This window comes from Schistocerca serialis, chromosome 2 (assembly GCF_023864345.2).
Source record: "Schistocerca serialis cubense isolate TAMUIC-IGC-003099 chromosome 2, iqSchSeri2.2, whole genome shotgun sequence".
NCBI lineage: Eukaryota > Metazoa > Arthropoda > Insecta > Orthoptera > Acrididae > Schistocerca > Schistocerca serialis.
The window spans coordinates 877583310-877705205 of record NC_064639.1 but is presented as its reverse complement, the minus strand read 5'-3'; the positions used below and the strand labels follow the sequence as shown (position 1 = coordinate 877705205).

Genomic DNA, 121896 nt, shown 5'->3' with positions numbered 1-121896 from the left:
ACTGAGAGAAACGATAAGCAAATGAACAGTTCCAGTAATCTTCGTTCTCCATAACCCCCAAGCAACGATGTGACTCAAAATTTGTCATTGTCGGCCTTGAACAATGAGAATGGCCTCGATAACTCTATACAAGTGACCGAATCACAGAGTAGGAATATTTGTGGCTGGGCATAACGTACTACGTATGTCGCCAATATAAAATCAGAATTGTTGCATAACCTCAATACAGCGTTGTTTGTTCGCATTTTGGAAACTCTAAACATACACTTTTTTGCCCAGTATTTACTCATTTATTAGTAACTTAAACGTAAATTCCTTCTAGAGACACAGGTAGGCCCATCGGTCCCGACCGACCATCTTGTCATCCTGTGCCAATGATGTCATGCGGTATAGAGGTGCGTGGGATGAGGACACCGCTCTCCCGGCTATTATCAGTTTTCGTGACCTGAAGTCGCTGCTGCTCTCCTCAGTTGGCTTTATAAGCTCGACTACACCCCGTTCCAGTCCTCCCAACAAGGAAAAAACCCTGGCAGTACCAGGAATCGAACCGGGGTCTTCCACATGGCACTCAGCCATGCTGATCACTCAGCTATGGAGGCGAACGTTTATTAGTAACAGCAACAGTAAATAATTATTTCTGCTATGGATGCAAATCGAAAAATCGAAATACAAAAAAGAAGGAAACGTTGTTGTTGTCAAATGACTGTTATCGTATTAATAAGGAGCGCTCTATGTGTTGTAAAATATCGAGAGACAACACAACTAGTTGACATCGTGTAGCTAATTTATGTGACCGTATTTATGACGAAACGACTTTTAGGCAAACCTGATAATTTAAGAGTGTGCTGTCAGTCAATCCCTTGAATGTGTGAACATTCGCCCCATGGTATTATAGACCTACAGCCCTCCAAACCATTGTGCTTATTTTAACGTAGTCACAATAGAAACCTGCAGCACTAGTACCTACGGCGTGGGGAATGGGTAAGTGCGATTAATACATTAGTTCATCACGGATGTTGTTGTTGTGGTCTTCAGTCATGAGACTGGTTTGATGCAGCTCTCCATGCTACTCTATCCTGTGCAAGCTTCTTCATCTCCCAGTACCTACTGTAGCCTACATCCTTCTGAATCTGCTTAGTGTACTCTTCAGTCCGCAGCTCGTGGTCGTGCGGTAGCGTTCTCGCTTCCCACGCCCGGGTTCCCGGCGGGGTCAGGGATTTTCTCTGCCTCGTGATGACTGGGTGTTGTGTGATGTCCTTAGGTTAATTAGGTTTAATTAGTTCTAAGTTCTAGGGGACTGATGACCATAGATGTTAAGTCCCATAGTGCTCAGAGCCATTTTTTTTTTTTTTTTTTTTTAGTGTATTCATCTCTTGGTCTCCCTCTACGATTTTACCCTCCACGCTGCCCTCCAATGCTAAATTTGTGATCCCTTCATCAAGGATGAACAAAGATTAAACCTACATTACCAGAAAGTAAAATCGATTAATTTCGGTTCTAAAAATATTTTAATTTGCGATAAATCTCTAATTTGCTACAAGTCACAGCTCCAAATCGATGTTTTCCTCTTCAGCGTACTAGGAAGTCAATTTGCAATGCCGTCACATCATTTTTTTTTTCTAAACGGAAACTCGACAGTACCGTGATATCCAACACAGAACAAAAAAACTAGCGATAGTCGTTCTTTCTTTTCCTGCAAGAAAGAAAATGACTTCTCAGCTATGACATTTATGACAAAGAAGTGAAACGCACTTGCGTTTATCTCAACAAAGCTTTAAGCCAAGTACATTTCGGATAATAAATGCAAATTATTTGTATGGTTATGACACTCCTGCACAAAATCCATGGCAGTTTTGAACGAGATCTGTTAGCACCAGCGATGTAATGACGTTCAAAATGTACACAGCGCTTACTGGAAAACCTTTGACCGTGCCGAAGTCACTTGAGTTTGAAGAAAAATGTAGGTTGTGGAGACAAATTCTGTTCTTCACATCTGCACATAAATTTCTCCCCTATGGACCGAACACTCACTGGTCGTGGTTTGTATGCATAACCACCATAAGTAGAGTTTTTCAAATTTCTACCGGACACCGGACATAATGCTAAGATTTAGGGTATGTTTGTTATCTTCTGGACGTCTAACAAGCCTACCCCTGGCCCATTCGCGACTTCAAAACGAAGGAACCAATATGTGAACGTCTCAGTAATTTGTACAATACGGACAGAGTCGCCGACACAGCGTGACGAAACCGTGCCGCTCTGAAGGGCCGAGTTGAGAGTCATATAAGGCGACGAGCTGAAAATTAGCGCTCAGTTGTCGCGGGCGACACGCTAGAGATGCATACGAGGCACGCTGTGGCCGTCTTCCTGCTGGCTGCTACTGAACTATCGGGTAAGTCGAGCTGTAGAGCAGAAAACTACGCTCATTACGGTCAGTTCAGTTCTTCCAAATACAGTCCAGCTTATTGCGTTGTGACATCATCCATCGCAACGCGCCAATTTCTTGGACAACGGCTATTTACAACTATGAACCCTACTAAAGTGTACAATCGTCCCAAAACATATCATGCATATTGTTTTCCTTTATTTCTCAACCAACCGCATGGCGATAATAATAATAATACTGTCGTTAAGCCATTACAACAATAGACGTTTAACTCATAGTTCCATTAATAAAAACAAAAGTACGATAGCTTACCTACTGAAATTACACTACTATATTACAGATAATTAATCATTTCCTGCCCTATGCTTCCTTTTAAATACAGAAACAATTTCGCTGCGTAACTTCAATTACTGCGTGACTTTAAAGATTCGGCCAGTATTCTTTGTTTCCTCAGAAAAAGTAAGTTGCCAGTCTTCGAATTCGACATGTGATATCGATTCCGTCGAATATTAATTCCCTTCACGATTTCGTAAACAACGTAACGAGTTCGTGCTTTCTTAATTGCATGGACTCGTAGAAAAAAAATACAGTTAGAAATCGTAAAATCTCTGACAATAACAAAAACTACTTTTCTTAGACTGTCTTCAATGGATTTTTATAATTTGACAATTATAAGAAGTTTCAAGAACTAATATGCACTAAATAGTACGCATTAAAAAGATCACGACGTCGATTTCAGTTTAAAATATGAAACATTGATGTTTACATCTAACTTTCTGCAGTATTGCCAAATATTTCCTCAGAATAAAGAAGCACTGTCCCTGCACGAATAAAAATTTTATCATTATCTGATTTCTGATTACGCGTCTAGGGGTCTGCGTATAATATTTCTAAAACCCCAAATTTTTCTTAAAGTGATTCGGAAACCCTTTTCTTAGGTTTTCTAACCGTGCTTTGTAGTGGAACTGTATTTGACGAACTTCCATTCATTGCATTACGTCGCCTAATAAGTGATTTAACAATGGCAATAAATGATCTGCCGTTAAGGAATGCCTTTCTGCGAATGGAAAATGTGCCACACTAAATGCAGTTCGACACTTCTGTGCTGTAGTTTCGCTGCCGCGGATTCGTTGCCTTCTTGTGTCATTTGTAGCTCCCTTTACCATCAAAACAGCGCTTTATTAATTAACTCAGGCATCGTGTTCAGTTAGCTCGACCGCAAGCTTCTGTTTCTCAGCAGAGTGATCTTTACAGCTAATATTTAATCGATGATTACAGTAAAACTAAAGAGTTGCAATATTAAGATATACAGGACAATCATACGCTGTTTATTTATGTAGCACATACTGTGCAATCGGTGCTGTCAAAGGACCATCATCCTCATTATGTAGCTTTTCAGGGGAAAATTAAACGGCAACGGTTTTGATTTGAAAGTAATAATGGTGATTAGGATTACGTGCGCTTGATTTTGCCGTTAACTTCAAAGCACTGGAAATAATAGATCATTTAAGTAAATTTTTAAGGTTTTACTTCTACATCTACATCCATACTCTGCAAACCACTGTCAAGTGCATAGCAGAGGGTACTTCCCATTGTCCCACATATTATTTCTACCGTGCATTTGCTTTTGGGGTGCGACTTCTCAAATGCCTCTGTGGTTAGTACAGTGTGTTCTTCAAATTCTGTACCTCTTGGTCAAAAGAGTATCCTTGTGCATTGGATTGTCCAAAAGTAAAAACTATGTCTCGAGCGAAATAGTGTGTGTACCATCGTGATTTACAAAGAGACTTGTACGTCTCCATGTCGTCCTCAACATCTTGCAGATCGTCTCAGCATCGAAAGGCTCTACAGTTTCGCGCAGTTCATCACTAGTATTCTAGCTACGTTGAGCCACATGGTAGTAATTATTCCACATGTGTCATCTATATCTATACTCAGCAAAACATCCTAATGTGCATGGCAGAGGGCATGTCCCACTGTACCAGTTATTAGGGTCTCTTTCTGCTCCATTCACGTATGGTGCACAGGAAGAATGATTGAATGCGTCTGTGCGTGCAGTAATTATTCTAATCTTATCTTCACGATCCCTATGTGATCGATACTTACAGGGTTGTAGTATACTCCCAGAGTAATCATTTAAAGCCGGTTCTTAAAACTCTCGGCTAATAGATTTTCTCCGTATAGTTCGCGTCTATCTTCAAGAGTCTTCCGGTTCAGTGCCTTCAGTTTTATGTGGCACTTTCCTAACGATTAAACAAACCTGTGACCACATTCGTGCTGTTAGGCCTATCTGGTAAAGGTCCCACATACTTGAACTATATTCTAGAACCGGTCGCACGAGCGATTTGTAAGCAATCCCGTTTGTAAACTGATTACACTTCACCAGAATTCTACCAAATAACCGAAATCTAACACCTGCTTTACTCACGACTCACCTATGTGATCGTTCCACTTCACATCCCTAGAAAGTGTTATTTCTATGAGTTGACTGACTTAAACAGTGATTCATTCGTAGTGTAGTCATAGGAAACTGCGGTTTTTTTTTCATTTTCTGAAATGCATAATTTTACATTTATGAACATTTACAGCAAGTTGCCAATCTCTGCACCACTTTCTAATCTTATCAAGATCTGACTAAATATTTATGCAGCTTCTTTCAGATAGCACTTGATTATAGCCAACTACATCATCTGAAAAAAGCCTAATTTTACTATGAGTATTGTCTGCGAGGTCATTATACAAAATGAACAGCAGGAGTCCCAAAACACTTCCCTGGGACACACCTGAAGTTACTTCTACATCTAACGATGGCTCTCCATCCAAGATAATGGGTTTCTTCCTCCTCACCAAAAAGTCCTCAATCCAGTCACCAATTTCACTTGATACCCGATATGATCGTACTTTTGATAACAAGCTTATGTGTGGTACTGAGTCAAATGGTTTTTGGAAATCAAGAAATACAGCATCTACCTGACAGCCTTGATCCAAAGCTTTCCTTGTGTCGTATGGCAAAAGTGCGAGTTGGGTTTCCATGATCGATATTTTCGAAATCTATGCTAGTTGGCATTGAGTAGTTCATTCTGTCCAAGATACCTCTTTATGTTTGAGCTCAGACTATGTTCGAAGAGTCTACAACAAATCGATGTCAAGGATATTGGACGGTAGTTTTTTAAAATCACTTCCACTATCCTTACTGCAGGTGGGTGTGAGCAGCGCCTTTTTCCAAGGACTGGGCACGGTTTTTTGCTCAAGGGATGTATGACAGATTATAGTTAGAAGAGGGGCTAATTCAGCTTCAAATTTAGTATAGAATCTGACAAGGATTCCATCAGGCCTTGGACCTTAGTTGAATTTTAACGAGTTCAGCTGTTTCTCACTGACACTAATACTTCATTCTACTTTTCAGTGGTACTAGCATTAAATTGGGGTAGTTCTCCTGGGTTTCCCTTTGTAAAAGAACATTTGGAAATGGAATGATGCATTTTAGCTCGCGATTTGATACCCTCAATTTCAGTTCCTGTCACATTCACTATGGACTGGACAATGACTTTGGTGCCACTAACAGTCTTTACATAAGACCTGAATTTCTTTGGGTTCTGTGAAAGATCGTTTGACAATATTCTGCTGTGGTAGTCATTGAAGGCATCTCTCATTGCCCTCTTGACAGCCAAACACGTTTCATTCCCAGCAGCTTTCAATCTATAGCACTACGCTTTGTTTTACACCTACTATGAGGTAATCTCTGTTTCTTTAGAAGCTCCTTTACAGTGACTATATACCATGGAGGTTCCCTCCCAGTATGAGCATTTCTATCCAGTGTAAGGTAACTATTCTTTTAAACTTGAGCCAGAGTTCCTCTACATGCCCCTGCACTTTGCTGAAAGTTTCAAGATCACCATTGAGATATGATGCTATTGATTTTTTATCTAGTTTACTGAACACACACACATGGTAATTTTGTCGCCGGCCGAAGTGGCCGTGCGGTTAAAGGCGCTGCAGTCTGGAACCGCAAGACCGCTATGGTCGCAGGTTCGAATCCTGCCTCGGGCATGGATGTTTGTGATGTCCTTAGGTTAGTTAGGTTTAACTAGTTCTAAGTTCTAGGGGACTAATGACCTCAGAAGTTGAGTCCCATAGTGCTCAGAGCCATTAATTTTGTCACAACTGCATCATGGTCACTGGCACCAGTTTCGGTGTGGGCATCCTCAAGGATGTTAGGACTATTTGTGACCATTACATCCAATATATTTCCTTTGTGAGTGGGGTTCCCAACTATTTATTCTAAGTAGTTTTCAGAGAAGGCATTTAGTAAAGTCCATAAGGAAGTCTTATCACGCCCACCACTAACAAAACTGTAATTTTCCCACTTAATTGTTGGATGATTTAAGTCTCCACCGACGATTACAGTGTGATTGAGGAACTTATGTACAAGTGGACTGAGGTTTTCTTTGGTTCAAATGGCTCTGAGCACTATGGGACTTAACATCTATGGTCATCAGTCCCCTAGAACTTAGAACTACTTAAACCTAACTAACCTAAGGACAGCACACAACACCCAGTCATCTCGAGGCAGAGAAAATCCTTGACCCCGCCGGGAATCGAACCCGGGAACCCGGGCGTGGGAAGCGAGAACGCTACCGCACGACCACGAGCTGCGGACTCTGAGGTTTTCTTTAAAGTTTTCAGCTACATTAGGAGGTGAGTTTAATGAGCGTTAGAATGATCCAATTATCATTTTACGCACACCCTTGATACTGAGTCTTGCCCATACAGTCTCGCATGCAGCTTCAATTTCTACCTGGGTGGATCTGAGTTTCTCGTCTACTCCGAGAGGTATACCACCTCCATTTCCCATTTGCCTATCCTTTCGAAATATACTTAAATTTTCCCGAAAAATCTCACTATTATCAGTTTCAGGTTTCAGCCAGCTTTCCGTGCCTGGTATTATGTGAGCTTCAACGCTTTTCATGTGGGCTTTTGGCACCATTATAACTGTATTACTCTCACCTGTGGGTGGAATTTCCTGGTTTCTACAGCTGTCGTTATCTGGATTGGATGGAGACTCGCCTAATCTTAAAAAAAGAGAAAAAACCTTCTGTGCACCCCGGAGTAGCAACCTCTGATGCGCAGTGCACACCTGACCCATTTAGGGGGACCCTACAGTTCTCAACCCTATGGCAGAAGTCCAGGAAGTCGCAACCTACCTTGTCACAGAACTTTCAAAGTCTCTGGTTCAGTCCTTCCATATGACCAAAGGGCCACAACTAGATATAGGAACAATGCAGCAAATTGTGAGCTTCGTTGAAACTCTATGCACATGCTTGGTCTTCACAACCTTCTCTGCCAGTCGCTGGAATGACCCAAGCATGACCTCAGAGCCCAGATGACAAGCATCATTTGTTCCAATGTGTACCACAATCTGCATTTGGATGCATCCTGTTCCCTCCATAGCTGCTGCAATAGCCTCATCATATAGAGTGATAAAGTTCAGACTTCTTTGTGACCATTTCAGTGGGACTGAAAGTGCTGAACCATGCCCAATGCAACAACCTCGAAATTATTCATCAAGAAACTTAAGCACCTGAATGGCAAAGTGTGCTGAATCACAGCCCTGCCATAACCAAATAAGGTCCCTGATTTCCTTGTCTTCAAGCTGGGGCATCAGCGTCTGAACATGTCAAAATACTGTATCCAATTTTTAGGACACTGGGTAAATGCAGTCACTTTAGATAGGAGACTGCTTAAAAAATTCTTGTGCAATTTATCTTAGAATATTGCTCAAGCATGTGGGACCCATACAAGACAGATACAAGTTGTTAGCATGAATGACGACAGGTGTGTTTGATTCCTGGGAGGGTGTCATACAAACACTGGAAAAACAGAACTGTGAGAAGCGTGAAGAGGTATGCCAGGTGCCTCACCAGAGCCTACTTACAAAGATTAAATAACAAGTATTAACCGAAGAATCTACAAATGTACTTCAGTGTAGTAAGTATCGCTCTCGTAAGGACTGGGCAGAAAGGATTATACAAGGGTGTCTAGGAAGACCCTGTACCTGTCCTGACTTTGGACTAATGGAACGAATGGAATCCCTGCTTAGAAGGAGCCAAAAAGCATTGTTATCTGTAGTGTATAGTTTTGTTTCAGAACTACATTTTACACTGCTGCAACTGTGGAGCTATGGCTGTTGTGAGTGCATACAGTTCCACTGCTGAGAAACTGTAAGTGTCATTTGTGTAGGTGCACGAATGCCCATAGACAGTGCAAAAGATGACTTAGGTAGTCAGTCTAGGTAGCAATCACTTTTGCAAGGCCCCGTCTCGTAAAGCAACCCTACTTGATAGTGATGAATGTGCAGGAAATGTCAAAGACAGGTAGCACAGTGAACAGAAGGAAACACGTGCCACCAATGCAGTCTCCAATAAAATAATAAATTAAAAAATAAATTTTACTGTCATTCAACTGATTACAGCTATAGACAACGTCAGGATTACAAAAACATAAATAAAGCATCTTACATACCAGCATCAGAGAAATTATGGTACACTCTCCAACAGTTACTTCTATGACATCAAATTTTCACATTCATAAAATTCATTAATTGAGTAAAAAGGATTAATTAATAACCAACTGTACAATCTGTGCTTAAATAAGTCGAGTGTAGCTTCTACACATTCTGCAGGCAGTTTGTTGAACATTTTCGTACCAATAACTTCATAGCTCTTCAATGTTTTGGATAATCTACAGTAAGGTATGTCAATATGCCTATTATTTCTAGTGCAGTGGGAGTGTAGATCCTGTCTAAGCTGCTATTCTGGTAAGTTATTTTTTGTATATAAGAAAACAGTGTAAATGTATAAGTCTATTACAGTTCATATTTTTAGGTCAATAAACAATGGCCTGCAGTGGGCACAATTTTCTGAGATTGCAATAATCCTAATAACTTCCTTTTGTAGTACCAAAATATCCTGAATGTGCATACTATTACCCCAAAATCAAAGTCCACAGGATATGATACTGTGAAAAAAAGCAAAATAGGCTGTTCTTACATAAACCAAAGGTACATGATTTTTTAAATTTCTTAACAAGTACACAACTCTAGACAACCTTGCACTAACATACGTAATGTGTGAAGACAATTTACTATCAATGACAATACCTAAGAACTTTACACTACCTAGACAATCTTCTACTGGCAAATCTCTTAAACTAAATACTGTTTACTGAGTTGTACTCTCATTGAGCAAAAATCCATTAGCTTGGAACCAGATGCTGCTTGTGATAGTGTGTCTTTGGTCATAGTTTGAAGGGCATCAAAGTCTGAATCAATATTGAAATTAGTAGTATCATCAGCATAGAGGATGGAGTCAGTATTTATATAAAATGGCCAATCATTTATCATTAGAATGAATAACAAAGGTCCCAAAACTGAACCTTGTGGCACACCCCGCTTAACATCAGCTATCTGCAATCTCTCGTTCCCAATACACACAATTTGTTTACGGCTATTAAGAAATGATTCAAATATGTTATCTACATTACTGTTAATGATTCCATAATGAACTAATTTGTTGATAAGTGAACTATGCACTACACAGTCGAAGGCTTTGCTAAGGTCAGAAAGAGTAGCCTGAGCAAAGTTCTTCTCCTCATAAGCACTAAGCACCTTTTTTATCAAAGAGTCAATAGCATGAACAGTAGATTTGCCCTTCCTAAAGCCAAATTGTGGAGCAGAAAGAATGTTGTTATGCTCCTTATAATCAAATAACTGGTAGTAGATAATGGATTCTAAAAACTTAGAAAAAACTGGTGTCAGAGATACTGCATTCAGAGATAATGCATTCACACAAGTGCAGTTGAACTCCAAGAACTGTGGTCAACAGTGTGTGACCATGTATTAACAAACAGGAAATGAAAGTATTGACACCAATGTTTGTGACTGCATTATGTGGCATCTTAGAGCGGGGGCTTATGGTCTTATATAATTTGTTGTCACAATTTCCAAATGCCGTGTCTCGCTCAAGAGTGATATTTCTTATGTATGTGCAAGATATCACTGTTCACACAGATGTAATGTGGTTTTCTGCTCTAAGGAAAATCTCTATTACGTGCAAAAGTTGGACAGGAACCCACCTCATGTCACAGTATGGGTCAGGCTGACATCACGATACCTATTCTGACCATCTTTTTTTGAAGAGCATGCAAATGGAAATGCTTTGCCTACAACTGAACCAGTCTGATTATTTCACTCCACATCCCCCAAAACTTGTTGGACCCAGGTTTTGTATGAACTGACTAACTTCAGTTGTGACTCATAGATATTGTAGTCATAGAATACTACACTTTCTCATTTTGTGACATGCAAAATTATACATTGGTGAGCAGTTAAACATGTTGTCAATCTTTGCACCATGATGAAGTCTTATTGAGATGTACTTGAACGTTTTGCAGCTTATTTAAAATTGTGCTTCATTGTGCTGTGTGTTTCAGATAAGGTATTTCAATCTGTAACTTACAAAATATTAAGTGAAAGGAAAGACAGGCATATGTAAGAAACATTACTCCTCCTGTGGAGTTATGAACACAGTTTATTTAGTTATTTTACAGAGAGTTACAGCAACAAATTGTAATTTTTTAAACAGAACACGGGTTTCTACCATGTATATGGTGGACTTAAACCAACTGTGTGCAAGTTATATCAGATGTAATTCTTGTCAATTTTAGTTAGGGTACTAGGAACATTCAAAGTTTTGGTTGGTAGATGCACCTTGCTGTACACAGTTGAGTGTCCTCAGATGTATCTTCTTGTGGTAGGAAGTACATTTAAGATGGGTGTGAAATCGAATGCTCATTTAGTCATTTCCCTGAACGCACAACTCAAAATGTCTCCTAAATGACATACAGATGAAATGGAAAGTTACATGTATGTCCTCTCTTAGACACATAATGATTCATTCATTCAGGCACCAATCCCATAGAAGGAAAAGTTTTTTCAGAGGTTTTTTTTTTTTTTTTTTTAACCAGATAACTAAAATTTCTGCTTAATAAATAAGATATTTATCAATAGCATCAATGAAGTATTTAATGTGTGGATTTCACTTGTGCTTTGACACAGGTACCTGAACCCTGTTCCTCTCAGCATCATGTTACTACTTCTGTAATTTGTGAATCGTCCCTCTACTGCTCTCTCTAGTACCATGAAAGTTTTCCCCTGATGTCTTAACAGATGTATTTAGAACGTTAAAAAGTATCTCAAACATGCAATGGATCCATGGGCCTCCAACTGTGGGCAACGAATGATCATATGTTGAATTAATCCACAGGAGTTTTGTTTTTGGGCTTCTGCACTTTTAGTTGTGGCCATTTGAAATAAATATCTCATTACAACTGATATTTTTGAAATTCATGCTTGTTGCCTTGAAAGAGGTAATTTTGTTCGACATACCTCATTCTGTCTGAGCTTGGGATATGTCTGAGATGCTACAACAAATGGATGTCAGTGATATTGAATGACAGTTTTGTGGATATATTCCATTATCCTCCTTGTATAGGGGTATGAGCAGTGATCTCTTCAGTAAAGATTATTTGTGGATCCACCTATATGAAATATATGTTTATGTTACAGTTTCACAGAATAAAGAATGTTTTCCTGACAAGTGTCACAACTATGCCATGTTGAGGTACTACCGGGAACTGACTTGCCATCCTTATAACAACAGTGATGCCTGTTGTCCAGCTGCCTTTGACTGTAGTAAGTAATTACTCATTCATAAGGGGGAATTTGTGATAATAAGAGTAATTGTAATATAATTTTTGTGTATATTTGTGTTACATGCACTGAAACGGTAAACAAACCATCATCCAGTTCCTAATGGTGCCCAGTTATATGGACATAACTAAGTGTGGTTTCTCTCTATCTATCTATCTATCTATTTATCTATCTATCTATCTATCTCTTTCTCCATGTTCTCTACCCCATTTCCTTCCTCCCCCTCCAATCGTTTCTCTTTTTATGTTCAGCGGCCATTTGCACTGTAATTACATTATAGCCATTAATCCTAAGTTATTTATTGGCTTACTTGCATCTGTTGTGAGAGCTCTAAAATCTTTCTGTCATATCTAGGTAGTTGCCCTAGGTCAAGGCAGTTATCAGAGAGTGTATTCAATATTGCTTCACAAGATGTTTTCTCTATATTGTGAGAGTTACCGAATAATAGTCTCAGTCTATACTCAGTAGTCAACTTCTGGTATTATGGACTAAATATGGTATTTCCTTGTAATTCAAGTTAAACTGTCCTTGATTGATTCTGCATCTTTTATAATTGAATCTGAAAGCCAATAAAACATTCAGTTACTAATCTTAGTCCATCTTCTCTATATCTCAAAAAAGACAAAATTTGCTAGTTCTGTCAACATAAGGTTATATAGACTGTCATCTAAACCTAAAGTGGCTGAGAGCATACACACCAATATACAGGGTGTTTTATTATTAATATAAATGGGTCAAAGGAATATAATAATAGGAGCAAAAATGTCTAGTAAACATAGGTCTGCAGATGAGCCATTTGTAAGATAATTGTGAATGTATGGTTATAGGAATGAATTATTGTCCTAGTTAGTAAAAATGTGTTTGAAATTTAAAGTTTCTGATTAGGTCCCCACCTGAGTGAACTTGTATGGAAGACCATAACTACAGTTTTCAATGATCTCGTAAATAGCTCACTTGAAAACTCATGTCTGCCAGAATGTTTTTGCCTCAGCAATCTATACTTTCACCTGTGTCAGTTTTTTCTAATAATTATGATTCACTTCTAACATCATGTCTGTGTGCAATAGACTCAATTTAAAATTTCATGCTCCATCTACAAATGTTTTTGCATCAGCTATCTATACTTTCACCTGTGTCACCTTTTTCTCATAATTATGATTCGCTTCTAGCCTCATGTCTGTGTGCAATAGACTCAATTTAAAATTTCATGCTCCATCTACAAATGTTTTTGCATCAGCTATCTATACTTTCACCTGTGTCACCTTTTTCTCATAATTATGATTCACTTCTAACATCATGTCTGTGTGCAATAGACTCAATTTAAAATTTCATGCTCCATCTACAAATGTTTTTGCATCAGCTATCTATACTTTCACCTGTGTCACCTTTTTCTCATAATTATGATTCGCATCTAACCTCATGTCTGTGTGCAATAGACTCAATTTAAAATTTCATGCTCCATCTACATAACTCTGTAAAATTACTGTTTTATGTAACAAATCGATATGTTACCACATTTTATTGGTATTGTGGAACACAAATTATTTTGAACAAAAAAATCATTTGACTTAATTTAGCCTGTGCCTATCCAACAGCATTTATGTTTAACAACATTCTCACACTTTTTTTCTGTTCCAGGTTTTCTTGATGTAATAGATGACAAAAAGTGCCAGTACAAAGGAATAGTTTATGAGAAAGGAACAGTTCTTTATGATGAAGTTGAAGATCCATGTGCTGCAGAATGCCGCTGTACAGAAACACTGAAGTATGTAATAACAAGACAACAAAGTGCCCGTTATTTATCATTTATATTTGTATATCTCATCAATACACTTACCAGACAATGAAGTAAGAACAGTTACAGCAGTACTCACCAACACACAAACTGCATATGAGGATTTCTTTTTTTCCCATTAGTGAGAAAATGATGGGAATGGGAAATAGGGCATGCAGGTTGTGAAGTAGAGGACAATGCATGCCAGTCTCCAGAACTATATCTAGTACTATATACATATCAGCTCTCATAATTACATACCTGCACTATGTGCTGAAGTCCAAAAGTCCAAGAATAAAAACCTGTGATATTCATATCCTTTACTTAAATGTTATTTCCAAGATATATAATGGCAATCACCACAGGCATAGTGTCATTGCTGTTTTCAAATCCTTCACTGAATGCACTTTTTACTCAGTTCACCAGTAGGCCTACCTAAAATCTGCTATCCAAAGACTCCCATCATTTTTCCCAGAACACAAAACACTTTCCTACTCGCCTGAAATCAGATCGTTAATCTAACACTAATGAGTGTTATGAATTTCATCTGAATTTACATCAGAGTTGTGCTCAAGCATGATTGTACAATGGTTTAGGCAAATACAGAAGAATATAGGATGATGGTGATGATTATGTTTGATTTGTTGGGCACTCCACTGCGGTCATCAGCGTTCTTACAAAGTCCCAATGTTGACAAGTCCATTTTTTTCACAATCCAATCTAGCCATTGTCACGAATGATGATGATGATGATGATGATGATGATGATGATGAAATGAGCAAGTTGCAATTTAACCATTCATATTTAGGTTTTTCATGATTTCAGTAGATTTGCTTAGAATGGATGGTGAGATTTTACTTTTCAAAAGGCAACGGCCAATTTTGTTCCCAGCTTTGTCCAATGCAGTCATGTTATACAGCTCTAATGACTTCATTGTGTATGTGACATTGGACATCAGCCTTCCTTATTTATCTAATTTGTTTCTCAGTTACCTTTTTGACTGCCATAAATTTCATTAAAGTAACAGAATATCTCATTTTGAGGTACAGTCTTGATAACAAAAGTAATTTCTCCCCCTCTGGACCTGTTTATGGATTGCCTGTAATGGATTTCTTGAGAACCTAGACTGAAGGTAAAATTCCACTCAGTGTGAGAATGGAAGTGAGGAGGTGGTTAGGTAATCTGATTCCAGGACATTATACAAACAAGTCATGTATTTGGTGCGTATGCCAAATCATAGAATCCAATCCAAGACAGCATTGTGTGATAACAATAACATATCTGTTTAACACATCATTCAGATGCTCTGGCCACACATCTTTATCCATTCACTCATTCATTTATTCATTCTTCCACCATATTCCATGAGTCCCACCATGAAAGATAAACTTCAAGGACTGTATCCATACATTGTATCACCAACAATTAATATTATTAATAACAATTAATATCATTAATAACAATAAACTATCACTATACTGTTATATGCTGTTCTCTTTACATAGTAAATTATAGTTGTTGGTGACTTCAATCTATCTACAACATTCTGGCAAAAAAAGTGTTTAAAGCCACCAGTAGGCATAAAACACAATCCAAAATTGTACTGAATGCTTTCTCAGAAAATAATTTTGAACAGTTACTTCAGGAGCCCAGTTGTAGAGAAAACATACTTCTCTTAGCAACAAATAATCCTGACCGGATAGGGAGAATTATGACAGATACAAAAATAAGTGACCACAAAGTTGTTGTAGTGAGACTGAATATCAAACATCCAAACCTAACAAAAATAAATGCAAAATTCTTCTTTTTAAAAAAGTAGATAATAATTTGCTCAAAGCCTTTCTAAGAGCCGGTCTTCACTCCTTCCAAACTGACTATGTAAGCATAGACCAGATATTGTTTGAATTCAAAGAAATAGTATCAATGGTAGTTGAGAGATATATACCAAATAAATTAATAGGAGATGGTGCTGATCCCCTGTGGTACACAAAATGTGTTCAGAACACCATTGCAGAAGCAACAAAAAAAAGCATGCCAAATTTAAAGGAACACAAAATACTCAAAATTGGCTAAGTTTTATGGAACCTTGAAATTTATTGGGAACTTCAATGCCAGATGCTTTTAACAGTTTCCACAATGAAAAATCTGTCCCAAAATCTGGCAGAAAATCCAAAGAGATTCTGGTCATATGTAAAGTACACAAACGGCATGATGCAATCAATATCTTCACTGCATGATAACAATAGTGATGTCACTGCTGACAGTGGCATTAAAGTTGAGTTACTAAACAAAGTTTTCTGTAACACCTTCAGCACAGAAGATGAAATAATTATTCCAGAATCTGAATCTAGAACAACATGCTAATATGAGTAACTTAGAAGTAGATATCCTCAGTGTATTGAAGCAGCTTAAATCATTTAATAAGAGTCCAGACTGCATACCAGCCAGGTTCCTTTCAGGATATGATACAACAGCTCCACACTTAGCGGTCATATTCAACCACTCATTCATTGAAAGATCTGTACCTCAAGATGGGAAAGTTTTGAAAGTCTCACCACTACCCAAGAAAGGAAATAATCCACTGAATTACAGACCCATATTGCTAATGTCAATTTACAGTAGTATTTTGGAACATATACTGTGCTCAAACATTATGAATTACCTCAAAGAAAACAAATTATTTATTTAGCATCTGTGTTAGCGTACAAACGATATTGGACTTGTCATACATAGAAATTAACAATATGGAATATACAAAATGAAATTGTCTACAACTGGATTTGTCATACACGGAAATTAAAATATAGAATGTACAAAATGACATTGCCTATAATAAATGACAGCAAACACAGTTTCTTTCCACACAAATGGTTTATAGTAATTTGTTTCTCAGTAACAATATACAACTAGTACTATAGATGGTAAAGTATAATAAAAGCTGAAACAAACGAAGGTAGAAAATTTTGGAGGTCAGTTTGTAAAGTCATTTTCTTGGTCTTCAAGATATTCATTTATTGAGTAGCAACATTTATCAATTAAAATTTTTCTATGTTCCAATTTAAAATTTGTATTGTCCTTTAAATCTTTAATGTACTGAGGCACTGCATTACAAAGCTTAATTCCCATGCGGCTTCAATGCTTCTGACTTCGTGTTCTAGTTGTGACAGTCTGCATTTGTGTGGAGATTGCTTAAATTAGCTTTGGTTAAGAGTACACATTGAAGTATATAGACTGATGGCAGAGTAAGTATTCCTAACTTTTTCAAAAGAGGTCTGCAGTAAGCTTGTGTTGGACTGTGGGTAATTATTCAAACAGCCTGTTTTTATAAAATAAAAATGTCTTTCAAATTAGATTTTGAGCTGGCCCAGAACACTGTTCCAAATGAGGCAACATCATCATCCTTTAAGACTGATTATGCCTTTCAGCGTTCAGTCTGGAGCATAGTCCCCCTTATAAAATTCCTCCATGATCCCCTATTCAGTGCTAACATTGGTGCCTCTTCTGATGTCAAGCCTATTACTTCAAAATCATTCTTAACAGAATCCAGGTACCTTCTCCTTGGTCTACCCTGACTCCTCCTACCCTCTACTGGTGAACCCATGAGTCTCTTGGGTAACCTTGCTTCTCCCATGCGTGTAACATGACCCCATCATCTAAGCCTGTTCGCCCCGACTGCTACATCTATAGAGTTCACTCCCAGTTTTTCTTTGATTTCCTCATTGTGCACACCCTCCTGCCATTGTTCCCATCTACTAGTACCTGCAATCATCCTAGCTACTTTCATATCCGTAACCTCAACCTTATTGATGAGGTAACCTGAATCCACCCAGCTTTCGCTCCAATACAACAAAGCTGGTTGAAAGATTGAACGGTGCACAGATAACTTAGTCTTGGTACTGACTTCCTTCTTGCAGAAGAGAGTAGATCGTAGCTTGCAGTGAACTAAGTCTCAATATTTTTTAGGATTTTGTCAGTGGTTGACAGAATGAAAGTATCCAAAGTATGCCATTCTGATGCCTTCTAGAGTGCAAACATTTGCAATAACTCTCAGTGCAAAGCAGGCTGAGTTAAGTCTGTGTGTAAGAAATTTTACATGGTGTTTCCAATTCATAGCTTCATCTATATGCATTCCTAACACTTTAGCAAAATGCACTCTCTCTATTAGTCTGTTATCCAGTTCTAGATTAATGTCTTCATCATTAATCATTTTACCAAACTGTATGTAATTTGTTTTCTTTGTATTGAGTGTAAGTTTATTTGCACTGAACCAAGTCTCAATACTTTTTAGGATTTTGTCAGTAGTTGACTGTAACGAGTTTTTAATGTCACTCACTATCAGACTTGTGTCATCTGATTTGATTTGATTAGATTTATTATTGGTCCTGTAGATCATACAACTTGTACAGGAAAGCACATCATAATATAGGACAAGTCAATTTGAAAAATTATGTTAAGATGGTATATGACGAGAGATGACAGTAGTGGCACATAACTCACATAACAGAATACATACTGGATATATAGACAAAATATAAAAAAGGTTGTGTGTGATGAGAGATGATGGTGGTGCATACTGCACATAGCAGAATTCATATAAGAGATACAGACAGAATATGAGTAACAAACAATAATTAAATTATCTTACTAACAAGGGAACCTCCCCACGCACCCCCCTCAGATTTAGTTATAAGTTGGCACAGTGGATAGGCCTTGAAAAACTGAACACAGATCAACTGAGAAAACAGGAAGAAGTTGTGTGGAACTATGAAAAAATAATCAAAATATACAAACTGAGTAGTCCATGCGCAGGATAGGCAACATCAAGGGTAGTGTGAGGACAGGAGCGCCGTGGTCCCATGGCTAGCGTAAGCCCCCGTGGAACGAGGGGTCCTTGGTTCAAGTCTTCCCTCGAGTGAAAAGTTTACTTTCTTTATTTTCGCAAAGTTATGATCTGTCCGTTCGTTCATTGATGTCACTGTTCACTGTAATAAGATTAGTGTATGTGTTTTGCGACCGCACCGCAAAACCGTGCGATTCCTAGACAGGAAAACACGTCTGATATATTCTATACGACACTGGTGACGGCATATGCGTCACATGACAGAAATATGTTGTCGACCCACCTAACTTGTACACTTGATGAATGGGTAACAATATTCTTCTACCTTGCCCAATTTAGGTTTTCTTGTGGATGTGATAATCACTCCCAAAAAAGTGATGAAAACGTAAGAGTTTGTCACATAAACTGCAACAAATAAATGCAACAGTTTCACAGTCGCGCAGTTTTCCCCAGTGCTCTGTCAATACATATGTTTTTAACACTTTCAAATTTTTCCATGTGTAGACCTTCAAATCCTGTATATGTCCAAGCAAATCTGAACATGTCCTGGTATTTTGGAGAGCGAAGTTGATTATGTGTGAGTGCCTGAACTTTGATAAATGACATCTGATCACGTAAGCAATACTGCTCTGTGTACCTGTGCAGCTTCACAAAATAATTGTCTGAAAATAAAAAATTAAACATTTCTCTCGAGGGAAGACTTGAACCAAGGACCTCTCATTCCGCAGTTGCTCACGCTAGCCACGAGACCACGGCACTCTTGAGCTGGCATCAACCTTGATGTTGCCTATCTTCCTCATGGACTACTCAGTTTGTATATTTTGCTTATTTTTTTTCATAGTTCCACACAACTTCTTGTTTTCTCGAGTGATCTGTGTTCAGTTTTTTAAGGCCTATCCACTGTGCCAACTTATAACTAAATCTGAGGGGGGTGCGATGGGGAGGTTCCCTTGTAAGTAGAAATATCTACAAGTGAATATACAGCTTATTACAAGTAATTAAAATATTGTGGTACATAGTTTGCATAGCAGAATATATATATGAGATACAGACAGAATATAGATAAGATACAATAATTAAATTATCTTACTAAGTAGAAACATCTACAACTGAATAAACAGCTTATTGCAAGTAATTAAAATTTACTTCAAGAAATTCATGTACGGAATAGAAACAGTGATTTAGTAGCATATAGTACAATTTTTGCTGTATCATATTGTAACTGTAAATCATTGACATATATGAGAAAGAGTAGTGGCCCTAAGATGCTGCCCTGGGGTACTCCTAAAGGAACTACGTTTGCTTCTGAAACTAACCTCATTTTTTGATTTGAATTTACAGTGGTGAGCTCAACAATGTGAGATCTGTTTTTGAGATCTGACTCAAACCACATTTTAACTCTTCCTCTAATACCTACTGCTTCCAGCTTATCAAGGAGGATTTCATGGCAGACCGTATTGAAAGCTTTAGATAGATCTAAATTGATTCCTACTACACTTTTGTTTCTCTCCAAATTTTTATTTATTTCTTGGGTGTAGTCTATGACTGCAGTTTCTGTGCTCCATTTTGCACGGAAACCATGTTTGATTACTATTACAAAGTTTATTATTGTCTAGGTAACTAGTGACTCTCAATTTCATCAGTTTCTCTAATATTTTGGAGGAAGCAGGAAGAAGTGATATGGGATGGTAGTTTTCCATTTTATGTCTGTCTCCATTTTTAAATAGTGTCCTCACTTTTGAGATCTTCAGTCGCTGAGGAAACCCACCTTCACTAAAGGATAAATTTGCAATATGTGCTAAAGGTTTTGCAGTCTGCACTCCAGTCCTTATTATGATTGAAACTGGTACATCATCAACACCTGCTGCCATTTTTGGTTTTAAGCTTCTAATCACTCTAATTACTTCCTGTTCATTTGTTGAAGGAATATTAATGCTGCAGGCAACCCTTGGAGCATGTATTATTTTTTGTTTTGTGAAGTTTAAGTTTAGTGAATGTGGTACATTTAAGAAATACTTATTAATACAGTTTGCCATTTCCTTCTTTTCTATATTGCAATTTTCACTGCTTTTGAGTATTATTTCTTCCTCTTCTGCCAAGGTATTATAGACAAATAGTCAGCACAAATTCAGAAAAGAACATTCTTGTGTAACATAACTAGCTCTTTATCCTCTTGAAGCAATGAGTGCTATCAACAGCGGATGTCACACTGAGCACACATTCCATAAGGCTTTTAACACTGTTCCTCACAAGCAACTTCTAATCAAATTGTGTGTTACCTCAGTCGTGCGACTGGATTTGTGAGTGCCTGTAAGAAAAGTCTCAGTTCCTAATAACTGATGGAAAGTCATCGAGTAAAACAGAAGTAATACCTGGTGCTCCCTAAGGAAGAGTTATGGGCCCTCTGCTGTTCCTGATCTACATAAAGGATATAGGAGACAGTCTGAATAACCCTCTTAGACTGTTTACAGATGATGCTGTCATTTACCATCTTGCAAAGTCACCAGATGGTCAAAACAAATTACAAAATGATTTAAATGAGATTTCTGTATTGTGTGAAAAGTGGCAATTGAATCTAGATAATGAAAAGTGTGAAGTCACCCACATGAGTACTAACAGAAATCCAGTATATTTTTGTTACATAATAAATCAGATGAATCTAAAGGCTGTTAATTCAACTAAATATTTAGAGATTACAGTTATGAATAACTTAAGTTGGAACAGCCACATAGACAATGTAGTGGGGAAAGCAAACCAATGCTGCAATTTATTGGCAGAATGCTTAGAAAGTCCAACAGCTCTATGAAAGAGAGTGCTTACACCACACTTGTCTGTCCTCTTCTGGAGTATTGCTGTGCAGTGTAGCATCCACATAATATGGGACTGATGGTGGAAGTTCAAAGAAGGGCAGATCATTTTCTCTTATCATGAAATAGGGGAGAGTTCCATGGGCATGATACGTGAATTGGGGTGGCAATCATTTAAAAAAAGGCATTTTTCATTGTGCCAGGAACTTCTCATGAAATATGAATCATCAGCTTTCTCATCCAATTAAGAAAATATTTTATTGGCATCCAACTAGAGAGAAATTTTCAGCATAATAAAATAAGAGAAATCAGAGCAGACACAGAAAGATTTAAGCACTCGTTTTTCCTACGTGCTGTTCAAGAATGGAACAGCAGAGAAATAGCTTGAAGATGGTTTGATGAAGCCTCTTTCAGGCACTTAATTGTGAATTGCAGAGTAATCATGTAGATGTAATGTAGGAAAGGAACAGGAAATTATTGCTTTAAATGAAGCCAATGATTTTTTTTCACTTAGGCCTACATTAAATTGCTAATGGTAATGTACTTCTGTTTGCTTATTTTTTACGCAGTTTCGCTTCCGTTCTTCTAGAATAACATTTATCAACAAACCACAAAGATAGAGATGGGTTTACAATAGATACTGACACTTGCAGGAAATGGTAATCTATTACCCATAATCACATAATGTGCAGAAGTGGTCACTAATAACACATGGTTTTTTTTTTCAGTGTCTTGTTTTATGTATGATTGTAGCTATACTTTGTTTTTAAATGTTCTTTTACAATGGAAAACACTGGAGTATTTTCCTAATTTAATTCTCATAGCACTGAACAGATGAGTGAAATGATAGTGTCGGTAGCACTGAGAAACAGCAGCAAACTGAACGAAGTTCCAGGACCCAATGGAATCCCTATTAGTTTCTATACTAATTTAGTGGCTGAGTTAGCCTCCCTTTTAGATATAATCTATCCTAGATCCCATTAACAAACAACCATGCTCAGTAGTAAAAACATAGTATCCTATGACTATATTATCAATGAGTTACTGTTGGAATCAGCTAACTCATACAAATACGGCCATAACACTTTGTAGGGATATGAAATGGAGTGATCACATAAGTTCAGTCATGGGTGAGCCAAGTGATAGACTATGGTTTATTGGTAGAATACTGGGGAAGTGCAATCAGTCTACAAAGTAGATTGCTTACAAATCACTTGTGTGACCAGTTCTAAAATATTGCTCAAGTGTGTGGGACCCATTCCAGATAGGACTAACAGGGGATATTGAATGTATACAGAGAAGGGCAGCTCGAGTGGTCACAGGTTTGTTTAATACCAAGGAGAGTGTCAAAGAGGTACTGACAGAACTGAACTAGAAGACTTTTGAAGGTAGACGTAAACTATTCCCAGAATGTCTATTAACAAAGTTTCAAGAAATGGCTTTAAATTATGGCTCTAGGAATATACTACAACCCACTATGTATTGCTCACATAGGGATTATGAGGATAAGATTAGAATAATTGCTGCATGCACAGAGGCATTTAGACAATCATTCTTTCCACACTCCGTATGTGAATGGTACGGAAGAAACCCTAACAACTGGTACAATGGGATGGACCCTCTGTCATGCACCTCACAATGGTTTGCAGAGTATACATGTGGTTGTAGATGTAGTTAGAAGAAAGCAGAGGTCACACTTTTACAAGAACAGCATTAAAATGATCTACAGAACTACTGTCTAATGAGTGTATGGAGTATCAAGCAATATTCAAGACTAGATTGAGGATTTTTTGGTATGGAGGTTGCAGAAAATTATTCTGGATGAAGAATTATCACTAGATCCAGAAGTAACTTTGGGTGTTCCCCAGGGAAATGTGTTGGGACCCTTACTGTTCGTGTTGTATATTAATGACCTTGCGGGCAACATTAATGTGCACCTAAGACTTTTCACAGATGATAGAGTTTTTTATAATGAAGTACTATCTGAAAGAAACTGCATAAATACTCAGTCAGAGCATGAAGATTTCAAAGTGGTGCAAAGATTGGCAACTTGCTTTACATGTTGAGAAATGTAAAATTATGCACTTCACAAAATGAAAAACTGTCATATAGGAATTATTACAATTTCTGTGAGTCACTGTTGAAACTGGCAAACTCATACAAATACCTGGGTGTAGCACTCTGTAGAGATATGAAATCAAATGATCACATAGCCTCTCTCATGCATAAAGCACATGGCAAACTTTGGTTTATTGGTAGAATACTGGGGAGGTGCAGTCAGTCTACAAAGAAGATAGCCTAGCTATCACTTACATGACCCATCCTAGGTTTCTTTTTGGTCAGACTAAACTTTAGACATCTGTACTTTTCCTTTTGTTTGCGGAATTTTTATTTCTCCTTTTGTCAAGTAAATTTGTTACCTCAGGTGTTATTTATAGATTCCCACTTGGTTTTTTTCTGTCTCACTATTTTTTCTTCTGCCTACTTCATTATTTCATCTCTCAAAGCTACTTATTCATATTCTGTTTTGTTCCTTACCCCTAGTTCAGTCAGTAGTTGGCTAATACTTGCTTTGAAAGTCTCAACAAACTTGGGTTGTTTCAACATACCCAGGTCCCATCTACATGATTTTCTACCTTTCTGCAAGTTCTTCAGTTTCAAACTGTAATTCATGTATGCTAAATTATGGCAAGAATTCACACCTGCTCCTGGAAATGTTTTGCAGTTTAAAATCTCGTTTCCAAATTTCTGTCTTACCATTGACACAATCTACCTGAAATCTTTTCTGTCTTCTACACATACAACCTTCTTTCATTATTCTTAAACCAAGTGTTTGTAATGATTAAACAGTGCACTAGGTAAAATTCTACAAGACACCTTCCCTTGTTGTTCACTTCGTCTAGTCTGTGTTCTCATACTATTTTGCTGTCTCCATCTTTTCCTGTTATCAAATTACAGTTTCTCCTTAGAATGAACATATCATCTTAGTTAACATACTGAATGATTTCTTTCACTTCATCTCAGTTTTTTTCAGTCTCCTCACCAGCCATGGACTAGCAGTAATGTGGTTGGCCTTAGCTTTGTTTCAGTCTTGGTTGTCATAAGTTGTTTACTATGCTGTTCCTATTAATCTACCTGCATACCTAGGTTCTCATTCATTATTAGACCTTTCACCTGTTTTATCTCTATTTTATATTGTGGTGGCAACCCTGTACTCAGCTGACTAGAAACCTCTCTTTGCTAAACCACCACTCTTTGCGATTACCTGTTATATTCAACTTTAACCTACCCATTTCTCTTTTCAAATACTTTATCGTCTCTACCTGGTTTAGTAAAAATCCTTCTCTCTCAGTTTTTTTTTCTCCTCACCTACTTCCCACTCCTCTCTTTTCTATGCTCCACTAATCTTTTTAATATCTATGAACATGCACTGTTAACCTTGTTTAACTCCTGTATATTCAGCACAGCCTCCATACCCTTTCATTGTGGCTTTTCTCTGTCCTGTTACTCTTTGCTCATTTCATGCTTTCCTTAATTCATTCTGCATATTACATAGACTTCATCATGAAACAGGCCTTTCAAGAAACAGAATGTCAAACAAGGCAGATTAAGCACTAACGAAAAAAGGAACTGTTATAAACTGCATTAATAATTAACATTCTGTGTACTGTTTAGCTTATTCATGCTAAATTCAACCAAGTAAAATAAGAAAGAAAGCTTTTACTTTTAAAAAAATAAAAATAAAAATAATTTAAAAAGTAATTAAAAAAGCACAGGTCCTTCTTTTTAGTTAACTAGCTACAGTTATTCTACTACTGATTGCATATTGTTTACATAGTTACACTAATATTAATTCACTTATTCATCCATGAGGATGTTATTAGTTGACAGAGGCCTGTTTGCAATGAATATTACTACTTGCTATGCAACTGACATTGAGCTTCAGTCCTAGAATCAATAAAATGTACGATCAAAAAAATACAGTGAATAATTTTATTAGAAACAAAGTAATAAACTTACCTGGAATTTGACTTACTCAATTTTAAAATATTGTCCTTGGCTAGTAATACACTTATCCCAGAGATGAATGCATGACCATAAGCATTTCCGGAAGGCTTCTTTTAGAAGGGCTTTCATCTGCTCTGTCATGGTCCTCTCAATGTCAGTAATGGTGTAGAAATGTTTCCCTTTAAGCACAGTTTTAATTTTTGGGAAAACCAAAAGTTGCACGATGCTAAATGTGGTGAGTAAGGTGGATGTGGACAGATGGGAGCACTTTTTCCAGCAAAATACTCATGAATCCAAAGAAAGATGTGGCACGGCATTTTGTGATGAAGAAGGAAACCATTGTCCCATTTTTCTTGTATCTTTCTTTGCCCATCATTTTGAAAATGTTGCTGTACACCCCTGTAAAATTTGACATTTACAATTGTTCCCATAGGACCAAACTCTAATCCCACTATGCCCTCAATATAAAAAAAAAAAACACTGAGCATCACTTTGATATTTGATTTTGACTGACGTACCTTTTTAGGACAAATAGGGTCCCATCTCCAGTTACAGTTTTGGAAATGAAGTCCAAATCTGGATGAAGATGATCCATTAACTCCATGCAAACTGACACATGATTTTCCTTCTGTTCATCACTCAAAAGTCTGGGAACACATTTTACACTAACTCATTTCATTTGCAAACCATCAGTTAAAATGCTTTGCACAGACATATATGTGATGCTAAGTTCTTTAGTAACCTCTCAGATAGTTATTCACTTCTTTGAACAAACAATTTTTGAAAATTTTTTGCATGTTTTCTCCTGTTTTTTGAGATTGATGGATGTCCTGAATGTTGCTCATTTTCTACAAACTCATTTCCATTTTTAAATTGCCTGTACCAACTACAAACAATCTTCAGAGTTACAATATTATCGCTACACACCAATTTCAACATTTCATGAGTTTCATTGGCAATACCAGTACACGAGTTTAGTCAGTTTTGTATTCTCTGGTGATCCTTTTTGATATCATCATTACTAAATTAACTGCTCATGCATTTTTTAAATTATTGTGTATACCCATATCCAAATCCTAATTTACTCATCATGCTAAGTACTTACAGATAAATTATTGTTTTACAGTGGTGTTTCTTTTGAGTGTACAGGAGTTGTATGTCCAGAAGCTGAAGTTTATGGACAGCTACTACCCAACTGTTTTCTGAAATTTGATGCAACTCATTGCTGTGCTACAGGACTTCACTGTTGTAAGTAATAAGTTAGCAGTTTGTTCAGAAAGGAAAATTATAATTGGAGGCAATGACAGTGGTAATGTAGTAAGAAATTCACTTAAAATAATGAATGATGTCCGTCTAATTTTTGTTTGTTTTACAGCAAACTGTAGGAATGTCAGTCAAACAGGAATTTATAATATTTAAAAAGTAATATATACTACCTAAACAAAGATGTTGAAAGAACATGATGAAGCAAAGATATGAAACAGAATAGATTGTTACTCACCATATAGAGGAGGCACTGAGGGGTGGGGGGTAGAAAGCACATGTGAAGCTGGAGTGGAATGGGGAAGGGGACGAAGCAGAAGGAGGAAAAGAAGTCCCTTCAATACAGCATTGTCACCCTGGTTGTCACATCTGCAGTGAGAAGCAGTCACCTCTAAATATGCCAAGGGTCTCGCTGAGGCCTCCACAGACTGATATTACCTTCACCACCTTGTCCAGATACAGATTTCCTGTGCCTTGTCTCCCCACTCATTTATCATACACCCAAGGACCAGCCAGTGCAAGTTAGGGATGCTAACGCGAAGAGCAATATGTTGGTGGACATGGCTTCGGTCGCACATGCAAACAACTCTGTCCATAAGTGAGTGTAGTGGGCAGAAGCTTGCTCCCAGACACCACAGCACACACTTTTGATGTAGGGGAGAAGCCACTGAGATACACTAGCTGTTTTCTCTTGGCACCTGCCCCCTAGACTGTCAGTGCAAGCAAAAGCTGCGTCATGGATGAGACTCCTGTCTCATGTGAATGTCACAGTTACTAGCTACACTGGGGCTCCTGAGGCTGCTGTGATCACAGCTGTGGTGAGTAAAAGTCTGGCATTCCTGAAGGGGGGAATCAGACAGTGATGGAGATGGAGGCAGCCACAAGGGGACAATGTGACACGGACGCATCCTCTGGGAAGCGACCTGCAGCGTCTTCCAAGGAAATCTCCATCAAGAAGCCTGCCGCCTCAAAAACCAAAGCGCCTAAGGTGTACAGAAAGAAGAAGGGCTCTGCTATGAACATGAAGGCAGCCAAGGGTGATCTCACCACTGAGGATGGCTTCCAAGTGCGACCAGGAAGCACACTGCCAGGGCAGCTGTGCTCACACAGACACACCAACAGATGATAGTAACATACAACCAAGTAGACCAAAGATGGCCACTCCTCCTCCTATTGTTATGATATGGTCAAGTGATTTTATGAGTTTCCAGCAGCTCTTAAATAATGTAGTCCAGTCCAAGTCTCTTGTCGCAATTAAAACAGTGTACCGAGATACTTGTAAGGTCACTGTTAAATTTAGAGAGCATTTCCATGTGGTCATGGGTGTGGCTAAGACCCAAGGTCTGCCATACTATGCGTATTTGTCATAACCACTCAAACTGCTCAAGCTTTTGCAAACTACCTTTTGAAATGGACCCAGCCAAGCTCAAAGAGAAGCTGGGAAAATTAGGTTTTGGCATCAGATTGGTCTCCCATTTGTTGACACCTTGTGCAAATAAATGGACTCAGCTGTTTATGATAATTCTAATAGATAATATTGAAAACAGGAAAGTATTCCAGCGCAAAAGCATTGCAAACATCACTGGAATACAAGTAGAAAACTTTTGCAGCAAGGGCCAAAGAACACAATGTCTTTGGTGCCAAGGCCTGAATCATGTAGCAAGATTTTGCACTTGCTGCCCAAATGCATGAAACGTGCTGGGTCACATGAAAATCATGAATGCAAAGCAAAGCCAGAGGAAATGCCTCAGTGCTGCATTTGCACCCAAATGCATCTTGCTAGCTATTGCGGGTGTGACGCATTCCAATAGGCCGATACTAAACAGTGCACCACTAAGGCTCTGGCCAGACGAGTCACTCCTGGCCTTAGTTTTAGTAATGTTGCATGGGGAAAGTGTGCCAACCATCCCCCTCCTCCCCCCAACCACCCCCCCCCCCCCTCCCCCCACCCCACTCAGGCTGTACCAGCACAGTCATATATGGAAAAACATGCTAATGGTCGTGGCTCACACGCCACTGTAAAAAACACAGGTCAGCAGGTTGGAATCAATGCCGCACATTTTGCCCCCCCTTTCTGGTAGGATCTTCACGGTATCCTTTAGTTTGAAGTACCAATTTGCATTTTGCCTTTGGTTTCAGGAGTTTCTTGTTACTTTGGTCTTGGCTGTTTATAATGTCTTGACAGTTTGGGATGTTTTCCTTTCCTTGAGTATATCATTTGGTATGTCAGTGTTTTTGCCAATCAGTGCTGCTTGAATTTTTCTTCATGTAACAGATCAGGTCATTTTGTACTTGGCATCCAGTGCAATTACTAACCAAGGGAGCTGATGTTTCCATTATTTGATTGTGCACAATTATCATAAAAAGAATGTGCTGCCTTGATTCTTTGTTTAAGAGGTTGCCCTTCAGCTGGATCATGCAACTGCTGCACTGGATAATCCATCTGGGGTTGCAGTGCTGCACGGAGGGCTCTTTTTTGAAGACACTGGAGTGTGGTTATGTGGTTATCCATATGTAGTGGCACCACCATTCAGGATAGAGAAAGTTAGTTCTGTGCAATATTCTGAGCACAAGTTACAGCCAGGTGTGGGCCAGATTGTAGTTGCATGGTGCAATCTAACGAGATTCATTCAAGTGTGGCAACTCTCCTGGACGGCGGGGCATGTCACACTAATGGCTACACACAGCAGCAGATGGGGCACCAGCGTTCCAGTCCACGGCGGGTCATTGGTTCTACTCCCTGGTGCCGATGCGGGGTCCGTGGCCAGCCAGCCAGCAGCAAGCCACTCCATGGCTCGTTACCACGGGCAGTCGTCCTGGCTTCCAACACACTGGATTGATTTTTTGTTTTTTGTTTTTTTGTTTTTTCAAGTGTGACTCCTGGCAAGCCACGTTGTATGTGTTTTGAGTGGGCATAGTATTTTTTGTTGTCAGAGGAAGTGTTGGTGTATTTGAGGCAGTAAGATTTTTTTTTTTTTTTTCTCGTGGCATTTAATTACTTTTGTATTGGTTTATGATGATACTGAGTGTGATGATACGGAGCTGTAGGAAGTCAGGTTGCTCTTGTACTTAAATGTTTTGTTTCGGGACTAACTGGGAATGAAAGCAACACAATGGCAGAGCCAAGGAAGCAAGGTGTGTCGGAACCAGAAGCGGTACAGATTTTGTTGGAAACAGTAGCATAACTGACAGCAGACAATATGCAGTTGAGAAATGAATTAACATCTAGAAGTGAACGGGAAACCGCATCTGATCAGTCGTTGTTGCCTAGGGTGCAGGAGATTGATCCAGCTGCCGCGAGTTTGATTATTCTGTTTTCTGGCAAGGCATCTGAGGATGTGTGTTCGTTTGTGGAGGACTTGGAAATTTCAGTGGTGGTGACTGGTTGGTCTGATGAACAGTTGTTACATATAGCCAAGAATAGATTAATGACTGAAGCGAAGACATATGTAAAGTGTTCTGAGGCCTTAAGGAAGGCAGGACAGTTTAAGCTGTGAAAGGAATGGATTTTACGAAGGTACAAAAAACAGAATAGCGCTCGGTACTTTAGAGAGAGGTTAAGTACAATGACAAAGAGACAGGGGGAGATGATGGAGAAATTTGCGGTCAGGATAAGGGAAATTAATGAGTATACTTACAAGTTGGGTCAGAGCGATGAAGCAAATAGTGTCCTCTTGCAGGAGGCTGAGCAGAGGGCACTTGATGTATTTTTGAGAGGGTTACCGGTACATATGTCACAGAAAGTGTGTGAAGGGACTCCGAAAGATTTGTATTCAACCATTCAGCTAGCAATTCAATGTGAGGAAATAGACGTGGCAACAGGGGCATGCGAGAGGCAAACAGCAGTGGTAGGATCCATAGGAACTAAAAAGTTTAAGATTTTGTTGGATACAGGGGCGCAAGTGTCAGTGGCTACTGAGAATATAATGGGACAAAGGAAGCTTGACCCACCACCTTATAGGTTGCGTGGAGTGGGGGATAAGGAGGTCACGCCTTTGGAGTCGGTGACAGTTGACCTTCAAATAGAAAAAGTCCGATTTAATGCATGCATGGAGGTAGTACCATGGGTAAGCGAGGAATACGACATGATCCTAGGAGTAGACTTCTTGCATCAACATCATGCCAAAATTGACCTTGGACAACGAACTGTGGAACTTGTTGGACTGTTATTTCAGCTAGGGGAAACTGTTGTCAATGCAGAGCTGTCACGAGGGGCGTTCAACGTAATGAACAAATCAACTGAAGCATGTACATTAGCATTAAGTCTTAATTCACAAGCCAGCCAGTGTGGCCAAGTGGTTCTAGGTGCTTCAGTTTGGAACCACGTGACCGCTACGGTCGCAGGTTCGCTTCCTGCCTTGGGCATGGATGTGTATGATATCCTTAGGTTAGTTAGGTTTAAGTAGTTCTAAGTTCTAGTGCTCAGAGCCATTTGAAGCTTAATTCGCATGAGTGTGTGTCTAGTAGCACTGTGAAGTCGCTTTGGGTAAGTGTGGAGTCAAATCTACCTGTGGGTACAGAAGGTGTTATTGAACCACTGGAGGATAATGAAGTTTTGGGTTCACTGGGTTGTTTTGGGAAACGTAGTGTTGTACACGTACAAGAGGGGAACGACGGGCGAGTGGTTCTCCTGAATGTGGATAATTTTAGCGCTGCAGACGCGAATTTATGGAAAAGAGTTTTAGTAGGCAAAGCGATCAACCACTAACTGCTGGTAGAACTGCAGTGCTTGTCAAAATTAAGCAATTGAAAGGAGCAGAAAGAGAACATATGGAAGAATTATTGTGGGAATTTGAGGATTTGTTTTTTCCACAAGTTCCGTTACCAGCAACTCCATTAGTTCAACACAGGATACCAACAGGGAATGAAGCACCTAGAATACCGAGGTATTTGCAGCCGATTGTGGAGGATTTGATTGATCAGCAGCTTGCAGACGGTATTATAGAGCATAGTAATAGTTGCTGGGGAGCGGACATTGTCGTTGTGCCTAAAAAATCTACAGATGGAACTAAGAAATACAGGTTCTGTTGTGACTACCGATACCTCAATAATAAGACTGTAATGTACGCGTACCCCATTCCAAACACAACGGAGACTTAGGATCACTTAGGACAGTGCCAGTACTTTTCTATGATGGATTTGACAAGTGGTTACATCAGTTACAGGTGGCTCCAGAGGATCGTCCAAAAACTGCTTTCTCTACACCTGGAGACCATTACCAGCACATTAGAATGCCATTTGGTTTGAAAAACGCTCTGGCAACGTTTCAAAGGTTGCTAGATAGTGTCTTGAGGGGTTTGAAACCCAGCAGTGTGTGGTCTATTTGGATGACATTATAGTGTTTTGAAGTAGTATGGAGCAACACAGACAGCAGTTAAGGGAAGTCTTTATGAGGTCAAGATCAGCTCGTTTGATGTTGAGCCTGGAGAAGTGTCATTTAGCATTATAAGAAGTAAAATATTTGGATCATATTATCAGTAAGGACGGAGTGCAAACAGATCCGAGGTTGGTACAGGCTGTAAGGGATTTTCGGGAACCGAAAACAGTTAAGGAAGCGCAGTCATTCATCGGAATCTGCAATTTCTGTCGAAAGTTCGTGAAGGGTTTTGCAGATTTAGCACAGCCATTGACGCGATTGTTACGGAAGGGTGTGAAATTTGAATGGACAGAAGAGTGTCAGAAAGTGTTTGATAAACTGAAAGAACTGTTAACATCAAGTCCGGTTCTTGTGTTTCCAGATTTTGAAAAGGAGTTTATACTAGCATGCGATGCATCGAATCAAGCATTAGGGTGTGTTCTTGGTCAGGGAGTTGATGGGAAAGAACATCCTGTAGCCTATGCGTCTAGGCAATTGAATGCAGCAGAGAGGAATTACTCAACAACTAAGAGGGAGATGCTTAGCGTAATCTATAGAATCACATATTTTAAATGTTATTTAAAGGGAGAAGATTTCGGGTAGTGACAGATGATGCTGCATTGAAGTCGTTGTTGGGGTTGAAGGATCCATCCACTAGATTCGCTCGATGGGCTGTGAGGCTTGGTGAATTCGACTAAGAGGTGGTGCACAAGCCTGGGAAGAAGCACGGTAATGCAGATGCACTAAGTAGGAAGGTGGAAAAAGTAGAAGTCATAAGTTATGACCTAGCGGTATGGCAAGAATTACAGGACACTGACAACAATTGTAAATTGTATTGGACACAGCCACAATTTAACATGTATGATGGTCTTCTGTGCAGGGAAACGAAGTTAGGGCCAAGGGTAGTAGTGCCAGCGAAGTTGAGGGATGAGGTTTTAAATGAAGCACATGATCACGTGTTATCTGGTCATGGAGGGTGTAGAGTGACTAATAGGAGAGTGGCGGAGAGGTATTGGTGGAAAGGTAGAATAGGAGATGTAGATCAGTATGTCAAGAATTGTATACCATGTGCGCAGAGAGCAGATTTGACTCGGAAACAGATACAGCTACAACGATTACCGGAAGGGACATGTCCATTCTCTTTTCTGGGGACTGATGTCTTAGGACCTTTTAGGCGAACACCATTGGGGAACAGATTCGTTCTCACAATAACAGACCATTTTTTGAGGTATGTGGAGATGGTGGCTATGCCAAATCAACAGACAGCAATGGTCGCGCAAGCGTTAGTAAACAACTGGATTTTAAGTTTGGTGCACTGGAAACAATAATTACTGACCAAGGGACCAACTTCATGTCGGATTTAATGAAGGAAATGTGTAAACTATTAAATGTAAAGAAGTGGAGGATGAGCGTGTTGCATCCACAGGCCAACAGAAGGACAGAACGGGTCCACAGAACAATCGGGAAGATGCTGAGTTCTTAAGTGCATTCTCATCACCATCAGTGGGACGAGTATTTGAAGCATATTGTATGCGCATACAATGCAAAAGCCCATACAAATACCGGTTTGTCTCCATATGGGGTAGTGTACAGGCGAAAAATGCCATCACCGTTTGATTTAGTGAAGCTACAGAAAGGAAGTACTGGTGAATCTGTACGTCAATTTGCAAGGACAATTCGGGATGTTTGGAAATGAGTACAAAAGGTGAATACAAAGGCTTTGCAAAAGCAGGAAGAGGCAGTGAAGCGGAAAGGAAGTTTACCGCAGTATAGAGTGGGGCAATGAGTAATGCTGTCCCGTACCTATATGCAAAAAGGGAAAACAAAGAAGTTCCTCACGAGGTATCAAGAGCCATACCAAGTTGTTGAAACCACATCCCCTGTTGATGTTAAGCTTCAGCTGCCAACTGGAACGACGATAGTACACAGTGGGCGGTTACGGCCATTTAAGGGTTGCCTGGATGTGATGCCAGGCATGTCATAGGAAGGAAAGAGGAAGAAAGAGAGAGTGAAGAGAGGTGCTAAGCACAGAGAAAACCAGGAATATAGAGTACAGCATGAAGTACACTATGCTTTGCGATCCAGAAAGTAGTAGAGTATTCATAGTTTTTGTTGTTTTTCTGGTTATGTATCATTGGGTTTGCATAGATTAATTAGGCATTGTGTTTTATAAATGTTTTCGTGTATTTTGAGTCTACTAGGGATATTAGTCTTTTGACGAGGGAGGAAGGGTGATGGTGATCCCTGTCTCAGGTCACTGAAAAGGGAAGTGTGGCGTCTGACGTATGTGGAGTGTTGTTGGAGGAGAAATCAAACGCAGTTCTGGATAGATAAATGCGTCGGAGTAAATTTTGCGGCAAAGCCATAATAAATATGTGTTGAATGGTGTTTAAATTTTTAGTTATTGACAGTGCTGGGTCAGGAAAGTCGTGTTTATTGCACCAGTTCATATAATGTAAATTTAAGGATGAAAGTAGTCACACAATCGGTGTTGAGTTTGGATCAAAAATAGTGAATGTTGGAGGAAAATCTATGAAGCTACAAATATGGGACATGCGCATGGTGCAGTTATTTTTAGCCAGGGGAAAATGAATTGACTCTCCAAGGAACATCGTGGAGCCAAAATTGAGCTTGCAATGGGTCGGAATGCACTGGATCTTCTCCATGTACGAGAAGTTAGTAGTAGTAGCAAGTTCTTTTGAGCGGGGAGCATTTTCAGACGCGAAACGTATAGAGCTCGAGGGGAACGGAAATTTAACCAGTGGAACTAAGGGAAACATAATAGGACCAACCTTCCACCTGCCAGTGTCAATTTCAGGAGTCATCCAATTGAATATTACGCAGCCACCGCTGTACTGGCCACAAGCCACTTTAGAGTTTTGCCAAGGCAGAATCTGACCTTGTTAAATCAAACTCTGGAGCCAGATCTGTTGAGATCCCTAAGCCAGTTCATTTTAGAGCAAGAGGGGCACATATCAGCAGAACAGCTTGTTCAACATGTCGCTCAGTACAGGGAAAGGCAACGGCAAATAACAATCATTTTGAGCACCTCTGTGCCAAGTGTCATCGCAGCCTTAACTCTGTTACGTGTTGTTTTCTTTCTGATCAGGCGGAGAGCTAATTCCAAAATTGAACCAAGGGCAGTCCAAGTCCCAGTGGATTGAGACGAGTAGGTAAGGGGCTGATCGATCAGTGGTCGTCCAGTAAGGAATTTTTACATTTGGTTTCATGTCATGGTTTTAAGAGGGCACTAGACCACATTTAAGTTTTCTAGTAGTAAGGAAGTATGCCATAGGTGCTGACCCAAACAAGTTAAGAGCTAGTTAATGGTCGACCCGGGAACCGGATCTTTCCGAAGAGGGGAATAATGTAGCGGCACCACCGTTTAGGACATGGAAAGTTAGCTTTATGCAATATTCTGAGCACACGTTACAGCCAGATGTTGGCCGGATTGCAGTGGGTTACGCATATCAGCAGTTGCGAAGCAAATAGAGGCCACAGGGGCATAGAACTGCCGGAGAAAGCACACGCGGCAGTTTGCATGGCTCAAGTTGCAGGCAGAAGGGGCCTACTGGCCAACCTAGCGTGTTATGAGTATGTCACGCGAAGCAGCGCAATTGGCAAAACTGAGGTGCACAGCCGAGTATAAATCAGTGCTGTTTTCTAACGAGATTCATTCAAGTGTGGCAGCTCTCTGCCAGCATACAAGGCCAGCTAGACACAGAATTGCACTGCATGGGCCACTGAGGTGCTGCCTCAGCATTGCAGGGCCCTGTGAAATAGACCAAGGTGTATGAGGGCACTGTGGTTGGAAACAATAAATCATTTGGAAAGTTCTCGCCGAGTTTTAATACAGCACCTCCTGGCACCCATCCACTACACATATCATTGCCTCACACTACAGCCGTTTATTCCAGAATTGGTCAGATGAGGCACAATGCTGCACACACCTCCACTAGAGAAGTTGTTGTCGGGTGTGGACTGAATAGGGAACGTGTGGCTGCCCAACTGACTGTGGTCGACGTTCATGGAAATGGATTGGGGATGGAACACTTGTGAAATGTAAATGCCTCTACAAATGAGGAAACTGGCGCAAATCATGATTATTTAAGAGATGAGATTTACTCTCTCCTGAAAACCATCAAAGAGCTGCTCCAAAATCTTCCAACCATCCTTGTGACAGCAGTGCAGACGACCCTTGCAGCCACCCACTAACAGGCAACACAGGCACACCATGTCTAAGATGGTTCGTGGCCTAACCATATGCAGATGGAATGCATACAGCATATGTTCCCAAGTAGGAGAGTTCCAGCAGTTCCTACGTGACGAGACAACTGATATCTGCCTTGTCCAGGAAACCTTCCTAAAATCTGGCATCCATGTGTGGTAGCAAATTTCATTTGTCACTGCACTAATCGGCTTACAGTGGGAGACGGTACTACCGTCTACATTAAGACCTCACTCAAACTGTATTTTGTGCAGCTCCCACAACTAGCAACAATCGAGACCACTGCTATTGCAGTAGAAATGACGTCAGGTTGGATTGTGTTCATTGCAGTTTATAGGCCTCCTGGAAGACTACTAGAATCCAGAGGTTTTACAGTTACTGTCTCTGCACAGTAAACTTTTTATTGTGAAAGACTTTAGTGCAAAACTCGCTGAGTGGCACTCCAGGGTAACAAGCAACAGTGGTTGCCATTTACTGTGTGTAATTTGGCAGCACAACGCGATAGTTCTAGGGCCGTATGACCTGATGCATTAGCCAAACAACGCACGCGTCTGCCCTAACATGCTCGACATTGCAGTGGTGAGGGGAGTCAGACACCTAACTACTACCACAAGTCGAGCGGCTCTCTCGACTGACTATCTTAAATTCATTTTCGATATAGAAAATGATGGTGTGGAGCCATCAGAATTATGGTGGTAACTAGGAAGAGTAAATTGGGAACAGTAGAGAGGACCTGCAAGGCTCTCTTGCTGCCATCCCACACTCAGATATCATCGGTACAAACGAGACATTGAGGCAGCTTACAGTGGAAACACTCCGGGCTGTAGATGCTGCCACACCTAGGGGTACACAAAGGCCTTCTCACAGATCGCACCAGTTCCACCCTGAAGTATTACAAGCCATTTGAGACAAGAATAGGTTTTTTTGTGAGTGACAAATTACACGCCATTCTGCCACCAAATGCCACCTAAATCAGCTGCACCACGAAATAGTGGTGGCAGTGGAAAACCACCAAAATCATGATTAGGCTGGCAAAGTAACCATGCTTCGCACTGAAGATGACTCTGCCTGGCTACTAACTAAACAATTCCTACCAAAAGGGCACTTTCTTCCTCCTCTGAAAGTCGGCGGAGCAGTTGTTTGCGAACCTGATGCAAAAGCCAATGTCTAGGCTGATTGCTTTGTGGACAACTTTACTCCAATAGCGGATGATTTAGATGAGCAGCACATGCAAATTGTACAACAACGGCTGTCCATTTTTCTTGCAGATAATGCCATCATACCTGTCACTGAGGAGGAAGTTGATGCTCAACTTCACTCTTTAAATACTAGGAAGGCCTGCAGCTGTGACCAGGTGGAAGCTCTTATGTTGAAACAACTCCCACCTGGTGCACTGTGACCTACCTCAAACGCTTTCAATTACGTTCTGTGGACTGTCATCTACCCCTACGCATGGAAACATACAGAGGTGGATGTCATTCCCATGCAAGGCAAAGACGCGAGGCTTCCTCAAAACTATCGGCCAATCACTCTGCTCCCTGTTTTGTCTAAAGCATTCGAATGAACTTATATCAAATGGCTCATGGAGCATGTGAACAGGGAGGGGGCTGATTCTCTCAGAGCAGTTCGGCTTCTGGCACAGCCACAGCACACAACACCAATTACTGCGTGTTTTTGAGGCCACGATGGAAGGCCTAGAGCATCGGAAATACTCAGGGGCAATACTTCTTGATGTCTCCAAGGCCTTTGACTGCACGTTGGCACGAGACGAGGGCCTCCTCTGCAAACTTTTTGTACAGGAGTTTCTGATGCTGCACGTCAGGCACATCTGCATGACCGAACTTACCCTGTTTGTGCCGAAGATGGCATCTCAAGTAATACGCCTATATGTGCTGGAGTGTTGCAGGGGTCAGTTCTCGGCCCCCTGCTGTACTCTCTGTATACAGCCGAGTACTCTCTGTATACAGCTGATGTACTGCACTCAGACAGAATATCCTTAGCATTGTATGCAGATGACACGACACTCTACACACATTCCCACACAATCGACATCACTCATTGCCATTCACAGGTGGCATGCGATATCCTAGGAGCCTGGGCTATGAAATGGCGTCGCAAGTTCAATGCCATGAAAAGCCAGGCTGTCACAATAACACGATGTAGATTGCTCGTGGACCTTCAACTGTTGCAAATCATGAGAGGCTCCATCCCCTAGTCTTGCGTGGCTAAGTATCTATGGGTAACTCTTGATAGGCATCTGAACTGGACGCCACATATTCGTGAGGTCTGGGGGTAAGCTCATACTTTCCCCGTATTAAATCTGGAATAAATACTTCCTTCACACTGTGGAATTACGCTATCCCTAGCATAATTACACAGTCTGGAGGAAGCATTGCTGTATCTAGCACTGATCTGACCAGTGCTAGAATATGCATCCGCAATGTGGAGAAATATGCCTGATACCCATATTCATCATCTCCAAGGGGTGACTCACCTCGTACTTACTGCGAGACTACCTGACCAGGACCTTGCATGAGGAATCAGGAATCCCCATGATAAGGGATCACATAAAACAGATTGCCCATCGGCTCTGTGAAACATTGCAGCAGTCTGATAATTGGCTAGTTTCAAGTCTAGGAAACCAGCAGCCCAGACAACAGACCACCAGGTGGTCCAACACGCTTTGGCAGTGAGGCAGACTCAAGGCACACACATCAGTGCTCACAACACAGAGATAACAAACAAAACAGTTAGCCGCAAACAAAATACATTTCGAGGGAATGAAGGAACACTTTTACAAAACTTAGCCTGTGCAAAACTAACAGTTATAAATGCCTCTTAGGAAAGGGGCAGGTCAAGGACCAACCACAAGGGAGCACCCCCTTCACGGTCCAGTACTAAGTAGGACTGGAATAACTGAATCATGTTCTCCACCACGGTTTCGACTACCTATCACCCTGCTCTGAAATGAGAAATATGCTTCCCCTCCCACAGTGGTATTCTGTTACCCGCCAAATCTACCAATATCCTTATCCATCTCTGTTCCAGCTCTGATCCCAACCCCTTGCCTCATGTCTCATATCTCCAATCCCTTTAAAACACCTGGTTGCAAACCCTTCCCATACATCCCCCTACTACCACCTACTCCAGTTCTGCCATAGGCATCTCCTACCCTCTCAAAGGCAGGACCATCTGCAAAAGAGCCATTTGATCTAGCAACTTAGCTGACACGGTTCTGCAGCATTCTACACGAGCATGACTACCTACAAGCTGTTCGTCCACATGAATGGCCAGTATCAAGCTGTGAAGAACACAATCGCCAACAACTTCATTGTCAATGGGATGTTAAACTTTAATCTTCATTCCTTCTTTTTTGTGAAGAAGAGACAGATGACGACCTAGTTGCCAAATGTGCCACTCAACACGATGTGCTTGCATTCAGCTACTGTCACATCTGAATCCTTCTTGCCAACACCAGCTTTTCTGACCTGTGCAGCTGAGAGCCCTCCCTGCAAGACATCCTCCATGGCCTCAGCTGTCACTAGTCCCTGCGCTCCACCTGCCTAGTTGCCTTCCCTGTTCAAGTTCCAGCCACTTGCAGGTCTCCCTAGTGCATCTTCACAGTTATTTCTCCTTCTCAGCTTCTCTCCCCTCCCCACTCACTCTCAGCACAGCCTCATGATACTGCACCTAGCAGCCCATCATACTTCATATAATAATTTATTCTGTCAGGGTAACCTAATTACTGGAATATTCCTATTATCAGTTTCACCAGCTTGTCACCATCTTAAGAGGTGGTAGTTAATCCACAAATAGTTCCATTGTAACATTTAAAACTCAAGTTATATGCATTCTGACAGTCATGGAATAGTATAAAATATCTCAGTGAAATATGTATGTCATCACATGGTAAAAGAGACTACTGATACATTTTATAATTTTCATGATGCTCAGAACATATATAACTTGAGTTCTTATGTATTATGATGAAACTGTTTGTGGATGAAGTATCACATCTGAAGAGAGCAATAAATTGCCAAAACCAGTAATGTGAATATTGTAGTAATTTGATGGTTTTGGCACGGTAAATTGTTATATAAACATTTATAAGGTCATGTGCTTCCTGTCAACAATATGTGAATTCTTAAAAAAAAAAAGCCCAGCATCCTTTTCCCGACACATCCGCTTGCACCCACAGGCAACACTATTGTTTAATAATCATATACTAATGAGAAATGGTGTTACAAATTTAGCACAACTTGGCTGTACATTTTGTTAGAAGTTTAACACAATTTTAAAGTTGCATAGTGGTTTTTGTTACACATCAAGTGAACTCTACTGTGATAACAATTCATTGGTGTGATCTGTTTACCGTTACAAGGCGAGAACAAGGAAAAAAGTCATTAAAATTTCTAATGCATTAGTGAATAAGATAACATTAAGTTCTTTGAATATTCAGTCTGATAATGTGAATAAATGATAACTGTAGTGATTTATGATTCACCAGTGACTCAGAACATGAGAAACTTTCACATGACATTTGAACTCTGCATTGACCAATCTGTTTAGCACTGACCATTCTTTGTTTAAAAAGAAATGTGATCTACACATTAATTGATAATTTTTTCAGAAGTTGTCTTCTAAAACAGAAAATTCTTTAATGTTAAAGTGCCAGATGGCAATGAAGAAGAATTACAAACTGAGCCAACAATGAAGTGCATTTATAATGGATATGAACATACAGAAGGACAGTACCTATCAGTTGACTATCCTCTCTGTGTATTGTGTGTTTGTGAAAAGGGCTTTGATGGTAAGCAAATCCATGTTGATTTTTTTGTTACTCACTAAGTGATATAATAGTACTCAGATAAGATTACATATACAACTAACAGAAAAGAAAGACATTTTGGCAACATCTTGGAAATTCATTGATTGTACTTGAAATAAGAATAAATAGTAACTGTCCAATAACCCTTCAAAATATGACTGATTACATAATCAGCTGGGCCTTGAAGTGGGCCTGTCTTTCAATGCAAACAAGAGGCAACCATTATTATCAGCTGTGGGAACAATCTGGTCAATCTACAATCCATCCTCACTCACAAACAAACTGCACATTACTTTGGTGTCACTCTACTGTAGGTAACCTGTTTCAGTTATAATAAATCTCATCAACCTGAAACACAGACAACATAAGAAGTCGATACTCTGTGCTGCGTAATACCGTAAGGTATCTATGATGCGGTCAATGCTCATAGCTGCTGTGTAGCACCGTAATGTACCCATGCTGGATATCTTATGTTATTTCTGGGCACCAGCTTCTCATGCCATCTGTAATCTCAGTCTGATGATGGTTAGTATGATTGGAACAATTTCTGTTTTGGCCTGTTACTTTTTATCTTATTAGACACTATACATATTTTGTATGTGTGTATGTGTAAGCTGTGAAAACAGGAGCAATGGGCCTGGGACTGATACCACACACACCAGTGAATAACATCAGAACTTATTACTTCTTTATCATTCTTTTCAAGTTGTACCTTTCTTGTTCCATGGTTTGCCCTAGTACCATCAATATTGCAAAGACTGATCAGTGTGAAGAAGACTAGATACTTTTCTACCCTATCATTATCATCATAGGTGCAGCAACATAGCATCTCTCAAAACCAATAACCAGACTACTAAGACGTTACTTGGCAAATCGTGACAGTACTCATGTAATTCTAGGAATTCTGTATCCTCTCTGTAGCAGCTTGAGCTCAGTGACTCAAATGTCTTGGTCAGCTTCAATACAGTCTTTTGCTCAGCCATGTCATGCTATGGTGAGTCACAGCAATCTATCAGTAAGAAATTCAAGAGCAGGATAGTGGACGTCCTCATAAATGTATTAGCTTCCATCTGCTGCCTATTCACCGGATAATACTATGAAGATACAGATAGTATCAATATGGGAAGCCTCTCTTCAGCAGGTGCACCTGATCTCTTAATGGAGGAAACTGAAGAGAAGATACTAAAGTCATTAGTACTGATTCCAGTTTGATCCTTGAGAAATTTTCATAGCATATTTGGATGGGATACATTACAAGAGAACCTTTGCCACTTTTAACTCCCTTCACCCTATTCCTAATTGTATTTGCTCCCATATTGTTGTCATCAGCAACTGCAGTATGAGGTAGGACAGGGAGTAACTAATCACATGGCTCTCACCATTTTGGATAAAAATGCCTTGTCAATAAGTTACAGTACATATACCAGTTTTCTTTAGAAATGGATACTCTAAACCTGAGATGGAAAAATTGGTAGAAGCTGACCTTGTGGATGATCAGTTTGAGTACCTGAGATATGTAGGAAAATGAGGCAATACTGACCCTACGATTGGTATTAGTAGATATGATACAGAAAGATATACCTACTTTATAATCTGTAGATTTAAAAAAGCTTTCAACAAAGTTGATTGGACTACACTCTTTGAAATTCTGAGGGCAGCAGGGATAAAATACAAGGAGCAATGGTTTATTTACTATTTGTACAGAAACCAGCATGCAGTTATATGAGTCAACGAACATGAAATGGAAGCAGCGTGTAACATTATCCTATCTACCTGTGCTAATATACCTCTAGTAGCTGCACCTCCACTGAATCTAGCTGAAAAGTAAATGGCGACAGTAGGCTATATCAAATGGTATTGTCCACACCAGAGTGTGCTTTGATGTTAAATAACCTATTGTTTATTGCCTTATTAAGTCTCATTTACTAAAATTTATGTGCAGATAAAGAGCAAGACACATACTATACTCAACTTCCAGCATTGCAGTAGTTGTCTAGTTATTTTGATTATTTATAAACACTTTTGTTCTATTTCATCTAAAAGTTAGCAATTGGATATCTGTTTACATAGGAAAAATGATAGCAAAATTTTATATCACTGGTATTTTGCAATTAGCACAGTTTCTGAGTAATAAAGTTAAGCTGGCTAAGCCCTGAGGTGATATTCAAGCTTTTTGGTACTGTGAACATCATAAAATAACACTATTGAAGATATTTGGAAAAAAATGGGGAACTGGAAAGAATCCATTTGCTTTGTCACAAGTGGTTGAAAAGGGAATGAGACAGGCTTGTAACTTACCCCCAATGTTATTTCATCTATACAGTGAGCAAGCAGTAAAGGAAACCAAGGGGATATGAGGAGATGGAATTAAAGTTCAAGGAGAACAAATTAAATCTTCAAGGTTTGCCAGTGACACTGTAATTCAGTCAGAGGTGACAATGGATTTGGAAGAGCAGTTGAACAGAATGGACAGTGTCTTGAAAAGAGGTTATAAGATGGGCATCAACAAAAGTAAAATACATGTAGTGGAATGTAGCCAAATTAAATCAGGTGAGGCTGAACACTTACATTAGGAAATAGACATTAAAATTAGTAGATGAGTTTTGCTATTTGGGCAAGAAAACAACATGATGGCCAAAGTAGAGAGGTCATGAAATACAGACTGTCAATAGTAAGAAAGATGTTTGAAAAATAGGAATTTTTTAAAATCTAATACAAAGTTCAACAATGTTAAGAAAAGGAGAGATTGCTATTCACTGTAAAGATGACATATTGAGTTACAGACAGTCACAATAAAAAGACTGTTACACATAGAGCTTTTGGACAACATCCCTCACACCCATTGTCTTGACTCTATTGAACATGACCTCTACGACTGTCCTTCTGACTCCAAACCCACTACCTTAATCCTCATACACCTTACTAAATGAAGGGAAGTATTCAAACAAATTCACGGCACAGCCATGAGCACCCACATGGCACCCTCAGATGCTATCTTGTGTACGGGACATCTAGAGGAAACCCCTTCTAGCTTTCCAAAACCCCAAACTGCTGGTATGCTTAAGATTCATTGATGATATATTTATGATCTGGACTCAGGGCCAAGACACCCTGTCCTCATTTCTTCACAACTTCAACAAGTTTTCTCCCATTCACTTCACTTGTTCCTCTTAACCCAGTATACCAGCTCCAGGGATGGCATACCAGCAGTGACAAGAACTCCCTTGCCCAGAATTCTGAAATTCTCATAAAGTCCTCCATAGATAGGCACTATCCCCCAGAATTAGTCATCAGACAGATTTCCCTTGCTGTATCCCCACAAACCCCAATCTTCCCACCACCACTAAGATCCAGCTTTGTCACACAATACCACCCTGAACAAGAACAACTGAACCACATCCTCCATCAGGGCTTTGATTACCTATCACCGTGCCCTGAAATGAGGGACATCCTATCAAAGTTTCTTCCCACTCCTCCTGAAGTGGTGCTCTATCGCCCACCCAATCTCCACAACATCCTAGTCCACTTCTAAAGCACTCACAATCCCAACCCCTTGCCACAGTGACCATGTTCCTGTGGAAGAACCAGGTAAAAAACCTTCCCAGCCACCCACCCAGCACTTCCTAATCTAGTTTGTCACAGTCTTATCCTACCCCATCACAGGCCAGGCCACCTGTGAACACAGCTATGTCATACACCAGCTATGGTGCAGTTGTCACACACTTTGTATGTTGATACAACTACCAACCAGCTATTCACCAGGATGAATGTCCTCTGCAACACTGTTGCCGAGAAACAAAAGTGGACCACCTTGGGTACAACATGCAGCTGAACGTAACATGCTTGACTTCAAAGGTTGCTTCACAACCCAAGCCATCTGGATTCTCCCCACCACCACCACCAGCTTTTCTGAACTGGCCAGGTGAGAATTATCCATAAGATATATTCTCCACTCCCACAGTTATCCCAGCCTCAGCCTATGGTAACCAACTGTCACCACACCCTTGCTTATGTGTATGGGTGTTTTTTTCTTTTCTGAAGAAGGCTTTGGCCAAAAGCTCACTGTGTAACAGCCTTTTCATTGTGCCTATCTACAGCTCAGTGGTCATCTTTTACAGTGAGTAGCAGTCTGTCCTTTTCTTAACACTGCTGATACTCCTCTGAAAGCCTTTACTGAAGGTATTTGACAGAAGTGTAGACTTGTATGTAAGTTAAATGTGGATAGCAACTAGTACAGATGGGAAGAGAATACAGGCTTTTGAAATTTGATGTTAAAAAAGAATACTGATGACTAGATGGGTAGATCAACTAACTAATCAGGGTTTACTGAATCAAAAAAAGAAATTTCTGGCACAACTTGATTAAAAAAAAGGGATCAGCTTAAAGGCCATATCCTGTGACATCAATGAATAGTCAGTTTGGTAATGTAGGGAAATAAGGGGGGACAGTAAAACTCGTAGAGGCCAATACATTAAGCAGATTGATATGGGTGTAGACTGCATCAGTTATTCAGAGATGAAGAAGCTTGTGCAGGACAGTTAGCATAGAGATCTGCACAAAGCCATTCTCCATACTAAAGACCTTAACAACATGAAGCATGAAATCAAGTGCATTTCATATCTACATCTACACTCTGCAATTTTAGGGTTTCTTCCTGTTCCATTCAATTATGGAGTGCAGGAAGAATGATTGTTTGAATGCCTCTGCGAGAGCTGTAATTATTCTAATCTTATGCACACAATTCCTATGTAAGCGATACATAGGGGATTGTAGTATACCCCTAGCATCATCATTTAAAGCCGATTCTTGAAATTTTTTTAAAAGACTTTCTTGAGATAGTTTACATTATCTTCAAAAGTCTTCCAGTTCAGTCCCTTCAATATCTCTGTGTTCCATGGATCAAACAAACCTGTGACCATTCATGCTGCCCTTCTCTGTATATGTTCAATCTCCCCTGTTTGTGCTATTTGGTTCGGGTCCCACACACTTGAGCAATGTTCTGGAATCAGTCACACAAGTGATTTGTAAGCAATCTCTTTTGCAGACTGATTGCATTTCCCAAATATTCTACCAATAAACCGAGGTCTACCACCTGCTTTACCTATGACTGAACCTATATGATCATTCCATTTCATATCCCTATGAAGACCTACACTTAGGTATTTGTATGAGTTGGCCAATTCCAACAGTGGCACAGTGATATTATAGTCATAGGATATTATATTTTCTCATTTTGTAGAGTGCATGATTTTACTTTTATGAACATTTGAAGCAAGTTGTCAACCTTTGCAGCACTTTGAAAACTCTGAAATCTTATCAAGATCTGACTGAATATTTATTTGGCTTCTTTCTGATAGTTCTTCATTATAGATAAATGCTTCATCTGCAAAAAGAATGAGGTTACTATTAATATTGTCTGCAAGATCATTAACATACAACGTGGACAGCAAGGGTCCCAACACATTTCCCTGGAGAACATCTCAAGTTACTTCTATATCCGACAATGACTGTCCATCCAAGATAACATGCTGCATCCTCCCTACTAAAAAGTCCTCAATCCAGTCACAAATTGCCCTTGATACCGCAGTATGATTGTACTTTTGACAATAATCGTGGGCATGGTACTGAGTCAAATGCTTTCTGGAAATCAAGAAATACTGCAACTACCTGACTGCCTTGATCCAGTGCTTTCAGTATGTCATGTGACAGAAGTGTGAAATGGGTTTCACATTACCGATGTTTTCGGAAACCATGCTGGTTGGCAGTGAGGAGGTCAGTCTGTTCAAGATATCTCATTATGTTTGAGTTCATAATATGTTCTAAGATTCTACAACAAATTGATGTCCAGGATATTAGATGGTAATTTGCGAATTACTTCTACAACCCCTCTTGTAGATGGGTGTGACCTGTGCTTTTTTCCAAGAACTTAGCACAATTTTTTGTTCAAGCGATCTATAATAGATTACAGTTATAAGAGGGGCTAACTCAGCCACAAATTCAGAATATAATCTGACACGAATTGCATTGAGCCCCAGAACTTTGCTCAGTTCTAATTGACACTAATACTTATTTCATTCGTCTTTCAAGAGATATGAAAATTGGGGTAATTGTCCGGGGTTTTCCTTTGTAAAGGAACAGAGCTAAGCATTTCAGATTTTGCTTTGCTACCCTCAGTTTCAGTTCCTGTGTCATTCACTAGGGACTTGACACTAATTATGTTGCCACTAACAGTCTCTACATATAACCAGAATTTCTTTGGGTTTTCAGAAATATCGTTTGACAATATTCTGCTATGGTAGTCACTGAAGGCATCATGTATTGCTCTCTTGACAGCCCAACGTGTTTCATTCAGAATCTCTCCATAGCCCTATACTTTGTTTTACACATATTATGCAGTAATCTCTATTTCTTTAAAAGTTTCTGTACACAGTGACTGTATACCATGAAGGTTACATCCCATTATGAAATGTTCTACTGGGTAAATATCTATCCAGTGCTTGGTCAACTGTTCTTTTGAACTTGGCGCATAGATCCTCTTCATGCTTCTGCCCTGTGCTGAAAGTTTCAAGTTCCTCACTGAGAAATGATACTACTGATTTTTTTATCTAGTTTACTGAATGTATCTATTTCTCTGCCTGTTTTAGTTGTCCTTTGTACTTTGTTAATCATTGTTGCCACAATTGTGTCATGGACACTGGTGTCAGTTTCAATGTGGACATCCATAAAGGGGCCAGGTCTATTTGTTGCCATTAGATCCAGTATATTTCCATCATGTTCTAGGTAGTTTTCAGAAAAGGCATTTAGTAATGTTTCACAGGATAGAACACTGGTTAAGTGAGGGAAAGATAAATGGCAAGAAGAGAACCTGGAAGTCAAGTTTTTATACTTTGCTAGCACTACATCCTCTAAAGTTGCCAGAATATAACATAAGGGGAATAAAAGCATGCTTCTGCCCCCAGCAACCACATGCAAGCACAACACATTATCTTAGAAGAGCAGTTTGGGTTTTGATACAGGAATTCCATGAGATGTAACTTCTTTGGCTAATGGAGAAAGTGGTGTGTGTAACAGAGTGCTCAAAATTTGTCAGAGCTCTTCCTTCAACATCTCCCATGCTTTTGACAGCATGAAACATGATAGTCCTCTCTTCATAGTCTTTAATCATGGTGGGGTCTGTGTGTCACACATCCCTCTCCCCCAAACATACCAGCGAGGATGAACATTCCATATGCATGCCTAGTATGGGGTTCCTCAGATACATCAGTGCAGGTGTGCTGCAAAGATCAGTGCAGAGCTGATCCTCTTCTCTATTTTTATCATCGATAAGGCAGCCGCAAACTGCAAGCAACTTGGACTGAATGCAGATGATATGGAGCATGAACATCCAACAGCTCAGTCAAGGCCTCCAGGATGTGATTGATTACATAATTGGGTGAGTCTTAAATTGGACTTGGCTTTCAATGCAAACGAAAGTCAAACCTTAGTATCAACTGTGGGAACAACCTGGCAAACCTATATTCCATCCACATACATAAAAACCCAATGTGATGAAGCAGGGGTGCACATTACTTCAGCATCACAATGGATACCCAGTTGATGTTGCAGCAGCATGTCCAGGATCTGCAACAGAAAGATTGGATCACCTATATGCACTGACAGCCCCAACACACACACAGTACCAAACACCTAAGTGATCCTCCACAATCCATGGCGAAGACTGTGGATTCTTATATCCATCTCTTACAATGGGCAGAGAACCAAAGTACTGCAGTTGGCTCATCAAGGAACTTCCACACTACACAACTGTAGCAACTCATAGATTTTTAACACCTAAGGAAGCGTTTTCAGGAGACTGCACAGTTCCTTTATGAGAAGTGAGAGCAATCCCAGAACCACAAAATTCCACCACATGGCCACAAAAACCATTGTAACAGCAATACCAGATATGTATACCTGCTGACATGATATTCAGTGTCTGAAGAATAATGAAAATTAAAGGAATCATAATAAAATGGAAACAAATGTAAAGCATAAATCACCACATAAATGAAATGGGAAGAAAAATCATAAAGTTGTAGTGACCAACACAACTTGAACATACTAACAAAGAGGGATCCAGTGCTCCAGCCAAAATCCATGTCTTGTTCTACTCAATTAGAGACGGTCTTTGGCTTTGCTGAATGGACATTTATCACCCTCCTTGGAAATGTGATAAGGCACACAATAGCCAAATAACAGACACAGTCGAGGAGCACCTCCTGTATCCACATGTTTCACAACAACAAAAATCTGCCACGATTGGACACTGGCTCTGTGAAAGACATCAAATAAATTAATATGCCACAAATTTGTTTACCCAGACAAAAACTTAATGCACATGTGTTATGAAAGATTCTGCAGAGATTCATGTTACAGCCAGTTTAATAAACTGAGCCACGAGATCCTTGTTGAGCAACACTTGGAAATCTGGCTTAGGTCTTCTTAAAGCAGGACTACAGGCAACAGAATCTGGTGCAAATGTGACAGCCATGGGAACATTCTAGAAGTGATCTTATTGTCAAGATCTGCAAGTGCTGTCATCTTGAATGTGGTTGAACCGTGGGTTGTACCAAAAGTATAGCTCCCAATGAGCTACAGCCTCCAGGGAAGGCACTAGGCTAAATCCGGCAACAGTGCTGTGGGCAGTGGTTCGCCCACTCTTGAGCCCGCCCATCCGTGATTCACTACGTCGCTCAGTGTTGACTTGGCAGCCATCAGAGATGGAAGTGTTGATTGCCGCTCCCACCAAGTGCAAGGTTCAAGCAGTAATCCGGTTTCTCCACGCAAGGAAGTTACCACACGTGGAGATTCATTGGCAACTGACTGAGGTTTATGGTGAAGAGTGCATGTCCATTCAGCTTGTCCACAAATGGTGCAGGGCTTTTGCTGAGGGTTGCACGGAAGTTCACGATGAAGAATGGAGTGGAAGACTGCCAGTTTTGGATGCGACTGTCCAGAAGATCAACAGTGAGCTACTCAAGGATTGGAGGGTCACTGACTGTGAACTTGTTGAAAGCACTTCTGAAGCTTCCCATGGCATAATTGAAAGAACTTTAACAGAAGAATTGGGCTATCGCAAAGTGTGTACTTACTGGGACCCCGGATGCTGACTGATGGACACAAGGAGCAACACCATGACTGTGCTCGCAAGTTTCTTCAACAATGTGAGGGAGGAGGCATCAAGGAGAAGTTGTTGGACTCTATCATCATGGGAGGTGAAATGTGGGTGTTTCACTGCATCCCAAAAACAAAACAACAATTTCGTCAGTGGCGTCACTCCAGTTCACCACCACCAAAGAAACTCAAACAAACGCAGTCGGCAGGAAAGATTATGGTGACTGTGTTTTGGGATCGGAAGGGGTATGTCTCATCAATTTCATGCAGCTTGGGACGACAATAAACTCAGACAGATATGGTGAAACACAGACCACACTCCAGCGAGCAATCCAGAATCACTGGAGAGGACAAGTGACGCAAGGAGTAGTGCTTCTTCACAACATCGCTGGACCCCACGGAGCTTTTGAAAAATTTTGGTGGACTGTTATGCCCAATCCTCCGTACATCCCGGACTTATCCCGCAGTGATTATCACCTCTTCCCCAAGCTAAAGGAACACTTAGGTGGCAAACACTTCAAGAGCAACGATGAAGTCTGAGCAGAGGTCACATGCTTACTAAACAGTTAGGCAGGAAACTGGTTTGACTTAGGGATACAAAAGCTGGAGCACCGCCTTCAAAAGTGTGTCGAAAAAAATGGAGACTATGTTGAAAATTAGACAAAAGTGTAAGCTTTTCAATTATGTATAAATTAATAACAATAAACAATGTTTTCTGTTTGTAAAAAATATGGGAACCTTACTTTTGGTATAACCCTCAGAATACAAAGTTATATAAACTAAAAATACAATACTGGCCATTAAAATGCTACACCAAGAAGAAATGCATATGATAAACAGGTATTCATTGTACAGATATATTATACTAGAACTGACATGTGATTACATTTTCACACAGTTTGGGTGCATAGATACTGAGAAATCAGTACCCAGAACAACCACCTCTGGCCATAATAAAGGCCTGGGCATTGAGTCAAATAGAGTTCAGATGGCGTATACAGGTACAGCTGCCCATGCAGCTTCAACACGATACCACAGTTCGTCAAGAGTAGTGAGTGGCACATTGTGATGAGCCAGTTGCTCGGCCACCATTGACCAAATGTTTTCAATTGGTGAGAGATTTGGAGAATGTGCTGGCCAGGGCAGCAGTCAAACATTTTCTGTATCCAGAAAGGCCCGTACAGGACCTGCAACATGCGGTCATGCATTATCCTGCTGGGATAGAATGAAGGGTAGAGCCACGGGTCGTAACACATCTGAAATGTAACGTCCACTGTTAAAAGTGCCGTCAATGCGAACAAGAGTTGTAACCAATGGCACCCCATACCATCACGCCGGGTGATATGCCAGTATGGCGATGACAAATACACGCTTCCAATGTGCGTTCACCGCAATGTCACCAAACACGGATGCGACCATCATGATGCTGTAAACAGAACGTGGATTTATCCAAAAAATGACGTTTTGCCATTCGTGCACCCACGTTCGTCATTGAGTACACCATCGCAGGTGCTCCTGTCTGTGATGCAGCATCAAGGGTAACCGCATCCATGGTCTCCGAGCTGATAGTCCATGCTGCTGCAAACGTCGTGTTCATGCAGATGGTTGTTGTCTTGCAAATGTCCCCATCTGTTGACTCAGGGATTGAGACATGGCTGCACGATCCATTACAGCCATGTGGATAAGGTGCCTGTCATCTTGACTGCTAGTGATACGAGGCTGTTGGGACCCAGCACGGCATTCTGCCCTGAACCCACGGATTCCACAGTCTGCTAACAGTCATTGGATCTCAACTAACGTGAGCAGCAATGTCGCGATACAATAAACCACAATTGCGATAGGCTACAATCCGACCTTTATCAAAGTCGTAAACATGATGGTACGCATTTCTCCTCCTTACAAGAGGCATCACAACAGTGTTTCACCAGGCTACACCAGTCCACTGCTGTTTGTGTATGAGGAATCGGTTGGAAACTTTCCTCATGTCAGTATGTTGTAGGTGTCGCCACCAGCGCCAACCTTGTGTGAATGGTCTGAAAAACTAATCATTTGCATATCACAGCATCTTCTTCCTGTCGGTTAAATTTTGTGTCTGTAGCACGTCATCTTCGTTGTGTAGCAATTTTAATGTCCGGTAGTGTATACACACACACACACACACACACACACTCATGCAGAAGCAACTCACACACCCATGACCACAATCTCTAGCAGTTGAGAGTCTGTGATCGTGCATATATATATATGTGTGTGTGTGTGTGTGTGTGTGTGTGTGTGTGTGTGTGTGTGCTTTGTCTATTTTTGATGAAGTCCGTGTTGGCCAAGAGCTCACTTTCTGATATTGTTTTTGTTGTGCCTATCTGCAACACAGCATCTCTCCTATATGGCTAGTAGCAACTATCCTTTTCACGATATTGCTAAAAATATATACAAGATCTCAGCTGATGATGACAACATATCAGCATTCTCATCTTCAGGAAATACTTTTGAATATGAGAACATTTCTCATGGACCTTCTTAGAGAAATAAAAATTAATTCTGAGTGGCCATTGTTACAATTGATAGTATCCCTAGCAACAAACTTGTAAATAGGAGCAAACCAGTGTTTACCAGCTGTGGTTCTGTCTGTCTTAGGACCATCAGTCATAACAATTAAGCAAATTTGGTACTGCCCCAAGCAGTGCTGTTATACTTCTGTTGCTTACTCTGTCATCGTACTCTTACAATGCTCAGGACGCAATCTGTCATAACTTGAGGGAAGATAAGAGAGTCATAAGAGATATTTGACCCTACATGTCCATTTCATTTAATTTTTTTGGTCCAGTTTTATCATACGACACAACTTATACAAAAAAATGGGAATGAGCGTACAGCATTGTGGGCCAAGAGTCCCCCATTTGGGGAAGTTTGGCCGCTGAGGGCAAGTACTTATTGCATTTGACGCCACATTGGGCGACTTGCGTGTTGGAGATGGGGATGAAATGATGATGAGGACAACACAACACCCAGATCCTGAGTGGAGAAAATCCCTTGCCCCAGCCAGGAATCGAACCGGGCTCCTTGGCGTGGCATTCTGTCGTGCTGACCACTCAGCTAATGGGGGCAGACACAACTTGTACAGTTGATATTGGACAGGTCAAAATGAACATAAAGTTATATTTAGTATCAGCAAAAAAGAAGTTAGCAGAAGCAGGTAGATATTTATATAATCTAAGTATATCAGGATGCAATGACACATAGTATCAGCAAAATTGTAGGCAAATTAAAATTTGATGCCCATTCTTACAACCTAATTTTTAAAGTAACATTCATTTTATGTATTCAGAAATTGTTTTAAGGAACAGAAACAGTGCTTTATTAGAAATGCCTTCAGCTTCATTTTAAATATTGAGAAGCTAGCAATTTTTATTTTGTGTGGTTTTTACTGTGTAGTTTGACATCACTGTTAATTATGCTCCTCTGATAGGATGTTGTGCTGGATATGATTCATGTATATTTCATTTCCTCTGATATAGTCTACATTCTTGTTCTGTAGTAGTTCCTTGTTTTCAAGAGACATTTCCAAGATAAAAAGACAGTTTTATAAATGCATAAATCTGGAACATTCAGAACACTGATATCAGTAAAGTTAAATTTACAGGTCTCCACCTTTTTAAGCCAACTAATTACTGGTATTCAAAAGATATTATTGGTAGTGGTAATATCTTAACAGTAACTCCATGATACTGCATACGTATACAGTAACTTGATTAGGATACTCCCTAACGATTTGATCTGGGAACACTATATATGAATGAAAGAATGGTTATCAATGCATATCATTCTCTACATATATACTCTGCAAATTACTGCAGAATGCTTGTCAGAGAGTGCTTTTTATCTATGTTAGTAACTACCTATTTCATTCTATTTGCACATGGAATTGGAGAAAAATGACTGCACGTACATGTGCACACATCCTAATCCCTCATCTCGTTTTCATGATCCCTGTGTGAGACATATGATGGAAGCACAATAGTACTGCATCATTTACTCTTGTGGCCACATCCTGGTTATCAGTCGACAATGCAGTATTATGACAAACACTTCCTAGAAATTTGGGAAGCAAGAAACTATCTGTTCACCTTGTAAGTTTACAGAGATGTCTGAACAGTGCCTCATATGCCTTCTTCTTAATCCAAACTCCAGTTTATAATTAATAGCTACTTCAGGTGAACATCAGATAACTTAACACAACACCATCAAAGTAAATTTTCATTTTATACAGGGTCGAAGAGAGGAACTGAATGCTTTTTAAACCTGTAGTACTTGGCAGGAGGTGGGGTATTGACCTTGGATGACCTCTGTTGGATGGATCAGTTGCATGGAGTGATTGAGATAGAACATGCAAGTTTCATGTTGAGCAGTTTTTCAGAAATAATAATTCTGTAGTCACTGTTTAATGTCTTTTTCATCGAAATTTTAATGTCGAATGTTGAGATGCAGTTCCTGATCAAAACACCCTACTCTGATGTGTTCAGTCATTTATAAGTATTGGATTTGTCATGAAGGAAAATGCCACCTGATCTTCCCCATTCAGTCCAACCTCTGGAAAATGTAGACAGAGTGATAACGGCAGTTCTTGCTAGTCCGAAATGATCCGTTAGGCAACAGGCTTAGTGCTGGATTTTTGACATAATTCACTTCATCATACCTTACATGATGAGCTCACATTTTACCCATACAAAATACTGATCATCAAGTAGCTAAGTGAAAGGACTTTTGTGCAGTGCAAAAAATTTCATGGTATAATGGATACCACTCTTACGGAAGATGTAGACATCCTATTAATGAAGAGTGTCAAAGCCCATTTCCGTCTGGGTTGTTATGTTAATGTACATAACTGTTGACACTGTGAATCAAAGAACCCACATGAACAGCACCAAAAACCTCTCCACAGCTCAAAAGTACCAATGTGATGCAGGGATTGTTGGTCCCTACTTCTTTGAAGAGGGGGGGAAACATAGTTACTGTGACATCAGCAGACTACATCACTATGTGTTTAGAACTGGGTGAACATGAGACAGATGTGGTTCTGGCAGGATCATGCCACAGCCTACAATGTAAGAGCATCCATGCAAGTGGTTTGACAAATGTTTGCTGGACATGACATTTCATAGTTGGGTTTACATTTCTTGGCCTGGTTGCCCTCCCAATCTATCAATTTGTGATTTCCTTTTGTTGGGCTGCCTGAAATCTAGAGTTCATGTGAACAAGTCCCACACATTTGATGATATGAAAATTTTTGTTTGTCGAGAAGTTGAAGCTGTGTTGCATGAAAAGTTGGAGAAAGCTGTGCAGAGTGTTGAGTAGAGGCTCCAAATTTGCATCCAACAAGAAGGACATAATCTTAATGACATTATACTCTGGAACTATTTAATGTATGTTGATTACAAAACTAAAAATATTATTATTTCATGTAAACCTTTTTTTACCTAAAACAGTTTAAGTTATTCTGCATTGAAAAACATGTGTTTCCTCTGCTCTACCCTGCACATAATGATCAACTTCTAACTTCATACACAGCACATCAGTAAACCTCATAGAGTTTGAGGAGTCTAACAAAAAGTAACAAGTGATAATAATATAGTGTCCATTCTAAATAAATGCATATTTGAATATTTACAAAAGTGACTGTTCTTGCAGTAAGAGTTATAAGTGGTGTGAACTCAAGAACATCTTGCAGAGGCCTGTTTGGGGAACTAGGGATACTAACTACTGCTTCACAATGTATTTATTCCTTAATGAAATTTGTCATTAAAAACACACCACTTTTTCAAACCAACAGCTCAGTTCAAGGAATCAATACTAGAAATAAGAATAATCTTCACAAGGATTTTAAGTCACTTACTCTTGTACAAAAGGTGTACATTATTCAGGAACATACATTTTCAATAACTTGCCAGCAGCTATAAAAAGCTTAACAACCAATTAAATTCAGTTTAAGAGAACCCTAAAAGATTTGTTGGTGGCCAACTCCTTCTACTCCATTGATGAATTTCTCATTAGAACTGATTTTTGTGTGTGCGTGTGTGTGTGTGTGTGTGTGTGTGTGTGTGTGTGTGTGTGTGTGTGTGTGTGTAGTACAATCTACTTCTGCACTATTTCAGTGCAGTAATGTGTTCGTTGTAAATATGTATTATGTTTATTACCTTATAAATATTTTTTTTTAATTTTAAATTCAGTGCATTAATGTGATCTTAGTTAATGAGCATTGTAAAATTATCCTTTCATATAGTGTTCATTCCAGTTGGAACCTGTGGAAGGTACATTAGCTTATTTGTTTTAGTTGTAAATATTTTTCGTCTATTACTGTTTTTCTGACGTGTTCTGCATCCTGGAGGACCTCATCATTACAGATCAATTGGAATGAAAGTAAATCTAATCTAATCTAAACAAACACCTGCTGCTCTGTTCTCATGTCTATTCAAAGATGTGCACACTATGGTTTTCATAACATGTTAATATATATAGTTGTTATATTTTCAATACCACCAAGCCAACTTCAGATAGCAACAACAGGCCAAATTTCACCTTAAAAAGCTAGCCTGCCTTCTCTTAAGCTTCCTCAACTGTGATTTTTCCTTTCCAGTCCCTCTCCTGCTCCCTAAATAGCCACACCATCAACCACCACTCCTCGCTTTCAAACCGAGCTTCGTCAACCTTCTCAACAACCCCCAGTCTTCACCACAGCCTCCCAGAGCATTGGCACTTCATGAGCACAGGAACCAGTCACAACGATATAGTGTTCTCAACCTCTCATCTAAGATACTTTCCCCTCCTGTATTACATATATTATCCAAGGGTCTCACTTTCAGTCCTAAACCTGCATTTAGTCATACTGCTTTGATGAAGACCTACTTTCCTTTGCACATAACATCGAAACACTGTCACTGAACCTTACTTTGCACAGTTCTGACCATGATCCCAACTTGATTCACCACCACTACATCAATACCATCCCTTACAAGCTTTCCAAGAATTCCTAATATCCAGCATTGCTTCACAATCCTTCCTCAGGTCGATACAAAATTTCCCTAATCTGCCCTCTGCTGAACTTCTCTAAAAACTGATCACTCCATCATTATCCTCCCAGCAGAGAAGGAATCTACCACTGTGGTGCTTGACGGATGGGAGTATGTAAGCAAGGATCTAAACGAGATGTTTGACACCTCTACATACAGAATCTGCCATCAAGATTCCGTCCCTGAGATACAAACTGACCTACAGTCTTTCCTTAAAACCTCAGGCCCTTCACAAGGACTAACACCTCAGTCCACAGAACCTCTTACTTCACTCAAACCAGGCACCCCCACCTTTACCTTCTTCCTAATATCCGTAGACCCAGTTGCCCTGGCTGTCCCATAGTTGCTGGCTTCAACCCACTGAGCTTATACCTCTCTTAGCTGATCAACATCGGCAACAAAGTACTAAGACTCCCCTCCTATATTAAAGAGACCAACCATTTCCTAGGTCATCTTAAATCCATACCTATCCTACTCCCAGCACACACTTTGTTTGTCACCATTGATACCACCTCTCTCTGTACCAACATCCCCCATGTACATGGTTGGTCTGCTGCTGAACACTTCCTCAGTCAGTGCCCACCTGATTCCAAACCAATGGTTTCCTTCCTACTCACCTTAATCAACGTTATACTTGCCAAAAAACACTTTACCTTTTAGGGACAAGCATGCAAACAGATCAGGGGCATAGCCATGGGAATCCGGATGGCTCCTTCCTGTGCCAGCCAGCCTTTTCATGGGTCATTTGGAGGGGGCTTTCCCGGGATTAATAAACCTTCAGGTTCTGGTTATGTTTAGATACATTTGCTATATGGACTCATGTTGAAGCTGACCTGTTAAAATTTTTGGAATCTCTACCCACATTCTCCTGATTAAAGTTCACATGGTCCTATTCCCAGTCTGTGCCACTTTCCTTGATGTTGACCTCAACCTTACTGGGGGTAATCCATACACTTCTGTTCACATTAAACCTACTAACAAACAGTATTTACATTTTCACACTTGCTACCCTTTCTATGTCAAGCGTATTCTCCCATGCAGCCTTGACATTCAAGGCAAATGTATTTATTTAAATGCAGAGTCTTTACAGCAATACACCACCATTCTCACCTCAGCCTTCCCTAGATGTAATGACCCCACCAGCCTAGTTCAGAAGCATATTTTCCATACCACCACATTCAATACTGATACTGATGATCCCCCCCCCAATATAAAAAGAAAGCCTTGTCAACCAGTATTATACTGGTCTTGAATGTATTAATCAGCTACTTTGACAAGGCTATGACTTCCTAAAATCATGCCATGAAATGAGATCCATTCTGTCTGACATTTTTCCCACTACATCTGCAATAGTTTTTCATCACCATCCCAATCTCTGCAATATCCTTGTCAGACACAATGCTCCTTTCACTGCACCCCAGAGAAAGAAGTTTAACAGTGTCACTTCAGGAGACCTGGCTGGCCAGCTCACAGGAGCTCCCTGTCCTACCCACCTATTTGCAAACACTGCATCTGCAACTTCCCTAGAAACATCTGCTTGGAGTGTGGACCATCCATCATGCTGGAACCACACTGATAGATATGTATTACAATACCATGTCCTTCATGAGAAGGGGTAGTGTGTCTTGCAGAAATGATGCATATCACCATTTGGTTAATGTTCTCTGGTAAAAATAGGAACCTACAATACGGGTATCAATGGTACTGTACCAAACATTGACATCCCACTATACTTGATGAGCAACCACACAAAGTCAGTGGTGATTTTGCATGTTTCACAGATTCACATGATCTTGATTTGTGAATGAAGCTTTTATTCATACAGAGTAAACAAGAGGGGGGGGGGGGGGGGGGAGAGAGAAAAAGAGCTGGAGAGGTCTAGTAAAAGGGGTAGATTTTGGGAAACATTCCCAGAACTGCAGGTCAGGGGGAACTTACAGCATGGGATGAGAATGGAAGACTGATTGTTGGGTAGGTAGGTTCCTACGTATAGTGGTACATCAGTAAGATGGCGTCGCATGTAGAAGTGTGTATAAATAGTTCCACGGTAAACGTCTACATATCGAGTATAAATTGTATAAAGTGCAATAACTACATTGTGAAAGGTATCAGGTTATGTGCAGTGTCACAAAAATGGATTCATGCAAAGTGTTTCGCGGGAACGGAAGACTGGGACGCGAAATGTGACTGTGGCATGGAATGCTGCGATCTACTAAGTGCTACTGCATTGCTTCAGCAAGACCTTGTGATTGCAAATCGTTATGTAAATAAGTTAGAGGAACTGATAAAGCAGCGGAATTATGACGATTTAAAAAACGAATGTAATGAAAACATACTGGCAATTTTCGTTTCAAACAAAACTTCTGCTAGTAGTAAACGAAATCTTTCTGGCGGTATGATATCATCAGTAAATAGAGCGCAAAGAAAATTGGGTAATAAAGACACGACAGGACGAAATGTGAACGAAAAAAATAAGACAAGTGAAAGTGAATCTAGATCATCTGTGTGTTCTAACGAGAGAAATGTTTCTTCAAAGTGTACTATAAAAACGACGGAGCGAGGGCACCTGGAGAACAACAAATATCAGGTCTGTGTATTAGGTGATAGTCATGCAAAGGGTGTGGCACAAATAATAAATGATCGGCAGTCCCAATTCAGAGTAACAGCCATTGTCAAACCTGGTGCTCCCCTTAACGAAATAGTAAATAATTGTGAAAACTTAGTTAAGACGGGAACATGCTGTGTGCTAATACGTGGAGCAAATGACGTATACAAAAATGAAAGCCAACTAGCAACAAGGGCACTTCAAACAACTCTAAAAAAGCTGTCAGATCTAAATTTAAAGGTTCTCGTTGTAAGTGTGCCACATAGACATGATCTAATCGAGGAATCATGTGTAAACAAAGAAATAAAGTCAACAAATAATAAATTCAGGAAGATCTGCTGTGCTTTTAAGTGTGCAACTTTTGTGGATGCAAACAGCTCAGTGAGAAATCATTTCACGAGGCATGGACAGCACAGGAACTATTATGGAAAAAAGATGATGGGTGAAAAGATACTAGAAGAAATAAGCCGTATAACAGTAGAAAAGTTCCATAAAATCCCACTCCAAATGAGGGCAGAAGCAGAAGAAATGAAAACCTTAACAAGAGCAACATTTCCTGAAGCACTAAAAACATCATCATCTGCTATTGTAAATATTAAAATGTCATCAGCTGCCACAGCTAGTATAAACAATCAATCAGCATCATCCACTTCAAGTAGGAAAAGCAACAGAAACAAGAAACCTGTGGTACAACAGGATTTTTGGTATCCAGCCGTAATGAAAACACCAAGACAACAGTGTTAAACAAAAGGAGAAATACCATCAGTGCTCACTCCCCTGTTCTAAAGATTATGACTCTAAATGTGCAGTGCCTCAAGAACAAATATTGTGAACTTGAAATAGCAGTAGGTAACACCCAGCCTGATGTCTTGTGTATTACTGAACATTGGTGTAAGGATCAAGAAATTAATAGTATTCATATTAATCCATTTAAACTGGCAAATAATTATAGTAGGAAAATTCCAAAAGGTGGTGGAGTCGGTATTTACCTTAGACAAGAGTTAGAATTTAAAAAGAGATGTGAAGCAGAGAACTTAAGTATTGAAAAGTTTTTTGAAGCAGGTGCTGTCCAGCTATATGGCCTGATGAAAAAAGTCATAGTCATAACAGTGTATAGGTCACCATGTGGAAACATAGAAGTCTTTTTTGATAAATTAGAATTGTTGCTAAATACTATTTACAAAAACGAAACTGTGATTATTCTTTGTGGTGATTTCAATATTAATCTTCTAGTTGAAAGTCAACAAAAAAGGCAACTTTTGGACATATTAAAGAGTTTCAACATGTCACCACACATAAACAATTCAACTAGAATAACAAACACCTCCAATAGCCTCATAGATAACATTTTCTCAAATATGTCAGCAACTGACATAGAGGTAACAAACATAGATTTAGGATTGTCTGACCACAATGCTCTCACCATGGAAATCTCTTTAAGGTCAAAGGAAGATAAAGGTGTAAACAATATTTACAAAAGAAACTTCTCTGTGGACAGCTGTCATCAGTTCATAAGTATCTTAGAAAATGAAAATTGGTTAGATGTTATGAAACAGTCAAGTACAGATGAGGCATACAGTGTATTTGCATCGATTTATGTGATGAACTTTGGGATGTGTTTTCCAAAGAATCTGACCAGAATCAAGTCTACTGGACACATAAAGTCAAGTTCTTGGATGACTCTTGGCATTAAGAAATCATGTGAAAACATGAAAAAACTGAATTCAGAGTTGAGGGAGTGTACAGATATTGATTTTATAGAATATGTAAAGAGGTATAGGAAAATATACCGCAGTGTAATTGCAAATGCAAAGTTATTAAGTAATAATACGGAAATAAAACAGTCCAAAAATAAAAATAAAATAGCATGGGAAATTGTGAGAAAAGAAACCAGGGTACCTATCAAAGACAAGGAAATTATTCTAAAAGATGAGGAGAATAAAATGGTAGATAAATATGCTGTGCCTAATTATATAAATAATTACTTTTTAAATGTACCCCAGACATTAAGCAGGAATTTTGGGGAGCAGATTAAGATGGAAGCACCCAAGGCAGCCAGCAGTATGATGGCAATTCCAACAAACGAAAAGGAAGTTTTAAAAGTGATTAAAAGTCTCAAATCCAAGATGTCAGCTGGAGTAGATGAGGTGCCAATAATATTAGTAAAGAAAACAGCAAATCAGATAGCAAACCATTGGTGCACATAGCAAACTTGTCAATGGCTGAGGGCGTGTTTCCACAAAAACTGAAAATTTCTAAAGTCATTCCCCTGTTGAAAAAGGGTGATAAACTTAAAATAGAAAACTACAGACCTGTCTCACTCCTCCCAACTTTCTCTAAAGTTTTAGAGATACTAATGAAATATAAAGTCACACATTATCTTAATATGCACAATCTGATAAACAGTAATCAGCATGGATTTCAAGCTGGGAGAAGTACCGAAACAGCTGTACTAGAATACACAAAAGAAATAATCACTAAATTGGAAGAGGGGAAAAAGTGTAGTTGGGATAAATCTAGATTTCTCAAAAGCCTTTGACACTGTTGACCACAGCATACTTTTGGAAAAGTTTGAAGCTATAGGTATCAGAGGACCGGTAAAAAAGTGGTTTGAGTCTTATCTGGAAAAGAGGATGCAGGTGGTTGAAATTACAGCACCAAATATTAATCAAAAAATTTAACTAAGACCAGATCCAAGGGAGGTCACAGTAGGAGTACCACAAGGAAGTGTATTAGGCCCCTTGCTGTTCCTCATTTACATTAATGATATTCAGGTGTCAGGGAGAAAAGCTAGAATCATGTTACTTGCTGATGATACTAGTTTAATAGTTAGTGAAATGAAGCAGTCATGGCACAGTACTGTGGACCATGTCCTACAAGATATACAAAAATGGTTTAGTGCTAACAAGCTAACACTGAATGCAAAAAAAACTTATTATGTGCAATATGGAAAAATAAGTGAACAGGACGACCTAAATCCCACCATGGAGGGCAAACAACTTGAAAGAGTACAGTGTGCAAAATTCCTGGGTATGCACATTGATGAGAAGATTAATTGGAAGGACCATGTGGTGAGCTTAGCACTAAAACTAAATTCAGCATGTTTTGTGCTTAGAATAATTTCAAGAGTTTGTAGTAATGACTGTACCAGATTAGCATATTTTGGCTATTTTCAGCCCATTGCATCCTATGGGATAGTATTCTGCGGAAAAACAAATTGTCATCTAAATGAGATTTTCAAATTACAAAAACGTGCTATTCGGATAATGACCCACAGCCCACCTCAAATACATTGTAGGCCCCTTTTTAAAGCATTGAAAATTCTAACAATTCCATCATTATACATTCTGAAACGTCTGTTGGTGATCAAATGAAATCAGGACAAAATGAAAACCAATACAGACTTCCATAATTACGATACACGGCAATGTAAAGATCTCCACATACAAGCTGTAACAAGGACCCAAAGCCAGAAACATATATCTAATCAAGGCATCAAACTTTTTAATGCACTACCAAAACATATCAAAGAGCTGGAAAATGAGGACAAATTTAAAACTGTTATAAAGAACCACATGCTTGACAAATGTTATTACAGCATAAGTGAATATCTCTGCGCAACTGTATAAAAATATATGTTTAAGTTAATATGACAAATGAAATTACATCAGTGCATAATAAATTATGTTATAAAAACACTTATTAGTTGTATATTGTATTAAACATAAGATAGATTAATATGAATTCAGCACAGATACAAATTTTGTAAAGATATTATATAGTTGTTAAAATATACCCTGACAAATCCTATATCACAAATGTTATCATTGGGGTGATAATAAATAAATAAAATAAATCAGATGAGATTTGAAAACCTGAGAGCTTAAACATGGAAGACAGGATAATATGCAGACAGAGATTACTGCTTGAACATCATGCATGAGTTAATAAGAGTGAAAAGCTAAGTGCATTGTATCATTGTATGTAACAGAGTTAGGAGAGGGGGGGGGGGCAGCGAAAAATAGATTGGCAGGGGGGGGGGGGAGCAGCGAAAAATAGATGGGTAAGAGAATGAAAGATGCAGAAACCTAAAATGGAGTGGAACAAAGAGTAGTTACTGTGAAGAAATGCCTGAGACAGAAGAAATTCATAAATTAAGGACAGACGGGTGGCGAGAACCAAGTGCATGTTATAGTGCTAGTTCTCACCTGCGGAGTTCTGAGAAACCTGCTGTCTGGGGGAAGAATCCAGATGACACGTGTGGTAAAACAGGTGCCGAGGTCACAATTGTCATGTTGTATAGCATGCTCTGCAACAGGGTATTGTGAGTTGCCAGTATAAACCCTCTGCCTATGACCATACATCCTAATTGATAATTTGGTGGTAGTCACGTCAATGTAGAAGGCTGAACAGTGTTTACAAAACAGCTGGTACATGACATGTGTCGTTTCATAGGTGGCTCTCCCTTGGGTACTATATGTTTTCCCAGTTACAGGGCTGCTATAGGTGGTGTTAAGATGGTGGACAGGGCCACTCTTGCAGTGGGGATGGTCACAGGGGTAGGAGCCATAGGGTAGGGATGGGTGCAGGAGGAGCATAGGGCCTGACAAGAAAATTGTGGAGATTGGAAAGCCGATGAAAAACTATTTTATGTGTGGTGGGCAAAAGTCAGTCTGAAATTTTTCCCACCACACCTAGAATAGTTTTTCAATGCCCTCCCAATCTCCACAATATTCTTGTCAGACCGTATGCTCCTGCACCCAAGTTTTGGTAACAGCGTTGTCCAATTGGTGTCTTCTTTGCAATCGAATATGAGCTCATTAGGAGTGTACGGAGTTTCATAAACATTGAGCTTCTTGTGTACCTCTTCAAATAAAAACAAATATGTTACCCATTTAGTATATTTGGTAGAAACATAGGTTCTGATAAATCTGTTAACCTCAGGGAACACACGTTCAGTGGGATTAGACTAGGGACTATACCTTGAGATAAAAATACTCTTAATACTATTGTCTTTGACAAATTTACCCCACTTGTACCCAGTATAGTATGCAGCATTGTCGGATAAAATAGCTTTTGGTTTTCCCATGTGAGGAATGCTGTCACATGAGAAAGGACGAATGATGGCAATGGCAGTAGCGGATCTTTAGGCATACAGTTTAACATGCTTGGAAAATAAATCATAAAATTCAAGAATATATTTCACACCACCACTGATTGTTAGATGTGGACCACTTACAATTTCTAGAGGTTTACCGGGTAAAACAGAATGCAAATCAGTCTTCGTAGACAAGTTCAGCGGTTTACATTTTTGACAAATCGCACGCTTTGAGTATACTGTGGATCTTACATCTCATATTTCTAAAGTAACAGTAGGTACAAAGCTTCGCTAGGCACTTCTTGGTACCATAATGACCCCAAACAAAATGTGTGTACCAAATTAAGTTGCGTTCAGAATCCTTAGGAATACAAACACACCAAGTAGTGGCTTCAGGATGACGGCGATAAAATGACACATTACTATGTATCAAATGTCGGTTAGACAGAGAATGGTCAGGTTGATTTGTGAGTAAAACTCTTACCTTATTCCAGTGAGGATCAGATTTCTGCGATGTTGGCGTATTTATACATAAGTCAATATAATACTGGTGATATATCTTATCCTGCGTAAGAAGTGTTCGGTAATCATACACATTCTCCAGGTCAGAGTTACATTCATTGAAGCCTGAGTTACACTCATCCAAGCCTTGAGGCAGATGAGACAAATCATTGGCAATGATGTTGTCTTTACCCTTAATATATACAATTTCAAAGGAATAGTTTTGCACAGATAAAGCCGAACGTGATAATCTGGGATGTACAAGCTTACAAGTTAACAGAAATGTGAGAGCTTGGTGGTCAGTATAAATTTTAGTGTGCTTACCATATAAACAGTATGTGGTAGAGTCTACATCTACATCTACATTTATACTCTGCAAGCCACCCAACGGTGTGTGGCGGAGGGCACTTTACGTGCCACTGTCATTACCTCCCTTTCCTGTTCCGTCGCGTATGGTTCGCGGGAAGAACGACTGTCTGAAAGCCTCCGTGCACGCTCTAATCTCTCTAATTTTACATTCGTGATCTCCTCGGGAGGTATAAGTAGGGGGAAGCAATATATTCGATACCTCATCCAGAAACGCACCCTCTCGAAACCTGGCGAGCAATCTACACCGCGATGCAGAGTGCCTCTCTTGCAGAGTCTGCCACTTGAGTTTATTAAACATCTCCGTATCGCTATCACGGTTACCAAATAACCCTGTGACGAAACGCGCCGCTCTTCTTTGGATCTTCTCTATCTCCTCCGTCAAACCGATCTGGTACGGATCCCACACTGATGAGCAATACTTAAGTATAGGTCGAACGAGTGTTTTGTAAGCCACCTCCTTTGTTGATGGACTACATTTTCTAAGCACTCTCCCAATGAATCTCAACCTGGTACCCACCTTACCAACAATTAATTTTATATGATCATTCCACTTCAAATCGTTCCGCACGCATACTCCCAGATATTTTACAGAAGTAACTGCTATCACTGTTTGTTCCGCTATCATATAATCATACAATAAAGGATCCTTCTTTCTATGTATTCGCAATACATTACATTTGTCTATGTTAAGGGACAGTTGCCACTCCCTGCACCAAGTGCCTATCCGCTGCAGATCTTCCTGCATTTCGCTACAATTTTCTAATGCTGCAACTTCTCTGTATACTACAGCATCATCCACGAAAAGCCGCATGGAACTTCCGACACTATCTACTAGGTCAAATTCAGTAAGTGTGCGACTCGCAAAACTAATAATTTTCACATGTTCTTGTCCTCCATTCTTTAGAACTTGAAACAAACAACAGTCTAAGCCATAGGATGAGGCATCACATGTCATAAAAAAATCTAAATTAAAATCAGGGCGATCCAAAATGTCTGCGTTAACCAAAGCACGCTTAATACTACCAGAGTCTTTCAGACACTGGTCGGACGATATCCATATCTGATTCTTTTTGAGTAGGTTCCATAGATGTTTGCTGTTTAAAACTTGGTGTGGTAAAAATCGTCGAAATGAATAACAAAGTCCAAGGAACAATTTCAATTGCTTTCTAGTCCATGGACTAGGAAAATTCCTGATTGCATCTAACTAACTTGGGTCAGGTCATACACCTTGAGCATAAATAATATGTCCAAGATACTTAATTACACTGCAAGCAAATTCAACTTTTTGAGATTAGCCGTCACTCTAGCTTGTGCAAATTTATCCAGCTTGTACGAATTTATGCAGAATCTTTTGCAAAGTATCAATATGTTCAGACCAAGTCTTACTACCTACAAGCGGGTCATCAATGTAGTGAGTAACTAATTCAACCAATTCGCCATCAAATACAGTCTCAAATGCAGTGATAAACATGCCCGAACTGATGTTCAAATCGAAGGGAAGGACACAAAATTGATAGGTTCGCCCCCGAATATAAATGCAGCATATCTGGTGTGATAGCAACTTGAGAGAATGAATTGGTCAGATCTCTCATTGAAAAATACTTAGAATCTAAAAATTTCTGGAGTTGCTCCTCTAAATTCTCGGCTTTCGTGCGAACAGGTAAAATAATCTCGTAATTGCACAAGCATCAAAATAATTTTGATATTCCCCTTTGGGTTTCTTTATAACAAGAGAGAGCTGCAGTAAGGTGACGTGGAAGGTTCGATGATTTTCCACTCTAATGTTTCTTTCAACTCGTGCCACACAGCAGGTCGTTGGGATAGTGGCACATTATAGGTTTCGTGATAGAAAATCTGGTGAGGCTTAACTTCTATTTTATACACATACGTGATGATCACACCTGGTCATTTGCTAAATACTTGTATATACTTGGACAAAACATCATAAAGTTCATTATGTTCTTCACGTGTGACAAATGTGGCTTCTGATAACTTATTACTAATTACAGTTTTCAAGTCCTCAAACTCAGCATTAGGTGCATGTGTCTGTGTGTCAACATCATCAGTCCTGTATTAACTGAATCTTGTACCCAGTACAATATTTATCGTGCTTCAGAGTCCTGGTATCCAGGTCAATTGAAATTTCACTGTCCTTATCTCTCAGGATACATTTACGCTGGGAGAAGTCAATAGTGCTGTCCTTCTCGCACAATATATCTAAACCTAAAATACAATTAGTGGCCAGATTTTGGAGGATGAAGAATGGCCAATGTTGTATTCTATTACCGATTCTATTACCGGTACCTACCTTGACTGTCGCTAATACCTGTATCTTAACCCTAGAAGAACCATTGCCTACAGCAGTTAAAATTTTACAGTTCAGGACAGGATACTCTGGTACGGGTTCAAACTCACACATTTTCTTGTAAAAATCATAGGACAAGACACTAACAGCCTCTCCTGTGTCCAGAGTAATAGTAGTGGGAATACCACCCACAACACCAGTACTTGATGCCAAAACAATTTCACTGGGTGATAAACGACATTGTGTGATCTCATGTAATAGTTTATCAGACAAGTTCCCGTCATGATTATACGTCATGAATAATAATGGTTGCTGTATAGGCCTCTGTCAGATACATGAGCATTGTGCCGTTGCAAAGTGAGTGGGTCAAATAATAAATTTAAAGTGAAGTCGCCCCCCAATTCTTCCACAGCCACGACCTGCGGTATAGTAGTGACTGAGTTTAGTTTGATGTTATCACATTTGTAGTGGGTGCAGGAACAGGCTGAGGTGGAGTATCACTAGTTACTTCGATAATATTTACATTTGGGTATTGTTTATTCCATTCTCCGAACTGTGTTGGTCGTGTGTTTTCACATTATGGCTCACCTGCGCGTTCGTAGATGCATTCCAGTTTTGAGTTTGCACTTGCAGTGGCGGGAATTGCCACTGGCAGAAGTTTTTCTTTGATATTAAATGGCAGTCTTGCCCTCAATGCGTGGAGGAGGTCACGCGTTGCAACCGGCTCGTCAAGGAAATGTCCCATATTTTAAATATTTCTCAAAATACCGGTGCAAATTGCCGTGCTTAGGACTGAATGGTTCAGGATTCACAATCTGCCTACTAAGTCACTCCTGTGCAGATTGATTGTGACCAAAATTTAGAAAAAAAAGTCTCTCTCAAATTGTTAGTATGTGATGCATATGTCGGCTTCATTATACACCCATACAGCTGCGTCACCTTGGATATAACCAACAACATAAGATATCCTTTTATGGTTACTCCACTTACAAGGAAATGCAATTATGAAGGCTTTAAGAAAGATGACAGGATGTTCGGTTCTTTTTTCAGGTATAAATGGCTGAAATTGTCCGTGTTTTATGAGGCCCTCCTTGTCCTTGGTATTATAGTAATGTTTAGTTTCAGAATGATTACTGTGAGGATCAACTAGCGAATAGGAAGGAAAATGTTGTTAATAATTACCACAACCGCAATGCAGTGTGTCATGTCGAGGTGTGTACTGTTGTTGTTTTGAGTATATAGTGTTAGGTGTGTATGCATCATAAATGTAGGCTACTTGTATTCATTGCCAAACTGTGTGTTTTGGTTACTGTTACCGTCATTGCACACTGGTTGTACGCAATTGTCAAATTGTTTCGATTGTACTGCTTGACTGATTCCGTGTTTGTTGTTATTTATAAATTCCGCGAGAGTGTCGTGGACAACAGCAGGCAATTTTTCTTGTAAGCACTTGTCAAAATATTTGTCTTTTTGCTCTATCCTACTATGAAATTCCCCATTGATGCATGAGAAATGGTTGTCAGTGCGTAGTCTTACTTTATTAGAAAGTTGTTTGTCAATTGTGTCAACCTTGTTTTCAACATCGGTAATATGCGTTTTTATATCATCATGCACTGCCGGATAAGATTTAATCTGAGTAACTACAGACTCGCTTGTTTTACTGAGATAATTTACTTGTGCTTGGATATCTGTCACATCTTTTATTTGTGTTTTCTTGCAGTAATTGAAGCTCTGAAAATTTCTCGTTGAAGTTGGACACTTGTCTAGTCAGTCTATTATTTATCTCCTCAACACGGCTACTCAAAAGTTTCGTTTGACGTTTTAAGTGCAGCTAAATCTGATTTCATTTCATTATATCGTGTTTTCATCTCATCGTGAGCTGTTTTCAAAGTGGGGCGTATAGACGTCGTCTGTTGGTCGATACGTGCATTAATGTTCTGTTTATGTTGTGTCATTTGTTTCATAATAGCATCGAACATTCTGGCAATACTAGTGATATGCAACTGTTCGGTATCCGCCACATCGTTAGACATGAAGTCAGACACCAAAATGGGTTCTGAACTAGTTTTAGGCATATTACTGTTGGACGGTCTGTTTTCTAAATTTATGTTGGCATAGTACCTACTTTAGCAGCATTGCAACGAACTTACAGAATTTTTTTCCAAAAGGTGCTAATCAACCAATACAGAAACATATAGCAAACTCAATGGTATTGCTTCCAACTACTGAGGAGGAAGTGTGCAATGTTGTAAGGCAATTAAAGAACAAAAACTCGGCAGGTTTAGATGAAATCCCAATGTGTGTGCTGAAAAAATTCATAATCGGTATCGAAGCTCCAACTAACAGAAATCATAAATGAATCCTTCAAAACTGGTTGCTTCCCTGACTATCTGAGGGATGCCAAAATTTTACCAGTTTCACAAGAAAGAGATGAAAAACAGGCTTTTGATCTATCGAAGTAAATTCGACCTCCTCTGCAATGACCAGCATGGTTTCAGGCCTGGTAGAGGTACGGAATCTGCAATAGCACAATTTACAAAAAAAGTTTTAGAAGCACTAGATGAGAACAGCTATGTAACTGGCCTTTTCCTAGGCCTGTCTAAGGCATTTGATACTGTTGACCACCAGAAGCTGTTGCATAAATTAGAGGCACTAGGAGTAAGGAGAGCGGTTCTCAAATGGTTTCGTTCATATCTAGAAAACAGAGTACAGTCAGTAGAGATCACACGTCTCCAGTGGATCAGAACATTTGGAAACATATATCTGATCCACAAAATATCAATATTGGGGTCCCTCAAGGAAGTGTACTAGGCCCTGTATTATTTCTGGTGTATATAAATGATATCCCACAGCATATCAGCCATGGAGAGAAAATATTGTTTGTGGATGACAGCAACATAGTAATCACCAGTAAGACGCCAGCACAAATGTTAGAAAATTCTACTGAAGTTTTGAGGGATGAAGTCTCAACATAAAGAAAACAAATACAATATCCTTTAGAATGAACAGTCCTTAAATTTAAAACCAGATAACATCTCCAGAGATGATGTACCTACAACACAATTCTTAGGGTAGCACATTGACAGCCAAATGAAGTGGAATGAACATGCTATGAAACTCTCAAAAAAGGTATCCACAACATGTTATGCACTTAGAGTCCTTGTATCTGCACGCAGTAGTGAATGTTTGAGAACTGTATACTTTAGTTATGTTCATTCAGTAATCAGTTATGGTATTATTTTCTGGGGAAACAGTGCTCAGAATTTACAAACGGTATTTAAAATGCAAAAGAGAGCAGTAAGAATTATAACAAAAAGCAGTAAGCGGGCTCACTGCAGAGAACTTTTCAAATTGTTAGAAATTCTAACTGTTCCTTGTGAATTTATATTCCAAACCATAGTGTACATCAAAGAATATAGAAAATTATAGCAGAAATAGCAGTTTTCATAACTATAGTACAACTATAACTAACTGTAGTACCTAGAGAGGAAGAATAAACATAAGACCCAAAATAGCTTCTTGTATGAAGGTGTAAAATTGTATAATAAACTGTCGCAGAAAATAAAAGAAGCAGATAACATGTACCTATTTAGAAAAAATCTTAAATTGTTTTAGCAGGAACACTGCTTTTACACTATAAGTGAATTCCTTAGTACAAAATGATTGTAAATAGCTTTTGTTTCACAATATTTTGATAAGGAGCAAAAATGATTGTAAATAACTTATATGTCACAATGTTTAACTACATGTAACAACAAACTGTATAAATATATGAATGTACGCAACTGACAACATTCATACATTTTAAAATGTCCACGGATGGCTAAATAAATAAAGAACAGTCAATAATATGTCGCTCGTTAGTATTCAAGTCAACCGTAACGTCACTTTCATTATTTAATGGTATGTCTGAGTCGGATTGCTTCTGTGTTTGCCGTCTCTGGTTCTCCATTTTACTAATTGTTTTCTGGTCAATACCACTCCACGCGTAATTTATGATACAATACAAATTTTAACCCGTATGTGTAATCAGAAAAGTGTAAAAATTAATCTCGCTGTGCGACAGTGTCTGAAGAAGAATTAATTGTCGAAAGTAATGGTGGAATTTTTGAACACTAATGACTGCACGCCATATAACGTCGCACAGAACTAAAGTCGGTCATATTTTGAACTGATAAAACTGTATTGTTGCACTGTATGAATAATGAAAATAATTTTGGAAACCGCGATGTAGTTCATGATCACTGCTACGGAAACGGAAAATTGTGATGGACCTACCAAGTAGGATACAACAATACAAAGCGTGTAGGCAAGATTGCTGTTGTAAAGATATAGTGCCTTACCTTGCATCTGCGATTGCAGCGTAATTTCAGGTGTTGACATACAATTCGTCTTACTTCAATGTATTCCGCTCTCATATCCAATTTATGGTGACCAACAAACACGTAAGAAAAGGAAGACAATATAGTACATGTAACAATGCGTGCAGACCGGAATTATTTATTTATTTTATTTTTTTCCCCCGTTCGTTCCTGGATCGAGACAATACAAAGAACTGAATATCAAAAGATTTCATGCAAACTCTCGGCTCTTGGGCATGGCTTTTTTTGTTAAAGGTCCATTCATGTATTTTTAACCGTGTTTCTTCCCTCTGTGATAAATCGGACTTCCTGAAAAAAACGGCACCCGAAGATGATGGTGGATGAAGCTGGACAACTTTTTGCTTAAAACTGCGGAACCTTTTGCCATGCCAAGTCACCTAACAATCATATTCTGAAATAAAAACACAATTTCAAGTAGGACACTTACAATATGCAATTACGAGTGCTGTTTGGTTGCAACTCGTGAATTTATAAACAAAATAATGTAGTATTAGTGGGAGTGAGGCACATACGTCCGATCTGGACAAGACCTAGAAAACAAAATGTGACTCATCTTCTTTCGCCAATTATATGACAATCAAAAATCTTCAAATGTTTCCAGCGGCTGCATACAATATTTATACAGCTGAGGACTATATCTATGGCTCAAATTATTTCATTATTTACCATTACGTTTTCTGCTAGTAAAAGCTCAGCATGCAAATGTACCCTTAAAAAGCGTAAAATTACAGAATTCGTTGAAGGGCCCAAAGTCATATCCGTAGAGTTCTTGGTGGAGTGAGATATATAATACAGACGAAACATATGCCTATGCAAATTTCCCCACACACTACTGCGACTTATTCCAGAACCACGTGGAATCTGTTGTACACTTACCTCATAATTGTGTGCTATAGCAGCCAGAACAGCAATTTCATTACCATTGTTAGTTGTTGCATTTTTTGCATTAATGCTTTCTGGGCTCGTAGCTGCCTGTTTTGATAAGACTTGCGCAGATGTTGGAAACGGTGCACCATGGAGAATGCCATCGATCTGGATAGTGTTCTGCATACACTGATACAACTGTGGTTGCATTTCTGTGACATTCACTGTAAATTAACATCATATCTAGTTTTTCTTTGTTTCTGAAAACCAGCATATTGATGATATGACCAGACGTGTCACAAACCACACACAAAAAAGGGAAAGTAGATCTACTGCCCAAAACATAAATGAAGTGCATCACAGTGTATTTTCGTTTTTGACACCGACAGTAGTGTAGCAAGCCCAAGCATGAGACAATAATGTGCTGAACAATTTAAGTAGAACATGCATACTGATAGTGGTCTGTTTGCAGCAGGCTGGAGAACAGTGCATGCAACCCTTGCCCGGTACATAACGGCAGATACTGCGGCATTCTTGCCGTCCTTTAAAGTCTAATATTTCAGAATGTATCAGATTTAGAACAGTGAACCCAAGTCTGCCTTCACTAATTGTGTCTCTAGTTTTCATTTCTGTAGAAAAAAAACAAACATACAAGTGCCTTAAAAAAACTTACTTTGTTTTGAAAATGCTGTTCTTTGATCTTCATGGATTGTGCTTTCCAGCCCATTGTGTGAGCCACTGACACAGGTACATCCCTGCTTGCATTTTTCACTTTTTGTTTCTTTTCATAAATATATGAGGTAGTAGAGTTAGGTGAGATAACCTTTATATTATGGAAGGAGAGCCAACTATGAAATGACACATGTCGTGTACCAGCTGTTATGAAACACCGTTTGACCATTTACATTGGCATGACTACCATCAAGCTATCAGTTGGGATGAATGACCATAGGCAGAGAGTGTATCCTTGCAACGTTTAATAACCTATATCCTTGCAACATACAATAACCTGCTGTGGAGCATGCTCTACAACATGACAGCGTGACCTCAGTACCTGTTTCACCACATTTTCCATCTGGATTCTTCCCGCAGACACCAGTTTCTCAGAACTCTGCTAGTGGGAAATGACGTTACAACATCTCCTTGGTTCTGGCCGTAATTAATGTTAATTTCTTCAGTTTCAGCATTTCCTCCCAGTAACTATTCCTTTATTCATTCCTTTTCATTTTCTGTGTCTTTTATTTTCTGACTTGACTACTTTTCCCCATCCCAACCTCTACCACTTAGAATCTACTTAGCTGTCTGCTCTTATTAAGTCATGAACATAATGTAGTCAGTAATCTCTGTCTTGCGTATTACTCTATCTTCCAGCTTTAAGTTCTCAGGTTTTCAAAACTCATCTGGTGCAGTCCTCAGCAGTCAGTTTTTCCTTCTCATCATGTCTAGTAAGTCTCCCCTGATCCAGGGCTCTGGGTGACTTTTCTGAACTCTCCCCATTTACTAAACCTCACAAACACTTTTTCTTCAATCATGTTGTATCCCCTCCAACCCTTCTGGCAGAAGAAGGAGCCACTGGCTCCAAAAGCTTGCAAACTTCAATGTCTTTATAAGTGGGTTCTCCTGCTACTGCTTAGTGACTAGATTGAATAGATACTCCAATTACATTATATTTTGAAAACCTGATTATTTTCTGTGATAAGATTTTTGTTAGAATGGAGTTCTTCAAATTAAGAGAGGACATTCTTAACCCATTAGCACCTGATTTACTTTTAGTAGTTTTTGTACATTTGTTACAGGTACCTTACTTGCTACATCAGAAAAGAAGCATTTAAAGTGAAAAAGCCATTTTTACATTTATAGTTTTAAAATAATGCCTCATACCATATATATAATGCTAAACACTATTGAGAGCAAAACACATATTTTTATGGATAGATTACACATTTTTGTACTGAAATAAACAAATTAAACATGTATACAAATTACAAATCAAAAACAAGAAAAACAAGTTACTTCATATGATAAGCAGCAAAACATTCAACACGCAGTGCCACATTACGTTTCGTGCATGTGCTATTTGCTGATGTCTTACAATTTACCCCAACACATGGTCTGCTTTTCAGTTCCTATATTTTCACAATCAGGGGTTTCATTCCATCAAAGCAGAGCTCACCTGCTGCGATACTGGTGTGCGGGGTTTGTCCAGGCCTTTCAGTGGTGCCACATGCCTGCTCAAGTATACCTGCATAATTTATCTTTAAAAATTTATATGAGAGATTGTATTTCCATTTGTGCAGTAGAGTATCCAGAAACTGTGTACGTTAATATCCAATGGCCAGCTGAAAATAGGCCAGCACCATTTCCTGGTACATATATTTATTCTGTGCTGATTCACATTTTGATCTATTTGATCAGTTCCACTCCTACTTGCTGTACTCTGACAGAACGTTCAAAGAGCTACTATGTGTTTCCTTGATAGCTTAGGATATTTCCATGCCATTCTGCGGCAGAGTATGCCTGTCCTGTTTGGTATGATTCAACTCATGCCAAACAGGTGGATGTAGCTCTCAATGAAACCTGCAGAATTATAACAGGTTACTTGAAATCCACTCCAGTCGAATGGCTTTACCACATCACAGAAATCGCACCACCACATGTTCAAAGAGAGATAGCTGCAGACAAGGAAAGATAGGTAGTGGAACAGGAAACAACTCATCCTCTGTATGGGCATGAACCACATCTGCAACTACTGAAGTCAAGGAAGAATTTCCTTAGAACATCAAAGGAGCTTAGAACCACTGCTGAAAAATCTAAGTTACAACTATGGATGGCTATGACCTACCTCCCAACCTGGTTGGAAAAGAGTTGTTGAAGCTTTACCTCCAGGCCACAACAGGGAATGGACAACTTGGAAGTCCCTAAATAGACAGAGATACGGAGTTGGAAGATCAAAAGTTGACTTGGCAAGATGCGAATACACTGATCCAAATGATATTCAATATAACTGTGGAGATCAGACAGTTCTGCACATGCTTCGGTGTCACTTGTGCCATGTCTCCTATACAGAAGATGATCTTCAACAAGCTACAGAAAATGCACTGGAAGTGGCCAAGTTTTGGTCAAAAGTAATTTAATCATATCTACATCTACATCTACATCTATACTCCGCGAGCCACCTTACGGTGTGTGGCGGAGGGTACTTATTGTACCACTATCTGATCCCCCCTTCCCTGTTCCATTCACGAATTGTGCGTGGAAAGAACGACTGCTTGTAAGTCTCCGTATTTGCTCTAATTTCTCGGATCTTTTCGTTGTGATCATTACGCGAGATATATGTGGGCGGTAGTAATATGTTGCCCATCTCTTCCCGGAATGTGCTCTCTCGTAATTTCGATAATAAACCTCTCCGTATTGCGTAACGCCTTTCTTGAAGTGTCCGCCACTGGAGCTTGTTCAGCATCTCCGTAACGCTCTCGCGCTGACTAAATGTCCCCATGACGAATCACGCTGCTTTTCGCTGGATCATGTCTATCTCTTCTATTAATCCAACCTGGTAAGGGTCCCATACTGATGAGCAATACTCAAGAATCGGACGAACAAGCGTTTTGTAAGCTACTTCTTTCGTCGATGAGTCACATTTTCTTAGAATTCTTCCTATGAATCTCAACCTGGCGCCTGCTTTTCCCACTATTTGTTTTATGTGATCATTCCACTTCAGATCGCTCTGGATAGTAACTCCTAAGTATTTTACGGTCATTACCGCTTCCAATGATTTACCACCTATGGCATAATCGTACTGGAATGGATTTCTGCCCCTATGTATGCGCATTATATTACATTTATCTACGTTTAGGGAAAGCTGCCAGCTGTCGCACCATGCATTAATCCTCTGCAGGTCCTCCTGGAGTACGTACGAGTCTTCTGATGTTGCTACTTTCTTGTAGACAACCGTGTCATCTGCAAATAGCCTCACGGAGCTACCGATGTTGTCAACTAAGTCATTTATGTATATTGTAAACAATAAAGGTCCTATCACGCTTCCCTGCGGTACTCCCGAAATTACCTCTACATCTGCAGATTTTGAACCGTTAAGAATGACATGTTGTGTTCTTTCTTCTAGGAAATCCTGAATCCAATCACAAACCTGGTCCGATATTCCGTAAGCTCGTATTTTTTTCACTAAACGTAAGTGCGGAACCGTATCAAATGCCTTCCTGAAGTCCAGGAATACGGCATCAATCTGCTCGCCAGTGTCTACGGCACTGTGAATTTCTTGGGCAAATAGGGTGAGCTGAGTTTCACATGATCTCTGTTTGCGGAATCCATGTTGGTTATGATGAAGGAGATTTGTATTATCTAAGAACGTCATAATACGAGAACACAAAACATGTTCCATTATTCTACAACAGATTGACGTAAGCGAAATAGGCCTATAATTATTCGCATCTGATTTATGACCCTTCTTGAAAATGGGAACGACCTGCGCTTTCTTCCAGTCGCTAGGTACTTTACGTTCTTCCAGCGATCTACGATAAATTGCTGATAGAAAGGGGGCAAGTTCTTTAGCATAATCACTGTAGAATCTTAAGGGTATCTCGTCTGGTCCGGATGCTTTTCCGCTACTAAGTGATAGTAGTTGTTTTTCAATTCCGATATCGTTTATTTCAATATTTTCCATTTTGGCGTCCGTGCGACGGCTGAAGTCAGGGACCGTGTTACGATTTTCCGCAGTGAAACAGTTTCGGAACACTGAATTCAGTATTTCTGCCTTTCTTCGGTCGTCCTCTGTTTCGGTGCCATCGTGGTCAACGAGTGACTGAATAGGGGATTTAGATCCGCTTACCGATTTTACATATGACCAAAACTTTTTAGGGTTCTTGTTTAGATTGTTTGCCAATGTTTTATGTTCGAATTCGTTGAATGCTTCTCTCATTGCTCTCTTTACGCTCTTTTTCGCTTCGTTCAGCTTTTCCTTATCAGCTATGATTCGACTACTCTTAAACCTATGATGAAGCTTTCTTTGTTTCCGTAGTACCTTTCGTACATGATATCTGTATAAAATGTATGTACATGTACCTGTATGTTTCTGACACGAGAATAATAATAGTCTCTTAAAATCTGTTACTGTGTTTACACCAGGTGTATTTGATGCTGCAGAAACAACCAAAACATCATGCCTTTTACCTGGAAACAGACTATTTTCCTTTTGTAGGCCAGAATGAATAATACCTCTTTCATCTTTCTCCATTTCCTTTCTCTTTAGAAGGGGGAAATCTTGGGGGATTTGATTTTCCCTCACAGTCTCAATGCCTGCAGAATGATTCAAAAATACAACAGCAATAGTCATAATGGAATAATGTGCAAAAATTGTTAAAGTGCTCTCATTATTGTTTAGTGTTATTTTTATGTAATGCTGAAACTGTAGTGTATGTCCCTATGATACAAATAATGTTGCATGAATTCAAATAAATGGTATTGATTGTTGGCATATTAAGTGATTGTTTACAGCTCTTTTGAATGCACATGATCAAATATTTTAATTGTTATTCTTACTGTATATCCATTCAGGCCACAGAAAAAAATGTTTAAATTCAATTGCCAACTGTAAATGAAATGGGTAAATGAACAAATGTGTAATGGTATTGCTTTATAATAAGTACCGATTCCCAACAGTGTATTGAGCTGATATACTATAATTTTTATGGGATGTAAACATGCAGTATTTCTGTCAAGCAGATAACGTTCAGATGCACATGAATACTTTCTATGTACTACACTATGGTAAGCTTTTAGAACCCAGTAGGATCTGGTATTTTCAAGTGCAAAGAAAATAGTGGTGACTAGCAAAACAGTTTTGAGATTTTTTAAAATAATAAACGGCTCTGGGTACAATCCTGACTAGTCAGTAACTGTCACATGTTCTGGCTTTCTTGAAACTGATATGCATGTCTGTGTGACAGGGTACAATGTGAGTTCAGATTATGATGATCACTATGTCTTATGGTTTGATATAACTGCCATCCCCTGCTCCTTGCTGGATACACACTTGTCAACAAGTACTCCTCCACAAATGGAATTTTTGTAAACCAGACCCAGTTCATTTTTCACAGGAACACTGAATGGACCATGGTGCCATAAGTACACCTGTGACATGATGATTCGGTTCAAAGTTGCTCATCTGAAACGTTGTGCTCCCATTTTTGCAGAGGAATTCAGCTGTTGCCCTCATGCACTTCATTGTCGTAAGTACAATAATGTGCCATATTCATTCTGTTGTGGTGCTTAAACTAACAAAAATTTATTGAAGAATATATAAAATTTTACTTTTCACTAACTTTGCATTCTATGTTACAGCTGTAGGCTCAGATTATGTTCTTCAGTCCTCGAATCACACATCTTCAGCAGATGGTAAGTCAGAAACATTATTTTTCATTATGTGCATAAATTTTCCCAACTGTGATTTCCTATGTTAATGACCAACTACTTTACTTTATTGTTCCGTGGAATTTTGGGTGAACTGCTGGATGTCTGTAACCTGTTGCACAATATTTCGGAGCAGTGTCTTGTGGCCATGTTCAAGTGAATACTGGCGAAAATACACTGATCTCTCCTACATAACACCCCCAGGTACAAGCATGATGTGCCCCGTTGTCGCTGCATGCATGCAGCTTGAGTGCAAGCACTTCTGCTGCAAGTCGGTGCACTACACTGCACACCCTCTGTGATGAAAGTTCTCATCAATATCAGATTGACTGTCTTCACATGGAAAAATTAGAGAATGATGCTGGCTGCATAAAGAATGAAGTGTTCCTATGCCAGGATTCCTTGCAGAAATTAGCTGGAACCCACTGTCTTTATCGATAAGGGCCCCAGCTAGTCATTGATGATGGTGCTCCAACATGTTTTACATATGGACCACAATTTTTGTTTCATTGTTTTTCATTGACTGGGCAATGGAAATACAGTGTTTGGTGACGGCAGACTTGTTAGCTTGGAGAAGCAAGTATGCTACTGGTGTTCCATGATATCCTGAATAGTCAGTGCCATTTGCCCTGTATAAGATGTGCAGCACTCACTCAGAATCCTATAAACACTTGCCTTCCACAACACCAAGCCATCTTTAACAGATTGCAATGTGTGCCAGGGTCTGAAATAGGAGATCTCTGTGCTTTATTGGCAGTATTCACCCAAAGATAGCCTGAAGAGTCTGTGCTGAAATATTGTGGTAGAAAGTTACAGACAACTGGCAGTTGACCCAAAATGTCGTGAACAATCTACATGCCAGGGAAGTTTTAAATTTCACATACTTTATAAAATTATGTAAGTATCACTTGAAGGTTTTTGTTTATGTCAGCATGCCCAAGAAAAAATCAGCTCAAGAAGATTGAATCATGTTGTAATGGAACTATATTATGAATCGCCTAAAATATCAAAAATAATTTCATTATCAACCATGATTAGACAAATATAGTATATATAATGCAGTGTTTACTTCACTGTTGACTTTTGCTACTCTCCATTCATCCCCAGTTCTGGAATCATGAAGAATTTGCTGAATAATTCTATTTCTTTATATCTTCTCCTCTCTTTCATTGGATGAAGAACTCAGTGGACTGAAGGCTATAATCATCATAGTTCATTTTGGATAAAACTAAATGTGCTTCATGAATACACTGAGTATGTGAAAAAAAAATTACAGCCCTTAGGTCCGTCAGGTAATTTCCTCTTTATGACAGCTAATATTACATATCTTTGTGCTTTAGTGGGTACAGGCTTCATTTTCCCAAGCAACTTTTAGCTTTCTAGCATGAAACACAACTTGTGAGGTGCTTTGCAGTTTGCAGTTTTCATTCCATACCTATAAAGTATGTATACCCCTTTATTCCTCCCCCCATGAACCATGGACCTTGCCGTTGGTGAGGAGGCTTGCGTGCCTCAACGATACAGATAGCCGAACCGTAGGTGCAACCACAACGGAGGGGTATCTGTTGAGAAGCCAGACAAACGTGTGGTTCCTGAAGAGGGGCAGCAGCCTTTTCAGTAGTTGCAGGGGCAACAGTCTGGATGATTGACTGATCTGGCCTTGCTGTTGTGGTACTGCGAATGGCTGAAAGCAAGGGGAAACTACAGCCGTAATTTTTCCCGAGGGCATGCAGCTAACTGTATGGTTAAATGATGATGGTGTCCTCTTGGGTAAAATATTCCGGAGGTAAAATAGTCCCCCATTCAGATCTCCGGGTGGGGACTACTCAGGAGGACGTCATTATCAGGAGATAGAAAACTGGCATTCTACGGATCGGAGCGTGGAATGTCAGATCCCTTAGTCAGGCAGGCAGGTTAGAAAATTTAAAATGGGAAATGGATAGGTTAAAGTTAGATATAGTGGGAGTTAGTGAAGTTCGGTGGCAGGAGCAACAAGACTTCTGGTCAGGTGAATACAGGGTTATAAATACAAAATCAAATAGGGGTAATGCAGGAGTAGGTTTAATAATGAATAAAAAAAATAGGAGTGTGGGTAAGCTACTACAAACAGCATAGTGAACGTATTATAGTGGCCAAGATAGACACGAAGCCCATGCCTACTACAGTAGTACAAGTTTATATGCCAACTAGCTCTGCAGATGACGAAGAAATTGAAGAAATGTATGGTGAGATAAAAGAAATTATTCTGGTAGTGAAGGGAGACGAAAATTTAATAGTCATGGGTGACTGGGATTCGACAGTAGGAAAAGGGAGAGAAGGAAACATAGTAGGTGAATATGAATTGGGGATAAGAAATGAAAGAGGAAGCCGTCTGTTAGAATTTTGCACAGAGCATAACTTAATCATAGCTAACACTTGGTTCAAGAATCATAAAAGAAGGTTGTATACATGGAAGAATCCGGGAGATACTAAAAGGTATCAGATAGATTATATAATGGTAAACAGAGATTTAGGAACCAGGTTTTAAATTGTAGGACATTTCCAGGAGCAGATGTGGACTCTGACCACAATCTATTGGTTATGAACTGTAGATTAAAACTCAAGAAATTGCAATAAGGTGGGAATTTAAGGAGGTGGGACCTGGATAAACTGAAAGAACCAGAGGTTGTAGAGAGTTTCAGGAACAGCATAAGGGAACAATTGACAGGAATGGGGGAAAGAAATACAGTAGAAGTAGAGTGGGTAGCTCTGAGGGATGAAGTAGTGAAGGCAGCAGAGGATCAAGTAGGTAAAAAGACGAGGGCTAGTAGAAATCCTTGGGTAACAGAAGATATATTGAATTTAATTGACGAAAGGAGAAAATATAAAAATGCAGTAAATGAAGCAGGCAAATGGAATACAAACATCTCAAAAATGAGATCGACAGGAAGTGCAAAATGGCTAAGCAGGGATGGGTAGAGGACAAATGTAAGGATGTAGAGGCTTATCTCACTTGGGGTAAGATAGATACTGCCTACAGGAAAATTAAAGAGACCTTTGGCGAAAAGAGAACCACTTGTATGAATATTAAGAGCTCAGATGGAAACCCAGTTCTAAGCAAAGAAGGGAAAGCAGAAAGGTGGAAGGAGTAAATAGGGGGTCTATACAAGGGTGATGTACTTGAGGACAATATTATGGAAATGGAAGAGGATGTAGATGAAGATGAAATGGGAGATATGATACTGCCTGAAGAGTTTGATAGAGCACTGAAAGACCTGAGTCGAAACAAGGCCCCGGGAGTAGACAACATTCCATTAGAATTACTGATGGCCTTGGGAGAGCCAGTCCTGACAAAACTCTACCATCTGATGAGCAAGATGTACAAGACAGGCTCAGACTTCAAGAAGAATATAATAATTCCAATCCCAAAGAAAGCAGGTGTTGACAGGTGTGAAAATTACCGAACTATCAGTTTAATAAGTCACAGCTGCAAAATACTAATGCGAATTATTTACTGACGAATGGAAAAACTGATAGAAGCCAATCTCGGGGAAGATCAGTTTGGATTCCGTATAAATGTTGGAACACGTGAGGCAATACTGACCTTTCGTCTTATCTTAGAAGAAAGATTAAGGAAAGGCAGACCTATGTTTCTAGCATTTGTAGACTTAGAGAAAGCTTTTGATAATGTTGACTGGAATACTCTCTTTCAAATTCTAAAGGTGGCAGGGGTAAAATACAGGGAGCGAAAGGCTATTTATAATTTGTACAGAAGCCAGATGGCAGTTATAAGAGTCAAGGGGCATGAAAGGGAAGCAGTGGTTGGGAAGGGAGTGAGACAGGGTTGTAGCCTCTCCCTGATGTTATTCAATCTGTATATTGAGCAAGCAGTAAAGGAAAGAAAAGAAAAATTTTGAGTAGGTATTATAATCCAAGGAGAAGAAATAAAAACTTTGAGGTTCGCCGATGACATTGTAATTCTGTCAGAGACAGCAAAGGACTTGGAAGAGCAGTTGAACGGAATGGACAGTGTCTTGAAAGGAGGGTATAAGATGAACATCAACAAAAGCAAAACGAGGATAATGGAATGTAGTTGAATTTAGTCGGGTGTTGCTGATGGAATTAGATTAGGAAATGAGACACTTAAAGTAGTAAAGGAGTTTTGCTATTTGGGGAGCAAAGTAACTGATGATGGTCGAAGTAGAGAGGATATAAAATGTAGACTGGCAATGGTAAGGAAAGCGTTTCTGAAGAAGAAAAATTTGTTAACATCGAGTATAGATTTGAATGTCAGGAAGTCGTTCCTGAAAGTATTTGTATGGAATGTAGCCATGTATGGAAGTGAAACATGGACAATAAATAGTTTGGAAAAGAAGAGAATAGAAGCTTTCGAAATGTGGTGCTACAGAAGAATGTTGAAGATTAGGTGGGTAGATCACGTAACTAATGAGGAAGTATTGAATAGGATTGGGGAGAAGTTTGTGGCACAACTTGACTAGAAGAAGGGATCGGTTGGTAGGACATGTCCTGAGGCATCAAGGAATCACAAATTTAGCATTGGAGGGCAGCGTGGAAGGTAAAAATCGTAGAGGGAGACCAAGAGATGAATACACTAAGCAGATCAGAAGGATGTAGGTTGCAGTAGGTAATGGGAGATGAAGGAGCTCGCACAGGATAGATTAGCATGGAGAGCTGCATCAAACCAGTCTCAGGACTGAAGACTACAACAACAACAACAACCCCTTTATTACCCCTAAACATTTGGCATGGTCATAGTTGAGTTGATAAGCTACACTTGTGTGGACTCTGGCGTGCACAGCGTCCACTCTTCATTGTCTTGTTGACAATGATACAATATGTCTCCCACAATTTTTTAGTATCTCAATAGCAATTTGCTCATGCTATTTCCTAGTGTTTTGTCCCAAATAATAATTTGCTATTATCAGATTGGTATGGAGCACCCTACCTAAGCTTCCTTTCCATTGCCATACGCCCTTATACATTCCGATTCAGAAGCACATCTCTTTCTTTACTATTTGGGTTGTCCAGATTTTCATCTGGCATACCGAGCAATAGAAAATCCAGGATAGAATGTAACAATATTAGAGAAGGAAAGTTGCTACTTACCATATAGCAGAGATGTTGAGTCGCGATAAGCACAACAAAAAGATTCACACAATTATAGCTTTCGGCCATTAAGGCTTTTGTCAGCAGTAGACACACATACACACACGCACACACACACTCACGCAAATGCAACTTGCACACACGTCTGCAGTCTCAGACAATTGAAACCGCAATCAAGCTATAATTGCGTGAATCTTTTTGTTGTGCCTTTTGCGACTCAGCATCTCCACTATATGGTGAGTATCAACTTTCTGTTTCTAATATTGATACTGAGCAATAGGAAAGAAAAGCATCCACCATTACATTGTCTCTCATTGGGGTGCTGAAGAACTTTTGAATACCTGTGACAAAGATCTAGGTCAGAAGAGTGAGGAGATCTTATTTGTATTTCCTGAGAGTGGATCAGAATCTGCAACAGCAAGTTCTCTGTTTTACATACTAGTTTAACTACTGAACAGTCTTTGTTGTACACTGCTTGGTTGCAATTATCTCCTCGGTTCAGTACTTGCCAAGTGTTAGCTTCTATTGACTGCACAGACCTGAAGTTATTCTCTCAGTTACCCTGCTGCTGCACATTCAGTCAGGCCATTTGCTATATTACGATATGTTTATTACAATAAATCCAGTTGTATCAGAAATTTCCCTCAGTTAGTGAACTGTATGCTACCACGTAAATTCTGGGCGTATGTGAATTATTATTCATTTGTATATTATGTATCTCATATTTGTTGATGTTCGTAAAGTTTTGCCAGTCATTGAGTGCAGTTTCTCTGTAAATATAATTTTCCTTTTATATTGTCATATATTCTAAAACTTGAATCCTACACTATGAAAATTAGGTGGCAAATAATTACTGCAAATACTCTAAAAGCAAATCTACATCAATCTTGCTATTTTTACCATTCAGTTTTACATGCTGACAAAGCATACCTTTCTATCTACAACTTTATTTATTTTACTTTTGATATAACATCTATGGAAGGTTGCAGACTGAGTATACAATGGTAAAACAGAGATTATGGAACTAGATTTTAAATTGTAAGATATTTCCAGAGGCAAAATGTACTCTGACCACAATTTATTGTTTATGAACTATAGATTAAAACTGAATAAACTGCAAAAAGGTAGGAATTTAGGGAGGTGGGACTGGATAAACTGAAAAAACCAGAGGTTGTTGAGAGTTTCAGAAGGAGCCTTAGGGAACAATTGAAAAGAACAGAGGAAAGGAAAACAGTAGAAGAATGGGTAGCTTTGAGAGCTGAAATATTGAAGACAGCAGAGGATCAAGTAGATAAAAAGATGAGGGCTATTAGAAATCCTTAGGTAACACAAGAGATATTGAATTGAGAAAAGATAAAAATGCAGTAAATGAAGCAGGTGAAAGGTATTACAAACATCTAAAAAATGAGATTGACAGGAAGTGCAAAATGGCTAAGCAGGAATGGCCATAAGACAAATGTAAGTATTTAGAAGCATATGTTACTAGGGGAAAGATAGATACCACCTACAGGAAATTTAAAGAGACCTTTGGAGAAAAGAGAACCATATGTATGAATATTAAGAGCTCAGATGGAAAACCAGTCGTAAGCAAAGAAGGACAACATGAAAGGTGAAAGGAGTATATAGAGGATCTATGCAGAGGAGATACACTTGAGGGCAGTATTATTGAAATGGAAGAGGATGTAGATGAAGATGAGATGGAAGATACAATACTGAATGAAGAATTTGACAGAGCACTGAAAGACCTCAGTCAAAACAAGGCCCTGGGAATAGACAGCATTCCGTTAGAACTATTGATGGCCCTGGGAGAGCCAGCCATGACAAAAATCTTCCATCTGGTGAGAAAGATGTTTGAGACAGGTAAAATACCTTCAGACTTCAAGAAGAATACAGTAATTCTAGTTCCAAAGAACGCAGGTACTGACAAGTGTGAAAATTAAAACTATTAGTTTAGTAAGTCATGGTTGCTAAATAATAACACGAATTCTTTACAGAAGAATGGACAAACTGGTAGTAGCCAACCTGAGGGAAGATCACATTGGATTCTGGAGAAATGTAGGAATGCACGAGGCAATGCTGACCCTACAACTTCTCATAGAAGATAGGTTAAGGAATGGCAAACCTGTGTTTATAGCCTTTGTAGACTTTATCTAAGCCTTTAACAATGTTGACTGAAATATGCTGTTTGAAATTCTGAGGGTGGCAGGGTAAAATAAAGGGAGCAAAAAGCTATTTGCAACTTGTACAGAAACCAGACGGCAGTTATAAGAGTTGAGGGGCATGAAAGAGATGCAGTGTTTGAAAAGGGTGTTAGATAGGGCTGTAGCCTATCCCTGATGATAAAATCTGTGCATTGAACAAGCAGTAAAGGGAGCTAAAGAAAAATTTGGAGTAGGAATTGAAGGGAGAATAAATAAAATCTTTGAGATTTGATGATGACATTGTAATTCTCTCAGAGACAGCAAAGGACTTGGAAGAGCAGTTGAATGGCGTGGACAGTGTCTTGAAAGAAGGATACAAGATGAACATCAACAAAAGCAAAACATGGATAGTGGAATGTAGTCAAATAAAATCAGGTGATGCTGAAGGAATTATATTAGGAAGTGAGACACTCAAAATTGTAGATGAGGTTTGCTATTTGGCCAGAAAAATAACTGATGATGGCTGAAGTAGAGAGGATATAAAAGGTAGACTGGCAACAGCAAGAAAAGCATTTATGAAGAAGAGAAATTTGTTAAAATCAAGTATAGATTTTTAAAAAAGTGTCAGGAAGTCCTCTCTGGAAGTATTTTTATGGATTGTAGCCATCTATAAAAGTGAAATATGGAGAGTAAACAGTTTAGACAAGAAGAGAGTAGAAGCTTTTTTAAATGTGCTACAGAAGAATGCTGAAGATTAGATGGGTAGATCATGTAACTACTGAGGAGGTACTGAATAGAATTGGTGAGAAAAGAAATTTGTGGCACAACCTGACTAGAAGAAGGGATCAGTTGGTAGGACACATTCTGAGACATCAAGGGCTCACCAACTTAGTACTGGAGGAAAGTTTAGGTGGGGCAGGGGATTAAAATTGTAGAGGGAAACTAAGATATGAATACACTAAGCAGATTCAGAAGGATGTAGGTTGCAGTAGTTACTTGGAGATGAAGAGGGTTGTACAGTATAGAGTAACATGGAGAGCAGCATCAAACCAGTCTTTGGGCTGAAGACCACAACAACAACATTATATCCGCATTACAACATAACAGGAAGTGTCTAATTTTTATATTTACAAACTCTGTAACCTTTGTCATTTGATATTAGTACTAAAAATCTTCATATAAGTACATTTCATTGGAAAATGCTGTGTAAACTAAATCTGATAAATAATCTAAAAACAGAAGTTACTTGAATTGTATTTTGACTCATTGAGTGTTCCGGATCGTTCTAGAACACGTATATGTCTCATACTCCTACCTGATTCATGCCAGTTGCATTATTCTGTTTCTGACATGGTTTGATATAATATGTAGGGAAACTTTGGAAAGTGCAAGGGAGCATAGGTAAAGAAAAGAGCTCTAAGTTTTATGTTTTAATATTTACCTCTGGAACTGTATAAATATGTGTGAAATGTTAAATGAAATTTTGAATAAATCAAGTATTATGTCACAATAACTATTAACTTCAAGCTAAGTCGTTTCAAAACCTGGACCTCGAATTGGATATTATGCAACAATGTTTTTCCTGCTGGACACTGATGCCATTTTAAAAAGCTAAGTAAACCTTCACACACACACACACACACACACACACACACACACACACACACACAGAGAGAGAGAGAGAGAGAGAGTATGTGTGTGTGTGTGTGTGTGTGTGTGTGTGTGTGTGTGTTGGATGCATTGCCTTGTGGACTTACAAATACATTGTTGTAAAAAAAACGTTAGTTCAGAAGTAATACTCATCAGATTTACATTTCAGAGGATATACAAAGAGAAAAGTATATCATACTGTAAGTCATCCGTAGCCATTAGTAGGTACAGAGGTTGATAACTGCTTGTGAAGGGGCCTTTTATTAACTGATGGTGTGTCCAAACAGGCTTGTGTTGATTTAATATTAACACTAATTCTTCCTGGCCCATAAGGTGGTTGAGATGCAATGCAACTGACACTTCTGAGAGGAGAAACTCTCTCAGTATTCTGAATTTTGGCCAGAAGGAACTACATTTGTAATCCTGAGCTGTGCCCACTAATGTTGTGCATTGCCCCAGTAGGAATTTGGTACCCAACTTACTAAATGTCAGACAGAAATGCCCTGTATGTTCCACCAGAGTTCTGTCTCCGACATGAAGCATCAGAAAAACAAGCTGATGTTGAGTCTTGGTCAGTGGGTCATGGTAAACAATTTTCTGAAATACTTGACAATGTCAGTCAGATGAATTTGTGAGTTGAAACCTAAAAAATTCATATTAGTGTTCGGTACAAGCATTTTAAAAACTGCATGACTTGTCAGGTGTTCAAGGACTGCTGTGGTGAATGTCTTCAACACGTGGTGAAACCACGTCCAGATGTCATGGTGTTGGGCAGTCACACCTCATTGCAGATGTCGGACATCAGAGGCTAGGCAGGCTGGTAAAACAGGACAGAAGGTGAACTGTGCTAGAACTAACATCAGACTTTAATTTTGGGCAGAGTAAAAGTGTGGCTGAACACACAGTGCACCTAACACTCCTAACGATGGGCCTCCGCAGCTGATGACCCACCCATGTGCCAATGTTAACACCACAGCTTGGCAACTATGGCTGAAATGGACCCTTGAATATTGGCATTGGACATTGGTGCAGTGGCAGAGCATTGCATGGTCTAATGAATCCTGCTACCTTCTTCATCATGCTGATGTGAGGGCACGAATCCATCATCTTCTGGGGGAACAGCTCCTTGACACCTATGCTGCAGGACAGATACAAGCTGGTGGCAGCTCCATCATACTCTGGACCCATTCATGATGATCATGTTTTCGAATGGCAGTGGCATTTTTCAGCAAGATAATACACCATGTCACAGGCCCAGGAGTGTGATGGAGTAGTTCTTTCTGCACAGGCTCTGATTTTTCTTATTTTATTATCATGCCATTTCTCCCTAAGTGGGAGACAAAAAATATTTTGGCATTTGGAGGAGAAACTTGGTAACTGAAAGTTTTTAGAAAGAACTCTCTACACCTTTGTTTTAATGATTGCCCACTCTCCAAACTCATACATCATATCTATGATATTCTCTCCCGTATCTCATAGTAATACAAATGAGCTACCCTTCTTTTAACTTTAATAGTTTGCGTAAACAGTTTGTTCATTGAAAACTGACAACCTTCCCTAAACTTCTGAGGTTTCAGGGCACAGGAACACTGCTGCAACATGCTGCCTAAATGTAAGACAATGTCGTGTGGAGTCTTATTGCACCTATTGCAGAAGTATGTGTTGACTTCTCCAAGACAGTCCAGGAAGTAAGAGTCACTGCTCACCTTGGGTGGTGTGCAAAACCTCTACCCCCAAAGAAAATAATCCACAGACCACAGTAGCACTACTTTGACCTAATAGTGTCTTTTTCAACACTTCTGGAAAGACCACCTTGTAATGTTAAGTTGCCAGGTGCTGGTGTCTTTATAAAAGTCTACCTCATCTTGCAGGTATATCCACGCGTGTGAAAACATTCAGATCCAGACAAAGGCCTGGTTTTAACAGAAATAGTCATCTTGGAAATAAATAGTACCATTTTAATGCATCTAGTTATTGAATTACAAAAATTGGGGGAATGTTTCTGTGCATAGCTATCATCATTATCTATCCATCATTTCTTGACTGTCTTGGCATCACACACAGAACTGATATGCAAATTTGCACATTTATTAATTACTGAAGTTTCTGAATTAATTCTTAGACTCATTGCCCTGTCCCTTGATAGTATGATATCACAAAACCTCAGGAAACTTAAATTTGGAGGACCAGATGAGTCCCTCTCATCCTGAAGTCTGAGTGACCTGCCCATCCTTTGTGTGTGTGTGTGTGTGTGTGTGTGTGTGTGTGTGTGTGTGTGTGTGTGTGCTTTGGTACTATTAGACATTTAGTGTCCTGAAGTACAGCCCTTTAGGCCGTCGGTCAGTCAGAACAGGCCTAAAGTCTAATCTGCGAGTGGTGTTTACGTTACATATTCTGAAGTTAAGTATCAGCAGTTCTGTCATAATTTGTTTTCAAGACTGAATTTTGCTTTGGTACAAAAAGATCATATTTTTCTGTATCCATGGTAAACTGAGCATTCTTATGAAAAATAATTAATATGCTGCAAAAACTATATTATTATCTCCATGAAGACATACTATGACAGGCAGTCCATAAACATACCTTCAAAAAACAGTTGGTATAAGAGTTGCTGATTCCAGATATATCTCTTCAAAATCTGCAATAAAAGATTTGGCCACTAAGGGATTCAGAGGGCCTTACATAGCAACCTGGTCACCCTGTTCAAATAATCTGTCTTACACGTACACTGCAATGAAGGAAGAGTAAATCAGAATAACATTGTGTAATTCTGTTTGAAATTTGTTGTCACTCAGTCCCTAGGTAGGACCCTTCTAAAGGATGAAACTACATCAAAATCGATCAAGCAATCTGTGTAACTTCACTGAAATCTGTTGATGAAGTTAGCCAAGCTGCTAATGTGATGTGAACATTGTCCTACAAATGATCTCAATAAGGAAGCAATGAATTCAGCATTTCTCCTTTTGTTTTGCTGCCCTCATTGCCAGTTCCATGTCATCCATAAGTGTCTGTACACTTACTTTGGTGCAGAATTTGTTTGTGTTTTGTGAAAGGTTCTTTAAAAAGATTCTGCTGCAGTAGCCGCTGAAGGATACACACATTGTCCTTTTGAGAGTGAAAGGCATTTCATATATCTTCTGTCTATGTATGGACCAAGCCTTTGTTTTACATCCACTGTGCATTAGACACTGTTTCTTTAAAAGTTTGTTTACGGAGACTGAATACCATGGAGAGGCCATCCCATCATGAACTTTTGTACAATTACATATCCAGTCAACACTTCATCAACTACTCTTCTAAACTCCAAATATAGCTCTTCTATTGGTAATTAGTTAGTTTCATCTTCATGACAAATTATAATGATGTGGAATGGGTCATTTTACAATCACATCACAAAATAATTATAAATATGGCTACACACTGAACGTTTATAAAGCTTGTTTTCCCACATCTACATCTACATGAATACTCTTCATTTCACACTTAAGATCCTAGCATAAGGTTGGCTGAAATACTTTCAGGCTATTTCTCTACTGTTCCATCTCGAACAGCACTTTGGAAAAATGGACACACTAGACATTCTCTACAAGGTGGCAGGAGTCAAATACAGGGGGAAAAAGACTATTTACAGTTTGTACAGAAACCAGATGGCAGTTATAAGGGTCGAGGGACATGAAAGGGAAGCAGTGGTTGGGGAGGGAGTGAGACAGGGTTGTAACCTCTCCCCGATGCAATTCAACCTGTATATTGAGCAAGCAGTAAAGGAAACAAAAGAAAAATTTGGAGTAGGTATTAAAATCGATGGAGAAGAAATAAAAACTTTGAGGTTCGCCGATGGCATTGTAATTCTGTCAGAGACAGCAAAGGACTTGGAAGAGCAGTTGAACGGAACAGACAGTGCCTTGAAGGTAGGAGATAAGATGAACATCAACGAAAGCAAAACAAGGTTAATGGAATGTAGTTGAATTAAGTCAGATGATGCTGAGGGAATTAGATTAGGAAATGAGACACTTAAAGTAGTAAAGGAGTTTTGCTGTTTGGGGAGCAAAATAACTAATGATGGTCGAAGTAGAGAGAATACAATATGTAGACTGACAATGGCAAGGAAAGCATTTCTGTTAACATTGAGTATAGATTTAAGTGTCAGGAAGTCGTTTCTGAAAGTATTTGTATGGAGTGTAGCGATGCATGGAAGTGAAACGTGGACGATAAATAGTTTGGACAAGAAGAGAATAGAAGCTTTCAAAATGTGGTGCTACAGAAAAATTCTGAACTTTAGATGGGTAGATCACACAACTAATGAGGAGGTATTGAATAGAATTGGGGAGAAGAGGAGTTTGAGGCACAACTTGACAAGAAGAAGGGATCGGTTGGTAGGACATGTTCTGAGGCATCAAGGGATCACCAATTTAGTATTGGAGGGCAGCGTGGAGGGTAAAAATCATAGAGGAAGACCAAGAGATGAATACACTAAGCAAATTCAGAAGGATGTAAGTTGCAGTAGGTACTGGGAGATGAAGGAGCTTGCACAGGATAGAGTAACATGGAGAGCTGCATCAAACCAGTCTCAGGACTGAAGACCACAACAAAAACATCATTTTTTCCTCTGTAGTTTTTTGCAAATAAAATATTTTTGCATTCAGAGGAGAAATTTGTCATGAAGAAAATGCCACTGTTTTAATGAATGCAATCCCAACTCACATCCATGGCACTCTCTCCCCTATTTCATGATGATACAAAACAAGCTTTCCTTCTTTGGACTTTTCCAGTTTCCTCTGTCAGTTCTATCTGGCAAGGAACCCAAACCACACAGCAGTACTCCAGAAGAGGACAGACAAGAAAAGTGTTGGCAAACTATTTCGCAGACCTGTTGCAATAAAATATAGCCTTTCCTTTACTTTGCCACAACACTATCTATGTGTTCATTCTGATTTGAATTGTTTGTAATAGTAACTCATAGGTATTTAGTTGAACTGATGACCTTTGGATCTCTGTGCTTTATCATGTAACTGAAATTTAACCATTTCCTTTTAGTACTCATGTAGATTGTCTCACACTTATCCTTATTTAAAGTGAGTTGCCACTTTTTGCACCATACAGATATCACATCTAAGTCATTTTTCAAATTGGTTTTGATGATCTTATGACTTGGAGATGAAGAAGCTTGCACAGGATAGAGTAGCATGGAGAGCTGCATCAAATCAGTCTCAGTACTGAAGACCACAACAACAACATGACTTTTGTGGCTGGTAAATGGCGGCATCATCAGCAAACAAACTAAGGGGACTGCTCACATTGCCTCTTAAATCATTTATGTAGATTAGGAACATCAGAGTGCCTATAACAGTCCATTGGGGAATGACAGATATCCATTCTCATTTACTCAATGACTTTCCATCAATCACTACAGACTGTGACCTTTCTGACAGGTAACCACGAATCCAGTTACATACAACTGAGGCAAAACTCCATAGGCACGCAATTTGATTAGAAGTTTCATGTAAAGATTGGTGTTGGAATCCTTCTGGGAACCTAGAAATGTGGAATAAATTTGAGGCTCATGTCAGTAGAATTCATTACTTTATACAAATAAAGAACTAGTTGTATTTCACAAGAACACTATTTTCTGAATTAATGCTGACTACGTCAACAGACAATTTTCTTTGAGGTAAGACATAATGTTCAAACTCAGTATATGTTCCAAGATCCTACTGGAAAGTGAGGTCAGTGATATGTGTCCATAATTCATCAGGTTACTTCTATTTCATTTCTTGAGTATTGCTTTGACCTGTACAACTTTCCAGTCTTAAGGTATGGATCTTTTGTAGAGAGAGCAGTTGTATGTGACTGTTAAGTGTGGAGCTGTTTTGTCAGTGTACTCCAGAAGAAACCCAATCTGGTATACAAACTTCACCACAAGACTTGCCTTTATCAAGTGCCTTAAGCTGTTTTGGTACACTGAGGAATAGCTGCTTCTAAGTCACTCACCTTGATAGCTGTTCTTGATTTAAATATTCTGGAATATTTACTTCATCATCTTTGATTAAGGAATTTTAGTAAACTGTGTAACTCTGCTTTAGTGGTACCATAATTGGTAATATCACTACTGGTGTGGTAAAGGTGCTGATTGTATCTTGCCACTGGTGTACTTTACATATGACCAGAATCTCTTTGGATTTAGTGACAGAGTTTAATTGTGGAAGTATACAGATAATATACATATCTGAGGAAGTAATTCTTACCCATCAACTTTTACATACTACAATAACAGAAGTTCTTCTGTGGAATAGAAGATTTGTGAAGGAGAAACTTTTACAGTTTGTTACTTTGCTGACTGCCAGACATTTCATATCACTGGATAAGTCATCAAAACTTTTGGTTGCAGCATTGTGCTCATCTTTTTGTTCTAAACAGAACATTACTGTGGAGTGACGACCACCATTTTTCTTCTCATAGTATAGTTATTCCTTTTGAATTGCAGTTGATTATTTACAACAAACTTCATTAGGGAATAACTCTACTGTAATTCATGCTCATGTCTACAGTTAAGATATTATATAAGTTCCTGTTGCAATGTGTTGTAATCATAAAATGTTATTTATTTACATTTAAGAACTGCACTGCTCTTTTGGACATCTAAAACTCAGACGAGGAGATCATCTCGTGAGCCCTGGTATTTGCGTGAAGTGCAGATGTGATGTACCACCATTTGTAACTTGTTATTGGCATAGATACGAAGGTTGCAAATTTCCAGTAAGTAACAACATCTGCATGATAATAATAATTAGTTAAAATATTTTTATGAGTTGGATTCTTATTATGTTTATACCGTTCTTGGTTGCAAAATTAAGGAATGAAAAGTAGAGGATTCTGTGCTGTGAAATTTATGTGAAGGAACACAGTAAAGACTAAATTATACTCTTTATTAACTCAAGAGAAGTGGAAGAGTATGCAGGGCACAAGAGAGAGAGAGAAAGCAGTGTGTGTGTGTGTGTGTGTGTGTGTGTGTGTGTGTGTGTGTGTGTGTGTGTGTGCAACGCATGCGAGTTCATTAAAATTCTACTGGAACTTTCCTGCTATAATAATATTGTTGTTATTTAGTCCCTGATTTTCCATTGTTTAGTGATGACACATGGGTACAGAGGTATTTTCCCTTGATTTTACACACACACACACACACACACACACACACACACACACACATGACAAAATAATGGGGATGGTTTTAATTTGTGCTTTGTTAGTAAATGGAAATACTGTTTGGCTTTATTTCAGAATGCTAATATGTATGGAGCCAGGTGATGGATCTGTGACAGAGAAGTGATTAACAGCCAGTAACCTATGCTTACTGTAATATCATCTTATATTAATTTATGTTGTAAAGAAGGAATAAAATAGAAAGAACATCAAAATCACTTTCTATATTACTATTATTTTTATTATTATTATTATTATTTCCCAAGCAAATGATGTTTACACCAAGCAAATGTCAAATAAAATTTTCCTTCTATAAAAGTTGATTGTCTCTACTTTACAACACAGTATAAATAAATTATGGAGAAAATATTAAGGGCTATACTTTTTTTAACCAAGTAACTCAACCTCCAAGCCAAACGATATTGAAATTTTTGTGTGTGACTGGATGTTAACATTAATGGGGCCATGAAAACTGACTGGTGTGCATGATAAGAAATACTACTGCAGAAAGTGCATTGCCTAGCATTTTGACTTGTGATTAAATGGCTCTAGCAAAATAACTTGGTAGAAAAGCTCATACCTCCCATTGTTGAAAGCCACAGATCTGTTTGGATTGAAACATCAATTATGTAACTGAGGACAACATTGGACACAATTCTGAAAATTCTTCTCACACACAGAACAAGAGCTGAAGCATTCAGTGGACTATATTGATTTGTAGCTCAGAGTGTTATCAGAGACAGGGACTTCTACATATGCCATGACTGCTGTACTGACCTTAATTTCACAATATGGTTTGCATGTGGATCTCCTTGCACAGTCACACTGAGGTGACAAAAGTCATGGGATACCAGTACCTCCTAATATTGTACCAGACCTCCTTTTTCCTGGTGTGGTGCAGCAACTTGATGTGACATGGATTCAACAGGTAATTGGAAGTCCCCTACAGAAATATTGAACTATAGCTGTCCACAGTTTTGAAAGTTTGCTGCTGATGCAGGATTTTGTGCATGAACTGAGGTCTAGGTTAGACCACTACGGTCGCAAGTTCAAATCCTGCCTCGGGCATGGGTGTGTTTGATGTCCTTAGGTTAGTTAGGTTTAAGTAGTTCTAAGTTCTAGGGGACTGATGACCTCAGAAGTTAAGCCCCATAATGCTCAGAGCCATTTGAACCCATTTGATGTCTTGGTTATGTCCTGTAAATTTTTGATGGGATTGATGTCAGGCAACATGTTCGCCAGATCATTTACTTAAACTGTTCAGAACATTCTTCGAACCAATCATGAACAATTGTGGCATGGTGCGTTGTCATCCATAAAAATGTCGTCATTGTTTGGGAACGTGAAGTCCATGAATGGATGTTAATGGTCTTCAAGTATCCAAAAATATCCATTTTCAGTTAATGATTGGTTCAGTTGGACCATAGGAGCCAGTAAACATCGCCAACACTATTATGGAGCCACCAACAGCTTGCACAGTGCCTTGATAACTTGGGTCCATGGCTTTGTGAAGTCTGCACCACACTTGAACCCTATCACCAGCTCTTACCAACTCATCTGACCAGGTCATGGTTTTCCAGTCATCCAGAGTCCAACCGATATGGTCACGGGCTCAGGGAAGGTGCTGCAGATGACGTTGGTCCTGCAGACGATGTTGTGCTATTTGCCAGTTGTCTGCTGCCATAGCCTATTAACAACAAATTTCATGGCACTGTTATAATGGTTAAATTCACCATATGTCCCACATTGATTTCTTCAGTTATTTTATGCAGTGATGCTTGCCTGTTAGCACTGACAACTCTATGCAAACGCTGTTGCTCTCAGTCGTCAAGTGAAGGCCGTCAGCCTGTGGTGAGAGATGATGCCTGAAATTTGGTATTCTTGGCACACTCTTGGCGCTGTTGACCTCATAATATTGAATTCCCTAACGATTTCTGAAATGGAATGCCCCTTTTTTGTGGCTCCAACTACCATTTCACATTCAATGTCTGTTAATTCCTGTCATGTTGGAAACCTTTTCACATGATTCACCTGAGTACAAATGACAGCTCTCCCATTGCACTGTGTGATGTTCGCCTGCTTTATTTCTTCGTTGATTGTCCTGGGTGCTAACGTACTGTGTTGCTATTCTGACTGAAAAATAGTAGCCGACAGGTGCGAAGTTGTATTTCATAGTTCTTTACTTTCACTGTTCACACCCCCACAATATTATACAGTCAATATGGACAGTTAACTATTGACAAATTTTGATAAGCCTTGTTAATAGGTTGCAGGCAAACATCAGCATACTGCTACAATAATTTACTGTTGAATACCTATGAGCAGGAAAAATCAAACCACACAGCTCACAGTTCTTGCAGAATAATATGGTATGTATTGAACAGATGTATTAACACATGGCCTAATTGTGTTACACTTATTCCACTGTTTACTTGATGCATTGTTGTTGACCTAACCAGCACGGGTTTCTCATCTGAAAATTGGCTGTGGACTGACTGTCTCAGGACCAAAAATCAGGCCTTTATATATCATCACAATAGTAGGTACTGAAACTATACTTTGTTTGATGTTTAATTTACAGAAATTACAATTAAAACATAACTCATTAAATTAACTGAATACATCAAAAAATTGGTTCGTTTTAACAGTTTCTTCTACTACAAGGGTTAGCCCAAATTATTTATTTAAATCATGAAATTAACAAATATTGAAACACAAACTATACTTTTGACAAAACTGTTAATTACTTTGGAATTAATTAAGGGCTGGCTTTGCTAACATGTTTTTGAATAGGGCCAAACAGATCCTTTAAGAATACTATCAGTTGTTCCTCTAAATGGTTATAATTATTATAGAATTTATATTTGTTTATATGTCAACAATAGAATTTAAGTTATGAAATAATTACTGATTTCATCCTACAACAAAAGATATTAATTAGGAATACTCTAAATAAATTAGAAAATTGATGATGTACACAAAACTAAGCAGAAAATTAGATCTGGTGGTATATTCTTTAATATTGATGACCAACCTTTCTCTTTTATGAAAAATGCAGATAATACTCACATATGTTAATGGTAATTAATTAAAAATGAAAAAAACAAAAATGGCAAAACAAGAGAGGAAGTGAAAAAAATCCCAGCTTGGTTTGTCACACCTTCCCCTTTATAGTTATACATCTGCTTATTGCTATCTCATGACTCTTGTTACCCAAGTGTAATTGACAGAAGAATTCAGTCTGACCAAAGCAATGTTTTCCAATCCTGGTGATTTCTTGAGTTTTTGCTAGACTTTTTAGTGTAAACTAACTGATTATTTAGTATTGCCAGCTACATATTTATATTGCTCTCCAGTTAGTTATAACAACGAAAATAATCAATTATTGATGAAATTATTTAATTGGAGAGAGAAAAAAATCTATTCACCAAGTGACGGCAGAACACACACATAAAAGACTGTTGTGACTGGCAAGCTTGCAGAGCCAGTGGCTCCTTCTTCAGCAAGAAGGGTGAAGAAAAGGACTGGAGAGGTCTAGGAAAAGGGTTAGATTTTGGGAAAGTCACCCAGAACTGTGGGTCAGGGGAGAGTTACCATACTGTATGAGAAGGAAAGACTGATTCCTGTTAGTTGTTTAGTTAGTGTCATATTCCATGGACCATTTTGTACAATAAATCATGATGTGGAACGAATCATTGGGCTGTTAAATAGTGAAAGGAATTAAATGTATATATAGGGTGGCAAAAAATTGTGTCACAAAATTTTAACACTGGATAGTTGATGCCACTAGGAACCAAAGTTACTAATGTTGTGTAGATCGACAACGCACAATTTTTAAACTCCGATTGGCCGTAGAATTGCCCTGTTGCTGGATGCTCTGTACAATTCATGACCGTGAATGGTTTGCCTACCGGAGATCACTATGTATCCGAGGCAGCCCACATGCAGGCCGGAGTAGCCAAGCGGTTGTAGGTGCTACAGTCTGGAACCAAGTGACCGCTACCATCGCAGGTTCGAATCCTGTCTCAGGCATGGATGTGTGTGATGTACTTAGGTTAGTTAGGTTTAATTAGTTCTAAGTTCTAGGCGACTGATGACCTCAGAAGTTAAGTCGCATAGTGCTCAGAGCCATTTGAACCATTTTTGAGCAGCCCACATGCTCAGTGGTAGCACACCAGCCATCCACTCTGAGTGTGAATCTGCCAGGGTCCCCAGCCATCCAGTGTAGTTTCATGATAAGGCGTACCAGGAACAAACTTGTCAACAGATTCTAGTTCGTGTACAGAAAGTCTTTTACAAATGGTGTTGGCTCTGAAAGGGGCTTTTTTTTTTAACTAGGACATTGTTTACTTAAAGCAGGTGCTTGAAGTGGCAACCCTCTGTTGTGACACAGGCTTGGTAATGCTGAACAGCATTTTGCTGAACTCTTTCAAAGATTCCTGACATTGCCCTGATGCAATTGGCGGCATGATGAATGGAATCCACTAATTCCTATTCGTTTCTAGGTGGTGCGCATCCAGGTGGGTGAACTAGAACCTTGAAGAATCCCCACAGGAAAAAGTCCAGTGGCGTGAGGTCTGGTGATAGTGGGGGCCATGTCCTACGACCACCTCTGCCAATTACCTGGCCATCAAAGGGTTCATTTAAATATCTGCCCACAGCATGGCTTATGTGTGGGCACCCCATCATGCTGCAGCCACATGCGTTGCCGTATGTCCAGGGGAAGATCTTCCAGCAGGCCAGGTAGAGTTTCTTGTAAAAAGTGAAGGTAATTTGCCCCGGTAAGCTGAGGAGGTAGACAGACTGGCCCAATCACATGGTCACCCACAATGCTTACCCAAATGTTGAACGAAAATCGTTTCTGGTGTCTGCAGACATACATGTCACGAGGATATCCCCTAATGAATGCTTTTAGTGTTGTAAAGGCCATCCTGCTGGAAGGTGCACTGCCAGTAAACAACACAATGGCAGAGAAGTGGGGATCTTGTGCAACATGTTGCAGGAACCACTGGGAAAACCCTAAACTGTGTTCATAGTCCGCTACAGGATGTAGGTCTTGGGCAGGGTGGAAACTAAATGGACGCTGGCTGTCATCCCTCAAAACTTCCCAGACTAAGTGATGAATGACACCCATGTCATGTCCAACTGCTCAAATACTTGTCATAGGTGCATCCATGAAGTGCTTGAGAACAGTCTCTTCAAATGCAGCATCCATTGTGTTCAAGGTCTTCCAGCATTACCATGATATCCCGCTAACGAGCTTGTTTTGCCAAGTCTCCAGTGAATAGCTGTAAACATTTTCAGGTGTGGGTGGCATCTTGCTGGATACCGCTCCTCATACAAACGTAGAGCTTCATGTGCATTACAGTTGGCTAGTCCATGAATAAAAACCATATCTCATTGTTCTTCAAATGAATACTGTGCTGCCATGCTTACTGTATGACTAAATCACAGGTGACGTGTGTGGGCTCCGAAGTGAAGCTTACATGGGCATTCCTCTGACATGAGGTGGAGACAAACAGCAAGACCTATTCAACATGTTTGCGTATCACATTGGGGCAGTGGCTGGGTGAGGGATGTTTGCATGTGTGAACTGACAACCATAGCGCTGTCCGTAAACTGATGAACAGCAAAAGGGCAATCCCACGGCCAATCGGAGCATGTGGTGCCAAGTTTCCATAGTTTAAAAATGGTGCATTGTCGACTTACATAACATTAGTAAGTTTGGTTCCTATTGGCATCGGCTACCCAGGGTTAAAATTTTGTAACACAATTTGCCTCCATCCTCTATACTGTAAATTGAAAGTGATCAGAAGAAGTAGTAAAATGGGTCTATCACATTCATTGGAATATGTTAAAGAGGAAGACTTGTTAAGTCCCTTCACATACAACTCTCCACAATATCAACCATTTTTTTGCCAGGAGTCCAAGTTCAAACTGAATGAGATAAATTTGCAATAATGAGATTTATTTGAAGACAATATGTTTGATATACACATGCAGTACTTCAGGACAAAAATAAACTAAATAAATTTTCTGTAATGTATTTGGTAGTCTTATACAGTATTTGAGGCCAAAAATAAATTAAATAACTATACTGCAACGATGCTGTTTATGTTGTGCTGTGGGTTGAAAGTAGAGGCTATTCTACAGTTTTTTTTTTGCATGCCTCTGGTTATTAGATCAGAGCTCTGTACATCGAGAAGGCAAGCTACATCCTTCAGGCAGAAAACACAAGAACCACCTACCTGTACATCTTGTGTTCCTGGGCAACATTAAATAAAAATCTTAATTCTTCTACTAAGTAGCATGAACAATCATGAATAATTACACTGGTAAACATATTTGTCTAGTATTATTCTGTAACCAACAATGCAAAACATCACTACCAAGTCCATACAGTAATTAACATGCCAATTCTATGTAGATACATGAGAAAGCCAAAAGAAAAAAATGAAGCAGAGTCTTTGACTTTTTTGGAAAATACACCATATTTGGAAAGTTAGTATCATTTGCAAAGTTAGTGTCATCTATCCTGTCATGCAAGTTTATGGGCAGACTTCTTAGTGACTTGATATGCAAGAACTAAGGCCCTTTTTCAAGAATATTTAGTCAGTATGGACTACTTCATATCTTGTTCTTCCTCCATGTGTTGTAGGCATATACAGAAACATTTGTAATAAAGTCTAAAGTACCATTTCTGAAACTTAAGATATGTAGACTTTTGAAGCAGTGTCTGCTGTTTCATAAGACTGTCTTCTTAAATTGAGCATAATTGTTTTTTTTTCCTGTTAGTTAGTCTGCATATTGTTATAGCAGCTTCATTATGAATATGACAAGAGGTGATTTTCTTACATGTAGAATTAATACACTCTTTTCATTTCAACTCGTACACAGCACTTACCATCTAGCTGAGTCTGCTTCTTCCTCTTTTGTTTATCCACTTCTAAGTCCTTAAGCTCGCACTTCTCTTTGTTTCTGAACACTGCTTACATAGTCTTTTTAAAGGTTATAACCAGTTCATTTTCCATTAGCCATTTGGCTGCAGTATTTTACAGAAATATATTCACTTCTCTCAGGCTGTTCGATATTTTGCTCACTGTTCAGTATCATAATGTCATTTGCATACTATATTTTCTTTTTTTTTTTCTTTTCACTGCCTTGATCACTTATAGATGGATTAAACAGGAATGGCCCCATTCTCAGGTACCTCAGCTTGGTTCCTCACTGGTATTCGTTCCTTACTGACACATACTGTTTCCTGTTGCACAGATGTGATTGTATGCACTTGTGGGTATATCAGTAGTGAAGTGCATCACTATTGAGCAAAGAGAGGTATATCTAAGGACAGAGCAAAGACTTCCTTGTGTTCTGAGCTGTGATCAAATGTGGATGTGTCATTGTATTGTGCTTTGTAAATAAATCATTCACACAATGAACCATTTTGACTAAGTTATTGGGATATTGCTTGTCACCCGCTTGGAAATTCTTTGACGCACACTACCATTTGTCCCTGAATGCCATAGTTTTCCAATTTTTGTATCAGTGTGTAAATTTGCTCACCTGGTGCTTAACCTTCAGTAGCTTCCTAGTCTCACAATGATGATTGTATTCCAGCAGTTATAGGCTAGCAAAATAATGTACATCCACTGCAGGAATTTGGTTTTGATTTCATCATATAATCAAAATTTTTCTGCCTGATGATCACCTTTGTCACAAGTAATAGGTAGTCTAAACATTCATAATAGGTAGACAAAGTACATAAGGTAGCAAATTACAAAGTCCTCTAGTTGCAAGCTAACACAATAATGCTCAAAACTCTTATAAACTGAGTGGATTCACATTTTACACTGTCTGGCATTGATGATTACATATTTCAATTGCAGTGGTCAAATTGAAGTTTTTGCTCATGGTGCCTCAAATAATTACAAAACACACATGAATAGCACATATATCTCGGAGGAAATCACCTACTCTTTTCACTGCTATAGCCCAAATTTATGCATCTTTAATGACATTCAAATTAAGAACAAAACTACATAAAATTCTAATTAATTAATTAATTAAACCTAGTAATAATAGCGACACATAAAACTTATAACTGAAATGCTTGAAATTTGCCAACACACATTGCAATGCTGATCATGTATGATATTTCATTAATTAACTTTGTACACCATGTAACATGCTGTAGAGTGAACTGCCTGTCCCAGTCACAGATACTCCAGTGTTTGTCGTTGTGCCCCCACAGAGCCGCCCCCCCCCCCCCCCCCCTCTTCCACACACAGAGTGTGGACATCTGGAGGGTCTGTTGTGAAGTCAACATTGTCAACCGGTGAGCATTGCTGGCGCTCCATGATGGCTGTCACCTATCAAGTACAGATGGTACAGCATGAGTCATGGCAGGAGGCAATGAGGCTGGCCATAGTGTGAGATATTAGGGGCTTGAGGTAATTCAGCATCTGCCATTGACAGTGGTGGACCACATGTGGGTGCTGCAGTAGCAGGGACATAGCTCCAGGTGGTGAGAGGTGCAGAGAGTTAGCCAGCAGCGTGATAGTATGCTTGCCTGCTGGAGAAAGCCAGGAGGACTCAGCAGTAAAATCCACAGTTGGCAGGAGGCAGAAGATATTGGTGAGTCAGGTAGTGACTGATTTAGAGAAGGAGCCCAGAGCAACATGTGTAGCTTCAACCAAAAGCTCTATTTTGTTCAGTTTGACCATGAGTTCATCCTGTCAAAAGTCATTGATGTCAACTGTAATCGCTGGCTCGGCAGGTCACGAGCCTGATTGGAGCACTCACAAGCTTTTCATCCTGAAGAGGAGGTGGATCATCCAAAGTGGAAAGGATCCATGCAGATTTCAGCCTATTGATGGAGAACACTATAGAAGTGCCATTTATGTCAATGTTGAAGGTTTTGACTATCCCATTTCAACTCCACAGTATAAGGCAGTTGTAAGGGTGGCTGTATATTGTTGTCACAGAGCATGAAGTTTGCACAGTATGAAACCCTTCTTGTGGAGAATGGCTTCAGGGCTGAGTGTGCATACAGGGGAGGCATAGCAAATTACACATGTGATTTTTGACATGCTGCACCAATGCATAGAGTTCCATTGAGTTAAATGTAGCAGTTGATAGAACAAATTATCCCAGCAACATAAGAGTCTCACCATAAATTCACTCTCTCAGCAAGGCATGTAAATCATCTTTCAAGACCATATGGATGCTGAGAAGCACCCAGAGGAGGGCCTCATTCCATGCACCCCCATGGCACAAGTTCCATCTTCATTGCACAGTGCCATCATTCAACAAGTCCATTGTTCTGGGAGTTGTACGCTGTCCTACATTGGTGGGAGATGCCGCAGAAGGGGCAGAGATCATTGAAGAGTGAAGATTCGAACTGACAACCCTAATCAATGGTAATGGTATCGGGGCAACAGAAATGGAATATCCAAACCACCACAAAGGCTCAGGTCGTGGATTGTGCCATGATATGTGTGACTGACACAGATTCCACCCAGCACAAAATGCAATTAGTCATGGAGAGTAGATATCCATACCCCTCCAACTCTGGTGGGGGTCCAACAAGGTCCAGGTGCACATGATGGAAGTGCCCGCACAGTATGTTGAAGCTGTCTAGGGGTATTTGCATGTGGTGGCCCATCTTATAGTGTTGTCACTTGAGGCATGCCTGAGTCCATGTAGGAAGTCATGACTGATGTGCTCAGTGATCATCCAGATTGTCGGTCAAAGTCCTGGATGAGCAAGATCGTGTAGACAATCGAAGATTGACTGTCACATTGATGTGGGGAGGATCAGTTAAAGTCTGTACTGGGATACATCACAGAGGATGCTTACATCTGAACTGGGAACTGATCAGATTAAATTTTGAGGTTAGAGGAACAGTCGTCAAATAAGGCAGAAATTTTTGTGTCTCACTCTATTTCTTCAGTCAATCTGCTGTAATCGAGACTGAGGGAGATCGTGTACATGCATGAGAGGTAATTGGCCACAACACAGTCCATTCCACTCACATAATGGATTTTGGTGGAGTACTGGGCAATGAGATCGAAATGGCAAAATTGTCATTAGCTGTCAGTCGTCGTCGGGTGAAGTATGGCATCCACCAGTGATTTTTCGTCAGTGTAGATGATGAAATGATGACCTTGATGTCTTCCCAGAATTAGTGTGTCATACATGGTGAGCAACTCGTGGGTGAATGCAGACAATTTCGTTTGAGATGCTGTAAGTTTCTTGGAGAAGGAATGGAGGGGCTGCACATCACCTGCCACTTCTTGTTGGAGGACCACCCCTGTTCCCAAATCAATTCTGGTCATGGTGATGGTAAGCTGGGCATCCAGTATAGTGGATGGCAGGGAAAGAGTCATAATGAGACACTTCATGGAGCAGCCCAATGCCATTTGCAGTTCTGTAGAGAAGAAAAGATTCCGTTTCCCTTGTGTGTGTGGGCCTGCAAAGGCGCCAGAAAAGCGTGCCTGATCATCTGCAGCATGTGGTAAGTGTTGTTGATAAAAACTGAGGATTTCCAGCTTATGGAACAGCTCAACATATCCCATTTTTCGCAAAGTATTGCAGATTACAGCATTACACAGGTTAAAGTAATGAACCTCCCAAAACACCACTAATGTGACACTTATTGTTTCCTATAATCATTAAATATATTTATATCTTTTAGGAAATAATTTCGATCATATCAATACTTTTCACATATTGTTGACTGTAAATATCGATGTATTCAAATATCTGTGAGCTGTGAGTGGTGGGATCTTTGTTGTTGACTTTTGTGTATCTGTACCAGACAGTCTGAGTTTAGTCATTTTATGAGACAATTGTGGTTGTGTGATGGCATAGTTGGTTGGACTGTGGAATCTAGTATAGTTCAGTTAAGATGGAAAGAGATGAATGCGAGCATGTTGAGCTGTATTGAATATTTTCTTTTTAACGTTTTCTTCTAATTATGCAAACTATTAAAAGCCTGTGATGTGGCTGAATCAACATACATTAAAAATCTTAAGTTAAATCTTAATACCTGTTTCATTATAACATTTCACCATACACATATTAAACCAACGGCCCATCCTCTTGTATAAAGTGAGATCATCGAACTGGACAACCTACAAAAGAAGAATACTGCATGAACAAGACCAGAGTTAAGTAAATTTTATTGTTTTTAACAGCCACTTGCTCATAATCTGTTGTTACATAAATACATTGATGAGCCAAAACATTATGACCATTGCCTGCCATGACGCTGGATGCCACGTGGTGGCACTGTGAGCACATCATGTGGTAACAAAAGTATGGAAGTGGAGCTGACGTGGACTGGGGTTCACCCCAGCAAAGATCTGGGTTGCAAATGGGGAAATCCTTTGAGATAAGAGACTTTGAGAAAGTGCAAATTATTATTACACAGAGCCTGTCAATGAGTATCTCAGAAATGGCAAAGCTGGTCAAATATTCATGTGCTGCTGTCGTGAACATCTACAGAAAGAGGTAGAAGGACAGTGAAACTGCCACTAGAAGCTAAATGATTGGACATCCATGACTTCACAGAGGCTTGTTTGCTCTGTAAAGCAGGTTAGACAGTTATCTGTGGCATCTCTGCTGAAACAATACCGGTGCATCCACAGGTGTTTCAGAGCACACTGTTTATCATACATTGTTGAACATGGAACTCTGCAGCAGACCACTGCTACACATTCACATCTTGACCTAATGACATCGTCAATTACAATTGCAATGGGTGTGGGGTCATTAGGATTTGACTATCAATCAATGGATGCAGCGTACCATGGACGCAGGCTGGTGGGAACAGTTTTATGCTATGGGAGACATTCTCCTGTGCTTGCATGGAACCTATGATAGTAATTGAACACATGCTGCTAGCTGCAAACCACTTGCATCCCTTGATGCCTGATGTCTTAACCAACAGTGATGTCACCTTATAGCATTATAATTGACCATGTTTTGGAGCCAGAACTGTGCTACAGTGGTTTGAGGAGCATTATAGTGATTGAACGTTGATGTCTCGGCAACCTAATTTGCCTGATGTAAATCCTATGGAACCCATCTAGGTCGCTATTGGGTTACCATCACTGCATACACAAATCAGCAGCCCATTACTTATGCAGATTACTGACCTGTGCTTAGACATCTAATGCCACATACCTCCAAAAACCTATCAACAAACTGTCAGATCCCTGATATGCACACTCAGCAATGTGTTTCGTTCCATAGATGGACAAACAAGCTATTAGGCAGGTGATCATAATGTTTTAGCTCATCAATGTAGTTGTATTGATGATAAATGCCTATATTTACCATGTTTGTTGGTTTTGCTACTATCGATGCCAACAGAGTGAGAAGCCCTGTTAAACCAGGAAACGGCGAAGGTCATGATGGATTTGATGCTGTGGCTGCTGATGAACGAGTTCAGCATGGTCTGGTGTTGGTTTCATCCCATTAGCACTAAGAGTGTGTCTCACTCTCACAATTCCGATTTTTCCTCATTGATTGTTACCCCTGTGTCACAGAAGACAGAGAGAATGAGTCTGAGGTATTGTTTGTGGCTTTGAGAGTCGGCAGAAGAAATTAAGATATTATCTAGGTATTCATAGCAGCAATTAGCTTAAAAACCACCCTGCCAGTAAAACATTGCTGCATTTGAGCTGCATTCTTCAGTCCATAGGGCATGACATGGACCTTGGACTGGCCAAAGGTCACAATAATAGTGATCTTGGCGATAATGTCTGAATGCATGGGTATTTGAAATGGGCCCCTCAGCAGTAGATCACACTAAGATCAGTGGTCCCCCTCAGTGATTGCATGAAGTCTCAAATGTACAGCATGGCATAGCTGTCACGAATCGTGCTGGAGTTAAGAGTCCTGTAGTCACGACTAAGCTGGACGTAACAGTCTTTCTTAGGGATCAACTTTATGGGTGAGGCCCAAGCAATGTCCGAAAGCCCAGCAATACCCAAGTGCAACAGTTCGTCCACCACTGCCTTAGCTGTACAGAGTAGAGCAGTTGCAAGATGTCATGGTTCCTTATGAGCAGGTGGGCCCAGAGTTGTACTGATGCAGTGCTTTGTACCATTCCTAATTGCACACTGATAGATCCTAACTTGCAGTGTGTGATGCAGAAGATTGAAACACATTTGCTGAACCAGGAGGGACGACACAGAAAGCACTGTACTGACCTGTGGAGAGTGTCACTATGGTGGGTCCTGTGGGGCAGCTTCATCTGGTTGCAAATTGGGGCATGGCCAGATGTTGCTGGCGTGGTTGTGTTGTCTGACGTAGCCGCAACATGTGATAGGCGTCGGAAATCCTCTTATGCATGCCCAAGTGCGAGAGACTTTTCAGTGCATTTCGTTGTTGAGAGAGCATAACAGCTATGAGTCATTACAGGTCGCAAGAACACCTTTCTGGACTGTGCTGATAGCTTCCTACATCATGAACACACATGAAGCACTGAAGAAAGGTTGTTATTGGCAACGATATAAGTCACAGGGAGTGCAAGCATTGGTTCATGGCCCATGGCACAGCCGAGGCAAACAGCCCCGGGACAGATTGATGTGTTGAAGGTCGGGATAAGACAGCATGGTCAAGACTGAGGGAGACATGAAATCAGCAGAGAAAGTCGATCCCAGCGTAGGCTCAGCAACATCATAAATGGCTCAAATGGCTCTGAGCACTATGGGACTTACCATCTGAGGTCATCAGTCCCCTAAGACTTAGAACTACTTAAACCTAACTAACCTAAGGATATCACACACATCCATGCCCAATGCAGGATTCGAACCTGCAACCGTAGCAGTCGCACGGTTCTGGACTGAAGCGCCTAGAACCGCTCGGCCACCACGGCCGGCTCAGCAACATCAGCTATTTAAAAAGTTCAAGGGCAGCGTAGCTCCGCCATGAGTAACATGACAGGATCCAAGGTGCCAGGCATGCAGATAATAGCATCGGTAGCTGCAACCAAAGAGCTTCAGAGTGTGGTGTGGACATCTGTTGTGGCTCTGTACATACATCTGAACAAATGTCAACAAGTAAGTATATTATTAATCAGACTGGAATTCCCATTGTGTGCAGCAATTGTAGAATACAGACAATACAGAAAAGAACGAAATCGGCTGCGAAATCCGTTGTTTTAGTACAGCAGATCTAGATGTTAGCTATTACATAGTCGTATTCAGTGCATATAAAATGTTATTAGTCCAAAGTGTCACGTAGTAAACAATTCTGGTGCCTCCTGTAAGATCTACACCTCGAATATTTTGGATTAACACCACTATCTATACACGCTGAAGATGGCCATGTAATAGCCTACATTTGCTATAATGAAACGACGGATTTCGCTATCAATTTCTGTTCTTCTCACCATTCACTAAGCAAGTATCGGTTTGTCAACTGATTACGAATTTACAGACGTCTGTCATCATCATGGAAGCAAGGTGGTGTGAGCTGGTGTACCTATGGTGACTCGCATTTGTCATTTGAAAAGAGCAGATCTGTTGGCAGCTGTGAGTGGTGGTGCCAAACTGCAAGTGGTACCAACAGCAATGTTGCCATGAGGAGACAGAATTAGCTGACACAGTATGTCTGATACCAGTGTGGTGCAGTGTGCATTCCACTGTCCAGTGCTCGGGAGGGAAGCTTTGACGTCAGTTTCATGCGGAATGGAGGAGCATCAAGGTTTTTCGGGGTGCATTGCGGCCAACTATGTGGCAGGGGCAGGCTCTCTCACACTGATGTGCTGCCTGTGCTGGATAACTGTAAACACTTTATCTCCTAAGGCGAGTTTCTTGGCCAATGGTTCTGCCTCATGCACAGTTATGGCCAGCTGTAGTTGAGATGGGAGTCTGACAGATCACAGTGTCCACAGTGTAGGGTCCAGCATCAAAACAGGGTCCAACAAGGAACACAGTTGGTGCCATAATTGAGGAGGAGACCCCAGCGAGTCGTAAATCATAGGTCACTAGGCACACCTGTTGCTCCAGGGTGAGAGCAACCTATTGTTGCAAAGCTGCCTTTGTGGAATTGTATTTTTTGTTGGTTCGAGAGTTGAGTATGTTGTCACTAATTACTTCAGCATGTTCTGCAAGATGACAGATCAGTACTACAAACTTCGAATTGCCATCCACTATGCCCAGCGAAGGAAAGAAGCATTCTGCAATCCCAAACTACAATGTCACTTGTTTGGAACAAGAAAATGGAAGTTTAGGTTGAGACATAGACTGGCATTATGCTGCATAGTCCGATAACACATGTCCCATGGGAGCTGAATAGTGAGGTATGATTGGTGACACTGACGGCATCTGCAACGAAGCAGTAGCAACAAACGTGGAGTTGGCATTGCACGACAGTTATGCATGCAGAGCGATTTCATTGAATGTTGGTGATCATTACGCAGTAGGCACAGGAGACATGGTTGGTGTCCCTCTCTCTCAGTCCATCTCCTCTTCCCTCCTCTCCCTGACCTTGAGCCTCATTTATTGTTACTGGCAACGATAGCTTGATTCTGAGTTGAAGCCATTTAAAATGAATAGGTACTTCAGTTGGGATCCTTAGTACATATGAGGTGAGAGAGACCTCTGCTGCTGCTGGATGTGTGAGGATTGTAGCTTCATTGACAGTATTTTACATGGTTTTAATCTGCAAATGGATTGGATTACAATGTTTAGATGATTCAGATTCCACAGTAGTATTACGAGGTGTGGCTAGAAAAAAACCGGACTAGTACTGGTGAAACAATAAAACGAATGCAATAAGGCTGAAAGTCGCGTGGCCTGTCACGTGACTCTCGCTCCGCCTACTGCTCGAGTTTCATCTGCCTCCTGCACTCAGTCTGCCCGTGGCGTCTGTTTTAAGTAGTTGACGTTTTGTCTGTGCGTCGGAAAATGTTGAGTGTACAGAAAGAACAGCGTGTTAACATCAAATTTTGTTTCAAACTAGGAAAAGCTGCAAGTGAAACGTTTGTAATGTTACAACAAGTGTACGGCGATGATTGTTTATCGCGAACACAAGTGTTTGAGTGGTTTAAACGATTTAAAGATGGCCGCGAAGACACCAGTGATGACACTCGCACTGGCAGACCATTGTCAGCAAAAACTGATGCAAACATTGAAAAAATCGGTAAACTTGTTCGATAAGATCGCCGTTTAACAATCAGAGCAGTGTCTGAGTTAACAGGAGTTGACAAGGAAAGTGTTAGGCAGATTCTTCATGAAAGTTTCAACATGAACAAAGTGTGTTCAAAAATGGTTCCAAAGTGTCTCACAATTGAACAGAAGGAACGCCGAAGAATGATTTGTTCTGACATCCTGGAAAACATTGAAAGTGATCCCACCTTCTTACAAAATGTTATTACTTGCGATGAATCGTGGTTTTTTACTTACGATCCCGAAACTAAACGCCAATCGATGCATTGGAAAACTCCTGGTTCTCCACGACAAAAAAAAAGCACGAATGTCAAAATCGAAATTCAAGGCAATGATGATTGTTTTTTTTTTTGACATCAAAGGGATTGTGCACATTAATTGGGTACCAGAGGGACAAACAGTGAATCAGCATTACTACATTAGCGTCCTGGCTACCCTACGTGAGCGAGTACGGAGAAAACGGAACGATTTGTGGAGAAAAAAGTCATGGATCCTTTACCAAGACATTGCCCCAGCTCACAGTGCGTTGTCAGTGAAGACGTTTTTGGCAAAACACAACATTCCCATCTTAGATCATCCACCCTACTCACCTCATTTGGCCCCCTGTGACTTTTTTCTTTTCCCTAAAGTCAAGTCAGCTTTGAAAGGAACTAGATTTGAGACTGTTGAAGCAGTAAAAGAAAAAGCGACGGAAGTAATGTATGGACTTACCGAAAATGATCTGCAGCATTGCTATGAACAGTGGAAAATTCGTATGGAGCGGTGTAGAGACCGAGGAGGAGAGTACATTGAAGGAGATAACATGAAATTGTAAATAATTGTAAATAAATGTTTTTTCCAGCATCAGTCCGGTTTTTTTCTAGCCGCACCTCGCATAGTCATAAGCCAATATGCCATGAATACAACTTTCCTGTTTTATGTTAAAACTGACTGCAAGGAAAAAATGAAACCGCACATTGTTGTAGGTACAACTTTTGTTTAAAATTTTATATAAGGAGAAAGGATATATATGAGAGAGACAATTTGTCTAATGGTTTAAATGCCCTGCTATTGTAATTAATTTTGGCTCTGAGAAAGAGCCTCACATTTTCACATTACATCATAACACAGCATTTTCTTTCTCGTAGTCACTTTTAACAGAAAACTGGTATATTGTTGTTTAAAAAATATATGGCCTATGTCCAAAAGTATGTTTCTTATAGTATCGCACAAAAATTGAAGTAAGTGAGTCATGAACGTTTCAAGACTTTTGCTAACAACTTTCCCCATTATATATTTTCACATATTTATACACTATATATTAAATACATATAGCCTCTGTCTGTCTATACATTTATTACAGTATCATGCAGAAATTTGAACTAAATTAGTTAAGAACTTTTCGAGATTTTTTATAACATACGAGTGTTGCCCAGAAAGTAATGCACCACATTTTTTTTCTCTGCCAAAAACAATGCTACGAATGCAAAACATTATGTATGTATTATCTGAAATCTCCTGAGTGAGCGCACCAAGTTTCCATCACTTCCAGCAGATAGCGTAGCTGCAGGACAGTTTCAAAATGGCGTCTGTACATTATGTACGTTACAAGCAACGTGCCGTCATTGAATTTCTCACTGCAGAGAAAGAAACTGTGGTGGCAATATTTACAAACGCTTGTGCGAAGTCTATGGAACATCTCTGTTGTCAACAGAACTACAGTTAGTGGCTGGGTATGGAAGCTGAGGTCATCAGAAGACGGTTCGGCGGAGCTCCACGATTTGCAACGGTCAGGGAGACCACCCATGACTGTCACACTTGACAGTGTGCAGCGAGCTGATATTGTCATTCGCGAGGACAGACTCCATTAAAGGATGTCATTCATGGAAGACATTTATAGGACGATGAGGAGGTGATTCACATGGTGAAGCACGGGATCTGTCACCAGGACAAGGATTGGTACCAACAGGGCATACACGCCCTTGTTTCGCACTGGAGTAATGCCATACAATGGGCTGGAGGTTACATGGAAAGATAGGGTGTGCAGGTAAAACACATTCTTTCGTGTGTGTAATACTCATTGTGTTCAATGAAGAATTGTTGAAAAAAAAATTAGGTGCGTTAGTTTCTGGGCTATCCTTGTAGATTGGTAGTATAGATTTTATATATGTATATGTATTTGTATACAATATATAATAAAATATGTAGCCTATGTCCATTTGAACATTAATTAGAGTATCACGTAAAAATTTGACATAAATAAGTCAAGAACTATTCTATTTTTGCAAATAGCTTTTCCACTTTATACTGCATATATGTATATAAATTAAATGTAAATCTTCATTTGTTCAGTATCGTGTAAATTCGAAAGTTCTTCACCCACAGCTTTCAAATTTTGAAATAACGTTGCATTCGAATATGAGCGTGTTTTTATATACATACTGGATCCCGTATGGTATATAAATCTATATATAATGATAAAGGGGACTCTTTGGTAACAAAATTTTTATCTTAATTTGTTCAAAATCTGAAATCACCAAAAGTTCTTTAGGGTGACTCACCTAACTCTACCACCTCAAATATCTCTGGAACTACAATAGATATTCAAGAACGGTTTTCGCCAGCATGAAGTTACAGCAGGGGCTTAGGAAACCAAATACTATGAAAAATTTTAAAACGTAAACAAATACTACATTCAACACAAATATTTGTATTTTTGAATGGACACCCCCTATTATTTCGTATGCATTCAATAGCATGAAAAATCACAAAAATAATGGCGTTGGTTGCATCGCAATACGTCAATTGCATCCCGAGAAATTGCGAAGCGAAGTTGATGCTTGAAATTCACTCCTGGAAATGGAAAAAAGAACACATTGACACCGGTGTGTCAGACCCACCATACTTGCTCCGGACACTGCGAGAGGGCTGTACAAGCAATGATCACACGCACGGCACAGCGGACACACCAGGAACCGCGGTGTTGGCCGTCGAATGGCGCTAGCTGCGCAACATTTGTGCACCGCCGCCGTCAGTGTCAGCCAGTTTGCCGTGGCATACGGAGCTCCATCGCAGTCTTTAACACTGGTAGCATGCCGCGACAGCGTGGACGTGAACCGTATGTGCAGTTGACGGACTTCGAGCGAGGGCATATAGTGGGCATGCGGGAGCCCGGGTGGACGTACCGCCGAATTGCTCAACACGTGGGGCGTGAGGTCTCCACAGTACATCGATGTTGTCGCCAGTGGTCGGCGGAAGGTGCACGTGCCCGTCGACCTGGGACCGGACCGCAGCGACGCACAGATGCACGTCAAGACCGTAGGATCCTACGCAGTGCCGTAGGGGGCCGCACCGCCACTTCCCAGCAAATTAGGGACACTGTTGCTCCTAGGGTATCGGCGAGGACCATTCACAACCGTCTCCATGAAGCTGGGCTACGGTCCCGCACACCGTTAGGCCGTCTTCTGCTCACGCCCCAACATCGTGCAGCCCGCCTCCAGTGGTGTCGCGACAGGCGTGAATGGAGGGACGAATGGAGACGTGTCGTCTTCAGCGATGAGAGTCGCTTCTGCCTTGGTGCCAATGATGGTCGTATGCGTGTTTGGCGCCGTGCAGGTGAGCGCCACAATCAGGACTGCATACGACCGAGGCACACAGGGCCAACACCCGGCATCATGGTGTGGGGAGCGATCTCCTACACTGGCCGTACACCACTGGTGATCGTCGAGGGGACACTGAATAGTGCACGGTACATCCAAACCGTCATCGAACCCATCGTTCTACCATTCCTAGACCGGCAAGGGAACTTGCTGTTCCAACAGGACAATGCACGTCCGCATGTATCCCGTGCCACCCAACGTGCTCTAGAAGGTGTAAGTCAACTACCCTGGCCAGCAAGATCTTCGGATCTGTCCCCCATTGAGCATGTTTGGGACTGGATGAAGTGTCGTCTCACGCGGTCTGCACGTCCAGCACGAACGCTGGTCCAACTGAGGCGCCAGGTGGAAATGGCATGGCAAGCCGTTCCACAGGACTACATCCAGCATCTCTACGATCGTCTCCATGGGAGAATAGCAGCCTGCATTGCTGCGAAAGGTGGATATACACTGTACTAGTGCCGACATTGTGCATGCTCTGTTGCCTGTGTCTATGTGCCTGTGGTTCTGTCAGTGTGATCATGTGATGTATCTGACCCCAGGAATGTGTCAATGAAGTTTCCCCTTCCTGGGACAATGAATTCACGGTGTTCTTATTTCAATTTCCAGGAGTGTAAATGAAGCGCACAGCAAGCACGCGTCCTGAGACTCAAGTGTGCACTTCACGCTGCCTATGTCAGGGGATCATACAATGGGAAGGTATGCACGATCCACAAAAATAAGCACGTAACACGTCCAACGCAAAGTTACGTTTTCCAAATTGTAAATTTATATTTATTCTAGCGAAATGACAACTAGAGCTACAATTAGAAATAACACAATTGAATTCACTTTGTTAAACACATTTACTAGTGCCTGTCGCCCACAGAAACTGAATTGTTGTGCATTACATCCTGCATAGAAAATACACCCACATCTTGGACCAATGAAACTATGTCACATCAACATATGTTCGAAGGGCCCTCCGTTTGCATCAATACACGTTTGCAGATGGGTAACGAGAGAGTGTTGCACAGATTGTAAAGTTTCTACAAATATTGCCACACACGCCGCAGTAATACGATGTTGCATATCTTCTACTGTCGTTGGGGGGGTTCTTCATACAGTTTGTCTCTCACTGCGCCCCAAAGAAAGAAGTCTAATGGCATCAAGTCGAAAGACTGTGCTGGCCATCGCACAGTACTTCCCTGCCTCATCAACCTACTTGGAAATGTCGCATCTAGAACGTCTCTGGCAACTTTTCCATTGTGTGCAGGACATCCATCATGTTGTAACCACATTGATAGACGAGTTTCCAATCCTAGATCCTCCATGAGGAGCGCTAGTGTGTGTTGAATGTTGAAGAAATGATGCATATCGCTGTCCATTCAATGTTCCACGGTAAAAATAGGGACCTACAATACAGTTAGCAATGATACCCCACCAAACTTCGACACTCCGCTGTCGTTGATGAGCGACTTGGCGAATCCAGTGGGGATTTTGCACAGACCAGCAGTGCATGTTCTGCAGTTTCACATTACCATGATTGTAAATGAAGCCTCGTCCATAAACAACGTATTGCTTAGGAATACTGGATCACCTTGCAACTGCTAAAGTGCAAAACTACAGAATGCAATGCGGGATTCAAAGTCCTTCCCGTACAGTTCTTGGTGCAGTGAGATATGGAACAGATGAAACGGATGCCGATGCAAGATTCTGCACACACTACTGTGGCGTTTTCCTACACCTCGTGCAATTTATCGTACGCCCACTTGAGGATTGTGCACTACAGCAGCCAGAACAACAATTTCGTTTCCATTGCCAGTCGCTGGCGCTGTACGTCGACGTTTTGTGGGAGTCCAGCTTCCTGTTTCGTAAGTGTCTTGCAGATGTTGCCAGGGCTTCGACGTGACGGACACCGCGGATCTGGGTAGCGTCCAGCATACAGTGTCACAGCTATCGTGGCGTTTCTGTGACATTCGCCATAAGTTAAAATAATATCTAGTTTTCCTTCATTACTGAAGGCCGGCATAACGACTAGATGACGGCAAATGTAACACTCCACAAGAAAACAGGTTTTAATGTGGCAACATATGTGAATTACGTTACAGTATGAGAGCAGTTCAGCAGACCAGATTAGGAGACACTGAGGGTAGAGCGTTCCTTGGTTATATTGATGTGTTTACGGCAGTATACAAGCGCAAGTGCAGGCAACCTCTGCTCGGAGCACAGTACTACATGCGATGCATTACGCCAGAAACTGTGACCCTGTTGCTTTCCTTTACAAACCACATATTTCAGAACTTATGACGTTTAGAAACGTGAAACCAAGTGTGTTACGACTAATTGTACCTCTAGTTGTCATTTCGCAACAATAAACATTATGCGCAGGACATCCATCATTCTGATACTGCATTATTTGACACATTATAAGAGGAGGACCGATTCAAGTAATGTACAGCTCAAGAAGGGGCTAAACTATCCCCCTTTAGGAATGCCATCAATGAAATATGGACCAATAATGTGTTGTCATACAATACCACACCAAAAATTAACACTCCACTGACGTAGTACGTCAATCACATCACGATTACCGGTACCGTGAAGTGCACACTTGAGTCTCAGGACGTGCGCTAGCTGTGCGCTTCATTTATTTCAAGCGTCAGCTTTGCTTCACAGTTTCTCGGGATGTAATTGACGTACTGCGATGCAACTAACGGCATTATTTTTGTGATTTTTCATGCTATTGAATGCATATGAAATAATAGGGGGTGTCCATTTAAAAATATACAGGTTTTTGTTGAAAATGGTATTTGGTTACGTTTTAAAATTTCGCATAGTATTTGGTATCCTAAGCTCCTGCCGTACGTTCCCCACTAACTGAACGCTGACCGGCGCAATACTAAAATGGAGCTGTCTCTGAGTCTCTGCAACGTTATCACGAGGAAGAATACGGCTTTCTGTCGCGTATTGTCACAGGTGATGAAACACAGAGTCACCATTTTGAACCAGAAAGCGAAACGCCGAGACCTGTTGTCCAATGGCGTTATCCTCCTGCATGATAATGCCCGCCACATACGGCCAAAGCAGTGAAGACGACATTGCAGCAGTTTCAGTGGGAAACGCTGGAATATCCTCCGTACAGTCCTGACCTTTCATCATGTGACTTTCATGTGTTTCTACCTCTAAAACAAGCTATTCGCGGACATCGATTTCCAACAGACGAAGGAGTGTGTGACTGGGTCCAGGCTTGGATCCGACAGCAGCCGACTAGCTTCTTCAAGAATGGAATCGACTGGCTAGTGTCGCAAAGGGATAAATGTGCCAACAGTATTGGCGACTACTTTTAAGTATGTGTACTGCGTGTAACTACATTTTTGAGTTAATAAAATTGTTACCTTTACTTTAGACTAGTGACTGGGTTCCATTTGAATTCCCCTTATACATATAAATGAAATGCATGTAAGATAAATGTTTATATATCATATGGCGCTCCCATTGGTGTATAAAAACATGCGCTATTTGAATTCAACAGTGTGCCAAAATTTCAAAGCAATCGGAGAAGAGCTTTCAGAGAGTTAAGATTTTGAACAAACGAATATTTATGTAGTACCAAGCGATACCGATCTATAAGACATAGACGTCAGTGGTATGTTTCAGTGTGTTCTATCTCTATGTGTGCACTTCTTTGTTCAATTGTTCTGGTGCTTGCTCTCTCAATAGGTTTTGGTGCTGACTCACCATGTTTGTAATTTGTTCTTTAGTGTAAATATATTAAATTACCTTGTAAATGTGGAGTTTATTCTTTCTCTCCATCAATTCTATTTGGTTAAGGTAGATATCTAAAGTGGTGGACCTGCTGAAGAACTAGAGTCATTATTAACAATACTGACAGTGCTACAATCAAATAGGAGCCACAACACCAACCTCAAAATGCAACTATGCAGGGCACAGCAGATGCAAGCTCTTCAAATGAACCTGCCGTCTCTACAGTTGAAGGTAGGAACTTTGGAAATGTTGAACTTCCCACCTTCTGGATGTAATGATAGTACCTATGGTTCAGGCAGATAGAGAGCACATTTTTGCAACATGGCGTCCTAGCTTCACTCAACAGATTTCATTATGTGGTGGTAGCTGCGAAACAGGTTCATTTGACTGCACTTCTGAAAGAAAAGTTAAGCTCAGGGAGCAAGAAGACACTATTGAATGAGAATCTAGTGGAGATTTTTAAGGATGTTATGGCCGAGGCGTGCTATTATACGAACCTAGTCAGGATGCCAAACTGGTAATCATGGCTGATGTCAGCCAGGAGGCAGATGGCACATTACAAGAGAGGATAAATGGTGACTGACAACCCTTGTCAATTTTTTTCCCACCTCTTGACAGAAGCAAAGTGCAAATGGAGCACTACAGACTGTGAATTACAAGCCATTCACACAGTGGTTAAATTCTTCATTGAATACCTGGAAGGCAAGGGCTTAACAATTTATGCAGATTATGCACCACAATTTCAGGGTGTCTGTCTCAAGAGCTGCTACAATTATGTGGCTGCAGACACATTCAAACAGCTAGTTACTACTCACCAAACAATGGGTTAGTTGAAAGATTTCACTGATATCTGAAGGCTGGATTAATGGTGCACAGCTCTAAGTGGATGGAAGCTTTGCCTCTGGTGTTGTTAGGCATTCGCTCTGCAGTGGAGGAAGATCTATGGTGTTTACTGGAAGAGTTAGTGTTAGTAATAGGGTAAGACTGGCATCAGTGCATTTTGTGATTGAGGGTTTCCTACATCAGGACACGAATACATTCAGGGGCAAATCTATTGTTGTCTTTCGACTGACAGGTTTATTACCTACTGTTCTATTAAGTGGATTATGACCCCCTGGGGATAATCCATACTTCCAAGAAACCACCACCCCTCCCCCCTCACCCTCCTCCTCTCCTTCTCCCTCCTCCTCCCCCCCTCCAAGGAACTCCTCTCGCCGATACACTCATACTTTTGATATCCAATTAATTGACTAATTAATTAAATCGATCAATTAATTAGCCCCTCCCCCTCTCGAAAACCCCCAGCCCTCCTTCTCCCCTCCTCCACTTGGAAATTAGCAGAAAAAAGACTTAGTTGATTGGAACTCCCCTCTCTGATACAAGCACACTTTTGATACCAAATTAATTCATTAATCAATTAAATCGATCTATTAATTAACCCCTCCCCCTCTGGGAAATCCCCCAGCTCTCCCTCTCTCATTCACCGCCTGTAAATTGGAGGGAAAAAGACATTTGACTGGCTATTTGTCAGGGAATCGATTTCACTGTATGGAACATTGTTTCAACAATTTCTGGTATGCAAGGCAATGTGTAGAATATTGTTTATTTAAACAATTTATGTGTTACAAGGCAGTGTTTGGAATATAGTTTCTTTATTTAAGGAATTTGTTGGAAATTGACTGCACTGTATGGCATACTATTTATTTAAATACTTTGAGGGTGGCAAGGCACCATTGAATATTTAAACAACTATGGCGCTTTTTTTATCCCAGTCGCCGGCTGCTGTGACCAAGCGCTTCTAGGTGCTTCTGTCTGGAACCACGTTGCTGCTACAGTCGCAGGTTCGAATCCTGCCTCGGGCATGGATGTGTGTGATGTCCTTAGGTTAGCTAGATTTAAGTAGTTCTAAGTCTAGGGGACTGATGACCTCAGATGTTAAGTCCCATAGTGCTTAGAGCCATTTGAACCATTTTACCCCAATCGCACAAAAATACAGTCAACAGCCTCACCACAATTAATTACTCTGTTAAAAATCTTTCGTACCAACCACAGGGCATTGCATATTGGGCTGAGCGCTCTGCTTTTTCCTGCATGTGCAGGCCACACTATGCCACTCAGGCCCAACGACTGACAGACTGGATCCCGAAGCACAAGCGTCAGGTGGCGGCAACTCTTTGATATTGGTACCTGAGGAATTTCTACAAAATACATAC

At 39.9% G+C, this 121896-nt stretch overlaps 1 protein-coding gene across 1 annotated transcript; it reads left to right on the top strand.

Moving 5' to 3' along the window:
• The first annotated feature begins 2326 nt into the window (after positions 1 to 2326).
• Positions 2327 to 96398, top strand: LOC126456099 (uncharacterized). The gene is made up of 9 exons (XM_050091855.1): positions 2327 to 2392; positions 12012 to 12137; positions 13794 to 13920; positions 26711 to 26832; positions 41101 to 41241; positions 79711 to 79842; positions 79955 to 80008; positions 95534 to 95673; positions 96196 to 96398. Exons 1-9 carry the CDS (start codon positions 2338 to 2340, stop codon positions 96220 to 96222), a joined length of 924 nt encoding a protein of 307 aa, XP_049947812.1. The 5' UTR covers positions 2327 to 2337; the 3' UTR covers positions 96223 to 96398.
• Positions 96399 to 121896: the final 25498 nt, after the last annotated feature.

Coding starts and splice junctions, on each gene's coding strand:
- LOC126456099 (XM_050091855.1), top strand. CDS start 2,338: ATGCATACGAGGCACGCTGTGGCCGTCTTCCTGCTGGCTGCTACTGAA. Junction 12,138..13,793: donor TCCAGCTGCCTTTGACTGTA/GTAAGTAATTAC, acceptor TTTCTGTTCCAG/GTTTTCTTGATGTAATAGAT. Junction 41,242..79,710: donor TTGTGAAAAGGGCTTTGATG/GTAAGCAAATCC, acceptor CATTTTTCACAG/GAACACTGAATGGACCATGG.